Consider the following 136,709-nt stretch of genomic DNA (forward strand, 5'->3'; position numbering starts at 1 on the left):
ATTGTTTACCTTTTAGGGTAAACAGTATAGTAAGTACTTTCCATTCCAACGAATCCCAGACCTAGGTTAAACAGTGAACAGATATGTAGGAAACATTACCGAGTATCCCTGATTTCATTAAAATATGGCTAGAGGAGAACCTGAGACGTCACCTGCTACTCAGCATCACTGTTACTCAACCTGCAGCCTGAACGACGTGAGAGACATGCAGATCTGAGCTATGTGCAATATTCATCGGAGTCCAAGAAGTATACTTTAAGGCGAGTGATATATTGGTTCCCAGACTTCATTAAAATACGTTAAACTAAACTCCAAACTGGTGATTTTGTAAAATGGTCACACTGTTCGTTTTATTTATTTAACTGTCCACCCCAATCAACATATAACTGGATGGAAGCCAATTAATCAACCTTAAAAAAAACAGGGCCTACTGATTAAGAAAATCAATGGCTCAATCAGAGCCAGCAATGTGCCCTTGTGGCCAAAAAGGCCAGTGGCATCCTGGGGGGCATCAAGAAGAGTGTGGCCAGCAGGTGGAGGGAGGTCATCCTCCCCCTTGGTGAGGCTGCATCTGGAGCACTGTGTCCAGTTCTGGGCTCCCCGGTTGAAGAAGGCCAGGGAACTGCTGGAGAGGGGACAGCAAAGGGCTACCGAGATGATGGGGGGACTCGAACACCTCTCTGATGGAGAAAGGCTGAGGGGTTTGGGTCTCTTGAGTCTGGAAAAAAGACGGCTGAGGGGGGATCTTATCAACGCTTATAAATACTGAAAGGGTGGGTGTCAGGAGGATGGGGCCAGGCTCTTCTCAGTGGTGCCCGGGGACAGGACAAGGGGTAACGGGCACAAACTTGACCATGGGAAGTTCCATCTCAACACGAGGAGGAACTTCTTTACCCTGAGGGTGGCAGAGCCCTGGCAGAGGCTGCCCAGAGAGGTGGGGGAGTCTCCGTCTCTGGAGACATCCCAACCCCGCCTGGACGCGTTCCTGTGCCACCTGCTCTGGGTGACCCTGCTCTGGCAGGGGGTTGGGCTGGGTGATCTCCAGAGGGCCCTTCTAACCCTACGATTCTGTGATTCTGTGAAAATACTGTGAAACTTACCTAGTCTCTGCCCCAAGTGTGGATCAACCACCCTTAAACTTTGTGCTAGAAATAAGTCTAACCTCTTCTAAGTACTTCTCTGAGCTTCAGCTAACGAATCCTAGTTTCTTAAGGATTTGTCTTTTGTGGCCACGGTGTCTGACCCAAGAGGGTTCTTACACAGAACGCACTTGATAAATGCACTTTTTGTCAGCAAGTTCTTGACAACGCTTCTGTCTTTTTCACCAGCTTTGCTGACGCACCATGGTACTTTTACTTCCCTGACTTACAGGAGTCTCATCTCTGAGAGTGTGAAAAGCTTTACTAATGTCAAAATACATGTCACATCTCCCGCTCCCTCCCATCCGCGCAATACCAGCACAGGAGAAAGATGGGCTGATGGAACATGATTTGCCCTGGTAAAAAAAATCTATGCAGGCTCTTATCTTCTGGGTGCTTACAAACAGTGCCAGTATTTTTCTGGAAACTGAAAATTAGGCTGTGTGTGGCAATTCTCTTTCATCCCACCACATAGTTCGTAGATGGGAAAACAAGTGATGCACCTCCTTTCCGAAACCTTAACTCTCTCCACAAGATAATGGCAGGTTTTCACAACTTGCACTAGATTTCCTTGATTTAATAAGATTAAATCAAGGTGCAGTAAGAGAGCTCCTGTCCAACTGTTCAAGCATCACCAACAATTAAAACAAATACTGGTTCTGCCCACTTTGCGTCATCATCAGAAAGGATACAGGGGAAAGCGGCGTTACTAAAGCCACGAAGAGCGATGAATGGCTGCTCTCAGTAATGCCATCTAACGTTTTTGGCAAAAAACCCAAGGCAATAATTGCCTGAAGCTACACCAGCAGTTGAATACTAGTGAAGTAGAATGGTTAAAAGAAAACAAACCCAGAAACAAACTTCTGATGGCTTTTCAGAGCAAGGCAGACACACAAACAGCTATCCTGACTATCTGTACACAGAGCTTAAAAACCTTCACAAAAGCCCAGACAGACAATAGCTGGCCAGCCGCTCACCAGAGCTCTTCTGGGAGTAGGAAACATGATCTCTTTTCAACTCGTCCTGAGAAAAAGCTCAGCCAGCTCCACGGGCAGCCCATGTACAATCATGCTTTTGTTTAGGCAAGACTGCACGAGTAGAACAAGTATAAACTCTTTCTGCTCTCATTCAGCGCGTCCCTCTGCAATTCCAGTTATGAAGCAGAAGCGTTTCCATTTGCTGCAGCTTTCTGTCTTATTAAAAGGGCGCTACAAAAAAATAATAATCTAACATTCAGCCAGTCAGCTCTAGCTACAGGCCCCCATCCTGCCAACGCTGTGACGTGCTCGGCTTCAAATATCTGTAATTTCAGTAACGTCACCGTCGGACCGCGCGGGAGGCTCTGTGCCGCAGAGATGTTAACATTCACAGCAGGCTCCTCCGCCAGCCTGAGCGCTATGGAGACGCGGCCTTGCGCCAACCGTTTCACAAGAGCCCTTTAGGTCCGACCGGTTTGGAAAAAAAAAGAAATAGCACCCCCTTCCACTGGGCAAATATCAAGCCTGACCTCTAGTCCAGGAGGTACCAAAAGGACTACTGAGTGTAGTGAGGGGCTAAGCTCCCCTGTCTGTACAATACTGGAAAAAAATAGCAGAGAATAAAGCAGAGTGACGGAAGTTTCGCCGTTACGACCAAGCTACCGATTTACCTGAACGTATCCCATCACAGTAGAGCAAAGTCTGGAGAGCAGCACACATCAGGCAAGTAACAGCCGGTCTTCAGGCGGGTCTCCCGACTAAAAGCATGGGGAGACACCGCTTCATATAAATAAAACCTTTTATTTTAATGCCATTATTCAGGGAGGCGGAATTGCTTTAAGTTATGTATTCAATCTGCACGAGGAGACTCCTTAGAAGAGCAGTTTGCAGTCTTTTCTAGGAAGACTACAGGACAACTAAACTTCAGTTTTAACTGGGTCTTCATTACAGTGGAACGAGAACTGATAACTACCAAAGACCCTTCCAGGCATTGTTCCCCACTTTCCAACCACTGGAAAGCGACTTCAGTTCCGAACTCTACGAATTCTGCTCCAAGAAATGCTGAGGAATGGCTAGTCAAAGGAAGAAGGCAGGCTTGGCCATGAAATTAAGAGGGAAAAATCACAACAGTGTTCACGACAGGGGAAAACCAACTTCAGGCCAGGCTCGGGCAAAGGGAAGTGGGGAAAGATTGGCATTACTTATTTACCTGCCGTGTTACGGGAGTTTACATAGTTATCTGTAACTAAAATAACAAGAACTAATCTCTCTCCAATGCCAGCCACAGCACGAGTCTGAAGCTCAGAACGACAGGAGGCAGGTTCATAGCACATTACAAACACACCGGTGGGAATTCACATCTTGGGTAGCCCATAAAGACGGAAGAGACTTGGACCGTACGGTGTCACCCCGCAGGACGTCCGGTTATTCCTTCCGTTTCTTATTCATGCAAAACTTTATTCCTGACTGAGCTTAATTCCTGGTGTGCGTGTCCGAAGGTAAGAAACACATCTTGCTTCAGAACCCACAAAATCCTGTAACCCCCAAAATGTTTCTCGCCTTCTGTCTCCGACTGAGATCGCTGGTTATGAGGGGTAAAAGTTACCAGCACAATTCTCTGGGAACAAGAAATACGGGAGGACGCCGGGGGAAATAACAAGGACTGCAAGCTGCGCCTGTCATCCTTTTTTTCCTTTTGCAGCTTAAGAGTAGTCCCAAAAGTCTGGAAAAATGACAGCCTGAAGTGACAGAACGGCTCGTCACTGATTTACAAGAAAGAACAGCTGAAACGACGTGCTTGGCCCACTGAGTAAGGCAAGCTGAGAACTTTAAGCTAATATAGTACAGAATTTTACTCAGTAAAATCCCATAATCGGTTGGCAACAGGAGGCAAAATATGAAAACAGACAAGAATCAGATCAAATATTGACTTTGTTCCAGATGAAATTCAAATGAAGGCGAGAGTGCGGTGTATTTCACACGGGAAGAAAAGAAGAAATCAGACCTGAAACACTAAGCACAATTTGTGGAGAAAAATCAAGAGAAAAAAAATATTTCCTATTTATACCATAGCACTCAGGACCTCTAGAACAATTAGCAAAACGGGATGTAATGGAGATACTGTAAATTCATTTTGGAGGAGGAAAGCAGAATATTGGGAAATGCTGCCCCTGACAGAGAGGAGTGATATTGGCTAAGCAAGCTGAAATATTCTATGCAATTATTCAGATTTTCCATAATAAACACTGCAAGATCAGAGAAAACACAGGTGGGGCAATACATATGAGGTGCCAGTAAAATGTGAAAATTAAAAGGATTTTATTGACTGATATGTTCTTCCTGAAAACTCATTGAAATGTACGAACTGGACATTCAGTAACTGATTTGTACATTCTGTATGTTACACTGAATCTTGTAGCCACTTCGAAGAGAGAATATTATTTTCACTTACAGGATGTTCACATCATTGCAGACACCAAAAGTGTTGATATATTCTAGTCTAAAAGTGAAACCAAAATAGAACTGGACATAATGGGACACCGCTTTATGCCAATCCTATTGACTCAACATGCGCCAGTTTCACACACCAATTCATAAGTACCTACTGTACACTTAGTGAAACACCCGACCAAGCATATGTCTGAAGTCATGATTGCTTATGAAATTAAACCCCTTTTCCTAGACTTCCAAGTTATTTGTGGAGAGAAATGCTATTGAACTGAACTTGATTCTCTGCAGGATGCTCAGGCAGTCACGTCTTGTCAGAATCGCTTTGGAAACTGTAGGTTGTACTCCGCAAAATTGATTTCAGGTGTAGATACCTACACAAACGCGCCACTAGTTTCAACAGGCTTCGGAGTCCTTGCAGAAGAGAATGCCCCATTCTCTGTCCGTAAGCTATCACCTGACAAACAGTGTTACCCTCAATTAATGACCGCCTATTTGTAAATTTAGAGCTGCTTCATGATTTCAGGCCTGCTAGAACAGCTAGGTGTTATTTCAGAGCAGCCCGAGGGCTTCAGAGCTTCGGATTTCAGAACTCCCACGTTTGTTTTTAAAATCTGCAGTCATTATAACGTTACACAAAGGCCACAGCGACCGTAACGCTCCACTGTGTTGCTGAACGCTGGGCATTGTCTATGTAGCAGAAGACGTAAATACTGTATGCCATACTTAACCTGAGGAGCTGTCTCACAGAGGAACTCAGATATGTCTTTGTACTTGTTTTCAATTAACCAATCTTTTAATTACAGTCCTGTATTTCTTTTTTTTTCCTGGTACAATCCTAAGAGCAAAGGGTCATTAGATTCTGAAGAAAAGAGGTCTCTTTTATAAGCTCAATACAGTACTTTTATATTTCAGACTATGATATACAATGTATACCATAAATTAATTTAAGACAAATACTTGTCACTTTATCTATGTAGGCACAAGTAAATCAGTGACTTTACTGAAGAGGAGAAATCTTCAATGGTATCATGATTCTGGACTCCATTTCCTGAATAAGGGGCACTGAAAAAAATTAAGACAGGGTTTAATTTCACCAAGAGAGATCATTAGCCGTTCTGCACACCCCGTTTGAACAGATATTCTTGTCTTTAAGTTACTCTCCTAGACAGCGCATGCCAAGTCATCAGTAACCACCAACATTCCTCTAACGGAAGCACAGTAGTTTTGAGAGCAAGTGATTTTTTTAATGTAATCTGTCTGCTCCTTTGAAGACAAATATTCCTATTCCGTTTCACCATAATGAAAGCTATCTTACATTTTTCTGGTATACTTCCTTCGAAACGTACCCTACGGAACCCAAATCTGACGTGCTTAGCATACTTTTGGGAGTTTTGTTAGGAAAGCCATCTTTGATCTCAAAGATCTCCTGGCTTCTACTTCCAAAGTCTCAATTCCCTTTTCAAAGGAATGCATTTATCAAGGCTCCCATATTTCATGAAATATGAATCATATATATATATGATATATATATGATACTTATGATATAAATCATATATATAAAGAGAAGTTTCACTACCGGGTTCCCAATTTTTTTTGCACACCAACTTAAGAATTTACACAAGTCTGTTGTTATACAGGAGAGGTGCTTGTATAAAAACTTACTATTGATGTAGCAATTTTTTAGCAATTAGGCAACTTTTTCAAATGGGTACGATCAATTGCAAAATTCACTTTACAGCTCAGCGAAATGTCCCTCCTTTCCCTTACTGTAGAAAAACTGGCACACAGACACACACACACCCCAGAGATGCAAAACTTCTTATCATTGTGCAACGCACTGAAGAACAAAAATGACGGCACGGACAAAAGTCTACCTCCAGCATTCCAGTGAAGTTAATAGGTTACCTGTGTAATAGACTAGTTCATCCCAGCCAGGTTTATTCCACGCAGCGTTCCTTATATCTTCTCTGGTTTGGAGATCTTTGTAAGCTGGTGAGGGAAAAGAACACCCGCAAAGCTTAGAAGCAACTCCTTTTCCTCCTACATGGGAATAGCTCCCTTAAAAGTATTCTAGCGTGTAATTAGGAGGCTGCAAACACTGGGATGGAAAAAAGTTCTCCGTAAAAAGGAAACGCTCCCAAACCAATGCAAACAGAAGGAACCGGGGAAGCGAGAGAATGTCTTAGACACAGGTAAGACAGATAATGCAACAGAGTACAGTTCTACGCGAGTGGTGTCAGATTTCTAATGCTGCAATATAATATTCTGAGTTGTTGAGATATGAAGATCATATATAGAAATCTGAAATATACAGAAATCTATACATAGAAAATAATTCTAAAATAAATATTAGACAACGAGTTTCTTCCAGCTGAAACAATCCTAATATGTGAAAAGCAGCTACGCGTTTGTGGAGACTAACACACAGAGAAAGCCAAACACCGCGACGTAGTAAGGTAAATAAATGCTTGACTTGTCTTTTTGTAGGTGTGCTATAGGTGATGCTTGAAACTAAACTGTAAAAACCTGGCTTCAGCGTGAAGGGGGATGGAGAAGAGAGATGGCAGGACGTGGCTTGTCTTGCTTATGTTATTGAAAGCAAACAAGTAGTCCCTAATAAGAAGGGCCAAGAGGAACTGTTGATGGAAACAGAACGAAACACGAAACGTTCGCTTCTGCTCGCTTGTTTGAGAAATAAAGGTACCTACACAAAAATTAAGAAAATCAACACTGTTGCTGTAAAACAAAAAAAAAAGCCTCTTAAGACATTCCTTTGCCTTTTGTAAAAACCTTGTCTCCTGGGCAAAGTCAACAGTCTGTTACAGGCTGATTCAGGGAGAAAAAAGCAGAGAATACAAACAAGTTTACCCCAGAGGTGATGAACCATATAAAGCTGTCCAATTTGTGAGAAAAATCCTCCAACTGCTTCGTTATTATCCTGTCGGAAACGAATTGCACGAGCCCTACAGAAGAGCAAAGCAGCCATTAAAACCCGCAGATCTGGGTAGGAAATAAGGGATAACTGAAAGGAGGGCAGAGTTCAAAGGACGCCCAAATGTTAAACAGCACTTGCAGTACATTTCAGTAATTAAAAATGGAACAAAAATATCCACAATACACTAATTTTAAGCACTAATTAATTAAAATATACCTATATATCTTGTTAAAATGAGCTAAAATTGGAGGCTTACAGCTTCACCAGGCCGTGCATTCATCATTCTTTATCTTCAACATTAGATCCACTCTAACAGTAATTGCTGGAACAGTGTTAAAGTGGTAGGACATTTTTATAGCAGGCTCTTCTAAAATGAAATCCTTGAGTTTCAGCGGTATCATCTTTGCCACACTCACTTACCATAGATTTTGTGGTAGTGCAACACAGCTTTTTTTATCCACGGGGACTTTTGCGATGCCGTTGTCCTATGCAACACTCCATGATTTTTTTGTGTAAATAACATCAATATCTCTCAACTATAAATCTGGTGCATCTTCTAAAGCAGACTGTCTACCACTATAGATATGCCTATTTTATAAAAATTCTAAATTCAATTTACTTTATTCAAATTACTGCAACTAAATAAATTATATTGATGATATCCAACAATCCAAGCCCTCACCTCTGTCACAATAACTGAAAATACTCCAAATTATTTAACTATCAACCGTTAATTGCTGCTTGGACTTCAGTGGTTTTAAGTAAGACGAAATCAGAAGGATGTACTCAAGAGAAGACTGTCTCAAATGCTTTTAATCTATATATTAAAATACAAGCGTGCCGCTAAATAGGTTTTCAAGAAGCAACTTGATTTTTAAAGATTAAAAGAGCCAAGACTTAGGCTGTTTAAACTAAAAGTCCGTCAGCTTTAAGTGGTGGCGTGAAAGTTGTGAAAGATCAACATAGTCTCAAGGAGTTCACCACCACCCTTCACTGAGCAGCGCTTTCTGCTGAAAATATACGTTTTCTACTATTTTACATCAAACTAAGAGGGTTACGTGAAGGAAAGCCAAACCACAAAGCCCACAATGTTGTTTGCCCACAGAATTCCTCTTTCTTTCCTCAAAGGATAAATTAAGGGTCAAAGAATGATCTTACAAGTTGCGTACGTACAGAAGCAGGCCACGAACTGGGTGACTGAAATGCTTTGGTACCATTCTGCCACCTCCACTTCATGATTTTTAAACACGCACCTCTCAAAGAGAAGAATGCAAGTGCTAAAGCAACACTTACCAGTAATTTCCCCACTCAATCATTGTTCCGGGCTACAAAAACAAAACAGACTGTTAAAACTGTAGTTTAAAGAAAGTTAGAATATTTGGACAGTTTTCACAACGTTTACATAGGGAAAACACGATGTATTAACAAAATCACTTCCTTCAACTGATAAACATATTATAATCGCCCATAATTACTCTGTTTACTAACTGTATTGCTTCTTAAATCATTTGCCTGAAGTTTCCAGGGTTTTCAGCCCTGCAGATATTAGTATCTTGTCGGAGCCTGCCTTCATTTCGGACCCCCCACTTTGAGAGCAACGATGACTCAGGCATCAGCTTCGATAAGAACCAGATTTTTAAGATGAGGTCTGTTTTCCATCTACATTGTATAAACACGCTTTCGACATTTTAAGACAGCGTAGAGCTTAAAAAAGGAAAAGAAAAAATTCAGCTTACTCTAAGTTGATAGGATCTCAGTTCATAAATATTAGGCCCCTCCCTGGGAACAGGTTCATTCCAGAAACTAAACTCCAACAATAACTGGTTCTTGCGCGAGAGAAGCATGTTACCTCTTTCTTTGCGAAACTCTGTGAATTCCTAAAAAAACAACGTGATCAAATTGTGTATTACGTTTCAACAACCAAAAGCAGCATACAATACGGTGGCTTAGATATATTGTTTTAATGCTGGCCTGGGGCTCTGGGACATTGAAAGCCTTTAAATTGTAAAGGCATCTGAAATCACCCTGGCACATTTGAAATTTTCAAATGGCACGTTTACAAGGCGCTAAGTGTATTCGGGTATTAAAATTCAGTAAACTAAAGGATTCGGGTATTAAAATTCAGTATTTCTGAGTAAACCCTTTTCCAAAGAGGTTTCTAAGTTTGTAACGGAAGTGATGAGATACCAAAGTAGAGGCAGGTATCCAAACGTGCAGGTTTTTGCTCAGACTATTCTTTGTTCTCTTCTGAGTAAAACACCCAATTCTAACAAAATCCATTCATTTTACCTTATTTTGACGGAGTTTACTCATGACCTCATTGAGAGCTGGATAACCTCCCTCATATCTCCACAAATGAACTGAAACAGAAAAAAGGAAGCTTTTTCAGGGATGTCACAGACCAGCGCTAAATCTTACGGAATATCACAGTATAAAATGCTCTTCATACTACAGAATTATACAAAAATAGAAATCAGGTAACAGGTTTAAAAATAGATTTTCATAAAGAAAGCGTTGAACGTTTGAACATTCTACGAATAATGGAATGATCTGCTTTTTGAAAAGGGTTCTCGGAGAACTTTGCACTCTACTCTGAAGATAACAGAGAATCTCTGAAAGGACTGTTTGTTGCCATGCTAGTAAGATGTGATGACTTTATATGGCTGTAGTTGAAATTGAGATTCAATTTGAGAAGACGACTTAATTCCAAAAATGTGTTTTATACCAATTTAAGAGCAACAGAGGGGTAGACTTTTTAGTTCAGTAAATTAAGCACAAAGAGCAACACGCTTTCTGTAGGGCATGAAAATGATGCAAATGCTATTTTTGAGGTAAACATTACATTAAAAAAAGCGGAAGATATCTGAACATGCTAGAATTGTTACATTTGCTAGGATTTTAACCGTAAAAACAATTTCAGAACAGGTATCTACATTTGAGTTTTTTCAAAGCAGTCTCTTTCATAAATCATAATAAAGTCCTTTAATAAATCATAACAAGATTTATTTACAAGCACTTAATGTAGCAAGGCAACAATATTTCACCTCAAAGAATGACAAAAGCCATTTTCTCTCCTCTATACCAGTCCTATGCCTTTTCCAGGAGAGCGAACTGGAGACCAAGGTAGGGCACTTCTCTAGGATAGCCGATTCATCCAGTTCGCCTGCTTCTGCTGTCTTAGCCCCAGGGCAAATTTGATATATCCACCTAATACCAGCACAGCCTGGGCACAAGGACTGAGCAAGTCAAAGCCCCGTAATCTGCTTTATTACACTGCTAGAACTGTTGCAGCAACATTTTCAAGGCAGGCTACGGATGCAATTACAGACGGCGTCTGTGTTAATACGTTACAAAAGCAACGAATGGGACTTGGCTACGGTATTCTCATTTCAATTGTCTTCATTCCCCCATTTCCCTTCAACTTTTAGAACTATTTCTCAGACACTGTTTATCTACTGTTATTTCTTTGCATTTGTTCAGTGTCAATATTGCAATGTGCTGTGAATGCAGGAAAAACTGATGTGTACAGGAGTATATATTTCAATAACGAAGCCGTGACATTGATACCAGCAGAGCTCTAACAATGGAGCTACATAACAAACTACGTAACAAATACCAGTACACCACTCTCTACTTGTGGCTTCCCATTTCTCCAATTTCCCAGAGCCCAGGAAATTGTTCAGGTTTTCTCTCTACACTAGACTTTTTGTAGTTACCTCTGTAGCAACTCTTCCGTAATTTCTAGTTCCAGTATATTTTCAATCGGCACAGTTGGGCAGTATCCTTATATTAACATGCACAGAGACGGTTTTACTTTCCTCCAGTAAAGGCCTAGCTTATTGTTGAGTTTACAATGCAATCATTTTTTCAGATGGCGTGAATGATTTGCATTTCATTATCATACAGCAATTACAGTATGAAAGTCTGAGTAAAGCTTTTATTCCGGCCAATGCAAGATAAACTCTGTCTTTGTAAGCCTTTGCCCCAGATATTCAGGAACATGATCTGTGCCCGCAAAATAGTACAGGATCACATTTGACATGCATTTCCCCAAACTGTTAATCTACCACCTGGAAAACGTGAAAGTGTATTAACAATAGGACGAATTTTAGGAATTAATGCTTTACTGTCAAACTCAACAAGACAAAAAGCAAGCACTGTAAATGTTAATATGACTATTGATAACAGATGCACACACACCCTCGCTGTATACATTGCTAAAGGTTTACTGTCAACAGAGATGATTTAAAGAGAAGAAACCTGCCAAGCACACGTTTCACTTGTACGGTTTTACGTTCTGTTGTACTTCTATCTCCTACCAGCCTGATCTTGCTCTCCGTACCACGTGTTCCAAGTCCCCACCAGTGCACATGGGTAGTGTTTTTCTTCATGAATCTTTGGCAGCACCTCTTGACTTGAAAACAAGGAATACAGACACTGTGTTGCATTTCCTTCAGGGAGGCTACAGTTGATATGTATAACAAATCACCACGCGTTTATCATTATGGTATGAAAATTCACAAGCTCTACTTTTCAGAAGGGAAAGCTGAAATACAAAAATCTGCTACACAGGGGAAAGACAGCTACAACACTATGAAAAATTAAGGTAAGCGTTACCATTTCTTAGACCGTATGACAAACAAACAGCACGGCAGAATTCTTTCAATGCAATAAATTAGGTCTATCACCTACGAGGCTACCCAACACATTAGGAAAATAAATATCAGGATGTTTCACTTACAGAAAACGCAGCCTAACTACCTGGGTGATTCGCTTTAGGAAAAGTTTTTCTTTACCAAGGGAGGTAAAACACACAAAAATAGGAAAGGACAGTCTTCTGTACCAGTTACAGTGCTACTAATTCGGTTGAGATGAATGAATAAAACCAAGTATTTTGATAGATCAAACGATGACTGGACTTCACAGCATGAAGCCAAATTGCTTTCTACCATTTCAGAACGCAGTCTTAGTTTGAGGCAACTTACCCATTAAAGCGTACAGTGAAACCGCCTTAAAAACACCCCCAACACAAAACTTCTGTTTGACTATTTCCAGTATTTCTAACATTTTTTCAAACTTTAAAAGCGGCCTACATTAGCATTAGGATGTTAAGTTTTACCAGTTGCGGACTCGGTTAAGACAGGTTTCACTGCACCGTCCTTTGATGAGTAAGTCAATTATTCTGGTTGAACTTTGCCTTTTAGTATTTTTCCCTGAATAACTACCCCTCTTACCCAGTTTGGCCCCTGGGCAATGAGTCTCTGCACAGTATCAAATAATAGGAAGTAGGCTGGTCTTGGGCTGAGAGTCATGAGATAGGAGTTTTCCTCTTGATTCTGCCACTGACTTTCTAGACAACCCTGAGCAAATCTCATTACCAATGCGCACCTCAAGACTTCTCACTACATAGCGTAAATAATACGACAGACTGACTCTCCAAGGGTGTTTTCAAGGATGTTTCACTATCAGTTCATTTTTGCAAAGTATAATGAGATCCTAGAATGGTAGCTTTAAACAGGAATGCTAAATTATTACAATAACCCTGAAATATATCTTGTTGCAAATTATAAAAAAACAAAACAAAAGAAACACCCACAGAAAATCTTATGAACACCATCTTTTTCCTTTTTAAAAATAACTGTTCCTAATTCTTCAGAAGGGGTCCTTAACCACAGTGATTCGTGAAGTACTCTCACAATTGCCTTCATTACATTATTTCTTTATTAATACGTGATGACTAATCCTTATCCTGATTTGATACAGAATAAGGGATTAACCTGTTCATCTTCAATTTAGGGAGAGGAAGGAGGGAAGCTCAGGGAGACTTAGGTTTTTTTATTACTCCATTCTTAAGTTTTCTCCTTTCCCAGAATACTTAAATTTGCTTTGGTTTGGAAAGAATAAATCTAGCTACACATACTTCATCTGATTGCTGTGAGCAGTTTCTTTCTTTGCTGTTGTCTCTTTTCTTGAAAATAAAAGCCTCTGCTATCACTCAACATTTAGGTAGCTCATGAGGTATCATGGAGAAGCGGTTCCCTGTTCTGTATAATTGGACATGTTTATACTAAGCTTTTAAACAGAAAGCTGGCTGATTGCTAATTGTGCTTCTCTGTGTATTTTTTTTTTTTTAAACAAAAAAGCTAAAAATACCTTATGATTGAATGTTATTCTAGTGGATTTCTATGTTTGTATAGCAAGGAAAACAGTTCTGGATTATCCAGCCCCATTTTAAAGCTGAACACATGAAGGCACAGAGATGTTAGATGACCTCCTCGTGGCTGTACAGCCAACCAGTAACAGCGTCAAGGACATAAACTGGGAGTTCTGAGCTCCTTCCCCACCCTCCAGCCCAGCGGGTGTTCTCACCAACACACCATACTGAAAAAATTGGTTGCAACAGGGTATCGTTATGCTAAAAGTGTTTTATTTAACTGACAAGGTGATCACTGTCAAGAGAAAGCACTGCTGTTTCCAAATGTGTGAGGCTCGCTGCATTTCCAAATTTAAACATCCAGTTCCTGAGAAGGCAGCTGTTCTGGCTCCAGAGCAGTGATTATGTAGGCAGAACAGGACTAACATTTCTGCAATTTCGTCCTTAAAGTAGTAAGTTCAAAATGTTACCAATTCATACATTTTATGAAGTTGTAACTTTTTGGAAAGCCCGTAACAGTACTTCTCCCTTTGGGGGATATCACCCCAATGCGAAGATCCTATCCAAGGATTTGCATAGCTCTTTAAGAGTAGATCTCAGGAACGTTACTTTTGTAGAAGGATATAGGTGAGCTAAAAGAAAGTCAACCCCCGGGTTTTTAAAGTCTCCTCAAATTTATACTTCAATTTAATACTGGCATGTAGTTTTACTTACCGGTGATCTCTCCCTTTCCTTCCTGTATGCAGACAATAACCACCCTGACCACATTCCTACACGGCAGCCGGAGTGGGACACGCTAGCATACCAGCATCTACCCGCATGCACCAGCAAGCGTAAGACAACTAAGGGAAGGGGGGGAGCTGTTCCAACAAATGTCAACAATATTTTCACAAAAGGCATCATCCTAAACTGCAGCTTAGGAAAATGACACCTCCAAGAGGGAAGGCAGGGGGTGAAGCGAGTAAAGTATCTTTTGCCATCTCCCTCCAAGAATAATATAAACTATTTAACACCATACGCTGCAAGTAAAAGCAGAATTTTTCCACCTCCCCTCTGAATAATCATATTTGCCAATTTTCAGAACAGCTTGTGATCAAATCAACACATCTAAAATGTGAAAACATAATACGCACACTTACCAAAGCTTGTTGTAGGCGTCTAGACATTCTGGTTTTACATTGTGAACTGAAACAACAATATTACGTGAGAAATGCAGGAACAGAATAAAGAAATAGTGATGTTAAATATAAAAATATCACTCACTCTGTAGTTTATACAGACTGCTGGTCTCTCTTTTGGCTAGAAGGTTGGAGTGAGCATCTTTCCTTGGATCGACTTTGCGAACAAATAGCGATTTTAACCAACTGTCTTCGCGAGGTCTGCTAGCTGAAGACGCCAGCCCCCTACACATCAACAAGTACATTATCCTGTCATTGAGCATGTCTTGAAAATGCCCCCAACGCGGGGAGGATAGGCACAATCACGTTTAATGCAAACAGTATCATAACACACAGTTATATATACGTCTGTTACCAAAACTTTTCATTGAGCCACTTCCTAGCAAGGTAAAGGCAGCTCTTTCCCCACTGAGATTTACGCTCTCAGAGCTGAGAGTTAACCGTACGCTATCCACTTTTATTCTTTGTGCACACGGAAGGGAATAGGTGGATGGCTGCTTTTGCTGCCTATTTATCTTCTTTTTAATCAAGCGTCTTTGCTCAAGAAGGCTGGGTCTGCCCTGACGTACACAGACAAGAGTGAAAAAGAGCAAAAAGACAGCGTGCATAAGGAAAAAGTTGTACAGGGTAAATAGGAAAGTAACTGCCATATGTTGCTTAACTATAGCTCTGAAAAAGGAAAAGTTCAATAGTGCATCGTTCAAGAGAAAAAATATAATGGAAGTCTAATTTGGGAAAAATTATGAGTGGCAGGAAACAAATATTTAAATTCCAAATTCTGGCAACCGTACCACGTAGGGGTGCAGATCCACATTTTTTGTACAACATTCACCATTTCCCTTTCTTTGAAACAGAAGGATTTCGCTGTCTTTTTTTATCTAATCATTACGCGGTTTCTGCAAGCACACTTCCAAAATAATACCGCTTCCCTTTACACCACAGAATGCACAAAGCATTACAACTGATATGATAACTGTGCTTTTTAAAAATGATGTGTTAAGGAATTACTGTTCTCTTTTCCAGCTGACAGAAGACACTCTCTATCACCAAAAATTGTGCAGAACAAGAAAGTTGATGCATTTAACTGATTCTCTACAATGTATAGCAAGGGACCCCAAGCTCAAATGTTTTTTCTTCTTTCTCGTAAGAAGCACTTCCTTCAATTTGCCTCTGTTTGTTATGGGGTTTCTGCTAAAAAACTACAGTATTTCTCTGATAGACTAAAAATATGTCACTGCAGCTGGAAACTGAAACCTTTTCCTGCCTCAGAAGTCAACTTCTCACCCTTAACTACTGACTAGGAGATCCAGAAGACAGCTATCAATCTTCAGCTATAAAGCTGTCTTCCAGGTATCAATAGTTTGTGACAATCATCCAAGGAAAAAAAAAATAGGGAAAGAAAATCTCAGCTTCCTTTGGGAAAAATATCTTCATAAACATGCCTGTCTGTATCACACCAAAGTAGTTCACTCTAGCAGTGTTTTTCAACAATTAACCTTTGAGTCCCAATGTCTGAAAATAACACAATGAACTGGTTCACCCCGTGGAAGCAGGATGGAGGAAAGGAAAAGTATTTCATAGCAGAGAAACAATAACAACCAGAAGAACAACTGCAGCTGAGATGACCTTCAATATTAAGAAGCAATTGGTAAATACCTTATTGGTGTATTTATTGCAAACGGTGCCTTCTTTGGCCCTAGGCAAACACACAAACACGCTACTGTGCTGAAAGCCGAGCAGCTAGTCCTGAGTAGAAGTATTTAAAAGGGCATTCCATGATAAGGCTCTTGCCAGAATGGAGTGAAGGCAGCTGCCTGGAGCTGACCTACCTCTGATCTCAGCTGGAGGAGGCGAGGCACAGGTGACACACCTACATCAGCATTGTCACAGGTGCCCCAGGAACACAAGCTGTCCCAGATGACAGGGGGTAAATCCCACCTAATAAATCCAAGTTGTTTTAAAAAGCTCCCTTAAAGTAAGCACTAATGCTCACTAGGCAGGAAGCAGGGCTTTAGGAGACAGAACTCAATTCTAGTCCTGCAGTGCTCATTTTTGCAACTCAGATCTGTAAACCATCACCAGTTCCTCGCCTTTATTAAACAGAGTTAGCAAACTAATATTTAGGCGGCTCTTCTATGAGGATTATTGTTTGCAGCAAACTTTGAAGAGGCAAGAGACAAATAATCATGATCCTTTTTTTGTGAACCAGCTTTATCAGCAGCAAGAATAAGCTGGAGTTATGGGGCTAATACTGAAAAGCAAATTCCTTTGCTATTAGGAGAGTCTCGTGACTTGAATGTTAAACTGCACCTAAAACTGGAGGTATATTTAATTTTCAATACAACGAAACGAGTGATAGTTCACATTTATGTAAAATCTTTTACCCAGCAACGGTAAAGTTCCTCATGAACAACGACTAACAAATCACGACTATCCATCTAAACATCCACTTATAATGAAGAATGGTAACATTCTGAAGTTTATTAAAGCAGATATTCAGTACACCCAGCCTGAAATGCCAGGGCCTTCTTTTTAATCCACATCCTTACAGAAGTCCTACGCTACTGGTGTCATTCTAGACGCCCACAAATCAGGAAGCCCTGAACTGATTACTAGTTCACTCGTGTGGGCATTATGTACCCAAAATTAGCTTTGGAAGAGTAGGGACAAAATTCACGTCTTTGGACTGCCACTTGTGAGCATCAACCACAAATTGGTTCAAAACCAATCCACCATGCAAAAGATCTACTTTTAACTAACTTCTTAATATTATAATTCTCAATATTGTAACACCTGTTCCAAGTAAAAGAGATATTGGATCGAAATCGTTCCAAACCCCAAACACCACGAAGGAAAATGTGAATTTACACACAGAGCGAACGTATACGGAATTACCATCACGCTTCACAATTTTTTTATTTTCTGGGAACAATACTTATTAAAGAGAGATTTCATGCAAGCTTTTAAGGCACTGCATGACTTTGCTAGCAAGTTGGTATCCTACAAATGTTGCCTATGGGCTTAGCTTTCTTGATACAAAGATTGGGCTGTGAACACAAAAGGATAACACCGAATAGCTCGCTCAGATTAAAAGTGATGGTGAAAAAACTTCTATTCCACTTAGCTTCTGCTTTAGCACAAAATATAAACTGGGTGGGAGACATCAGGTCAAATATTTAGATTTTGTAGTCTGGCTGGAAGAGAAAGAATAACAACTTGCCCATAACTGACAGGTTTTGATCTGTGGTCTAAACAAAGTTTATTTGAAACTAAAAAAATTAAATCCCCAAAAGATGCACATAAAATCTCACAACGTATACTCTCCACAACTCTCCCCTTTCCTTTTTTAAACCGCTGCTTGCAGTGATGCCTTTAAGTCTTGCGCGGGGGCTGCTGCCCATTCTGAGGCTTGAAACAGCAGCTTTCCCTGCTTCAAAGAAAGGGTAGAAAAAATGCGTGTAGACCCATCCCAGTTTGGCCACTTCTGTGTCTCCAAAACCCAGGGAGCACGCGCGTCTGCTTCCTACGGCCCAGACACACGCGTCCACATCTGTGCCCAGAGAGCTGTGTTTGTGTGCGCACCCTCGCCACCCCGGAGGTGTGTGCGTGTGTTGGACCCTTCACGCATGAGGCATGTGGGTGTGTGAATGTCTGCACCCCAAAACTTGATGGATGTGTCTGTGCGTGTGCCCTGACACCGGGGGGCTGTACACACGTGCACACACATCCCAGCTCCTAAGGGAAGCAGGAATACCCATGCCCTGACACCCAAGGGGTGCACACGCCTGCTGGGGTCCATGTGTGCATCGTGAAGGCAGGCAGACGCTGGTGTGCGCGGCCACGCACCCCGACAGCGGGGGACACATGGGTGCTGGGTAGAGGCGCAACCCGGCATGGTGCGTGTGGAGCGGTTGTGTGTCCTGACACCAAGGCGTGTTGTTGTGCGTGTACAGCCATGCACCCCAACACCCCTGCTGCCTGTCGGAGTCGGGATGCGGAGCAGCTGCACACCCTGGTCCTGGAGGGACACCTGGGAGCAGGGCATCCATATATCCCAACAGCAGGAATACACGTGTGCAGGGTGGCTGCGCAGCCCGACACTCGGCCAGACGTGGCCGTGGGCTGCCCGTACACCCTGTTGCCGGCAGGGGAAAGGGGACGGGGGCGGCAGGCACCCCGTCCCCGGCGGGGCCGGGCTGCGGCGCGGCGGCCCAGCGGTGCGGCCATCATCCCCACCCCGGGGCGGACTCGGGGGAGGGAGGGGAAGGGGCTGGCCTTGAGGCCCATGACCTTGAAGGACACCCCGAGCGGGTCGCACTGCCCGCCCCACGGGAGGGCCGCGGGCCCGGCCCGTCAGCTGCCCTGGCGAGCGCGGCGCCATTTCCAGTCAGGAAAGGGGAAGGGAGGGTCGAGGGGGCGGGAGCCTACGCGGCTGGGCGAGGGGAGGCGCGGGGGGGGCGTCGGCTCCGTCTCCAGCTTCCCTCGGCGGCCCTCTCCCGCCCGCCTCAACCCCCCTCAGGGCTCACCTGAGGGCCAGGCCGCCGCCGGGCGGGAGGCGCGGCAGGGCGCTGGCTCCCGCCAGGCTCCGCCGCAGCAGCACTCGCGCCGCCATCTTGCTCCGGCCGCCGCCTCCCTCCAGTGCCGGGGGAAGGCGGGGGGCGCTGCAGCGCCGCCGCCGGACGCGAGGGGCGCACGGGGGGGGGGGTGGGGCGGGGGCGCAGCCACAACAGCGCATGCGCAGAGAGCCCCGGCCCTCCACCCGCTCAGGTTTCGGGGTGAAACAGCCCCGTTTTGGGGTCTCGCCTGAAAAACCCGCTTAAGAGCCAGCCCAAGCGTTTACTGAATCACGCGCAAAAACTTTGTTCCTCGTTCATTTTTCACCCACACGGAGCTGAAATGTTTTCTTCACGCCGTTCCAGCCACAGGAGCATTTGATGTGGCTCAATTGGCCGTGCCTGCTACCATCAAATCCTTAAATAACTTTAAATTAAGAATAAACTCATAATTAGGCTAATGGTTAAAGGACAGTTCTAAAAGCAACTAGCCAATCCACACAGAAAAGAAGTTAATGAGCAAACCTGGTCTTTCTACATAGCACATAAAAAGTTTAAATCATTTCGCTATGGGGTTTCTATTGCCGTTTTATGATTTTTCTATCAGCGCTCAGAGGCTAGCACACACAACAGGCTTTAGCATCTTTAAAGTACAATGCTGGTGGCACCTCTTTAAAAACCAGTTTAACCTGCAGCTGCCATCATTCTTTAAAGAACAAGCTACACTTCAGAGGACATACCTTTAATCACATTTTGATCTGACAGCACATCGAGTTCTCAAGCAGCACTCCCAGAGCCTACCTGTGCCCTGAAAAACTCACAACCACCTGTGATCATTCAGTCTTGGGGGGGGGAGGACATTTTCACAGCTACTCAAGAAAAATCACAGGAGATACCAGGAAAGATGATTTACTTCCCCAATTTGATGTAGATGCAACTCATTAACCAAACAGGAACCTTTTTCTATTTCTTATAACCATTATATGCACAGTTATTAGAACACTCACATCCCAAGTACCAAGGGTGAAGTTCCTTTACTGGATACAACTTAGGTGTGTTTCCTACAGCCCAGGGCCACCTTCCAGCCTGGGTCTGATTTCTCTCAATCTCTGCTGGGGATAAAGTTTCACATTTTACATTCGCTCCAGCAGCAGTCAGAGCCTTAATCAGCCAGCTGGAGTTACTAAGTCATTTGCATAAACCCAAACAACTTCAACAAACATATCAACAAGAATAACCCACCACCACACATTTAAGACACCTCCTCAAAGTTGGAGATCCCATTCACATTATTGATATACAGAGACATTTGAATCAAGGGATCTTCATGTCTCAGCTTATCGATCTGACACAGGACCATACCTGAGGACTAGCATTCAAAGAGCTGTGGTTTTTTTTGTTTGAAGCACCAAAGGAAGTTTAAGTTTCTCATTCTTCCTAGCCCAAATAGTTTGCTGAGTTCAACTGGACTTTGTCAGCAGTTTGCAGGCAGCTGAAACTGATTTTGTGCAGCTGAAGGAAGTTAAAGGGCAGATTATTTACACCACTCTGACAATGGAAGAGAACACAACTGATAGCTCACTAGTGTAAGCTGGCTCAGTTTCTTAAAGTAAGATACTTTAGGTCACAGAAACTTTGTTCTGATACACCTTGTTTAGCTTCTGGTCTTAAAGACTTATGACATAGGTAGACACCTCAAAAAGGATTTCTCATAGCTTTAACATACCACTCTCCCCAGCCCTAGCCCCCCATACAGGGACATGGAATACTGTCCCCACAAATGCTGGGTTTTGAGGCAGATTCCCCTTTAGATCTGAGTAAAGTCAGCAACACAAGGCTGCTCTACCAGCTGCTCACTCTTCCTTTGCTTTGTGTCCTGGAAGACAGGACATAAAATCCCCAGAGCTGCAGCAGGATAAAGTGATCTTTAATCATTAACTGCTATGGCCTTCTAGTTTCATATTAAAGTATGCAGCAAACTGGTACCTGTATCTCTTAAAACATGTTGTTTTCATTAGCTTTTCTGATGACACTAAATCTAACCATCTACTTTTTTGGCTTTGTATTCTTACCAGCTTCTATTTTCTGCTGGCAGTTCAAAGAGATCCATCTCTCCCAGAACTAAATACTTCCTTTGGACAGTTTACAAAGGCAAGCATGCTAAGCTACCCAAAGTTTTTATTCTCACCTCACTGCCATTACAAAGACAAGTGGCTGTGTTTTTGTTAGGAATTCTGGAAGCTAGAAGATACTGCAATGTGGTGTGAGCAACTGTAAGAGGAAATAAGGACACATGCAGGTAGCTGGTTTTAAAATTCTACACTTCCTTTCAAAAGGTTTAATAGCATTATCTTAAGTAATCCTACAAGCCACAACAGTCTGTCTGAAATACAGAACAATCAAAAAACATAATGACCCTCCTACCAAACTTAAACATTATACAGTTATATTCTTGTCTTTCTCGATATACAAGAGTCACTCCAAGAGAGCAGGTGGCTTTTGAAACTGTGAAAGCTTGGGCCAAAACTACATGCAACAAAAGGAAGTGTTAACACTAAACTCACATTTTCTCCATATTTTCGTTTAAAGATTTGAGGTGCCTATTGATCTGTAATATCTGTTCTTATAAACAACTATGTTTACTATTTATTTTGACTGCAGATTTCACTGAAACATTTAACATATAACAGCAGGGCTCCAAACATCCCTGACAGAGACAAGCTGAAAAGCCCTCTGTTTAAATATTTTCCACACTATTTGTCTGTTGAACAAACTTTAAGTTCCTGAAGTTTTTCACTTAGATATGTAGTATCTGCCTCTGTCAGATTTTCTGAATCTGACAGATTTTCAAGGAATCTGGTTCCCGCACAGGGCTTTCCTGTTATTGGATCTATGACATTTCCAACCTTGAATACAATTTCAGCCAGTTCGTGTTTCACATGTTTGCTCCTTCTCTCAGGCAAAGCTTTCAGAAGAACAATATCTCCAACAACACACTGCTGCAATGGATCGTGGGCAAAATAGGTTTTTCGTTTGTTAAAGAACTGTTGAAGGAAAAAAGGAAACGTTGGAATTAGATTTCAAAATTCAGCAATTGGCAAATACATAGTTAATATAAAACAACACTAAATTTCACTAGAGAAGTAAAGTCTTAAATATTTTTTTAAATGAGATTCATTTTGAATCATGAAAAGAAATGCAACTGTGCACTCTACTGTTGTTCCAAAGAAAGCACAGCACCACACTCCCCTGACAATCTCTCTGCTCAGGATGCTGTCATCAACCGAGCCTGTAGAAAAGGAGATGGGGCAGAAAAAGCCAAGTACAAAAAGCTGTTCATGGTGAACATGTGGATACGGGTAAAAATACCAAGCTCTCTGCTTAACCTAGATTCCCTTTCCTAGCATCACCACTTGCCACTGGCTTCTCTCCTCTCTAGTTCTGCCATGTAAGCCTTTCCTCTCCTTAGGATGCTTCACATCAACACTGCCTCAGCAAGACAGCTGACTTGGCTCTTCCAAGCTGAATGACCTTCCTGTGCAGTCCACACTTCAAGAACTCATATGAATTCTTATTCATCTAATACATCTAAAGTTCATCAGCCTTGACTGAAATCAGTATTTTGAAGTTTGTCATTTGAGGGCTTTCTTGTTCAATTCATTTTCTTTCATATAAAAATTCAATATTTATTGTTATTGGAACAGCAGAATTCAGAGTCTTAAGAAATTAACAGGTTCTTCTACTGGGTGAAGCAGTGGACTGGGATTACGACCCATTATCTAATCCTGACTATATCCTTAAGCTTCTGGTCACCAAAGGCACATTTCCCTATCTAAAAACTGCCAAAACATTATTTTTAACCTCCCCATTTGAAATCATTAACAAGAAGTGATAAATACGAAGCTCATATAGCACATCACAGTACAGATTCAAATACTAAGTATGCTTACAATTATGCATGCAGAAAAATTGCTACAAAATTTATTGTAAAAGTAAATAATGTCAAGTTTCTAAAACAAAGCATATTCCATATCAATATGAAAAGTTAAATATAAGTGTGAAACAAAAAATTTACTTTCTCAACTGAGATCAAATGAAATGTATTAATAAAGCACTTCAAAGAAATACATTTAACAGATAATTTGTAAGGAAGTCTCCTTGCCACAGACTGCTTTTCATCCTTTGCAGTCAACCCCACAGACAAACCTTATGCAAGTTCCTTAAGGAGTTTGCACTATAAAGAGCTATCAAAAACTAAGAGTCAAATCAATAAAGCATGCTTCCTCACAGTACAAAAGTTACCATGCAAGACAAGACGATAACAAGCTTTACCTTTAGTAAATAAGGATCTAGCACAAGCCTTGTCACTCTCACTTTGGCAGTCTTCTGCATTTTGGTTCCTATGACTTTCCCTACTATCCACTTTGCATGGACAGCTCCACGTGGTACAGACATTGTTTAGTTGTGGTCATCCAGCGCCTGGCAACAAGCAAGCAGACATGTTATTTTAACAAAAAAAATACAACCAGTTTCTGATCAATACCAAAGTTATGATTTCCATTTCAGACTAACAGTTCAATTGGGTCCTTTTGTTGGAAAAACATGGTAGATACAAGCAGTTTAAAACTCAATATATTGCACTACCTCAGCCTTGTTTTACAGTGTAAGAAAGGATGGGGACATGTCCCCATTCCCAGGGAAAGTTACTTCAGGATGGCAGTAAAAACAGACATAATTGCACGAGGATGAGACCTTAACCCACAAAGTCCACAAAATTCCTTTGAATCATATGAATTGTCACATACACAATATGGAAATGTGTTGCTGTGGAAGTTATTAACATTTTTACCTCCTGCTCCAGCACCTTTTTTTGCTGGAGACCTGTTTTTCAGGTCTGCATATGACCACATTTAACCCAAACAGCAAGTAGCCTATAACTTTTGTTCAGAAAGGCATTTGCTTCTCTAAATCTCATTAGCTGAGCTGATGAAACCTAAGAAAGGCAGTAAGTTTCTCAAAGCATAAATGACATATCAAAGAGTTGTCTGACCCACAGTAAGTGTAATCACTTTTGAGTTAGTTCTTTCCTGTAGGTAATTATACTCCATTACCCTATTTGTTTTGTTTAATTAGGGAGAGCTTTCTACACCAGTCTTGCAAGTCATGGACAAAATAGATAGCTAAATATTAGAAGACTTAAACCAATATTAAAACTGATGAAGACTAATGACGTTCTTCTCTACCACCCAGCTACATGCTGTTAAGGACAACTGACACCTCTTGAATTCTCCATCTATCCATTTTGTAAGACTAAATGACACTCTCTTTGATGTTGCAACACATCAAAATAAAAGTTTAGGGATACAGAGACACATCCATAGGATTAACTGCTTCAAGCAGCAATACTTAAGGTTGATTTTACCATCCTTGATTCAGTTGTGTGACACACAGGGCTGGGGAATGGAGTCAGTGTGAGGGACCCTCCTGTAAAACAAGGCTAACCACCACCAACCAACCACACAGTGACCAGGCCGGGGAGAGGCAAGCGTGTACAAAATAAGCAACACCCATAAAGCACAAGGCAGCTACCAGCAAGACAGGAGGCGTACAGCTGGGCATCTCTCGCAGCGAAGAAAACGATAAAATAGGAAGTTCAAACGCACCGTGAGCCTTCCGCCCGCCCACCCCCAGCTCTCCACAGCCCTCCACGCCAGGCCCAGCCTCAGCGACCTCCCTGCCAGCAGGGCTGAGGGGGAAGGCCCTGCCTCGCAGGCATCAGGCCTCAGCTTAGCACCTCAGCCACCTCCCAGAGAGTACCTCCAGCCCAGGGAGCGCCCCATACCCGCGCCCCACCAGCCAGGCCCCACCACAGCCACCCCCCAGGCCCTCTCACCGCCCAGGCTCCCGCTGCCGCGCCTCAGGGGCCTTAAAGACACCGAGCCGGAAGGGGCGGGGCCGGAGCCGGAAGAGCAGCGCGGCGGGGGCGGGGCCAGCGGCGGGGAGGGGCGGGGCCTCCTGAGAGGATTTAAAGACGCAGGCGGCGCTCCCTACTCCTTTAGAAGAGGGTGGGGGGCGAGGGTGTTAGTGCTGGGGGCTGTGTGTTGAGGGTGCCTGAGCACATAGTAAGAGAGTAAAGCTGATAGAATTGAGGTTTTTTTTCCTCTCTTTGGCTGAAGGGGCTAGGGGGCCCTGCCTAGGCCTGCAGCCAGGGGAGATGGGGGAGTCGTGTGGGCCTGGGCCGTGTTCTCTTAAGGAATTGCTGTCTGTGGGGAGACTTGCCCTATCTCTGGCCCTTATGGGCTCACACAGCTGAATCCGGCCTGATTTTTGCTATAAAGAACAGCCCTGGGTGCTATTTTCAGCAGCAATGTGTTGTGGTGTAGGGCTGGACATAATCTGCAGCAGGCCTCGGTGTGGAGGCGCTGGAAGGAGGTGAGGAGGCAGGGGTGTGAGCGCTGAGGGGCCATCTTACACGCTGGAATTCAGGGGATGAAACAGTCAGCACAGCCTCTGTGCGGCTGTATGGCGCTGAGGTCTGTTTGCATATGAAGTAGGTTTGTGCCCTTCCACCTGCTGTTAAGTTAGGTAGATGGGCCAAATCTTGAAAGTTTTCTGTGTAAATGTGGAATAATTGTAACACGTATGAAGTGAGAGCTGGTCTGTTGTCCTTGCTTGTCCATACCCTGGTAGAAGTTGTAATTCTGTAAGTCTGTATCTAAAAAGGAGGGTTAAAAAAAAACACCCACAAACTGAGTAATGGCAAAAAAAGTCTTGTCTTTGACATTGCCTTTGAGGTGGTATGCTTCTGGCAGCTCATGGAGCTTGTGTGCGTTAATGTGACTTCAGGCTGAGGCTATCCCTTTTTTATTTAAATGTCTTCATTTATCTCTTTCCACTTCCAAGTATTTTGGCTGCTGCCCACTTTTCAGGCTTGTTCCCTTTAGGTGTTATTGTCCCATCATCTCTCAGCACAGGAAGAGGGCAGGTAGGGAATTGTATTTACTTAATAGGACAACACTGCGTAGCTTCCCTTTTTAAGGTGGCTGGGTATGGTGAGAACAAGCTGTTCTCTGTATGGCTGGAGACACTGTTGAAATAGTTACATCAAATACTATCAAAGGAGTTATCTGGAAGTTCATTATCAGTTCTTACACATATCCTGGTCAAGATTCACGGGCTTCTCTTATTTTAGTGCCTTATTGCTTGAATTACAGTGGTGAGAAGTTGGGAGGAGTCTTGCTGGCACAGGCAGGAAATGGTTAAGAGTCTCTCATATCACCTGGGAAAGCAATTCTTTGATTTTTCAGAGGGCGCTAACATGCCGCAGTTCATAGGAAACAAAGGAAAGGGGATCAAGTATAAAAGTTGTTCTTGGATTTTATTTTCAGTGGCAGAATTTGTGAGGGCTGGATATTGATGTCTGCTGAAAAATACAGAATTTGGGATTAAAAAGAATTTTTTTCTTCTTATCTTTGTTCAGAAAATGATCTGTGAGGTAAGTCTTGATTCTAACTGGTGACTTTAGATAACTTCTTTTTAGATTGAGAGGTAAGAAAAATCTTTATATTGCTGCCCTTTTTTAAAACAGTGAATTCTTTGCTTAAATTGTTACTTGGGCAGGGCAGGGAGCACAGGCAGAAGTGTGAGTCAACAACTGTAAAAAGCCAACAACGCTTTCCTGTATTGTCTGCATTCAAATTGCTTGCATTAATTTCTTAGCTTAAGTGTAGAAATTCAGGAACTGGGAGAAACATAATGAGTCAGGGGAATTTGCGATTAAGAATTGCAGTAAATATTTCAGCAATGATGTGAGACTTTCAAATTGTAGTAGTGTCTATGTTAATGTACTTTTGCAGTTGATGCTTCAAGTATCTTCTATTGGTGGCTCTTAAAGTACTTCCCAAGCCTTGTTTCTAAAGAAACGCACTGCACTCCCAAGGGTTTTATATTGCCAGCTTGCGTAAGGCTTTTGCTAGCAGATAGTGCAGTTGATGATCCTTAAGGGTGGACTGCTTTTGGGGTATGAGAGGGGTCTCACAATTGCTGTTAATTCCTAGCCTGTCTGCAGCTGAGGCTAAGGAGGTCTCACCTTAGAAAGTGCTGCTGGCTTTTTTGTGTGTATGAAAACAGATGCTTTTTCACTTGAGTGTGGCTGACCAAAGTGTGATGGGATGGTAATAGCTCATGTCCAGTTGTCACAGAGCAAGTGCTATGGGAAGGGAAATCTTTATACCCTGCAAACCACCCATTCACCTTGGAAATGCCAAACTGAAAGTTAATTGTACTGTCACTCTTGGGAAGGTTAACGGCAGCTTGTTCATTGAGGTGTTTCTCTGTCTAATGTACTGAATTTTGGCGGATTATTGAGCTTTTGTGGGGGGAATGCTGATTTAATTTTCTTTCTATTTGTACTTTTCAGTTAATACTGTAAGTGGTATCTGATGTGTGGCTTATTTCCCATTTCAATAAAATGTGCAACGCAGTGGTGTAACACTGCCCATCCAGTGCTGTGATATAGATAAGCATCAGTCCTTGCAAGAGTCGCCTTGCCAGTTCTTCTTGCTAGTCCCTGCTGTTCCCAGTTTTGCTCAGGCACTAGTTTCTCATTGTCAAGAAGGGAGAAGACTATAATCCAGCCAGAGCTGGTGGATGTCAGTTCTTTCATCTTGGACATGAACATGCCTAAAAGGCAGAGTCAGGACCGTTTAGTTCCTGCAAACTATATTCCTCATCACTGCATTTCTGTTCCCCTCATCAAGCAAAGTTTTTATCATCTTTCTGTTGGTTTTTATAAGGTGCAGGAGAAGCTGTGAACATTCACAGCTTCTGAACTATCTGTTCCCAGATTCTGGCTGGACAGGAATCTTTTATCACCCCACCCTATTTTGGATTAATGTGTTACTTGGTGAGGTTATGACATACTCTGATCTATCGCTTTTTGCTGCTTCTGGGTATTGAGCTTGGACTCCTCTGGCAACTGCAGAAATAAATCACTGGAACTCAATGACAGAAACTCTATCTTGAAACACATTGCACATGATTCACAGTTAAATGTTGTTACTAGCAGGGATCTAGAGAGTGGATTGCTTTTGCATTTAAACAAAAGATTGCAAACACAGATTGTCTCATTCAGCAAGATTTCTCTTATTTGAAAAAGTTATTTTTCTACAAACTTGACTGTTAAGTGCTTTTGCTTATGTTGTCAGTATCTGACATGCCATTTATCTGACATGCAGTGTGAAAATCTTTTCCGTTTCTTTACCAGTGCTATTGATTAAAATGCAGTTTACATTGCTTGGGAAAATTTGATATTCAAAAATGTCTTTTCACTGTGAGTCAGAATGTACTTTTCCATGGAATAAAAATTCTGGAAAGGAAAAAAAATGCTATTGGAAATGTTGAACAAATTACATTGTCATTTCAACCAGGTTATACAAGAAAAAAGAAAGAACTTCAAAGTAAAAATGAAGGGCTCTGGTGTTTTTGTCATATTTTGAGAAAATTATTACATTCTTCTGCAGTTGTTCAATTTTATCTGTTCAGTGTTTTCCATATGAAACTTTGAGAATGTTCTGTACTGGCCCTAACTCCAAGTTCCTGTTTAATTCAATTGGCCGTTTCAAATTACCTATTAAAAATGAATTATGAAGCTTTTTTCTCCTTTGTCTCAGCCATTGGTGTTTCTTCTAGAACTAATAGAAGAAGGGGTAGTTTCCAGTATTGTGTAGTAGTTTGTAGTCCTCACGCTTTAAGTGCTGTGTCCAATGGTATGATTATTTACAGTAGATCCTGCGTTTTGAAGAAAACTAGACAGGAAAGACCTCTGGAATATAACAGGCTGAAATATAATTTTGCTGTTAGCTGTGTTGCAACTTGCAGGTTAGAGATCAAAAAAAAATACTGGAATAATTACTGCTGTTTTGGATGCCTTCACATGATGCTCTCCTTTTCAATGCTACTGTGGTCACATTACACTGTACTATTATGGTCATTTTCTGGTTTTTAAATATTCCTTTCCCCTTAATTGAAAACACTTTTCTATGCTAAACAGAAAGGACCTGAGCTCTGCTCAGTGCGCACTGAGGTGTTGCCTAAATTATAGAGGAAAGCACTCTGTGTCAAGAGCTGTTTTTCACTCCTCTAAAAAGATACTCCCTGAGGACAGGCGGGTACCCAGGGGGTGACTGGATTTGGGCTCTGGCTATGCCTGTCCCCGAAGCACCCTGGCTGGCACTGATTCTTGGCAGGGTGAACTGGCCTCTCCTAGGACTAGTGGCAGGCACCAGCAGAAGGACCAGCTTGGGAAAATGCCATTCTTGAGGCGGGAGTAGATACTGTCACACTGTTTTGGATAGAAGTTCAGAAAGATAGAAATTCCATCCTACGCTTTTCCAGCATTATGATATTGTTAGTGAATTTTTCTGTGTGCAATGTGTCTGCAATTTAATTAAGCCCATTATTCCTTGTCTGAACCACTGTGGTCATGAAGAACAGACATTATAGTGTCTTACCACACTTGTCCCTTCTCTGTACTAACCAGTACTTTCATTTTACCACAGATTATTTTCTAGCCCTTGGATCTCTCCTTTGGATTCTCTCCAGTTAGCCCATTATCTTTCCTGAAGTGTGTTGCCCCAAAACGAACAAGACTTTAGCAGAAGCTTCATCAGAGCCAACTGGAGGGAGAGGACTCCTCAACTGGTCTCGATGGTGTCAGAAAGATGAATTTCCTCCTGAGCTTTTCTTCCCCACTCTGAGTTGTCTCAAGTACTTGTTCGCAACTTTGCTGCTGATGTCCATATGATTTGGTAACTAACTCATTTGTTCTCTGCCTCAGCTTCCCTACAATTTGAAAAGAAAAACTTCCATATACATTTTACTTCCTATTTAGCTACTTGAAATTTTTGGATGAGGGGCACAAAGGAAATGGAAAATAATCAGTATGTTTGCAAGCTCATTTACTGCTCAGCAGAAGCAAAGAAGGGAACAAGAATTTTATAAAATCCTGGACGGTACAGGCAAATGGAACTTTTCAGTATAAACTAGAACTTTATTTTGGAATTCCTTAAGGAGAGATTGGAAGTCTGCCACACTGTAATAGTCTTATATTGTAGGAAACCAAGAATGCCTCAGTCTCTTTTTGACCTATATAGTTCACAGATACTAACTAGGTTGTGCAAGTCTGAGCTGTTAATTTTATAAAGTAAAAACAAGAAGAAAACTTTACAGGCTGATTTCCCGTGCTTAGGAATAAACATGAGAACTGCTTAGTGCAGATTCACACCATCATTTAACCCCAACTTTCAACATTTGGTTTGAATAGTATCCACAGAACCCTCATGGCGGTGGAAATAGCATGTCTCATCAATTTTCGTGATGGCATGCAGTCAATCACATTTAGAATAGGAGATTTGTGAAGGAATTTTCTCTAGGTTTCTATAAAATTAAATTCATTTCACCTCAAGAACTCCACTGGAAAAAATTGTGTTCTGAATAGCTTTCATCATTGTGAGTTAGCGTGCCCAAAAGAACGGGGTAAATCCAGCTTAATTTCACTGCATATATTCTTGGCATTTGTATCATTTCAGGGAGTTAAGATGTAATTTTGTAAAGAAACTCAGTAAGTTAGTTGCTTAAAGGAGCCATAACTGTTGGAAAAGATTGAGTTGGATTTGGTATCACAACGTTTTGCTGCGTGATGTAGCTTTCCACTGTGTTTTACAAGTGGAGCCTCCGCTGGTGCATTTGGTGTTGGTACAAACTGCAGAGGCCTTTACTGTGAAAGGAAATTTTGCTCGGATGTGTAAAAGGGATGAGGAATGTCATATTTCTGTTGGCATTATTCAAAAGCCAGGTATTACCTTTATGAAACTGTAAACATTCATCCATTGCAGCGTTTTGTTGCAAGAGAGGGCTGGATTCCATGGATGCGGCTGATTGTGTGGAGCATGAGGACTGGCTTGGAGGTTCCCTAGACATCCTCAGCTGTAGTGAGAGGCAGGACCCTGGATCCTGCAATGTCAGGTCTGAATGGAGCTTTCTAGTACTCCAGGAACCCAGCATTTGCCAAAGTCTGAGAGGAAAGACAGGAATGAGATTTTGGAGCAACCGATTTTTTTTTTTAAGGAGTAAACTAAATGTTTTGTTTCAACATCCTTTCTTATGGGCTTGGACACAAAAATGCATATTTAAAGATGACTTTATTCTGCAAGTTTGGACTGCTCCTACTTTGGAATCTAACCAAGAACACGTTACTGAATTTCCAGCCCTAAATGTAATGCATGTTTGATTTCAGGTGTGGCTATCCTCATAAACTAAAAAATATGTCCATCCGAGGCCTGAAGAAGAAACAACCGAAGACTTTTAAAGTCAAAATTATAACAGTGGATGCTGAAATGGAGTTCAGCTGTGAGGTAAGAGTCCTGAGCAGAATGCTAGAAAGATGGAGATTGATCTTTGTATTAACAAGACATAAATTTGAAAAGTTCAGATTATCAGTTCATGGATGGTCTTAAAACTGATCTATTATTTTTATAAACAGTGGATTACTTAGGCTCAGTTGCATTCTTCTGTTAAACAACTCTGACTATTCGGAATTAAAGCTGTTTCCATGAAATTCATTTGACTGTGACACAGATAAATTAGCAGCAGGCCTGCTTTCTTCATAAGCATTCCAGCACATGATACAGGGCCTGTTTGTAAGTATACCTACTTCTCCACAAAGTTCTTTTTTTTTGTAAGTACCACGGCTCTAGGACACTGCTGGCTTGGATAAAGAAGCCTGGTCAGAGCTGTTCTAAGGTGTTGCTTATAAAATAATTTGTAAAATGGTACTTTTGTGCTCAGTTGGTCTGGGACATTCTCTTCAAATGTGATTTGATTTGCCATTTGTAAACTGTAGTTTATTTCTTTAGTTATAATGGCTGGTTTACATCTCTGGACAGAAGAGAAAAATGATCAAATGAAAAAGCTAGTTTTTCTCCTATTAGTTAGGTCTATTTAGTAAATTGGCTAGAGAAATCATGACTGTGGAAAAATATGGGAGAAAACAAATATAGCAAGTGATCAATTGCTAAATTAATTGGGTTGCACTGTTGAGGAGACAGAACTGTGTCTGATTAATTCCTAATCATCCAGCAAAAGCAAAGACAGACATAGAGTTATTTTGAGAAGAGAAATTAGAAAACTTAGGTCCAATGGGACTGGCAAGTCTAAAGAGAGACTTGACTATCTTGTGGGGCATTTAGTATTTCATTTAATAGGTCTCAGACACAGAATTGATTAGTCACAAGCAGTCACAATGATCTAGAATACTTGCAGAGTTGTGAAAATAAAGGATTTGAAAATTTAATGGAATCACGGAATTTTTCATAGTTGGAAGGGACCTCTAGAGATCATCTAGTCCAACTCCCCTGCTAAAGCGGGATTGCCCAGAGCACATTACTCAGGGCTGCATCCAGGCAGGTCCTGAAATTCTCCGGAGAAGGGGACTCCACAACCTCCCTGGGCAGCCTGTTCCAGTGCTCTGTCACCCTCACCATAAAGAAGTTTTTTCACATATTTGATCGGAACTTCCTATGTTCCAGCTTGTGCCTGTTACCCCTCGTTACTTGATTCAGATATTAGTCTTCGTTATCAAATTCAGGTTGATGTATTCCTTTGCTATCTCTCCCTTCTCCCCAGATATTGCTCCTTTTGCTGGGATGATTTCCTGCTTTCCATCCAAATATTGCCAAAAAGTTTTGTTGTTTGCCACTAAGTTTTTAGTGGCTGACCTATGCAATTAGACAAAATAATCTTTTTAACATGTAGCCAAACAGAAGAAACAGAGGCAGTTGTGCTGCCTCTTCAGTGAAAAAATGAGATCATATGTGTATGAATTTTGGGACCTTTAATCAAAGTTTCTGTTCTCTACGGAGCAAGGCTAGGAAATTACTCTAGAAGACAGGCTCCTGTTCGTTTAAATCAGAGTAGCATAAAGGCTTGGCTTGGTGCCACTGAAATAACTGAGGTTTATGGAAGATGGATTTGCTTTGATTGTTTGGCGTTTCTGCACTGTGCCCTGACACTCCTTTGATTTCCCCTGGCCGCCTCTCAGTCTCTTCAATTTGTGTAAACTATTGAATAAGATTTTTACAAGTATTAATAAAGCCTTGCTGTGTCCTAGGAAATCAATAGTACAATCCTCATTCCCTGTGCTCATGAAGTGCATGGTGCTGTGGTTAAATGACCACAGCTGCTCTGTGAGTGCTTCTCTGGAGGAGAGGAAGAGGGAGGGAGTGCATTGTGACTGTTGCACCTTTGCTGTAGACAGCAGTAGGCATATTTCATTGGAAAGCTAAAGCTGAAATAAGACTTCATAGGAGAAAGGCAAATGGTAGCCTGGTTTGCTTGACTGAAATGTAGCAAATTCATTCAAGACATACCTGTTTTCCTTAATTTTCTTTTTCTTATAGATGAAGTGGAAGGGAAAGGACTTGTTTGATCTGGTGTGCCGAGCACTCGGTTTAAGGGAGACTTGGTTTTTTGGCTTGCAGTACACGATAAAAGGAATGTGCACCTGGTTAAAGATGGACAAAAAGGTATAGGAAACAAAAAATAACAGCATAGTAATTTTCTACTTAAAGATTTACTTTTTTTAGCGCAGGAGCTAAAGGAATGTGTTACATGACAACTCATAGTTTTAGATGGTATCATTGTTTTAAGACCAAAGTTTGTTTTATTTGGTCTGATTGCTTCTATTGCATTTGGCCTTAAGTATCCCACGCTGATCGCCACTGTATGCACTGATTGCTATTAGATTAAAGCTCAGCACTGCCCGTCCTTCTAAAATATGGAAAGTCTGCTTTAAGTAGATTATGTCTGCTTTCTGATTAGCCTCTGGAATACTATTTTGAGACACTTATGTGCTATTTTTGCTCCTGATTTTATCTTTAAACAGGTTTTAGATCAAGAAATCCCTAAAGAAGATCCCATTAGCTTTCATTTTTTGGCTAAATTCTACCCAGAGAAAGTAGAAGAGGAACTATTACAGGAAATTACCCAGCATTTATTCTTCCTTCAGGTCAGGAACAGTTTTTAGCTGTGAATTCCCTCTGTATTTACCCCAGTCCTTTTGTTTTGTCTTTGATCTTGTTGGCAGTTGTTAGTCTCAGAATGATTCTGCTTCAGCTGTATCAGTGTCTGTAAAGATCTCATTTTTATGAAATACAAACATCTCTCCTGACTGTGGTTTTGTGTACTGGTAAGCTGAATGTTGTTTGCCTTCTGCAGGGTTTTGTTCTCTTGATGGCTTCTCTTACTGTTTGTGCAAGGAATGTGAGGTAAATTGCTGAAACCTGTAGCTTCATGTAAAATGACTTTTACGCCTAGCAGTTGGGGTGATAATTCCACATCTTGATACTCCAGACTTGTTTTGCTCCTATAGCATGTGTTGGGGCGGAAAAAAAAAAATCCATGCAAGGCTGGCACTACTTGAAGAACTGTGAGGTGTTTGCCCTAACTAGTCAGTACTGAGAAGTATAAAGTGAAGCCATTGTTTTTATTGGCTTCAGAAGTTATCTTGAGGACTGTGTCATCTGGTCTGCTCTGGCTGCAGCTAAGTTGGATGAAGAGAGTCTCAACAGCTCCTTGTCATCGTTGTCTTAGACCTGCTGGTATAACCTCTTGTGTAACCATTCCCTAACCTAGTTCTTTCAAAATGAGCAGAATTAGAAGAGACCTGTTATTAGATGTACGCACTGTGTGGGGAGTGACTACACAAGCAATTACGGTGGCAGTTGTGAAGGTGGAGAAATGCAAAGGAATGGTGATAAGCAGTTGGGGACAATAAGCTTTTTCACCCATATCAGCTGCAGAAAGAACAAGACCTATGACCACAGCCTATCCCTGAAACTAAAACTTGCAAGTTCCTAAAAATAGACTAGGCGGTTTCTGGGAGATCTGGTTGTGTACAACTGTAGAAGGCATAATCACTAGAAAACAAGAACTCCCTAACCTGGCCTCCTTAAATGTTCATTTGGGATTGTAGGGGGAAAAAAAGATCATAAATTTGATAGCCTTTCTGAAATAAAGGTTTGTTCATCTAGCAAGTTTCAAAAGGAGTGCAGCAGCACACACAGCTGTGACTCAGAAGATTCGCCCCAATGTGTGATCCTTTTAAAGACAGTCTGGAGGCATCATGTTGTCCGATAGCCCTTGGATGCGAAGTGCTGTTCCCTTGCTATGGTGTTGGTATTTTTCTGAAACGCCTGGACTTGCATACACTGTCTTCTGCCAGTCACATTAGCTGGTTGAGTTGTCTTCTACTCATGCTAGCAGAATAAATCCCCAGCCCTGACAAATCTTCATTACAGATAGCAGAACCTGTTTCAGCTCTGCCACAGGGGCAGCTGGTGAGGGGCTGCAGGACAGCAGTACTGTGCTCAAGAGCAAAGTTGTTAGCTGTGTGAATACATCTTGGTCTTTACACCATGGTGGTTCTTACAAATTTACAAATTTCCATTAGATGGAAACCAGTAAAAGTAATAAAGTTAACCCCACATATGCATTGATGCTGGTAGCTTTGCAGAGGCAGCTTTCTTATTTGCCATTTGGTTTTCTTTTGTTCCAGAAATTGTTAGGGTTTCCTTAGCTCCATTAAAAAGTAAATGAAGGAGCAAATTCTTGGCGTACAGTGCTTCGTTATCAAAATGAAGATGCATGGGCCAGGAAAAGCCATGCTGTGGCTCCATAGCTGCAGCAACAGGCTGTAACTGTAGCAACAGGTATACAAGCATTTTGGTTTGGGTTATCACTTGTTGGTCAGCTGTTTTGTTCCAATGTCTGTGACATCCAGCTTCTCTGCTGAGTTCCTGTGGAGTCCTCTGCAAATTACAGCCTTCTGGTGTATTGCTTTATTCTGGTAGCTTTCAGCAGTATGTGTCTGTGCAAGTAGGTTGGGTGCATGGAATACATTCAGTCTGCATCTGTAAATAAACACAGTAAATACACTTGTTCCCTGAGGAGGATGTGTTAATGAAGTAAAGAGAAAATGCTGCTGTTCAAGGGTTAATATACTAACTAGAACTTCATCCAGAACCCTTAACCACTTGGCAGTTTGTTTCTTAAGCTAATTTTGGAAAGGAATGAGAGGGGAGAACTCTTTTCCTAGTCTTCTAATCCTGATTTTTAACTTTTTTTCTTTTCTTCTTGAACCTGCCTTGACTAGCAGATATGCAATTAGCAAATTCTCCTCATTCCGAAGTAGAAAAACAAGTCTTAAACAAATTTGAACTTGCAAAGTTTCCTCACTATAAGAACTTAAGATCACACCTGGATGCTAATAGGAAAAACATGTACAGACATCTGGATGCCTACAGATTTCAGCTCTACTGACTTACTTAGACCTTTACAAATTAATGTGGCATAACAGCTTTTTGCAAAATGTGTGAATAAATGTAAATGACTAAAGCCAAATGTCTGTTTAAAGATTAGGTAATGTGCTCCTTCATAAAGAAGTATAACAAAACGTCCTTGTAAGAACTGATCAGAAAAAAAACCCAGACACTTATGGTGAATTTATCTTAAGTTGTTCTAAATTCTGAAATGTATGATTTACACCATGGAGTATGAAAGCTGGAGCTTTCCAATTTGGAAGAAAAGTCTTTTCATTCTTTCCATTTTAACAGCTTAGAAAGAATTTTCACTGTACTGTAATTCAGGTTCATATATTGTGCTCACCAGAGACTAAATTTAAAAGAAAAACTTTCTTTATGGTTCATTTCAGTTCACAGTACCTAGAGTGCCAAAGTATATTTGTAAAGATAGCTCAGTGCTATCTCAAGTAATTTTTCTCTTTGGAAATGTTTAAGACTGCATTATGCAAAATTTTCTTGTCTTGTGCTTGTTAGTATGTTAAATACATTACACCTGAGAGGAGGATTTGGGAAGAGTAATTTCCCCTTCCTTCTTCAGGTTTTCAAGTAAAAATTACCCAACTGGTTTAAAATCAAGCAACATCTTACAAACTATTACACCTCTGATCTTGATAGCACCATAGATTATTAAAACGGAAAGTACCTTAAAAGACACTCTACCATTTATACTGAGCTTTTATTTTTAACCCCCTATGTTTTTGTTGTACTTAGACCACTGTAATTGAATAAAGTGCTCTATTAGTCAGCTTCCCTTTGTGGGGTCTCCTTTATTCTCTCATTCTGGAAAGCTTGAGAACATACTGTTATGGTTTTCAGTATGTCTCTGTCCTTGGCCATATTAGCTGGATAGTCCTGAGCAGTCTGGTCTAGTTGAACCCTGCTTTGACTAGATGGCCTCCAGAGATCCCTTCCAACCGAAAATGTGATGTTTTACATGTTGTAAAGCTAACTTTTCCAAAGCAGGAAGAAAAAGAAGAATTGTTAAAAGGAATGACATGCAGACAATTAACCTCATGTTTTATAACCCATTCTTTTTCAGCACTCCTTATATGAACGTGTGGGGATAGTCAACTGGCATTTCTATGAACTTAGAATTAAGATACTATAACTTTCAAAAGTTGGGATTTTTTTCGTTAATTGTGATGCTAAGTAAAGGCTTCCTGTGTTTCTGAATGCCTTTTTATTGTTGCTGCTGTTAACTCATAATGGTGGTGTTTGGTGCCAAGTTATAGTCTGGGCATGTCTAGTTTCTTTTCAAGCCTGACGTAAGTCCTGACTTTGAGCTTCTTTAACTTGCCCCCTTTTTCTCTTGATTTAGGTTAAGAAACAAATACTGGATGAGGAAATCTATTGTTCTCCAGAAGCAACAGTTTTACTGGCTTCTTATGCTGTTCAGGCCAAGGTTTGTGCACAGAAGTCCTCTTTTTTTTATTATTGATTTTTCTTCTCTTTTTAACCAATACATTACACGTGGTGTTATGTAAAATACAGCAGTGTTAAAATCTGCTATTAAAGAAGTAGGTCATCCTGTGAGGTATAGATGCAGCTAGAAAAATAAGCATGAGATGCCACTACAAGGATTTTGGTATTATATACTATGCTTTCACAACTTAGGGGATTTCTTTGGACCTAACATCTTAACGTAATCTTTCTCCCAGCTAGAATTTGTTCCTGTTTTAAAAAATGTCCAGGGATACAGCAGGTGCTGATACGAGAGCTCACAATGGAAGGACATGATGTTTTTTAGTATCTCTCAGAACACCGTTCACTCTGTGCTACCAAGACCCACACATCTACAATAGCAGGAGGTGAACACAAACTCTTAGCAGGGCTGGATCTCTGCAGCAGCCCAGCCTATATGCAGAAGGCTGTAGGAGTAGGGGCGCTTATACTCCTGAATGTAGCCTGTAGTTCAGAGAACGGTACGAAGCCATGGGATATGCCTTCATATCTGCAGTTACTGAGAGCTGCTAGGGCTGAAGTCTAGAGTTACAGGCCACCTTAGTGGCTGTACTGGAGCCATGTGCATAGCACAAAGGCTGGAATTAACTTCCATGGACAACAGATGAGGGGAGCCTGTTTATTATGTGTTACCCTGTATACAGGAGAACCAAAACAAAATCTGTCTCGAGCAATTGCATCAAACTGAAGTTTCGTTTCTTTTCTTGGGACAGTATGGTGACTACGACCCAAATTTTCATGAGCCAGGCTTTCTAGCCCATGATGAACTTTTACCCAAAAGGGTAAGTCTTTATTCTGTATAAAACCATATCTTTGAATCTACTCTTTGCAGCACAGATATTGCTGAGGGATTAACCAGAGCATTAGAAGCTGTTCGCGTTTGCCCTGAACTTGGCAAAATGACCGAGCTGTGAACTGCGTTGCTGCATTCATGGTACTTGGGAGAGGCAGCACATGTATTTGTATCTTCAAAGGAAACCAAACTCCTTCCTTTCCCTGTAGGTCCTCAGGCAGTATCAGCTGACAGCAGAGATGTGGGAAGAAAAGATTACTGCTTGGTATGCTGAGCACAGGGGTATCGCCAGGTATGGAAATCATTTCATTCTTTGGAAATCCCATACATTTCATTAACTGGTTATTTGCTGTCTTCAGTGAAGTTTGGCTTTTGTAGAGTGAGCAAAGAAATACTGGCTTACAAGCTGTGATGTTAACAGGTTAATTTATAACTAAGGATAAAAAGACCCACTCATCTGGGGTAAAAAGTGTCTTGTGTAGGGCTCCAAGTGCTTGTAAACCGGACTTGCTTTGAAGTGAACAATGAAGCTGAGAGCTCTTGCAGAGTTTCGTGAGCTAACATATCAAAAATAAGAGTCCGTGTATACCAGCAGAGAGAAGTTTCTGCAGAAAGTCTGAGCTGTGTTGAATTTGGGGTTTGCCCTGAGAGATTAGTCTTTTCATTTAAGGCTGTTAGCTACCTGGAGTTGCTGCTGTGTCTGCCCCATGTGGCAGCTGCCTTTCTGGAGCCATATCATGCCAGTCTCTCTCTAGAATAAAAGGGAGTCTGATATGTTTTATACCTTGTGAAAATCATGGCTCAAAAGGGTATCACCATACTTAGCAAGGAATCAAAAAAGTGAAGACATGGCATTGTAGTCCCAGGACTGAGTTTTGATGCTAGTCTATGTGGACATTCAGCTACTTCAAACACATTCCGCATGTCTGGAAATTCAGTTAAACAAGAAGTAGGAGCTGTTGGCACCCAGAGGGAGCCGTTCCTAATATTTCAGTTCAATTTTTCTTTGGCTGTTCTAGATGCCTCTTAGCGCTATTTTTACTGCATGTTTTCCTCAAGACTTACTGGTGCCACACCTTGAAGGGAGAAGAATGGTGGGTGGAGAGCTTCTCACCCTTCTTTGGCCTCTACCCAAAGCTCTGTTTAGAATTTTTTAGGAATCTTTTCTCCATGAATCCTACTTCCTGAAGGAAATATCCTCATGTAATGGAAAACAATGGTAGGGTATGTCTCCAAGATGTAATAATGATGGAGTGGCAAAACTAACGCAAGGATAAGACTGGACTCGAATTTTAATAAAGATTGCACTGTACATGATTCAAAATAGGTACAGTTTTACTGTCTTCATTCTGCAGAAATACTGTTTTTATTATCCTTTTTCTATTGTTGATAGTAAGGTGGCAAAATTAAAGAAAGTACAAAGAACCAGATTGCCTGTTCTTTTCTAAGTGGGAAACATAGTCAGCTAGGACAGAAAGGTTGGTAAGGGATCTCCAAGTATAATCATGGCCTTATTCCCTAGGGATGAAGCTGAGATGAACTACCTGAAAATTGCCCAAGACTTGGAAATGTATGGTGTCAATTATTTTCCTATTGCTGTAAGTGCTTTATTTTAGCAATTTTCAATTGCTGTAGATGATGGCACTGTCCTTTTAAAATCCTCCGGGGAGTCTAGAACTAGGACTTCTGTGTTTCTCTGCTGATGGTGGGATGCATACTGATTGTCCTGACTTGGTTGACTAGCCTACTGAATGAGTAGGTGAGTAAACCAGTTAAGATTAATGTTTTATAATCTGACGAAGGTCTTGAGTAGCTCCAGGTATGCAATAGGAAAGAGGGGAGAATATCTAAAAGTTGGAGTGGCTATAGTCAACCTAGAGCTCTGGGTTTATTAGCTAGCAGTGACAACATTCATAAATTTAATGGAAGTATCAATTTCTGAAAAATACAGATAAATATCAATGCATTAGAATAAGTGTGGTTCTCGTCTGTGTTTTTTTTAATGTCACCATAAATGGCTATTACTGCTATCTGTTGTTTTTTAGCAAAATAAAAACCATACGGATCTCCTACTTGGAGTTGATGCCAAAGGTATTCATATCTACAGCATTAACAACAGGTTCTCTCCAAATAAGTCGTTTGAGTGGAGTGCTATCAGAAACATTTCCTATAGTGAGAAAGAGGTATGATGGCTTTGGTATATTATTCTTTTTATATGGGCATGGGTGTGGACTGGGATTCTTGGAACAGGCTGAAAGCTATCTCTGTTTAAATAATTTGGGGGAGAAGGGGAAAATCCTAGGGAGCTTTGTTACAAAACTAAAAATAACAGACCTGCCTCTCAGATGTGCTGTGTAACCTCGGTTCCCCTAGGAGCCAGAGGCTGCTCTGAGCTCTCCAGACTTGTGGAGCCCACTGTTCTGGTTCCTTCCCTGCTGCTTGTCCTTTGCAGAACAAGCATGTTGATCTCCGAAAAGGATATTATGAGTGCCAGTGTGACTAGCTGCTTCAGTTATCTTAGCAGGAATTAGATGATCTGTAAAGACTTAATGCCATTTTCATATGCAGAAGCTGTCCTTGTAGATGAGGCACGCTGGCGAGAGGAGACATGCAGGGAGATGTACATGTTTTTCTGCCTGAATTCTGCCAGTCCGTCAGTGCATGATTTCAGTCCAGCACAGCCCTACCATTGCAACTTCACTGGGATTTCAGAGCCCATCTTTTACTTGTACAAAGTACAGTGGGGAGTGGGTGAAATTTAGTCTCATTATAAATCATGTGGCTACATGGGAGGCTATAATCAGAAAAACAAAACCAGAAAAACTGCATTGATACTGGAATACCTGGAATTTGTCAGCCAAAGGACAGCACAGCCTGTTGCATTTTCTGTGGGCCTTTTGAAAAACATTGAGGATGAGATTTGCTGTCCAGACTCTAAATCAGGCAGGGCAGTCCACAGGAGTTCTGCCTCCAAAAAGTTTTTGGTCCTTGCATGACACTAAATTTCCCCCCCGGTCTGTGAATAAACTGCTTTAACTCCCTATCGTTGGGAAATTGAGCAGCCCTATATTAAAGCTCCACTATATTCAGTGACACATTCACAGCCCTGCTCCTCACAAGTCAGTACCTTCAACCAGTTGTTACCGACGGGGTGAAACAAGCTGTAGGACATTATGATCTTGGTGACTCAGATGGCCTGAAATTATACAGTGCGTTGCAAATGAATTATGGGAACAGAGTGCTAGCTAACCCATGAGTCATAGAAAACAGGATCTTAAAGAATGGAGCCATATTTTTGTTGTGCAGCCAAACTGAGCACAACACATGAAGCAAAACAGTGTGTACTGACCTGGCAGCATGAAAGCCCTTCATGTCCTCTGGAAACAGCTTTGGAGACGGGACTGAAAACGTGAGAAAGCAGGAGCTCCAGGACTCTTATCTGATGGTCAGAAGAACAAGTCCTTCAGGCCCTTGATACATTTTGTTTACACCTGCGGTGACTGGTATCCAGAGGGGTGTTTGACATCTCTCTGACTTCTGGGGATTAGTAATGTATTCTGGTTTCCTGATAACCAGTGCTTGTTCCAGTGCTCTTAGTATAGTTTGCAATGCCCAGATGGTGTTACTATGAAAACCACCATCCAAACTGGCACCGGGTTGGGTCTGTGGGAGACTTTATCTTCTAACAGCCTGCTACAGGAGCAGAGCAGATGAGCAACCTGTGTAACAGCAGCCCTGGTTCTGATGCTTTTGAGCAAAACATTCTTGCATCACTCTTGCCACATTTGTGGCATAAATCACTGCTTCCCTGGAGAGAAGTGAAGATGGGCTAAAGTTTGCATTAGTATTAATAGATTCAGCTTTGGTTTTCCTCCTTCTCACTGTTTCCTTTCTTTTTTTCTTTTGCCTGTATAGTTAACTATTAAACCTCTTGACAAAAAAGCAGAAGTCTTCAAGTTCTTTTCCTCTCAACTCAAAGTGAACAAACTGGTAAGTGTCCTGTTTTCCTTCTTTAAAACTGAGCCTAATAATACTGACTGATACCCGAGTGAGGAATTTTGTTTGTAAAACCTATGGGGAGGCCAGGGAGCATTGAGTGTCAGCATGTGCTTTCCTGAGGATTTGTTCTGTCTGGGAAGTCAGGGTGCATATGTTTGTCCTCTCTGGGAAGGGGAATGATGGGTGGAAAGTGAGATGTGAAAGAAGGTCCAAATCACAAAGGGAAATCCAGGTGCTGGAAGGGGAGGATGTAGCATATGGAAAGGTGCAGAGCCACTGCAGCATCTGGCTGCGTGGCTGCTGTGGGTTCTTAATCAGTTACTGCCTCTCCTTTTCTGGGAGAAGTAACAAGGCAGGGACCTAATCAACTGGCTAATTGTATCATCACTGATCGCTTCCTAACACAACCCTAGGGGCCGGGTCACTTCTCAGTGAGCTTGTGGAGGGGCCACCACAGGTGACCATTCCCACAGCTACGTCTTGTGTACTCTTGGCCAAGATCTATTGCCTGTTCTTGTTCAGGAAAGTGGAACCAGAGTGGGATGAAGGACAGAAGGAACCCCTCATCCTGTTAGGAACTTTTCTCAACTACTATGTACCTGGGTATGCGTCTGCCCTAGGCACTGATTTTCTTGGAAGGGAAGAAACTGCCAGCACTTGTGCTGGAGTCAGAATTGGCAGCTTCTGCCCTGAGGCCAGTGCGGGGCTGTTATCCCTCTGTCTGGGGCACAAATACATCAAAACAGCATTTGCTTTGCTTTTCCTATACAGATTTTGCAGTTGTGCATTGGAAACCATGATCTATTTATGAGGAGAAGAAAAGTGGACTCAATAGAGATCCAGCAAATGAAAGCACAAGCCAGGGAAGAAAAAGCTAGAAAAAAGGTAAATTCTTTCTGCTCCTCTGTTGTTGAAAACACTGATTGTTATTCCAGCTGGTGCCCCTGCTGTCCATGCATTGCATCAATATGTGTGTGGGAGGTGAGAAAGTGCACCAGGATTGAATGTGGGAACAGCTCTAGTATGTATGGAGCATCTGAAGATGTAAGTGATGTTTGTGAAACTGAATAGGTGATCGCAAAGATTTGGGGTACATGACAGATGGATTCAAGTGCTCTTCCAGCAGTCTGAAACAACACGTATTACCTGTTAGAGGAGTTCAGTGCTGCAAAGTGCAAGCAGCTTCAGCATTGCATCTCTGGTGAATATCAGTCCAGCAGCTAGACAGCAAGCTTAGATTCATTTGCTGTGCTGCCTCAGGCCCAGATGAGATTCTGCTGCAAACCCACAGACGTGGTATTGTGCATTCTGTTTCCAGATGGAGAATCAAAGGCTGGCCAGGGAGAAGCAGCTCCGAGAAGAAGCTGAGCGAGCCAAAGAAGAGCTGGAAAGGCGTCTTTTCCAGCTGGAAGACGAAGCCAGGCAGGCCAACGAGGCCCTGGTGAGTAGCACATTAGTTTGAATATTCTAGTGCCTGATGGGATTTCTTGTTTTGGAAGCATTTTTTTTTCTTATAGCTCATGTGAGACACCAAGAATTATAGCTCAGACAGCCTGAAGAGTTTCTGACCACTGGTGGAGAGGGCATGCTGGAATACCTGGGAAAACTCCGATCTGCCATAATCTCCATTTGCTGTGAGCCATTCACTCCCTGTATTTGGTTCACAGTGCTTTCCTCAGGCAAAGAGGGAAGAAAGGAAGTAACCTTGGAGCTGAAATTGGGAGAAAGGGGCATGATACGCTGGGAGCTGAAGGGGCCAACTTCAGTTTTTGGTTGATGTTTTTGTCCAACTCTAAGCAAATGTGTCTCCTTGCTTCGTAGAAGTGAGAGGTAGGAAGGAAGTTAGGCAATTCTGGGGGAGAGGAGGAACATCAGGCCCTACAGTTATGTTTACTATACTTTTTAGTTTAAGGAATAATATTTTTATCACTTAACCTTTTGTGAAAAGGTGTCCTCTTTCTGACTGTCTGCAGGGGTGATTTTGTAGATGCTAGACAGGGTAACTAAGAAAAATTGTTTCTTCGTAGCTCCGATCCCAGGAAGCAGCAGAGTTGCTGGCTGAGAAAGCTCAGATTGCAGAAGAGGAGGCAAAACTGCTGGCCCAGAATGCTGCAGAAGCTGAGCAAGAGCGACAGAGGCTGGAGATCACAGCTCTGAAAACCAAGGAAGAAAAACGCCTGATGGAGCAAAAGATGCGTGAGGCAGAGCTGATAGCAGTGAAGCTGGTGAAGGAGTCTGACCGGAGGTTAGATTTGCTTGAGTGGGGTTATGGGTCTCTACTGGGATGCCTGGGTGGAGAGAGTGCTGCTTTTTTCAGAGCTAAGCCTGGAAGGGAGGGATTGTTCCTGAAGCAACACTTCAGAGTGACTAAGCCTTCTTGCATCTTGTTTGTTCCACCTGGTACCAGTGGTTGTGATGCAGGTCAAGATGTTTACAGGGGATCAGATGCAAGGCTTTAGAGTTGTTTAGTATTAAAGATACAGAATGCAGAAGCATTTTCTATTTCACGTTATCAAAGGAGCACTGGCTACCTAGCTATCTAAATTTACCAATCTATACGCTGTGAGTTACAAGAATGTTTTCATTCATTAGTAGCAAGTGATGGTCTCGTATCCCTTTCAGATCTTCGAGAAGTGTAAACCAGGTAAACTCCCTTGGAATATAAACCACTGTATAAGCATCTGCGTGTTCCCTAACACTGTGCTGCCTGAAGATGCAGAGCAGACCAGTGTTGACAGAGGATGTTCAACCTTGCTATTAAGGGCCTTCTGCTTGTTTTAGGATACTGCCAAAATGCTTGCCAAAACAAAGAGCAGATATGTTGCACCTCTCCCCACCTCAGGGAGGATCTCTGACAGCCTGGAGAATCTGTATCAGCAGGTCAGAACTGAGCCCATGGAAATTAGGAGTAGGAAAAACATGTTAATTCAGCCAGTTAGTGAAGGATTGTCTTTGAAAGCATGTGTTCATGTTGTGACCAGTTCTCCATGTGGCTATCCTTCCACCAAGTATCTTTGGGTAAAGGAATCGCTCCCAGTAATGGATCTTGTTCTCCGGAAGCTAGTGAGGTGTGTAGCTCTGAAATCCATGTGTTGCTGTATACTGGAAATCATCAGCCGTTCACGTCAGGATATTTGTCTTACAGAGCCAAGGAAGCAGAGCACCTGAAACAAGATCTGCATGAAGCCAGAGAGGCTGAACGGAAAGCAAAGCAGAAACTCTTAGACATAACCAGGCTTAACTGTCCTGTAAGTTTCTGCTCTACTGGGCACCACTTCATCTTCAGAGATAGTCAGACGTTTATTGCATTTTTATAGCCTGCATCAAGCTGAGTAGTGGCATATCTGCATGCACCTGGGGGACAAACACTATAGGACCAACTGGTGCTTAAATGCTGCAGCTAGGATGGAGGTTGTATTTGTTCGGGGCAGTGAGTCAGGATGATAAGAAAGGGGAGACAAAAGTAAAAAAACGGGACTGGTGTTGGGACTTAGGGAACAGAGATTGTCTTGCCTGCGTTTATGCCTAATGCTGACTCTGTGCCATCTCAGTCAGGCGGTGCTTTGTTGAGGTGGCTGTACTGAGCCAGCTCTGTTATCCTGGCATGTGAATTGCCCATGAGTGTCTTTAGGCAAAGCAGATGAAGCTGTCTCCAGCAAGAAGGCAGAGCTAAGGCTGTCTGCCCCAACTCCTTCTTCTGCTCCAGTCTTGCTGAGAATGGATTTCCATTCTCTGCTGAAATAGATGGGAACATTGCAGCCAGGATACTTCTCTGCCCTTGGATTGGGGCAGAGGGTGGGTTGTGGACTTCAGCAGTTCATCTGGGGCCACTTGGGTAGAGGGGAAGGCCTGCAGGAGCATCTGTGTGTCTCAGAATCCGTGGGTAGCTTACGAAATCATAGAATCATAGAATGGTTTAGGTTGGAAGGGACCTCAAAGATCATGTAGCTCAGCATGGCATTCTTGCAGAAGCTGGAGAGATAAACCCAAAATCAAACAGTCAGATCTTACTGATAGTGTGTGTGTTGCCTCTTTCAGCACATGGCCAAGTACCCACAATACGCACCAACCGACACCAGAGATGCCAACTTTGACAAAGGATCCATAAAGCTGGATTTGAAAGACATTGACCTCAAGAGACTATCCTTTGAGATAGAGAGAGAGAGGTATCAGTATGCTTATGGTGTAAATAAACAAGAGTGTTTATCATGGAAAGTACAGAAAAGAAAAAAAAAATGTCTGGGAATCACAGTTCATCCTTTTAACAACTCAGGATGGCCTCCTACTTGTACATACGGCTGGAGGTGTGGATTGTGTCCGTGTAAGACTAGTTATTTACACAGAGGAAGAGTGTTGCAGTGGCATCAAGCCGTGACAAGTCCAGTGCCCTTGTGTCTTGGAGAGCACTTTGTCAGGGGCAGAGTGCTTTGCCTGAGTAACATCATGTTAAGAGGACAGAAGTTTCCCTCCAGTGTTGAAGTGTGGTATTGCTCTGGTATAATAAATACATCGAGAGGCTTTTTCTCTCTTGCTCGGGAAGGAAATGCTTGGTAAAAAGTTAATGTGTGAATGCTGAAGGGTGGAAGTGACCCTCCTTTTCACTGGGTCAGGAGAGACAGGCTGGCATGTGCCAGACTTCACTTTAGCTATCAATAAACTAAAATGAAACAAAGAACTTCCTCTCTCCTCCTTCCACACACACTTGATATGCGTCATGCCAATAAGCTTTTTGCCTCCAATGTGTGGACTACAGGCTGGACTACTTAGAAAAGAGCAGAAAATTCGAAGATCGACTGAAAGAACTGAAGTCTGAAATTCATGCTTTGAAACTAGAAGAAAAACAGTCTGGGCTTTACTCTCATTGGAATGAAGTACTGGGATCCTTGGATCGCTCCTTAGGAAATGTATGTACCCTAAATACCTGCCACTTGTTTCAGCAAAAACTGTAAAAGAATTGTGTGGGTGTGCCAAAGGTAATTGCTATATTCCAGTTCAAGGCACATGGTTTAGTACCCTTGATAGTAAAATATTTAAAGCGTGAACACAGACAAGGAAAATTCATGTCAAAACAAAATCTAAGAAGTTTTTTCCTGGGTGCAATACCGGTACTGTAAGCAAAAAATAATCATTTTATTTTACAGATTATGAAATCACAGTGAGGGTTTAAGGTCTTGGAGCAAATTAAATTCTTGTAACTTAGTAACACATTTAAATGTGGTTCCTCAGAGTTTGCATCACATTCTGATTCACATGCTTTATGGTTGCTAAAAGTCATAAAAGTCTTGATGTATTTTTTTAAGGCAGTGAGACACTAAACCCAGATTTTTGTCATAGATTTCTTATTATTTATATAAACACTCCAGCCTCTTCCTGAATCAGTGCAAGAATAGGGCTGGTTTTGTCTTTCCAGGTTGTTCCATGTGTAGCAGAAGTGGCTCCAAGTCAATGTTTTTAGAGAGAGAAGGGAGGCTTGGAAAAATTATGAGGGTAGATGGCCTTTATTTTCTGACTATGCATCTGATGTTCTTTTTTGGCTTAATGAGTGTTGATATATAGAGAGAGCATTAAATTTCCATGTGTTCTTTTCTTTTAAAGACCCCGTCATGGATGAAAACCTTTGAAACGGGAGATTCATTAGATATAAATCTTCAAAGACCTTTTCCTGCTTACTCGTTAAATACTATGGGCAGCTGGCCTTGTACCAACAAAACTCAACACACACCGACAGTGGAAAAGTCATCTTCTCAAGCAAATTCCATGGCTGCCAACAGTGTGGGCACACGAACCAGAAAACAGATTATAAAGGTAATCAGATTTGTAAGTAAATTCCCAAATATTGACTAAAAAGTTCAGAGTTCAGAGAGGTAAAGAATGTCTGGCTTTAGGGACCTGTTTTGTCCAGCTGTGTCACAGCCTCTCAAATGATGAGGCAATGCCTGGCTGTTGCATGAGTTTGGAGACCCTGCGTTGGTGCACCGTTCGGCACTGTTTATAACTTGAGGCCACTTGTTTTTTCTCACTTGTGAGCTGAGCTGGAATGCAAAGCTGTGAGCCTTGGTAAATGAAACAGAGGTGCCCGTCTGCAGGAGGATGGTCTGTGTTAAATTTTACTTGTATCATCTGGGTTTGGAAATAAGAATGTGCTCCCAGGTATAGAGAGCTTAAAACATAACTGTGCCTGTCTTCTGGTTTGAAGGGGCAGGCAGTAACGTACTAATAAATGCCTGGATTTCCAACAGTTCAGTTTTCCAGTGTGTTCCCTGTCAGAGTTCTGAAGAGCTAATGAGCTGGGTCTTATGAAAAAACAACCTACTTCTAAATTTCACTAAAATAGAGAATCTAGCATGCATTCAGGAAGAACTGTAAGGGCACGTGGTCTTGAACAGTGTGAAGGAAATAAGCTTTCTCTAGGCAATACTAAGGGGCAAGGTATTAGGAATAAAGAAAGCTTGATGTATTTGCTGCAGTTTGTATAAACAAAACTGAGGGGTGTTAGAATTGGTTAGAGGCTCTAGTATAGAACATTCAAGACCTGAATCTTCAGGGTTGTATGCTTAGAACTAGAAGGAACACAACTGAGTGTAGCAACAGATGAGAAAGCAGCTCTTTCTAATGCAAGTAACAGAAGCAACTTTTAAGACTAACCTAATCCAAATAGCAGGGGTGAGGTAAATATGTTTGTCTTAAGAAATAAAAACTGTTGCAGATCATCTTGCAAAAGGCTGCAGAGTCAGAGGTAAAGGAAGGACAGGACCAAAGGCAGTTACTCTCCTTTAAGAGGAGTTCAGGGCAAAACTAATTTTTCTTATTTGATTTGCTTTTAGGTTCAGCAGCATGACTCGGATGTGATCTACATTTGAAGCCTCTTGTTCCCTTACCAGACTGGTAGAACCTGGTGGCCTTTTTTTTGGCTGCTGCAAAATGCACCTACACGAGGACGCGTGTGCAGTTGTGTCTGCTGACAGACACGGGGATGAGAGACACGGTACTGTAGTTAGAGCGGTGCCATTCAGCTTCCAAGCACTTCCAAGCTGGGAGCGCTAAAACTGCCAGTGTAAAATGGGAAATGCCTTTGGGTACGATGGTAAGCATACAAACCCAGAGGAATGTTGTTTACTACTTATGCACTTTTGAGGAAACACTTCATACTTTGCTAAACCTTCCTCCCCCAGGTGTGTTTTTACATACTGACTTATCAGGATGGTACTCTGCTTTTGTAGAAAGGATGCTAGGCAGCAAGCGTCCAGGAGATGTTTGGGATGAGAAAAAAAAAACATGAGCTTGGTGCTTACCTACACAAGAGACTAATTATTGTTTTTGTTCGGTCCATGGGATATGACTCCCACAGAGCTGCTCAACATCTTTAGTGTTTGCCTGCCAAATGTTTTCCTTTTTCTCCCTAAACATTTCTTGGTTCGCTTGATTGATTTGCATTTCTCTGTGAGAAATCTCAGCTTTTAATTCCAGGTGTAGAAGTGGACATCTTCAAATACCTCTCACTCCTGGGGGAATCCTTTGTTTGGAATGCAAAGCTTCTGTTCTCTTCACAGTTTCTCACTAGAGCAGGCACTTTCTGTTGCTTTTGCCGCTCCAGCAAACTTTGCATACATCAACTTGTTTCCTAGTTCTGTGTAACACAGGTTCCAAATTAGACAAAGACAAAAGACGCTGTTGGTGTCTGCTAAAGTTGGACTTGTTTCTCGTGGAGAGGTGCATGCAGTGCATCGTCTGCCTCATCAGTAAAACCTACTTGTATTTTCTGGTTTTGTGTGTGTTTAAGTGTCTGTTTCACCATAAATCTTCAGTCTGAGGACTTCTGGGAAAGCAGACAATATGCAGCTGTAGCTGAAGTAGTAGCACAGTTGAGCATGTGATATGATGTAAAAAATAAATATTAATGTTAAATATCTTTTTCTAAAAGCTAAGATTAAAAAAAAATACATTCAATAAAAAGCTTCAATTTCCACTTGCTAGTAACAGCTGTGAACTGAATGTTGTGTCAATATTACAACAACATTAACAAGGCAAGTTCTAAGACCAAATACACAAATCTCCTCTCTACGCATCTGCAACAGGCTGAGGGCGCAGTGGGGAGCAGCGCCGGTAGCCAGCTCTGGTCTCAGACTTTTACGAGTCACGACAGTTACATGGCAAGATGCACATAACAGTGATCTGCAGTGGCATCCTGGTGTCGTCGTTTTCCCAGCCTCGAGAGCAGTTGCTGCCTCTGGTGTGCGGAGGGAAGGGAGAGTGTTAATTCTCTTCACAGCTCTGTCTGATAGTTGTTTGCGAACTGTTGGCTATTATGTGCACAGTTTCTGATCTGTCTGGGAAAAGCCTTGTGTGTGAATGGAGAAGCTGTTGGAGGTGTCAGACTGAAGAGGCAGATGCTGTCGAGGTCCCAGGGTTGGGTGGGTGGCACTGGCCAGGACTTGGATGGTGGTGAGATAGGAAATAGTTCTAGAGAAACTCTGGACATGGCATTCTTGGATTTGGGGGTGGGGAGGAGTGCTGGGATTTCCCTCATTTTTCTTTTCCTGTTTCCTCTTTTTTGTGTATGTTGTGCCACAGGTAACTAACCTTGTACTTTCATTCTGCCCATGTGCTGAGGTTTCCTCTTGCTGTCATATCTGAGCTGCATCATGATATAAGGCGTATCAGAGGAGAACTGTTCCACATGATTGATTTATTTCTTTGGACTAGTTCCTGTATATGACAGTGAAGAAACGGACAGGGTCACACTGCTGCCAGTTTAAAAAGGAAGTTTATCCGCACAAGCTGTTCTCAGTCTGCTGGCTTGCAGGTATTCTTGCTGTGCATTGTTCGCGTGGAGCACCATTTTCCTGCATACTTGTATGGGTGTGTGAAAGATGAGATGGGACAAGAGGAGCTGGGATCTGCTGGAGAAATGCTTGCTCAAGCAGGGATGAAGTCGGATGTACCAGGCTGTTGCTGGGAGGGCACTGTAAAGAGAAGTGCCACTTGGGTATTAGTTTGCTTAAAACCTAAATAAATATTTGTAGCAATTAAACTTTGCATGTTAGTGCAGCTGAGGCTCATGCTCACTTGCAGTATTGACCGCTTTTTAAAACAGGCAGCTACAGATACATTGAGGAGGATGTGAGATTGTCTTTCCGTTGAAGAAAGTATGAGACGGTTTCCCCAAAGCAGGGAAGAGAACGCAGATGTCATGTTCTAATCAGTAATTGCAAGATTTGTCACCGTAAAGAGCAAGGTATTTGTCTGGTGATGCTGTTGGCATCTTTGAACGTTCGAGGCCCGACAGAGCTATGGTGAAGCCCTGTGGACCTGCGGGCAGCAGGCAGCAGATGGTGCTGCAATACCGCTCTGCCGCACAGCTTAGACGTGCTCTCAGAAAGACCTGGCTCAGAAATCCTGCATTGCTCCTTGGGAATCGCTGCCAATTTCTGTGTTCCCACACTAGCCTGTACTTGCTTGTATTCTCTTCCTGGAGTTTAACTTGACATAATTTTTGATGGGGATTCAAAATGTGCATGCACTATACTCTGAGAAGTGATTATTGCCCAAACAGCTTAGTCCCATGGGTATGAGCTAGCTCCCCATATTACCAAAAAAAATCCTGTAATGGTTCTGACACATCATTGTCATCATCAGACTGTGAAAATGGCCTTATTGAGTGGATTTTGTCCATAACTGCCAGAAGCATCTGGGACCCCACAGGTCCGGTGCTATGTGATATTTTTATAAATGCTATTTGAAACAAGCATAGGCTTGTTAAATTTGCAGAGCGTGGAAGGATTGTGGTGTGAGTCTAAAGAGGGTGAGAGAGGCCTGAGAACAGTCTACAAGGGTCACTGCGAGGAGCAAAGAACAAATTCATCCTTTGTTCTCATGCTGGAGGAGTCATAACATTCTGGTCTCGAACTACAGCAAAAAATAGAAGAAAAAGTATTCCATCAGTGAGGAAGTGCCAGTGGATCACCTGGAGAGCAAGGAAGTGTGTTCCTAGAGTGACACAGTGAGTGTTGATATTCTGTATGGAAGTTGATGACTCTCCCCAGCCCTATCTTCTGTGTTTCTCTGAAAAACCACTTGCTCTAACCCTAAGGGGCTCTCCCTGCCCTCATAAAAACCGTAGGTGGGAAACTGTATTCTTGCTCAGCAGGGTGCTCCTGGCTGAGCCGTGGGAGGGAGCAAATGCCGGTTAGTCCTTAGGGATGGCATGTCCTCTCCAGGGACCTGTCTCTTAAAGACCGGCCAGTTCATATCCACCTGGCCCTGGAAGGTGGCCACCACAGTGTGTGTGGCTGACCCCTGAGTCATCTGCTCTTGGCCTTTTCCACCCTGCGCTGCTGCTATGTCCAGTCGCCAGCAGCACGATGAGTTCACATCCTGCCTTCATGGACTGCTGGTGCAGAATTGTGCACAAGCTGGCCTCTTCTTCCTCTTCCTTGCAAACAGGCTGTCATCCCTGCATCTCACCGTGTTCCTGCCTCACTTCTCTCTAGCCTCATGCACTCTGTGCCAGCAAGGTCTAGCGTTGTCTCTTGTGCCCAAGTTATTTGTTCTCTGTTGATGGAGGCAACTGCCAACTTTGTGTGTCCTTCCCAGAGCATCCCTGGCTCTTGCGCTCAAACCTCAGGAGTGTGTGTGGGGGGGCACTAGGCTACCACCCTTCATTTGTCATTGCCACATGTGCTCCCAGCCTGCTGCTCTTGGTGATGAGTATGGTGGGGACACAGTTCCAGCACGTGTCATGAGTCCTTGGTGGCAAAAATCACAGGTCAAACCGTTTTCACGCAGCTCTACGGGCAAAAGACAGGCCCAGACATGCAACTCAGCTGTTATTATTTCTTTTTAAAAATTTTTTTAAAATTTGTTATTATGTGGTGTTATTTCTGGTTCTCTGCGCTCTTTGGAACCCTGTCCATCTTCCTGCAAGGCATTTTCAGGAGTAGGAGGGGTCAGCTTTTCGGAAGGGCTCTGGGCATACAGGGGAGCCCACCCCTAGGGCTGCATTGGGGTGTTTCGATGGGGACAGAAAGTAGTTTTCCCACCAAAGAGCACTTTGAATCTGGAGGGATACTTCTGCTGGGAGGAGAAGGCTGTTTGTGCTGAATTACAGGCAGCAGTGGAGCCTGCAGGAAGGAGCCGCCTCTCAAAAGGACAGTAAAGGGCTAATGGTTGCCATTACTCCGGGCTTGGTCCTAAAAGCAAAGCCAACATGTGACAGCTTGTTACCTGCCGGGCTATAAACCTCTGCTCTCACTGGGGAAGTCGCAGGAGGAAAAATCAGTCCTTTTCAGCTAAAACGTGGAAGAGATTGTCCAAAGGGACAGCTTTGTGGCTGGGCCATGGGGGTGGGAGGACGCTGTGGGTGCTGGGGTTCACCGGCTGGGGGGGCAGGGATGGAAGTGAGAGACCTGGAGGGACCATTAAATAATCCTGCCTACAGTGTGATTCAGTCCTGTGTCCTGTGGTTGAAAAGAGGAAGGGGAAAAGGATACAAGCTGAGCCCAGAAATAGTCTTGTGCCAGTAAATTTGAAAGGGAGATTCCAGAGAAAGAGGAAGTCAACAGAAAAAGTGTGAAAACTTAAAATACTGTTATAAAAATCCATTGACTTGGCGAGAGCGGCAGCCCAGGAAGCTCTAAGGGACTGACAGGGCCAAGTATGCGGAGGAAACCGAAAAGAGAGAAATAGAAACCCCTGATGATCCCAAAGGAGGTTTGATGTGCTTAGGTGCTGCGGTGAAGGTGACCGTGTTCTGGGGCTGTGGCAGCAAGGACAGCGAGCTGGGATGGGTAAATACAGGGAATGCAAAGAGGTTGCAAGCTGCAAAATTAAATTAACTCCTGGGGAGCGAGAGGCAGTGAGTAGTCGGCTTAGGAGATGGGGGTGTCTGCACTAGAGAGACTCCTGCCTCAGCCCTGCTCCTTTGGGGTAGGGAAGGAGGACCTGTTAGAGATGGGAACGTCCAAAAAGGATGCTCTGAAGGAAATTTGTAAAAAGTGCTATTATTCAGTGATTCTAGACTGTAGTGGTTGAGCTGAGTAGGCCAGAGGGGTTTCGGAGCGAAGCAGTTAATCACACACCAAAACCCCCACAACCGCTGAAACCACCGCCGGTCCCCGAGGGGAACAAGTGAATGTAGTGTTTGTCCTGGGGATAAGAGAGCAGGCAGCTGACGGTGTTTGTACAGCCCTGTACAACATTTGATTCCAAACCAACATTGTGGTTAGTGACGCTTTTTAATATAGGACTCTAAAACGCCTCCATGAATAGGCCCTTGTAAAGACAAGCCAGTTCAAATTCCGAAGGAAGGCCACACCTCTAGTCTGGCTGGCTTCTCCAGCACCCTGGTTGCCCAGTAGGACTGATATCCATCCAAGTGATGGTTGTGTTTTATCTGCCCTGCTTGGGTCAGAAACTGGCACGAGAAACTTACTAGTGCCATGTGGAAATCCTAATTTCCCATCTCTTTGTATTCCCAGCTGGTTTCTAGCCATATGTCCTCACACCACCAGTGTCCACTACACCTTTTTTCTGCCCCTGGTGTTGCCCCTGATGCATTCACACGCGTCAGTCCCTCATTTTCTGAACCCTTCAGCCCAAACTCTTTACATTTGACTCTTCTTGTGTCATATATGACACCAGGGCCTGGTCACAGCCGTGTGATTTGTAGCATGGGTCTTTCCCTGCCCTAGACGTTCCCAGCTGATGGAATGGCTGCTACTGTTATCCCTTGTCCGCAAGAGCATGATTGTACAGTCTGTGCTGCAGAATCAAATCCCTTCTCCATTACTCCAGTCCTCAAGGTCATTATAATCTTTCCGTGTGATATCCTGGCCTCTTCTAGATTGATGATAGCATCTCATTTTGCTTCATCAGCACATTTCCTTTGCATTCTCCTGCTTTTCGTGCCAAGATCATTAATGCAAATGTTAAGCAGAATAATTTTTGAGGCAGAAACTCATGGAACTGCATTGGTGAACTCCCTTCAGTGTGACACATCCCCTTTCGGCTGAAGCAATTACCATGCCCCTTTCAGACGGCTTTTTACCCACTTTACATTTCATATGCCAGTCACATCTTCTCCGGCTTACTTAATAATTTACTATGTGGCACCCTTTCAGATGTCTCACTGAAGCCCAGACGAGCGAGATCTACTGCATTTCCTTCATCGCAGATATCTGTGAACTTATGAAAGGAAGCCATTAGGGTAGTGTTGGTGCGCGTCAGGACCCATACAGCCTGATGCACTGCGAATATGTTGTATCTTGTGCGACGCCTGAGGATCTGGAGAGGGGAGTTCAGTGGGAGGCACATGTCTGCAAAACACAAGATTATTTACGTTAATCAGGGTTGGAGGAGACTGGGGTTTAACAGAGTTAGTTGATGGAGCAACATCGGTGCTAGCTGATGACATTCACTCGGGAGTCATTTGAAATACTAATTTCTGGTTTTAAGGTCAAATGAGCTACAGTTACTTGGGGAAGAAAAAAGCCTGTGGTAATTTTTTTGAGTTTATGGACAGATTTTAAAGATATTTGGGTCCTGAGTATTTGGCCTATGTGACTTGGAAGTCTCTGTTCCATTCTTCTTCAATGACATTCAGGTCCCCTAAATGCCATTTTCTTTAGAAAATGAGACTTAACGTCTCCTTATTTTCTAGAGTTGATCTTTGGTGCTGCAAGTCCAAGGATTAAGCAGAATATGGGAGTGCCTGAAGGATGGGACAGAAACTAATTCTCCAAATGCCATAATGTCGTTGTAGAAACCAGCATGCTGATCTCTGAATGCCACATTCAGCTCTGATCGTTTTGACTCTGAGATGGATAGAGCCGACACAGAAGACTTTAAGCCAGACGATGAAAGCATTTAGCGACTTGGAGATGAAAGACTGAAAAGAGTGGGGTAAATAGATGAAGGGAGCTTAAAAATAAACATTCAATATTGATTATTTACCCTTTCATGCAGAAGAAGAAAGGGACATCTATGTGGTTAAAACCATTTAAAGAGAGAAACAGTGTACTAGAGAGAAATATTTTGACACAAGGCATAATTAATGTGTGAAACTCTCTGCCAGAAGGTCTCATCAAGAGCAAAAAGTGGAGAAGAAAGACAGAAGCAATTGCTATGAGATAACCCCAGCTGTGTAAGTTTAGGGGTTTTTTTTATTATTATTATTTTTAGCCTGTTTTCATGGAAATGGGGCTTATGCAATCCGCTGTCTGGGTGCAGGAGGTAATGATAATTGGTGTCTGCCAACTCAAAACGGAAATCACTTCTTGCCGACAGAAAACTTCTTTTTAAAGTCCCAATGATGTATTCATGTGAGCAGGCGCAGATCTCCGCGGAGGCAGCAGCTGAGAGCCAAATGGCACAGAGGAGCTGTAGGTCCGTCCGCCTGGGAGACCGGATCCCATGTGCCCTTGCAAACCCCAAACCAGCCCTGCTGAGAATTGGCCCCTGGGTTTTCCTCCACCTGAGCACAGGGCTGGCGATGGGGCCTGAGGGGAAGGCAAGAAACCGCAGGATGGTGGCCTGGGGTGGGTGAGCAGAGGGGGAGGCTGTGGGTGCTGTTTTGGGGAGCTAGGGCAGGGCGAAGCTGAGTTCGCGGTGTGGCAAGAAGGTGCCAGTGGGCTGGTGAGGGAGCTTCTAACCCAGGTGTTTCACTCTGCCTTGTCCTCCTGTGACATGCAGAGGGATGTGTTTACGTTGAGGTGAAGCAGGGTACTTCCTTCTCATATAAATGCTCGCTCCGCTCACGCGGCATTTCTCACAGAATCACAGAATCGTAGGGTTGGAAGGGCCCTCTGGAGATCACCCAGTGCGACCCCCTGCCAGAGCAGGGTCACCCAGAGCAGGTGGCACAGGAACGCGTCCAGGCGGGGTTGGAATGTCTCCGGAGACGGAGACTCCCCCACCTCTCTGGGCAGCCTGTGCCAGGGCTCTGCCACCCTCAGGGTAAAGAAGTTCCTCCTCACATTGAGATGGAACTTCCCATGGTCAAGTTTGTGCCCGTTACCCCTTTTCCTGTCCCCGGGCACCACTGAAAAGAGCCTGGCCCCATCCTCCTGACACCCCCCCTTTCAGTGTTTATAAGCGTGGTTTTATACCTCTTATAAAACTCTTATAAACTCTTCCCTGGTTTTGTTTAAAGGAATGTATCTGCTTGTCTCAGGGAGGAAGGGTTGCTTGAGACTGGGGACTTGGAGTCAGTATGGGAGAGTCCGGGAGAGGGTGAGAGAAGCTGAGGCTGCAGCTGTCTCTGGGTGAAATATATCCCCTGGAGTGGTCTCTAAGCTCTCAGACGTAGGGCTGAGGGTGACCAGCTCAGAGCGTCCCTCTGGTTTGGTAGAGCTCTGCTGGGTGGCTGGAGGATGCCAGGCACGTGTGCTTGCAGGGTCAAATAACCCTCTTTTTGTTGGACTTCACTAATCCCCTTGTGTTTTTCTGTAATGTGTGCACAGACTTTGCATGCTGCAACCTCCTGCCTGGGGAGAGATTATTTTTGCTCTGACGGCTCTCTTTCCTGTCAGTCTTTAGTGTAGAATTCACTCGAGCTGGGGGGGCGAAGAGGTCTCTCTTTGATCCAGGACCATAGAAAAATCCCCGTCCTGGGTTGTGGGTCTTTGCGCAGGGCATAGCACAGGATCCTTTGAAGGGGAAGGGGCATTCAGGAATTTGAATTAAAAAGACAGCAGTGGAGACTGGTTTGGGAATTCCACTTTGAATGCTGAGTTACTCTCATAAAACAATACACGCAAGGGTCAGTGACAGCTCACTGCAGGGTGAGACTGACAGCGGATCTGTTTTCCTTGTGACCTCTAGCCATGGGACCCCTTTGCATAATTTTTATCAATGATGAGTGTCACTTCCAGGGAGATGTTTCATAACGCCGTGTGGTTTTCTCTATATTTGCATGGGATTGTGGTGTTGGCAGTTTCTTTGATTTCTTTCTGCCTGTGGTTTCCTTCTGTCTTATGCTGGCACGTGGTGAAGGCAGAAGGGCAGCTGGGATCCCTTTAGCGCTGTGAAGCACCCCGCGTGTCTGGCAGCCTCTCCTAGAAGAGGTGCAGGGAGCATCCCTCAGCCCTGACTCAGGATCATAAATACAGTCTGCTGCTGGCAGGGGTTTGTCCTCAAGGGTAAGCTCACTGCAGAGCTGGGCAGCCTTTCCGAAAGTCGGCTGCTATGAGGCCGTTGTGTCTCAGCTTTCCTTAGCAGGCCTGGGGACCAGAAGCGATGTTGAACTCTTACAGTGACCGAGATCATCCCTCATCTTCTCCTCTAGTCTAAATGAATCCCGTGACATTGGCTGTCCGTCCTGTCCGGACATGGGATTTTCTTGCTGCTCTTTTCTCGCTCTTCTCCTATCACTTATTTCTTGAAATGCGAGGGCCTAAGAGGCAAGTTCCTTGCTAGCAGCGGTCACCCCGGTGCTGAGGAAACCTGGGGGGCTGCTCTGACTGCACATCGTCCCTGCAGTTTCTGGCAGCTTTTCACATGTCGCCATGCCTCCACCTGTCGCCCTGTGCCTTGCCAGCTGCCTGCCCTCAGTCAGTAACCATGGACCCTCTGCTCTTTTGACTGTGCTCACAGCCCCTGGGGGTAATGTGTTTTCTAGACTTCAATTCCTCCGTTTTCTTAAGGAGGCACATTCGAGGCAGTGCTAAAGGCAACTGATAATGCAAGACTAGTGTCATGTTTGCTCATCACGGGCTTGCTGGTACCTCTCCCACTCCATGTGAGGTTGTCCTAATCACTAGTGATTCAGAGATGGCCGCAGCCTGGCTCAGGAGGACGTTAGGGGAATCTTTGGGGCCTTTTTGCTCGACCATACCTGCCTTATCTACCTCTTCCTTACTTCTTTGTTCTCTTTTTTCTCTTATTTGTTCTCCCTTTTCTCACCTGTGTGCACTAAATTTTGATTCTGTTCAGTACTTGATCATAACCTCTTGTTTTGTTTTTGCAAAGAAAAGCCCTTCCTAACTAATGGGCTTTTACTTTCTGTTATTTTTCCAATTTGTATTTGTAAAGCTGGGTTCTTCCTTCCCATCCCTACCCTTGAATTTGTCTTGTATTTCTCTGGTGGATTAGAAAGTCATCTGCTTCCATGGCAGGAGAAATAAAACCATAGTCATTTCTTCACTCTCCCTTTACATCAGTTCCTTATATTTAATTCCTTAAACACAAACTGTCTACTTTTGCTGAGCTGCAATTTTGTGCAATTCATTGAAATATCCTCAGTTCCAGTCAGAATGGAAAGTATTTCATCAGCATCCAGTAAGAAGTCCCATCCGGCTCTCATCCGAATGGAGAACCGAAAGCTTGACCAACTACTTGTGCAGCAAAGAGGAAATATTTTCACCATTTCCATCAGAAATAATCTTTGCAATTGTGAGATTTTCTGTGGTTCCGGTTCCTACCGGATGACAAGCTTTCCTCTAGTAACTGCTAAGGCCGATGCCCACAGATCATCTCGCTTCTACTTCTCATTGCGATAATCTCAGTTTCTAACATTTGCTGGGTGTGGAATATTCCCTACCACCATCCTGGCATTTATTGCTTCCCGTTGCCACTCTCTTGCCTTTCCCACCTCATTTCTCTCTGCTTGGGCAGGCAAAGGGGCTCCCACCACGCCAGCGTTGCCCACTGCCATTGCTCATCCCGTGACTCGGTTCTCCTGCCCAAGCCCAGCTCAACCCTGGCTCGGGGCTGCTCTCCCCAGAAGGATCCCACCCTGGGGTTTGGGGAGCTCAATGTCTTGTTCCTACCGACCCAGAGAGCAATTGCTGGTTGCCTTCATTATAACAGCCTGTTGCATGCTGATGTCCTCCCTCACACTTCTTGTTAAACAAAGCAAAGCTGGCTCTGGTGAGGGCAGGAGGGACACCAGAATGGGGTGGTTGGAGGGCAGAGGTCTGGGGCAGGTCTTTGTGGGAGACATGGGGGTTCACAGGCTGGAGGTTCATAAAAACACAAAAGGCTTCTGCTGGCTGACCCCTGAACTTGGGATTGCTCTGCAAATGGAGGACAGTTTGAGGTTAAGAGAAACCTCCTTGTGACTGCGATGGTATAAACAGAAAAACTCATCCAGATCTTCAGTCCTCTGAGGAATTGAGCCTTTTCCTCTGCTTTTGCGTACCCAGTGACATTTGACAGGCAGAAGCATTTACAGCAGGTACTACCTCTCCTCCAAGGCCTTCTCAAATGCCCCAGATGGAGATCCTGATCACCATTAATTACAAAGGATTTAGTCATTTGTAGGCCCAGGCACAGAGTGGCTTAAACAGAGACATGGGCAGTTGGAGAAGGGAGCTGGAGGGGTGGTTTCCGTGCATACCACCACCCTGAGGCCCGGCCAACGCTGCCTGGCTCCTCCTGAGCATCTCCAGTGAGATGATTTACACCCACTCTCACCTCCGTCCCATCTTTTCTAAAAGAAACAATCACAACCTTCTCTCCCGATCCTAGACCTCCTCTCAAACAGGTGCTGGCTTGGAGAGATGTATCCTTCAAACAGGCTCCCGTTTGTCAGGAGAAGGTCTTCTGGGCAAATGGCCATTGCAGCCACCCTGAGGTTTATCCCTGGGCGTGAATGGGGAGCGTTGCCCCTGCCGTGCGGTGGGGGTGGGAGGACGGGCACAGCCATCGCTCAGCATCTCGGTGAGTTAGACTATTCCCATGAATCAGGGCGGCAGGAATTAGTCAGGCTAAGGGTCAGGAGGCAGGCGGTGAGAGGGTTGTGTGAGAGCTGGGAGCTGGGCAGCAAACCTTTTGTGGCACCATCAGGCAGCATCAGGGCAAGGCGGGAAAAAGAAAAAATAAGGAGAAAGTAATGAGTTTGGCAGCTCTTTCTTTCTGGGTGCGCACCGGCCGGGGCTTTTGGGAATCACCCTCTGGGATTGTAAATGCTGCCCCTTTTCGGTCATGCTACGATCTCTTCATGGCTTCATCTGCAAGGCTGCAAGGAGCTGATTTCAGTGGGCACCAGCAGCATCCTCTCCTCCCTCCAGCTCCTACTCTTAATACCCTGTCTCCTGACATAGATTTATTTGCTTTTTTGGGGCTAAGCCAGTAGAGAGAGAGCTTAAATTGAACGAAATTATCCTGCTTGGGAAGAAGCGGGCAAGCAGTAATTGCAACAACTTGGCTGTCAGGAGGCTGCAAACTGCAGCCAAAATGAAAATCCTTGGAGAGGTGTTAAACCCCTGTTCGCCCTGGGGACAGGGACGGTGGGAAGCTCAGATTTGGCCTGAGCCCCCTCCTCCAGCCCCGGAGCAGGGCAACAGAGTCCAGGCCATCCAGTCCTCCATGTCTCTGCAACCTTTCCCTCAGGAGAATGCTGGTTCTGTCCGTATGACTAGCAAAATGGACAAATGCGAGACCCGCAGTGGTTCCTACATGATCCTTCCTTCCTTACATGTCCAACCAGGAATCAGTGCTATCGGGGCAGGAGAATGTATGTGCAATGCATCATTACGGACCTGACTCTGTGTCCCTGCTGTGAGCGGTGCAGCAGGGTGAGCAGCGGTATTTGTGGCAAAACCGGGGCTAAGCCGGGATTTGACCCCTGGCAGTGGTTTTTGGCCAGCAATAGCGGCAGTGCCTGGGGGTGTCCATGCCACGGCCCCTGAGCCGGGCAGGGCTGTCCGTCCCCGGAGCAGCTCCACAGCCCCCGGCACAGGGCTGCTGCTGGGGCCCTTGCAAAGGGAATGGCTGCCTGGAGCTCGCTGGTGTCGCTCCACGGCCACCTGCTTGGGATTGCCCTCAGGGCTGCGGCCACGGGGCTTCGTGCCCCGGCCTGGCTGATGGCCGGTGGGCTCCTTCCAGCAGCGGCAGGGTGGGTGTCGTGGGGGTTTGTGCTGCGCCGGGTCCCCGACGGGCACCCAAATGGAATCCGAAAGTCGCAGCCGCGTGGCTGCGCTTCCCCTTCTGCGGTTTCCCTGCCTTCTCCAGCTCAGCAAATCTGGGCGATCCTGACATAATTTCCTCCGTATGATGCTCTCATTTTCTTTCCTTGAAACCCTGTGCCCGCCCAGCGGCCGGGGATAAAAGGAGGGCCCGGCCAGAGGGGCCGAGCATCGTGCAGAGGAGAGCCCTGCAGCCCCCCCAGCTCCAGCCCCGCTCGCGGATCCCTGAGCCCCCGCAGCGCCATGAAGGTCCCCGCAGCCGCCCTGGTCGCTCTCCTCCTCGTGGCCACCTACTCCCCATCCCAGGCCCATCTCGGTGAGTCCGGCGTCGCCGCGTCCCCCCGGGGCTGCGTGTGCCACCGCGGCACGGGAGCTGCCACCGTGGTGGCCGGAGAGCCCCATCCCCGTCAGCGGGGACCTGGGGCTGTGGGGAGGGCTGGGGCAGGAGACCAGCGCCAATGCCGGGGCTCGGGCTTGGGGTCTCGGGGCCCTCCTGGGGGGCCGCCGCCAGGCAATATGACACAAGGCGGGGGACGGGAGATGGCAGACCCCTGGGGAACGCCAAGCGCTGGTGGGGCCAGAGCCTGTGCTGCCGCCTGGGGTCTCACCGGGGCTGTCTGTCTGTCCCTCTGCCCTCACAGACGGCGTCCCCACCACCTGCTGCTTCAGCTACCAGCAACGCCCCGTCCCGCGGAGCCTCATCGCCTCCACCTACGTCACCAGCAGCAGCTGTGCCCAGCCGGGGGTGATGTGAGTAGCCACCGCTGCCGGGGGCTCGGGGGGGACGGCCGGGGCAGGGCCCCGAGGGTGGGCGGTAGGGGGACGGGGACGGGGACACGGCCAGGGGCACTCGGGGCGCTGCCGGCGGGACCCGGCGCAGGGATCCCGCTGCCCCGGCCCAGCGGCCAACACGGGTGTTCTGCCAACAGCCTGGTCACCAAGAGGAAGAAGAAGGAGCTGTGCGCGGACCCCCAGGCGCCCTGGGTGCAGGCGCATCTGAAGCACTTCCAGACCCTGCAGAACTGACCCTTCCCCGCTGCCACCCGCCATGTCCCCGGTGCCACCCCCAGCGGCCTGGGCTTCCGGCCGCAGGCACGCCAGAGACTACTTGAACTGCAGCCTTCTGCAACGAGAGAACTTATTCTATTTAACTTATTTCAGTGAAAGTAACTATTTTTTGTTAAGAAAAGGGAAAATACAAAAATAAACTTACATTTGGGAGGATCTGCAGATTTGTTGTATGTAAGCTAGCGGGGCACTTGGGGGGCGGGGTGTCCTTCCATGATCCTGGCCACTTCTTCCTCGGCCAAAGTGGCCGGGGTGCTGCGCGAGGGTCCTGCACCGGAGGGGCCGGAGTCTGGGCCGGCTGCGGCCGGGGACACTGCGAGGGGCAGGGAGGTGATGAGCACAGCCAGCCCAAGCCACACTGCCCCCATCCCCGGACCACAGCCCCGCGCCTGCCCCCCGTCTCCGAGGGCGGCGGTGGCCACTTGGCCCTGGGGACCCTGTGCCCCCGGCTGCACCCCTCACCGGCGCCCGTGTCGCTGCAGTCGCTGCAGTGCCAGGACTCGGCATCTTCTTCCGCAGCAGAGCAGCGCTGGTGTGTCCCGCGGGAGCCGCAGGAGCTGCAGAGCAGGAGTCTCCAGGGCCTGGGGGAGCAAAGGCAGCAACTGCCACCAAAGGCCCCCAGCCGTGGGGCGCCAGCCCTGGCGCCGTGCACAGCCCACCCCCACGCACCGGCAGCCGGGGCTGAGCTCCCCGCACGCACCCCGCGCCCGTCGCCCGCTGGCTCTCCCGGGGAACCCCCGTCCCTGCCCGAAGGAGGAGACGAAGGCACCCTCCGCTCGCTGGGGCTGTGGGACCGGGGTCACCGGCACTCACCCGGCACTTCTCTGCACCGGCCGGTGCTGCCAGCAGAAGGACCTGCGGGACGGAGGGGACACTTCAGCCCCAGCCCCTCTCCGCCCCGGCCCCCGCCTTGGCCCCGGCCCCGTGGGGCGGCTGCACTCACCTGAACTCCCCGAAGAACTGCGAGACGCAGCCCCGCTCGCTCCCGCAGGGGAAGTGGAAGATTCGGCGGCAGCGCCGGCCCCGGCAGGTGACCGAGGCACCCGGCAGCCGGCAGATGCAGCACCTCTGGGGGTGGAATGGAGGTGGACGGCGTCAGCGCCGCGTGCCCCCAGGGAGCCCAGGTCGCCCTCAACCGCCACAGCCCCGCCATGTTTCGGTGGGACGCCCGGCCGGTGACACCAGGCCACTGCTCGATCCACCGACCCTCTCCAAATCCCCAGTTTCCATAGAAATGGGCCTTTTTGGACGAAGGAGGATCTGGGGGTTGCTTGCCTTTCCAAATGTACGTGTCACACATACATCCCCCAGCTCAGTGCCATGTCACAAAGACCCCGGGCTGTATAAGTAACCCTGCCCTAGCACCCCCAGCTTGATGGCACGTTTGACATAGTCACCGGAGAATCGGGGTTATCTTTGACCACACCAACGTCCCCGCATCTGCCATTCCCTTCGCTGCAGCCACGTGCGGTGATGGAGGCGAGGACACGACCCCACAGGAGACCCCAGTCACCCCCTGCCCAGGGTCCCACGGGGCTGCAAGATGAGGAGACAGGACCCTCTGGTACACCTCCCCTGCCCAAAAGGAAGAGTCACGTCCCCAAGGAGGAAGGTGGGTGCAGAGCATCCCCCTGGGCACCTGCCAGAGGGATTTTGGCTGGTGCCCGGCCGTGCAAGCAGAGGCCTCTGTGCCCTGGGAAGTGTCTCCGGCCTCTCCCTCATTCCGCCCCTGGCGTTACCCCCATGGGCGCCCCAGCAGCACGGTGCTGGGGGTGACGGTGCCGCTGTCCCCCAGCAGTGTGCGGGCTGTGCCAGCGGGCGGATGTTGATCCCGTGTTAGCTGGGGAGCTGTGCCGTAAGGATGGGCTCTGCATCCATGAAAACTGCCTGGTGAGTCCCTTGGTTTCAACACCGGGCCCCGACACCCCCGTGCCCCCGGCAGCTCCTGGCATGTGCCCTCTTTTCCCCTCTTGCAGTACCACGCGAGCGGGCTCAGCCAGAGAGGGAATGATGCAGAGGGCTTCTACGGCTTCCTTTTCCCTGACATCTGGCAGGAGCTGAAGCGGGTGGCACAGAAGGTGAGGTCAGGGAGGAGCACGTGGCCCCACCGAGGTCCCCCTGCCTGTGTCCCGCTCTGCACAGGCCAGCAGCTCCCCGGGGACACTCTGGCAGCGGGCTGCAAGCAACCCCCCAGACCCTCCTTTGTCCAAAAAGGCCCATTTCTATGGAAACTGGGGATTTGGAGAGGGTCGGTGGATCGAGCAGTGGCCTGGTGTCACCGGCCAGGCGTCCCACCGAAACATGGCGGGGCTGTGGCGGTTGAGGGCGACCTGGGCTCCCTGGGGGCACGCGGCGCTGACGCCGTCCACCTCCATTCCACCCCCAGAGGTGCTGCATCTGCCGGCTGCCGGGTGCCTCGGTCACCTGCCGGGGCCGGCGCTGCCGCCGAATCTTCCACTTCCCCTGCGGGAGCGAGCGGGGCTGCGTCTCGCAGTTCTTCGGGGAGTTCAGGTGAGTGCAGCCGCCCCACGGGGCCGGGGCCAAGGCGAGGGCCGGGACAGAGAGGGGCTGGGGCTGAAGTGTCCCCTCCGTCCCGCAGGTCCTTCTGCTGGCAGCACCGGCCGGTGCAGCGGGTGCGGGCGGCGCAGCAGGAGCAGACGCCCTGCCTCATCTGCCTGGAGGCGGTGGCGGGGTGGCCCTGCTACGACACCCTGGTGTGTCCCGTCTGTGCCGGAGCCTGGTTCCACCGCCGCTGCATCCAGGTAGGTGGCACGGCCCCCGGGCCCCGGCGTGAGCACCCCTGCCTTCCCCCGGTCGCCCGGCTCCCGGGCGGGCAGACGGGACCCCCCGTGGCGGATACTGATGGCGGCTCTGCCCCAGGGCCAGGCACTGTCCTCGGCCCTGCACCACTTCTGCTGCCCGCTCTGCCGGGACGTGGCCGCCTTCCAGGACGAGATGTTTCGCCTGGGCATAAAGATCCCTGACAGGTCGGCGCCGTCCCCTCTGCCTCCCTCCCGCTCCATCACGCTCCGGCCGATGCCCTCTGCCTCCCCGGGTGCCGGCGGGGTGTCCCCGACCCCTCCGGGGCTGAGAGCTCCCCTGCTCCCGCAGGGATGCTGCCTGGGAGTTGGATGGGTCCTTCACGGACCTTTACGAGCAGCACGGCTCCTGTGACGCCGGCCAGTGCCTGTGCCCGGCGGGGCGGCAGCAGGTGGAGGAGAACGGGTGAGTGCCGGTGACCCTGGTCCCACAGCCCCAGCGAGCGGAGGGTGCCTTCGTCTCCTCCTTCGGGCAGGGACGGGGGTTCCCCGGGAGAGCCAGCGGGCGACGGGCGCGGGGTGCGTGCGGGGAGCTCAGCCCCGGCTGCCGGTGCGTGGGGGTGGGCTGTGCACGGCGCCAGGGCTGGCGCCCCACGGCTGGGGGCCTTTGGTGGCAGTTGCTGCCTTTGCTCCCCCAGGCCCTGGAGACTCCTGCTCTGCAGCTCCTGCGGCTCCCGCGGGACACACCAGCGCTGCTCTGCTGCGGAAGATGCCGAGTCCTGGCACTGCAGCGACTGCAGCGACACGGGCGCCGGTGAGGGGTGCAGCCGGGGGCACAGGGTCCCCAGGGCCAAGTGGCCACCGCCGCCCTCGGAGACGGGGGGCAGGCGCGGGGCTGTGGTCCGGGGATGGGGACAGTGTGGCTTGGGCTGGCTGTGCTCATCACCTCCCTGCCCCTCGCAGTGTCCCCGGCCGCAGCCGGCCCAGACTCCGGCCCCTCCGGCGCAGGACCCTCACGCAGCGCCCCGGCCACTTTGGCCGAGGAAGAAGTGGCCAGGATCATGGAAGGACACCCCGCCCCCCAAGTGCCCCGCTAGCTTACATACAACAAATCTGCAGATCCTCCCAAATGTAAGTTTATTTTTGTATTTTCCCTTTTCTTAACAAAAAATAGTTACTTTCACTGAAATAAGTTAAATAGAATAAGTTCTCTCGTTGCAGAAGGCTGCAGTTCAAGTAGTCTCTGGCGTGCCTGCGGCTGGAAGCCCAGGCCGCTGGGGTGGCACCGGGGACATGGCGGGTGGCAGCGGGGAAGGGTCAGTTCTGCAGGGTCTGGAAGTGCTTCAGATGCGCCTGCACCCAGGGCGCCTGGGGGTCCGCGCACAGCTCCTTCTTCTTCCTCTTGGTGACCAGGCTGTTGGCAGAACACCCGTGTTGGCCGCTGGGCCGGGGCAGCGGGATCCCTGCGCCGGGTCCCGCCGGCAGCGCCCCGAGTGCCCCTGGCCGTGTCCCCGTCCCCGTCCCCCTACCGCCCACCCTCGGGGCCCTGCCCCAGCCGTCCCCCCCGAGCCCCCGGCAGCGGTGGCTACTCACATCACCCCCGGCTGGGCACAGCTGCTGCTGGTGACGTAGGCGGAGGCGATGAGGCTCCGCGGGACGGGGCGTTGCTGGTAGCTGAAGCAGCAGGTGGTGGGGACGCCGTCTGTGAGGGCAGAGGGACAGACAGACAGCCCCGGTGAGACCCCAGGCGGCAGCACAGGCTCTGGCCCCACCAGCGCTTGGCGTTCCCCAGGGGTGTGCCATCTCCCGTCCCCCGCCTTGTGTCATATTGCCTGGCGGCGGCCCCCCAGGAGGGCCCCGAGACCCCAAGCCCGAGCCCCAGCATTGGCGCTGGTCTCCTGCCCCAGCCCTCCCCACAGCCCCAGGTCCCCGCTGACGGGGATGGGGCTCTCCGGCCACCACGGTGGCAGCTCCCGTGCCGCAGTGGCACACGCAGCCCCGGGGGGACGCGGCGACGCCGGACTCACCGAGATGGGCCTGGGATGGGGAGCAGGTGGCCACGAGGAGGAGAGCGACCAGGGCGGCTGCGGGGACCTTCATGGCGCTGCGGGGGCTCAGGGATCCGCGAGCGGGGCTGGAGCTGGGGGGGCTGCAGGGCTCTCCTCTGCACGATGCTCGGCCCCTCTGGCCGGGCCCTCCTTTTATCCCCGGCCGCTGGGCGGGCACAGGGTTTCAAGGAAAGAAAATGAGAGCATCATACGGAGGAAATTATGTCAGGATCGCCCAGATTTGCTGAGCTGGAGAAGGCAGGGAAACCGCAGAAGGGGAAGCGCAGCCACGCGGCTGCGACTTTCGGATTCCATTTGGGTGCCCGTCGGGGACCCGGCGCAGCACAAACCCCCACGACAGCCACCCTGCCGCTGCTGGAAGGAGCCCACCGGCCATCAGCCAGGCCGGGGCACGAAGCCCCGTGGCCGCAGCCCTGAGGGCAATCCCAAGCAGGTGGCCGTGGAGCGACACCAGCGAGCTCCAGGCAGCCATTCCCTTTGCAAGGGCCCCAGCAGCAGCCCTGTGCCGGGGGCTGTGGAGCTGCTCCGGGGACGGACAGCCCTGCCCGGCTCAGGGGCCGTGGCATGGACACCCCCAGGCACTGCCGCTATTGCTGGCCAAAAACCACTGCCAGGGGTCAAATCCCGGCTTAGCCCCGGTTTTGCCACAAATACCGCTGCTCACCCTGCTGCACCGCTCACAGCAGGGACACAGAGTTACAGCCGGAGCCCTGGCGGGAATCAGGCGGATGAAGGATACTCCAGCCTCCCTTCCCCAAATCATCTGTGTTTTCAATTTCTTCTTGCGTTTAAGGTAATTGAGACAAGTGACAGGCCAGTACGTTCCAAATTCCTCCTTCGCCATCCCCATTGCTGCTGTAGTGGGTTGATGGGCTCTAGGGGCTGTGGGAGGATTTTCCCCATGAGACGAGGTGATTCTCGGGGAACTGGAGCCCCCCGGCACAAGTAGGGTCGCCCCCATGGGTGCCCATCTCTGGGGTCTGGCTGGGGCTGAAGGACAGTGCTAAACTTCCAGGCACCTTTCCTTCTGCAGTCCCCCCTGGATAATGCCTTCTTCCATCTGGGAAGACACCAAACCAACCCCCCAAGCCCCCCAAACCCAACCTTTCTCCCATTGCCAGCCTGCGCCTGCCTTTATCCCTCCCTCGATCCACAGCCCACTGAGGGGGGGGCAGCCTTAAACCCCGTGCTGGGGCAAGGGCTGCTTCGTCTTGGCGGGGAGGTGGGGGCACAAACCTTGGCCCTGTGGGTTTCCCTGCCCTCCCAGGGCTCCCGGACTATTCCCAGGTCCCCACGGCGATGCCAAGCCCTGCTGTGAGCACCGTTTTCTCCCACCGTATTTACATCGTCTCACTGCAGCTGCAGGTCAGCACAAAATAGTTTATTAAAGCCATCGAGGGACATCCAATAGTGTGGAGGGGGCGATGGCACGGGAGGGGACAGACCCAGCTCCATAACAGAACGAGATGAGAACACACGGATAATTACGGGATGCAAATAAATAGAGTTGATGTGGAAGGCAGCTTCACGTGGAGGCGCTGGTTGTCTTTTTCTGCCGCTGATACCGTTGGAACCAGCGCTCCTCCGGGTCCACGCAGAACTTCTTCCCATTCAGCAGCTCCACGCTGTGGGGCAGAGAGGGGCTGCGTTAGCCGGGGGGGATGCAGGATCCAGCCGTGCCCTGGATTTTCCCCCCCTCTCCAGCCTGGGAATGCCTGCAGCATCCTTCCCCTGGCGTCCCCCCAAAATGCTGACTTTTAGCAATCTCCGAAACCTTGGTTTCCTTCCCGTTTCTCTGGGTGGGTGGCAGCTGAAATGGGGGATTTTGGGGCAGTTTGGGATAAAGCTTCAGGTTGCGGGAGGTGTGTGCGTGTGCGTGTGTTTGTGCAAAGAGCCAGAGCAGGGCACCCCCACCCACGCATCCTTTGGGGTGGCTTGTTTTGGGTTAGCCCCAAAGGCAGAACACTGGCAGGGAAGTGAGGGTGAGGAGCGGGGTGCCGGGGAGGAAGGCTGGGCGGGGGTACTCACCGCACGGCTCTGTGGGAGCAGTGGGAAGGCGTCTTCTGGTAGCTCTTGATGTTGGAGGCAAGGATTTTCTTCCGCATGAACATGTCCTTGTAGCAGCACGTGCTGTAGGAGCTGCGCACTGAGAGGGGGTGAGAGGCGTTGGTGCCGGCACGAGGGGTGTGGGTGCTGCCCCGGGGGGTGTGGGAGCTCCCCTGGGGTCTCTCCCTCTCCCTTCCCCTACAAGGGCTCTCCTCTCGCATCCCCAGCAGGGCTGCTTTGCCCCAGGGTGGGAGCCCCCCCCATTTCCCTGCCTGTGGGGGTTTATTCCTGAGCTCCCCAGCTAGGAGGGGGGGCTGGGGCTGAAGCTATCCCCAAACCTATTTTTGCTCCTTTTGAACAAGATCAGGACGGCCCCACGCTCAGGCAGCTGGCGATGCCCCTCACCCTGCCCCCAAACCCATGGCAGAAGCAGGAGTTGGAGCTCTCATCCCCCTCCCTGACCCCCCCTTTGGGTCGCCCACCAGTGGAGGAGATGGAGATGGAGCTGGGGCAGCTGCGGAGAAAGGCTCCGTGTCGGTACTCACAGGAGACACCCTGGCTTCCAGTCCAGAGAGCAGCCAGCAGCAGGGTGAGCAGCGCCAAGGAGAAGACCTTCATGTCCAACCCGGGGCTTGGTCAGCGCAGCGGCCGGCAGCTCTCGCTGACTCGGAGCCACCCAAGAGCTACCTGCTTCTCCTGCCGGCACCTCGTCATGATATACCCTCCCAGCCAGGCTTTCCGTGACATTTCTGGACTCTCCCTGGGGAAAGAACCGCCCAGAGATGCTGATAAAGGGCAACCAGTGAATGGAAATTCCTTCTCCTGGCCCCTCTGGCCCTTGTGGTACCCGAGGGCTGCTGGAAAGTGTGGTGAGCAGCCAGCGGCTCTGCGTCGCTGGTGATGCACCGGGGCCGGCAGTCTATTTTGGGTTTGGCTGTTGCCACCGGCAAACCACACAGGATGATGCTTGGCCTTGCTGAAGTCCTCAGCGAGTTTATTTTCAAAACCCGCTATTGTCAGCCTGGCTGCAATGCCTCTCTTGCAATTTTGCGCCGGGGCGAGTGGCTCAGCAGTGGCCGGGCTCGCCCCAGCCCACCCTCACCCTGAGACCCGTCGCTGGCTGCCCATCGGGTGGCTGTGCCCGTCACAGCGTCTGTCACTGTGGCAGTGCCCATCACATCTCCTTACGGTGTCCCAGGAGCGTGGGCTGTCAGTGGAGCCCTACCAGGCATCCCCGAGGGGCGGCTCTGATCGAATTTGGGCCTGGGGTCTCCACTCACCGGGATGGCTGACGAGGAGCATGGGAAGCCCCCTCCTCATGGGCTGTACCTGCCTCTTGCCCCGCTCTCTGGTGGCTTTCCCAAGGCCGGCAAGGACGTGGTTTGGCCCCATGCACCCTCCCGGACTCCCCCACGGAGACGTAGAATCGTAGCATTGCCTAGACCCCAGCACTTGGAGTTGTGCTCGAACACCCAGGCAGGAAAGCCAGCAGCAGGATCTGCCCTCTCCCAAGACACTTGCACAGCCAGATGTTTGCATGTGTGAGATTACGTTTAATTCCATTCAGTGAGTTTTACAGAAAATAACCATGGAGCTGCTCCCCCTTAACCCCTCTGCCGCTGCCAGTCCGGCGGGCGCAGCCTCACCCAGACACGCTGCTGCTGCTGCCCGCAGAGCGGGGCTGAGTGCCTGGGGGCTGGCAGTGGGTCTGGACCCCAGCGCCCCACGGGGTCGGTACACCCCATGCCGGTGGGATGCTGGGGGGTGGCAGAGGCCCTTTGCCCCCAGGGAGGCGGTGAAGGTCGTCGCAGCGTGATGGGGAGGACGGCCCTGACGAGCTGCTATATCCAAACGTGGTGTCCCCGCTGCTGCCTCTGCAAAGGGGTCACCTTCGTGGTGTCCTGTCCCCCGTGGAAGGGACTCCCCGTGCTGCCCCTGGCCACCCTCCTAGCTGGGGATGGAGAAGGAGCTGACTTGGAAGCTCTGCTGGTACCTCTTCACCCAGGCCCTGCTCGCCTGGGCGCAGATCTCCTTCCCGCTCCTCACCCTGAAGCTGGGGCAGAGAAAAGACGGGGTTAGCGGGGTGGTGGTAGGGGGACCCCGGCGCTGAGTTTCCGAGGGGTTCAGAGGCACAGAGGATCAGGATTGGACCCATCGAAGCAAGACGCGGGGTCTGGCAGGGTCTAGAGGTGCTTTACCCCCCAGGGCTGGGTTTAGGGTACTCACATCACAGCCTGGTGAGGGCACTCGGGGCTGGTGGGGTAGCAGGCGACGACATTGTCTCTCTTGATCCTTCTCGTCTGGAAGTTGAAGCAGCACTTGTCCGGCACGGCCGGAGCTCCTGGGGACACAGCGCAAGCTCAGCTCAGCCTGGAGACACCCACCTCCCACCTCAGCCCTCCCGCCACGGGCACGGCGGCTCTTTGCGGGGGATCCCCCCTGCACGCCATGCACGAAGCCAACCCGTCCCCACAGCCCTGGGGGCTGTCCCCGTCCCCCAGCGCTCACTCTGAGCCAGGCTCTGGCAGCACAGCGCGGCGAGGAGGAGGAGGAGGGCGCAGACCACCCCGGCCGCCTTCGCCATGCCGGGCTGCGGGAGAGCTCTTCGGTAGCGCCGGGGCAGAGCTGCCGTCTGCCGGGGTCACGGCCACCAGGCTGCTTTTATGGGGGAGCAGCGGGGCTGGCTTCCCCCGGGGGCCAGCGGTTGCGTGGTGAGGGGGAGGACCTGGTCCCCTGCCATGTCCCAGAGCACAGAGGGTGAGCAACACTCGTCCCTTCCCAGCACATCCCCGGAAAGGGAAAAAACCTGCTCCTGGGCCGTGCTTCTGCCCCCCTCTGCGATGGGCTTGAGATTGTTCCTGACCTCCTGCCTCCAGTGGCTGAGCTGCTGCCAAAGTTTGGCTCTGCGCCCCCGGTCCCCGGGCAGGCTGCGTGCCCCATGGCAGGGACCCCCGGGGCGGGCAAGAGGGTCTGGGCATCTCCCCTGGGTGGGACCGGGGCCAGGCTCAGCACCCTGAGGTCAGTGTCCCCCCCTGCGCCGCACAGTTGTGCATCCTATCGCTTTGCATCCCTCCCCAGGGGGACAAACGGCCAAATAACCCCCCCCCCTCCTCCAAACAGCCATAGAGAAACAGCTTCTCTTTGGTGGCGCAAGGCACGTACACAGCTCTGGGATAGTTTTGGGGGTGTTTGCGGCTCTTTGGGGCCTGGAAAAGGCTGGGCATGTGGCTCCGCTTCCCCCGCAACCGGCACCGAAGCAGCAGCTCATGTTCTTGGCTGTGCTGAGCTGGGAAAGGCAGAGGACATTCTGGGCCTTCCTCAGTGGATTTTGCCTGGCTGCAGCTGTCCAAAAAGCCCCCTCTCCCCCCTCGGCCTCAGCAAATCCCGGGGCGCATCCCAGCTGCCGGCAGCTGGCGGACGGTGGGAAGCAGCAGGGAGATGCAGACGTGCATCCCCCCCCCGCCAGCCCAGCTGTGCGGGCAGCCACGTCCCCGCCGCGCAGGGGACACCGATGGCATCCTGCCGGAGTTCCGGCGCAGCCCCACCATGGCATGGAGACCCGGCTGGGGAGAACATGGGGTGCTGGTCCAGGCAGGGACCTGCCCTGATGGGAACGGGGACCACCTCCATGATGGGACCACACATGTCCCGCCGTTCCCTCTTCTCCAAAGCCATTTCCCAGAAATCAGCCTCAATTTTTTTGGAGTGCACGTGGAATAAATAATAGGAGGGTGCAGCAAGCAGGGCTGGGTGATGCCCCAGGGTGGGTGGGTGCGGACACGGCAGGAGGTTGTGTTTCTGTGCCCGGCTGGTGGAGCAGAGCACCTTCCCGTCATCACCCCAACTCCCGTTTAATCCCTCCTGGGTAAGACCCTGTGGAGCGCAGGAAAGTGGATGCCTCCGGTCCTGATGCGGCACAGCTGCCTGGCTCGCCATTCCCACCCTGGATCCATCCTTTCCCTTTATCCGCCTTCTTACTCCCGCGCACTGAGGAGGTCCTGGCCCAGCTGAGGTAAAAGTGGCCTCCTAAGGGTAGAAAATATTCCCTGCATTAAGAAAATGAAACAGAAGCACAAGGAAAACAAAAGAGTGTTTATTGGACTGGGAAAGGCCCTTTTTAAAGACTTCCATGCAAAATGCTGGGATACATCAGGCTGGGGAATTCCAGGAATGATGTTCCCGGCACCTGCAGCATCCCTCGATCCAGAGCCCAGGCGCTGGTATCTGCCCCATGGGGCGAGCGGACCCTGGGGATGGGGGATTTTGGAGCGTGGGGGATTTTCCACCCTGGTTGGGCCCCTGGAGCTGGCAGCCCCGGAGCACTCCAGGTCTCGCCTTTGTCTCAGGAGGACAATCCCCCTTTTCCCTCCTCACATCATCCAGGGTAGGGCTTTACTGGTTTTGGCACAGACCTGGCACCGGCGCGGGGCATGTCCATGGGGGCTCACAGAGGGGCCAGAGGCAAAACCAAGCTCTTCGTGAATTTAGGAAAAACTGGTTTTCACCCCCCTCCAGTTCATCAAACACCGTGTTTGGCGCAGAGAGGGGCATGGGACACGGGCAGACCCACTGCTGTGATGAGCTTTGGGGTGGCCCCACGGGTTCCCCGGTCCCGCATGTGGTCTGGGATGAAAAATACCCTTTTCCTTCCTTTATTAAACTGCTTCATGCCGGCTCCTCGCTGGCATTCACAGCCCTGGCTCTGGGCTTGGCCCCGGAGCGTGGTGAGGAGCAGAGCCGCTGGGGACAGGCCACCAGCCTCCATCTCTGCCTGTCCCCTCTCCCAGGGTGGCAGCATGGTGTCCTGGGGCTCTGCCAGCCCTGCCTTTTATCACCCTTATTCGCTGGGAAATCCCATGGCTGGGGAAATCCCTCCAGGAAATGCGGGGGATACAGGTGGGGGGACCCCAGGAAATGCTGCCTCATCCCTCCATCCATCCCTCGCACCGTGCCTGGTGCAGTGGGAGGACTGGGGGGGAGAAGGGCTGAGCCCCGCAGGGTCGGGGGGGGACATTGGCACCTGCAAAATGTGTGGGACAGATCCTACTCCTGCTGCCGAGAAGGGCAGGAGAAGGTGGCAAATCTGGGGGCTGGCAGAGGCGTTTGGGACCCCGCTGGGGGCTGAGCTCTCATTGCCCCCTCCAAAAAAAATTGCAGGGCCTCCAAATCTCCCGCTGCTGGGGGAAACAAGGATGCCCCCATCCCACCGGCCCCACGGCCGCCTCACGCGGGTGTTGCTCCCCACGGCCTCTCTGCATCCCTGAGCAGAAAGCACAAGCAGTTCCTGGGGAAACCACCGCCTCCGCCGGGAGCGTGTCAGTGTTTAATTATCCTCCGTGCTCAGAACCTCGTCTCGCTGGGCGCCGCATTGCTGGGGCTGCCAGCGAGAGCTGCCGGGCACAGCGGGACGCCCGCTCGATGGCACAGCTCCCCCCGCCCCCCCGGAAATGCTGCTCCCCCCTGGGTGAGAGCTGCTTTTCCAGCTGGGTTTGCAGATGCTTTATTGATGCTGCGGCGCTTCTCCTCGTTTCAGCTGATCGATAACCCCGGGGGAGGAAGATCTAAGTGCAGCGCCCATGGGATGGAATGGCTGCCGCAGCTGAGGCAGCCAAAGTCATGAACACGATCAAAAGCAGCTTTGCCAGGTCAGGTCTGTTTTCTATACAGGATTTGTTTGATGTATTCTTCTCCCGTTTAAATCTTTGTCTTGGTCAGATCATCTTTTCCATTACCTTGATGGGGCTGATGCTGAGATAACCACTAAATGCACGGCCCGCGCCTGCTGTTTCCTTTTTTAAGGTCCTTGCCTGGCCCCGGCCACTTGGGACTTCCCCAGCTGCTTGCGGAGATGGGTTATATTGAGATGGGTCCACCCTCGCCTGTCCCCAGGAAGAGGTGGCTCATCGTCCCCCCGCACTTCTGCCACCCACGTCCCTGCGGAGCCTGGCCGGCTGCTGCCCAGATGCCATCACCTTCCCCAAAAAGCAGTGGAGGTTTTTTTTTATTTGTGTCCAAGGCCGGAAAACCCAGCGGGGATCTGCACCTAACCCCAAAGCCGCTCCCCAGGGAGGGGGGAAGTGGGAGGAAGAGGCATCACCCGGTACCCGGCTGCCCCGAGGCTGTGGGGATGGGCCCGTTTCCCGCTGTCGGAAGACGCAAATGTCTAGAAATAAGACAGAACAGATGCCGCCATCCTTGTCCAGGGGAGATTTCACCGGTAAATTCACAGCCAAGCCCTGATTTCGGACACGTTAATCACGCAGGAGCAATGACGAACACGCCGCAGATGTTGCTGGAAGAAGCTGCAGCCGCACGGCCAGGCTCGGACCACCCCATCTTCCCCTCACCCCCCTAAAGCAGGAACCCAGGGAAAGGAATGGCATCGCGTAGCTTTGACGTAGATCTCCAGGGCTTTGGAGCCCTCTCTCGATTTTGGAGCCCTCGCTCTGCTGCTGGCTGATGGCTGCGCCGGGGCAGCTCCCCCTTTCCCGGGCCAGTGCTGGGCAGTGGGATGAGGGTCGCCCTGTGTCCCGTTGGTCCCATAACGGGGAAAGCAGCCCCAAAGGAAAAGGTTTTCAAGCCAAAGCGGTGGCAGGGGGGGGCTCAGGGTGCCAGTGGCAGAGCAAAAAGCTTTCCTCCGGGATGAGGATTTCTCCCTGCATCACCCCGGAGAAGGGGCTCTGTGGTACCCGTGTTCAGACGGCTCGTTCCCTGGTGGTTTGTCCTCTCTCAGCTGTTCTGGGCTGAACTCCCCCCGTCCTGGCGTCCCCCGCCGTGTGGTGCCTGACTCATTTCCCATGTCCTTTGGCCCCCAGCATCCTGGCTGCCTCCGCTCGGGGACCGGCCCTTGCAGAAAAGCTGATTTCACACCAGACTCCTCTGCTTGAGATTACGATCAGGGCTGGGCTGCTCGAGTTGAGTGATCTCTTCCCCCGCTCCCCCAAAAAAACCCAGAGTTTAAAACTAAAATAAACCCAAAGCACCGTCTGCCTCCTTATCTGCACCCTGATTTCTGCAGATTGCACATGCCTCACGGTTTCCCAGCAGCCCAAAAGGCAAGCAGCAGCATTTAACGGTGGGAAAAAAAAAAGAAGACGCCCCAAAAGAGCAAGGAAGATGTTCACAAAGTCCTCTGCACCCAGAAGCCAGGGTAAAAAATAATTAAAAAAATTACACTAGGTACTTGGCTGGGGTCTCCGGATTTTCTCCAGGCACAAGAACCAAGGCTGGGCAGCGCCGGTGGGATGCTCGGAGATGGTGATGGGCAACAGGGTCAGCATCACCAGGACATGGAGGGCTCTGTTGCACCACCCCGAATCCCCCCGCAACCCGGACCCGGGTCCCTGTCATATTTTTCCCCAGTCTGTAGCTATCAGCAGCTGCAATCTGCTGCTTTTGTGGCGATAGTGATTGTTAGTTTTCACACGTATTTTCTGAAAGTACCTGCCCAGGGAGGAAAAGTCACCCAGCGGAAGATGAATTCATTTCCCTCAGGACAACTCGGGGGTACTTTCCTTGTGTATCCTCCCCCTGGCACTGCTCAGAGCCGGGGGAGCGGGGACCTGCGTGGCCGTACCGCAGCCCCGCCACGGCCACCCTTCCCCTTGGCGTGAGGCGCTTTTGGAAATATCCCTAAAATGCTTTTGCAAATATTTCCTGGGTCGGCCGTGGGAAAGACGACCTTCCTCACCGCTGTCCCGCTGAGCTTGCTGCGGAGAAAATTAATAGTGGATGGCTGAGGTGCCATTGGATGTGGCACGGGCGACGGGGATGGGCGCTGGCTGTGTGGGGCTGGGGTGAGGGCCGGCTCCTGCTGGCCTTTGCCATTTTTGGGACCCTGGGTCTCGCTTGGGGCTCACGGCAGTGGCCGGACCACCAGCCCGGGCCAGGCGCTGGTCCATGGGAGCCCTTTGGTCTCACCCGACGGCTGCCCTGGCTCTGCCGGGCTTGTTGGAGGTGGGGGCAGAGCAGGGTTTGGGGTGCCGGCCTGGGGCACAGCAGCAATGGAGGGGTTTCCGCGTCTCTCCGAGCCTCGGCTGGTGTTTTTCCTCCGTTTGGCACAAGATGTCAGTGCTGCCCAAGGAACGGCCGCCGGTACCGTCCCACCGCACCGCCTGGCCGGCTCCTGGTGCTCCTTCTCCATCACCTTGGGGTCCCCAGCCCGGGGCGCTGCCTGGGTGCTCCCGGGCCCCGGACGTGGTCCCCCCCGCCGGCACGGACCCACCGGGGCTTCTCCCGACTGATGGAGATGCACCGAGAGCGGCAGGTCTCAGCCAGCTCCGTGGCCTCAGGTCCTTCTTCTTTGGAGACGCCACAAGGCACTCGGGCAACCCTGGCCCCACTGGAATCACCTGGGATGATTCCAGGAGCCTGGAAAAGGAAGGTGGAGGGGGATCAGCCCCATCCCCACATCCCATGGCACTGCCATCGCTGCCGCTGGCCTTCCCCCCCCCTCCCTGTGCTGTGCAGGGGATGGAGAGCTGCTCTCTCCAGGCCGGCATCCCTCGAGGCGGGGATAAGATGCTCCATGCTGGGAGAAAAAAATAGGAAAGGGGATACAGAGGGAAAAGAAGCTGGGAATGAAAGAACCAAAACCTTCTACCAGCCACACATGGAAAAGGGAGGAGGGGGAACCCTCAAAAGAGTGTTGACAAATCTGGAGGCTTCTGGGACCTCGGGTGACCAGAAAAATAACACATCAAAGACCTCATGTATGCCTGAAGACAGATAAAAACTCGGAACCAAAATGTTCTATGAATATTTAACTACCATCAATATTTAATTAGCAGATAGAGAGAGATTAAGAGCAAAGGGATCCATCCTCCGCATTTTCTCCGGCCTGGCTCTGTGGGCACGTGGGGGCTCGTAGCAGTGGCGAGGGGCACGGTTCTGCCTGCGGCTGGGCTTGGTGTCAAGATCGGGGTACAAAGACCCCGAAGGAAAGGAAGGAGCCCCCCGAAAGGACAGGCTCTGCTTTCCTAGCCCCACACTGCGCGGCTGGGTGGGAGAGGGGAAGGATAGCTCCTGCATGACCCAGGTGCTGCATCTCCAAAACAGCCATCCAACAAAAAATCTGCCAAAAAGTATTTTTGGAGATTCAAGATGCTCCCAAAAGAGCATCTTTGCCCACCAGCACCATGGGCCCCCACCACATTCCAGTGAATTGGCCGCAGAGGGTGGCAAACAGGGCTGGGAGTTCCTGCAGGGAGCGGGCCAGGATGCGAGCTTTCCCAAGGGATGCTCAGAGCCAGGCTGGGGGGGCTTTCAGGGAGCGCGGTGCTGCTGGGGGCTGCTCAGCCTGGGGTGCTCTGGGGGGCCAGGGCGCAGAGTGTGGCCCCGGGGAGGGACGCTAGTGGTGACTTCTGCCCCTGCCCTGGGTCCGTCCACCTTTCGGTCCACGCTCGCCCTCCTCCGGGCTTGAAATCCCCCTCCTGCCCTGGTGCTTGTGAAACCCTCTGCCTCTTGGCTGCAGCCAGTGGGGCAGAAAGGTGCCTGCCTGCCCCCCAGGCTGCCCCCCAAGCTGTCCCCCAAGATGCCCCCCAAGCTGCCCACGCTTTTTTGGCTGCGTGCTAATGCGTCCCCCTCCGTGTCTAAGCCATATGTGCCTGAGTGTCTAATCCACCATTAATCCCTAATGACTAATCCTTTTAGGTGACGGCAATGGCTGGGTGGTGGCAGGAGGGGAGGGGATGGGCACCCCGTATGCCGCTGTGGTCCCCTCCTAGACCATGTCTCCGCGTCCCCTGTGTTGGGGGACATCTCAGCGGGCCCCAGCCTCCAGCCCAACCACACAGCTCCTACCCTTCGGGGGAGGCTCGTCCTGGGCCACCGAGTCCCTGGCACAGCGGTGGGTGCTGGGAGACGGCCGAGGATGGGGAGGGCTCGCCTTGGCCACCCCTGGGGCCGGGGAGAGAGATGGGGGGGGGGTCCCACCACAGCTCAGCCCATGCTTTGAGGTTAGTTCCCTCTTTGGGAGCTGCCTTAGCTGGAGGGGGACTGGAGAGGGCAGTAAAAGCCAAGCCGTGATGGATTTTCCTTTCCTGCTGGGCCAGGCACAGGCAGGACCTGGGGGATGCGGGACAGGCACGTTTGCAGCCCCCAAAACTCCTCAAAAGCTCTTCCCAGCCCCTTCCTAGCCCAACTGTTGCTCGTGCAAGTGAAGCACTTTGTGGGTGCAACCGTGAGGGTGTCCGGACCCGGGCATTTGGTCTGGACCAGGTCTCGGAGGTGAGGATGTGGGACTGGGGTTGGGATGGTGCCAGGAGCCCCTACACTGCCCCGTCCCCTCTCTCCATCCCAGTGCTGGTCCCTACAGCCCATGCCAGCTGGCCGGTGAGCCGTGGTGCCTGTCCTTTTGCAGCAGGGGACATCCTGGTGGCTTTAATCTCCCAGACGGGGTTTTGTGGCCGACCTGGTCCTCGGGCATCTCCTGAGCGATGGATGCTGTGGAACAGGGCAGGTATGTCACCCCTGTTGGCAGCTGCTGGCAGGGCGCAGCCAGCAAACTGCTTCGCTGTACCTTTTCCCACCATCCAGGTTTATTTTCCCCTCTTATTTTCAATGTATTTGAAGGAGAAGCCCTTGATGCCTTTTCTCCCGTCCGCAGCAACCGGGGCAGAGCCGGAGCCCGGGTGAGCAGCGGGAGCCAGCCGGGCTGGCAGCAGGCATGGGTGGTCCCCACTCTCCATCCTCCCCATCCAGGCAGATCCCGAGCGGTACCCGGAGAACAAAACCAGCCTCCCAAAGCCCAGCCCGGTGTCTTTAACCACCAACAAAGCTGAGCCCAGCCGGCGCAGGACCCGACACTCCGGTGCGCTCCGCAGCAGTGCTGTCACCCCCGCGGCAGTTCCTGGCCCCGGGAGGATGGGGATTATGCTGGATCACTCGTGTATAAAATTGCTCCTTGTCCGGCGAGGAGCCCGTCGGCAGGGGAAGCTGCGATGGGCTGCGCTCGCCGCCCGGGCACGGAGACCTGCCGGGCCCTGCGCCGCGCGGCGATGCGGCGGCGGCGGCTGCAGTTTCCATATCTGGGCCATTCACCACTCGAGACTTTTAGCGCCCGGAGCAACGGCATGTACTGCTGATGAGTTCTTTCTGCTCCAGTAATTACAGTGAGGAATTTGTCAGAACGAGCTTTCTAAAACCTTCTTGTCTTGTTCTGATTTTACCTGGAGTGTAAAAAGTCATTAGTATGGTAAAACGGAGGCTGTGCTAAGCCAGCAAGCCATCCAGATAACACAGTTTACATCCAGTACACACTCAATATGCACAAAAAAAAAAAAAAGGAAAAAAAAAGGAAAAAAAAATTAAAATAAAATGCTGGCTTTCTATTTTACCCAGATGGAGTTTTCCGTGATTGAAATTAGCAGGATGGGAAGGCAAGCAGAGAAGGTGGCAGGCCTGTGGGCTGGGCACGGCGAGATGTGCCGGCTGCCGATGCCTCCTCTTCCCCCCGGCAGCGGTGCCTCTGGCTCCCACGGCACGGAGCACCCGGCTGCTGGTCCCCTCTGGGGTGGACCAGCCCTGCTATTTGGGGCAATCTTGGTTTCACCCACAACCCTTCTTTCAGGAGCTTTCTCTCCCGCCTGCAAACGCAAGCCCAGGTTCATCGTAGACGTGTGTCGTGGTTTGGAGAGGCTCCTGCCGGCCCCACGCCACAGCCTGTCATGGGCCTCTGCTGTCCCCGTACAAAAAACTGGTGTAAAACTCACCTGATTGAGGCCCGGGATCCCTCGGGGCTGCTGCGAGCATCGTGCTGTGAGGCGTCAAGGAAAACCCCTCCTAATCCCATCAGGGCCTGAAAATAGCATCATTTGTGGTTTCGGAGCCTCACGGCTCCTTTGGGCTCTGGTTTCAGGGATATTAGCAGATTTCAGGGAGCATCTGGGGAACTCAGGCTTGAAATGAGCCAGGAAAAAAAATCGGGGAAAAAAAAAATCGTATCAATAGGGAAAAAAAAAAAGAAGGTGAGGTCAGGAGAAGTTGTGAAGCGGGTGTTGGCACCCTCCCTGCTATTTTCATCAGGGAATCGCAGCCCCGCAGTGGGGAATCGCGGCGGCGTGAGCGGAGCTCTGCCCACACAGGGTCGCCGACCCCGCTGCGGGGAGGTGGATGGGTGTCATAAGGCCTGGGTCTTTCTTTTTTAACTTCCTGGCCAAAATATAATTGAAATTTAGCCAAATGTATAATGTGGTGAAGAGGATTTCACTTACAGACCCTTCCTCGATCTCCCTCCGGGGGACGATGCCTGGCTGGGTACCGCAGCATCCACCCCTGATGCTGCTTCATCACTCTTCTCCCTGAAACCCAGCGGGAGCTCCCACCCCCCGCAGCCTTTGGGGCTTTTTGTTAATGGGAAGGTTTAAAAAAAAAAAAAGAGAGGCTTCTGTCTTGGGCTCTAATCAAAGCATTTTGGTTTGGATTTAATTAAATGATAGCTTTTGGGGGGCTGAAAGGAAACCCTTTGGCGGGGGCTGCTTGGATTTCAGGGTATTTCCAGCACCCCCGAAGGCCACTTCAAAGAGAAGAAGTGATTGCAAGGCAGAGCATCTCTGCTGATGCAAAACCCAAACCTTCAGATTTCCTCCCTTCGTATTTACTTTGATCAGCAACTTGGCAAGGTTCAGTCGAGTTTGGAAATGTTTTTTGGTGTCACCAGATTTGTCTTTCGGGCCCAGACATCCTGGGGAAGGGGAGAACTTTCAACCCAGTGTTATCTCCCCGGAGACACGGCGACTCCCAGGTGCCAGGCAGGTATTTTAGTGCTCAGATGGATATCTGGGGAATGATATTTATAAGCCGGGCAGCAGATTAGCCCCTGTGCACAGCAAAGCTCGGCTTCTGCCTTTCCCCTTCTTTTGCCTCCCATGAGCTATTTTGGGGTGGAAAGTCCTATTTTTCCCTTTGCTGCACCCTGACTCCGCACGCCTGAAGGGTCCTGGCGTGCAATATGTAGCATCTCTGATTAATATTAATTATTCCCTTTTATTAACAACGTGAGACCCCGTTATCTGTGCGCCCCGGAAAGACCGGCGGCTTTGTGCTCTGCTCCCAGGGTAAATGGCAGGTGAATAAGATTAGGAGCTGTGAGTGTGCGCTGCCTAAGAGCCTTAACTGGCAATTCCCAGAAACGGTAGGGAAATAATTCAATATTATTTATGTGATGCCGCTGTGTCGGAGCCGGGCTGGGATCACGGCTCCCTGCAGCACAAGGAGTCGCCCAGGACACACCAAAGGGGGTTCTTTATTCCATCCCCCTGCATCCACCTCCAAACAAGGTGCGTTAACGGGACGGATTTGGGGGAGCAGTGGTGATGGGAAGGGTCCAGGTGTTTCTCCCTCCTCCCCTTCCACCGCTCCTGATCTGGGTGTCCCCAAGTGGCACCTACAAATCTGTCCCTCCTGTCGCCCTGTGGTGGTGGCGGGGCCATGGAGATGATCTGGGGTGTTTGGCGTGCCAGTAAAGCTGCCTTTGGTTCCAGAGCTGGAGAAGAACAGCACTCATGCGGCTACTATTTCTATTTTGCTGAATAAAACGGCGGTTTTGGGTTGGCAGAGGGAAACGAGACACTGGTTCAAGGTCAAGCTCCAGCGGCTTTGGCCAAAAAACCAGAAAAATAACCCCATGCGGGTGATTCAAAGCATCCAACTTCATGCTCCCAGGGGGGGATTTTCTTTCCTCTCTTTGCCCAAACCCAGACCAGAAGCCAGCCGCCGTCACGGAGAAGCCTGTGGCTGGGGACCCTGCCGCCCCACGCTCGCTGCTCTCCACAGCTCCGCCTCTGCCCTTGCCTGATTTTTCTTCCCTTTTTTCTAGCGCCGTCCCCAGTTTCCAGCATTTTGGCTATCGCCCCGCTCTGCGGTGCTGCCCTTGACCCGCCTTTTCCATCACAAGGATGAGGAGGGTCTGAGGATGCCACGGGACGGAGCATCCCTGGGGAAGGCTGGAGGGCTGAGTCGAGACGCTGATTTAATGCGAGCGCTGCAGTTTACTCACTGGGAGAGGTATAAATATCACCTGTCAAGCACGTAACCTGGGATTCGGTCGAGGGGGAAGGCAGTTCTTTTATTTGTCAGGGTATATTCCCCGCTGCTCGTAGCGGCTGGCAAGGGCAGGGTCCAAAAGCTGCCCCGGTGGGATGCGCCCATCCCATCCCTGTGCCACCCAAACGTGTGCCCGCTTCTCGGGGACACGTGTCTTCACCAGCACGTCCCTCTCCGCTGACCCGCGGGGGCTCCGAGATGTGCCCTCGGTTCTAGGAAAGCATCGAGTGGTTTTACCGGGCTGGGCCAGGATTTCTTCACCTCCCCATCCATCCCTTCGGCATCCCCCAGTGAAGCACCGGCGATGGGAGAAGGGAGTTAAAGTGGCTGGAAAATGCTTTTAACAAGCCTCAAAGCCACTTTGCGTCTTCACATTGTTTCCAGTAATAAAGTCGGGTTATTACAAAAATCTATTACCATCAAAAGCTGATAAACCTCCAATCCACCCGCCCTGAGGTTTAATATTCCTCCTGGAGAGCTTTCCCTTTCCTGCGGCAGCGGGCCCTTATCTGCCATCACCCACCTGGGGGGGGGCTGCACCGCGGTCCCATTGGGTTTGTTGTTTGCGGGAGTTTCTAACCTACAGGATTTTGGATTCGGCATGCCGGAGCTGTTGGATCCTGCTGGGATGCAATGGACCCACGCAGGGGGGGCAGGTGGGAAGACCCGAGTGACGCCGTGGGGCTCGAAGGTGTGAGTTCTGACACCCTGCCCTTAAAAAACCCCCCCACATTAAATATAGAGGTTTTATTAACAGGAAAATTATCTGCCAGCAGATGAAGTGCAGAGCCCCGGTGCCTGCACCAGGGTTCAAGGGCCGTAAAGAGCAGCAGCTTTTGGGGGGACCACATTGCCCCCCTGAGATGGGCCGGCAGCAGAGAAAAGGGAAATGGGAGGGGTTTTTTTTCCCCAGTTCCTGGCAGTTTTAGGTAGGGGAGAAGAGGAATTTGCTTTGGGATGGTTTCTCCCTCCTCCCCTAGTTATGGACAGATGGAAAGGTGGAGGAATAAGGAAATAAGGAATAAGGAATAAGGAATAAGGAATCAATCAGGAATCAGGAATCAGGAATAAGGACTAGGACAGGGTTTACTCCTGGCCCCAGGCTCCGATCCCAGCCCCATGACGGGGACCACCCTCCTGCCCCAGACCCTGAGCGCATCCTCCCTGTAGCCAGGTTTTGGGGCTGCTGGCGCAGGGGATGCTGCCGGAGCCGCCGCTCGCTTCCAGCTTGGGTAAGTGGGAGTCCGGGATGGAGACTTAAGTGACAAAGTGCCTGCTTTTTAGTGGGATTAAAAATAGACGGCGGGCTCCTGGGATGGCACTAAAGCTCTGGCAGATCTGGCTTGTGGCCGGGCTGATAACGCCGGCGCCGGCGTGTTTTCTGGAGAGCTGTGGGGAGGCAGACGGGGCAGCAGCGAGCCCCGCGGTCCCGGGGGATGCAGAGCTTCCTTGGGCCCAGCACCAGCATCCATCAGGGGCTGCCGTTAATTGCTATTAGAGACGCAGAGCCTCGGGGACCTGCTCGCCCAGCTTGGCCCATAGGGAGGATGGGGGCTGGTGGGGTCCTTTCAGCTCTCACCTGGGCTCCGCTTTTGGGGTGGAAAGGGTTTTTTTCTGGGTTTACCGAGAACTGGCACATCTGCGTGGACCCAGTGCTCAAATCATGGCTCTGCGATGGGGAGAGGCTCGTGTTGGGGTCCCTCTGCTCATTTTGCGGTCACTCAGCTCATTTTGGGGTCTTTCTGCTTGTTTTCATGTCCCTCTTGCTTGTTTTGGGGTCCCAGTGCTCATTTTGGGGTCCCTCTGCTCAGCTGCAGCCCTTGCTGCTGCCCAGGGGTCTCAGAGGCATGTAACTAAGTAGTAGTGCAAGGGGATGGTGATTAATTAAGATCACTAACGGATGGAGCAGGGCTGGGCAAGTGCTCGCAGCTCCCACTGGCCTGGCTTTTCCCATGGGAATCCCCCCGCTGGGAGCATCCCTGCCTCCCCCGGCCCTGGCAGGGCCATTCGGGGCCAGCGCTGGCACTGAGACCTCCGCGGAGCCCGCGCGGTCTCGCTGGCTTCTGGAGGGGGAACATGAATCTTTCAAGGCTGCAAATGTCTTTTTTTTTTTTTTTTCTCTCTCTCCCCCCCCACCCCGTCCATTCTGGGTGAAGAAAATGGATTTTTTTTGCAACTCTCCTCAATGTCACTGGTATGAAGAGACGGGAGCGGACGCTGTTTGTGCCCCGCAGACCCCCTCCCTGCGCAGCCAAGCAGAAACTCGCTGCCTTCCCTTGCCTGCCCTTTGCATCTTCTTATTTTCCTCGCTGCCTGGTTCTTCGGGGAGAGCTTTGTGTGTGCCAGGACAACGCCTGACGATACGGGGAGGGACTTGTGCAGCTGGGGCGCTATGGCATCCCGTGGGCCAGCCCAGGGTCCCCCTGCACTACAGCCGGCGGGCACCCTTCAGAGGATGAGCACAGCTCTCCCCAGGGCTGAGATCTGCGCTAAAAGGGTGCTGTGATGGTAAAATTAAATCCATGAGGCGAAGGAAGGTGACAAAGGACACCCTGCAAGTTGGTGGCCGGGGCTCAGCCCTTTTGCCCACCTCTTGCAGAGCCCTCAAAGGCCGTTTGACTTTGCAAAGCTTGATTCCAGGATGGGGAAATACACCCTGTGCCCCGGCAGCCCCCCCGGGCGAAGGGGGGATCCTCGCCTTTGGCTCCGGGAGGGGAGGTGAGGTTGAGGAAGGATGCGATTGTCCATCAGACCCCTCGAGGAGATCAAAAAAGGGCTGCAGACGTCAGAAAAACCAAGCCCACGTCCAGCCCCGTTAGCAGGGTTGCTGTAGAGGATGCATCAGACACGTCATCAGAGACGTCCGGGGCTTTAATTGAGATGTGGCCACCTGTAGCCAAATACTGAATCATCTTTGGCCAGATACCGTCAAGGTCAGGAGCGTTTTGTTCAAAAAACCGCTGAGCTCTGATAGAAATTGTTGCCAGCAGCCTTAAATGCTGGTTTTTTACCACAAAATTGTGATCCTTTCCCTGCCTGCCCACCCGCCAGACAGCACAGCAGCAATCCCACTGGAAAATCCTCCCTCTCTCCTGACCATTCCCCACCCTTCCCTTCCACGCCTGGACTTTCCAGGGGCTTTATTTTATTTTAAATGGCTGCTGCATATTGAGCAGAAAAATGACGTTGAAGGAGGCTCTTTTGACCCCGGTGCTATAATTATTCCAGACTCCAGCAACGCCTGTGGTTCAAACGCTATTTTCCCTGACGCTTCCCAGCCCTGGCTGGCAGCTCCTTTCCATCGGATACGGGATTATCCTGCAGTCCCGGAGGCTCAGCGCAGGTGATAGGGGATGCAGGCAAAGCGTGCATGGGTTTCCCGGCTGGTTTTTGCATCCCGTGAATGCCCGGGTGCGAAACGAGGGTTTTTCTGCTGCTTTCAGGCGTGTTTTGGGTGAGGCTCAATTTCTGCTGCCCGGAGCCGGCACCGGCTGCGACGCTGGTCCTTCTGGCACGGGCAGCAGGTTGCTGTTGGACCCAGAGGGCAGAGCAAGGAGCCGAACCCAGCCCCGGCTCTTACCTCTGCCTTCCCCCTGCGCCCCCCAGCCCCTCCGAAATCACAGCAGCCCACTCCCACTCAGGTCTGCCTCCTCCATCCCCCCGCCCGCCCCCAGCTCTGGGGCGGCTGAAGGCGTTAATCCACTTTGTGCAAAACCAGATGGGAAAATGTTTGCTGCTAAATGAGGCTCCTGAAAAATTCATGGTCCTAAATGGTCTTCCAGGGGGTTCTTCCCCGCCCTGCCCCGCCCCATCCCGCCAGGAATGGGAAATCCCAGCTGGGAGCTGCTAATGGCAGGAAGGAGAGGGCTTCGCTGGGCTCCAGCTCCAGATGGGACCCCACGCCCCCGGGACACCCCGGCCATTAGCGGGGTGGCCATTAGGCAGCACTGGGGCTGACCCAGATGAATTAACAGCTGCTCCATCGTTATCCTGGCCGGACACGCCAGACGGGCAGGCGCTGGAGATGGGGCTCTGAGCTCCGGGATAAAAGCTGGTCTCTGGTTTCGCCTCCCGAGGCTGATGGGCACCGGGGGTTTCCTCTTGCTCCGGTGGGAGGCACCCCATCTGCTCGTAGCGGAGCCCCAGCAGCCGCTCGGGAGCCTCCGGGGGGGAATTAAGGCTGTGTTTGATGACTCCTTGCTCACAATTAGGTGCTCCAGCACTGGGTTGCCAGCCCTGGAGGGAAAGGCCCTGGGGAGGTGGCTGCTGGTGTTGAACCATGTCCCATGGGAGGAGGCACGGAGCGGGCATGGGGGAAACCCCCCTCCTGCTGCTGGGGCTTGGTTTTTGGAGATGATTGGGTGCTTTGTGGGGTGCAATGGGGTGCCCAGCTTGGGGCCACTCTCCAATGGGTGTCCTGTAGGAGATACTTGGAGTGGTGGGACTCTGGAGCTGCCACCACCCTGTACCCAGGAGTGAACTCAGCCCGAAGCATTGCGGTGCCTCCAAAAACCAGGCAGCTGTGGGAGGCTCAGCTGGTCTCAGCCCTTCTCCCAGTACCTCCCTCTGCCGCCGTCTCCGTCCCCAGTGAGCGCTGTTGTGACAGGTCCAGTGAAGGGGAAAGGGAGGCCCTGCTCACTGCCGGGGCCTCTCGCTGCTCGGCTGGCAACCATCCTCAGCCCTAGCTGGCCACACGGTGCCAGCGAGGGTGGGTGGCAGAGGGGTCTCGCTGTGGGGGACGCAGAGCTGCCAGTACAGATGTCCTCACCTGGAAAGGTCGTGGTGGCCATGGGGAGAGAAGTCAGCCAAGATGAGGAGCACCGAGGGGAGGAGGCAGGGACAGGGGGTGTGGGATGGGTGGAGGGAGGCAGGGATGGATGGATAGATGGATGGATGGATGGATGGATGGAAAGAAGGAAGGGTGGAGGAATGGAGGGAGGAAGGGATGGAGGGATGGGTGGAGGGAGGCAGGGATGGATGAATAGATGGATAGATGGATGGATGGATGGATGGATGGAGGGAGGGAGGGAGGAAGGGATGGAGAGATGGATGGAGGGAGGGTTGGAGGGATAGAGGGATGGGTGAGGGATAGAGGGATGGAGAGATAGGGGTGGGTGGGCACGGAGAGGGTATAGAGAGATGTACGGGTGGATGGATGGACAGATAGAGGGTATAAAGGGTGGGAGGGAGGGAGGGATGGATGGGCAGACAAAGAGAGGGTGAGGTACATAGGGATTGACGCATGGATGGATGGGTAGGTAAATGGAGGGACAGAGAGAGGGATGGCTGCTGGCTGGACACGTAGCAGCTGACCGTCCCAGTGACCAGATCCAGAGCTAGAGGGACCTTTGCTCTCATCTGAACTGGCCATTTTTATGTTCTGCTGGTAAGTACCCCAGCCTCGGAGAGCTGGTGGGATCTCATCCCGCTCAGCCACTGTCAGGCCGTCAGCCTTGGGCCAGCCGCAAGCCCCGGGCCAGTCGCAAGCCCCGGCGCTCACCGAGCCGGGGCTCGGAGGACAGCCCCCCGCCAGGCAGGCAGGTCCCGCTGCCCTCAGGAGGTAGCCCACAAGCAGGCGCAGGCAGGTCCCCAGACCTCTCTGAAGGGCCAGTTTTTCTTTCTGTTCCCGCAGTAGCACCTCCATGGGCCATGCATAGCTCTGTTCCCAGGGCTGGACTGGTGGAGAAGCTGCTCTCACAGTATTTCTCCCACCCCACGTCTTGTCATGGCTCCCCTTGTGTCCAAGAGGGACCTTTTGAGGCTGAGACGTGTGCGTGTTTTTGTCAGTTTTCTGCCGCCTTCTCCCCAGCTTACAGTGAAAACCCATTACCGGGATAATTGCACAGTGCCAGTCTTTGCCGCATCCCACCGGGACCCATTTCTCAGGGGTCGGTGTGTCCATCAGCCGTCCTTGGGCTGGGAGGGATTGCTGGGGGTGAATGGACCTGGTGAGGAGCGAGTCGGGGGGATGCAGTGGGCACAGGGCTGAGCATCCCGGGAGCAGGGGATCCGGCCAAACAGCCTTTTCTGGGCAATTCCCAGCTGAGTCTACCCTGAGGATGGCCAGCCCCCCCAGGAGGGAGCTGTGGGGTGGCAGGATGCTGAGGACCCACACAGTACACGCCAATGAGCACATCTTACCCGATTTGGGGCCACCCAGGGTATTCCCTACCCCTCACCCTGCAAATCAGCCCAACTCCAACCCAGCCTCTTCGTTGTCCACAAATTGCCCAGGATGGGCTCGAGCCCAGAGCATCCCAGCTGGGGAAATGGAGGTGGGGGGAGAAAGTGGCTCAGATCCTGCCCCACCGGAGGGGGGGTTGTCCAGGAGCTATTTGGCGTGATGGATGGGACACCATGGCCACGCTGGGGCTGTGGGAAGGCTGTGCCCCGCCATGAGCTCATCCCCGCAGCACCGTTAAGGGCTGCGCGGTCCCGAATACTCCTCACACCCTCCCCCCCACCGCTGCGACCCTTTATCTGATTAGGGACCAGGGGAGGCCTAAAAGCCTCCGGAAAATCAAACTGCCTGAGCTGAGCCAAGCGAGGGGGCGACTGGGAAACCAAAGCAAATGGGCTTTTCTCCTCCTCTTAAGTGCTTTTCCCTGTCTGTCTTTCCATCTTGGCCAGAGAAGCAGGGAAGGGGGAGGGAGAGGGGGATGGAAAGGCGAGTCGGGGTGGTCAGGTGTCCCCCGGTGAGAGCGTGGGGCTGGTGATGGGGACCCGTCCTGGGGACACGGCCACCATGCGCTCTCCTGAACCCCTGCGAGGTCTCAAACAGCGCAGTACGGGGAGCGAGGCTGGAAAAGAAGGGATTCTGCATTTTTCAATGTTTTATATATATATGTACAGGTGTTTATGTGTGTGTGTATATATACATAGGTCTGGGTGGAGGGTGGCAGTAACTCCTCCAAGAGCGGGGTCCCTTTGCTGGCAGGGGCTTGCAGACACCCACCCTGCCTTCTCCCTGCCTCCTTGCTGCCTCCTCCCTGCCTCCTCCCTGCCTCCTCCCTGCCCTCCAGCCCACTCAAGGTCTAGAAATAAATGGTTGCAGCTCCGGAGCTGTTTGGAGATGATGAACGTCCCTCTTTGCCCCCATGAGACCCCGACCGTCCCTTCGGGCTCGTAGGAGAAACCAGCTGCAACCTCATCAGCCTTGCGGGAGGGAGCAGGGCTGGGGGCAAGGCTCACCCTGCCTTCTCCTGCCTGCCCCTGCCTGCTCCTGCCTTCTCCTGCCTGCCCCTGCCTGCTGCCCGCCCTGCTCCGGGCGGGTGTATATCCATAGGGGCCATAGGGTCTGTGTCCCAGGCGTTGAATCCACTGGTGCTGTGAGTTTTCCCATCATCCCTCCTGCACGCCCGGCCACCGCAGGGGTTTTGGTGATCCTGAGGTCAGGATCCATCCATCGCCGAAATCCCGAGGTTGGGATACAAAACATACTTTTGGTTAAGGCGGAACCTGTTGCCTTTGATTTCCCGCGGTCTGCCGGCGTCTCAGTCGCCCCTCTTCCATCGGAGGCCTTGGTATTTGATTTAGGTGCTGCAAATCCCCCCAACCCCCTCCAAAAAATTGACAAAAATGACACAAGGCCGGTCCCTGCATCCACCAGCACCCAGCCCCATGTGCTCCCGGCCTCAGCGCTGCCATCAGCCCGCCGCTGATTTCCGAGGAGCTGCTTTTGAACTCATCCAAGAAGCTAAATCCTCCCCCGAATTTCCACGTTTTTTATTTTTTTTTTTTTTTTTTTTAATTTTTCTGGGGGGAAAAAAAAAATACTAAAGCAAACAGCAAGGCAAGAAAAGAAACGCTATTGCTAGCCTCCCTGGCTGCCAAGATAACCGCCCCCTCCTAACGAGCTGCTGTAATTAGGTGCCTTGAATCCCCGGCGCTGGAGAAACATGGTGTTCATCAATTTTCTGCGAGGATGCCGGGGTGCTCCGGTTTCATACGGGGGGTTTTGGCACGCGGTGGATTTTCTCGGGATGCTCCGTTTTAATACGGGGGGTTTTGGCACGTGGTGGCTTTTCTCAGGATGCTCCGTTTTAAGGCAAGGAGTTTTGGCCCGCGGTGGATTTTCTGACGTGCGTGTGGAGCACAGCCCGGCATCCGCAGGGTGCCGCAGGGATTTACACCGTCGGTCCTGCCCTGCGAGGGAAACCGGAGCTTTGGCATTGGCCTCTTATTTTCTTCAGAAATCCATTAAAAAAAAAAGTGGAAATGGAGAAATTTCCCCGTAGGGTAAAAATTTTTGGAAGGAAAAGGGAAAAACATCACTGCTGGCCCATTGAGATGCTCCCCTCTGAACTGCGGAGTCCGCAGGGTTTCCCACTCGCGGGGCTATTCCATTCCCCCCGCTCCCCCGTGCTGAGACCCAACAACTTTGATAATGTTGACTTGTTATATCAGATAAAATATTAAAGGCCTATGATATAGCCCGGAATTAATATTTTAATAGAACGTAAAAGTCGAGGCAAAAGACGAATCCAAACAGTAAAAATTGAAATGAAATGTTTTTATCTCGCAAGAAGGAAAGGGCTCGGCGCTACTGCTTTGATTCGCCCTTCCGTTACTTTTATACGCTACTAAAATATTCATTTTAATATTATAAATATTGCATCCAATGTCTAATGCGCCGTTACACTGTTTGGGGCACCCCAAAGCCAAAACAATTTGCTGGCCGTGGGTACCACGGGGCGGCGGTGGGGGGGTCAGGACCTGCAGCATCCCGGCGGTGAAATATCTCAGCCCATTTCTTGCTTCTCCCACCCATTTTCCTCTGTCAGCATCACCCCGGGAGGAAGGAGACCCATGGGGTGGCCCCGGGGACCAACGATGGGGACCAGTGATGGGGACGGTCCCCAAGGGGGCAGAGACGGGGGGGGCGGGAAGAGCGGGACAGAACCACAGACCTGCATAACGAGCCATGAACCCTGCAAGGAAACCAGCTGGACAATTAATTACAATAAAAGGCTTCCCCCCCCCCCCCCCCCGCCTTAGAAATAATAACATAAAATTAATTTATGGCAATTACGGGATTTCTATATTTATGCCACTATCAGAACTATATAAGGAAAGGCGGATGATATAAATGTATTTCGGGCACTGCGTTGAAGGGGAGGGAACTGATATATATTTTTAATCACGTTCCGGCGTCAGCCGTTCAGCTCCCGCGCAGAATTAGCTGTCGGGCCGGGGCGCGAGCGCTCCAGCCGCTAACAAGGCAGCCGCTGTCGGAGAGAGCCGCTTGCAGATGAGGAACTTCCCCGCCTGCATTCTTCTTTATTGGCAAATAATGGGAAAAGGGGGGGCTTGGGTTGAGGTTTTGCTGTCCCGAGGCATTCCCAGGGCTTTTTTTTGGTTTTTTTGTTTTGTTTTTTTTTTAATTCTTTCTAGTTTATTGGTGATTTATCATCTTTGGAGGATCCTTGGGGTCATAGCGTGAAAAATTACAGCCCAGGGTGTCCCACCAGGTGCAACCCCCAGCTCTGGCTCTTGTTTTTTTGTTTAAAGCCCCCCCCCAAAAAAAAAAGTGGGGTCCGGCGCTGCACTTGCCCACACTGCTGTGTCCAGGGGAAATTTGCACCCCATGGGCCCCCCCCCCCACTGGTTCATCCCTTTCGTAGCCCCATCCTTGCATCGCCAGCTCCACCGCGACACCTCTGCAGCAGCTCCCACAGGGATTTAGGGCTGGATCCGGCGATTAGCACCTACCGGGCACTGTTATCCCAGCGATTAGTGCTTCCCTGGGATTACAGGCAGGTGAAATGCAGGTCAGGGATTAGCGGGGCCAGCGGATGCTTTCTGCCCGACCCGGCACAGGAGCTCTTGCTTGGGCTTTGCTTCCACAGCCGGGATTTATCCCCATGGATGTCGGTGACTCCAAAGTGCCTCCTGTAGGGTTTGCACCCCAAAGTCCTTGCCCTTCCCCTCGAGGGGCTGTTGCGGTCGGGGTGGATGCGATGCCATCGGGAGTGAAGCCGATGCCACCAGGGTGAGCAGGATGCATGGCGGGAGGTCACCGACGCTGGCCGGTGTCCCCAAGCTGCCTGGGGGTGATGTGGGAAGCCAAACCCAGCCCTCCCTGGACACCCCTCCATGTCTTTTTGGGGTAACTCCTTGGGATATCCACCGTTGGGCTTTCCAGCGCATCGTATGTCCGAAATAGCAGGAGATGCTCAAGTGAGTCCCCACAAAACCAGACAGGAACCTGCACTGGAGTCACATTTTTGACCTTCCCTGTCTTGGCTCCTGCTAAAATAACAGGATTTATCTCCGGCATCTCCCCAGTACAAGTGGCAACCTCGGCTTTGGTCCTCGCTCAGGAAAGAGAGATCACAGCCCACCCCGGCCCCTCCGCCCGCCAAAGCCAGAGCCATAGATAAAATCCGACTAGGGTAAAAATACTTATTTCTGTAACAGTTGAAAGATACCCCAGTGGCGGTGCCAAGAACCTGCCAGAGGCGCAGCGGGAAGGTGGGAGGGATGGCACCCAAACACCCCACTTTAAAAACCCTCATCCATCAGCAGGAAAAGGCTCCCGTGACGGGGCAGGATGCAGCGTGGTCCTGCGTCATCATCCCCAATTTCCTAACTCTGGGGCCCATTTTGGAGCGGGGAAACCGTGGGTCTGCCCCATCGCCCTCCAGGCAGGCTGGGGAGGGATGAATCACTGCCCGGCCACTGCTTTGCTCTGTCTTCTGCTTCGCCATCCCTGGGGATTCAGGCCCGTGCGTGAGTCAGCCCTCCCCTCCCCAAAGCAATCGGGAGATTGGCTTATAAATCACGGGATTTTTATGAAAACAAGTGGCAGTCGCCTGGGCGGTGGCGTGGGGCCGCTCGCCGCAGCAGACAGGTCTTTTTTGGTCACCAAAAATGATGCTCTGCCCTTCCCTCAGCGCCCCAGGCAGTGGGTTTCGGGGCAGATCCCATCTCCCTCCTCTTCTTCACCCTGGTCCCTCTGCCATCCCCCAGCGTCGTTTGCAAAGACCTCCCAGCAGCACCCAAAGGTGCCGGGGGGTGCACAGGGGCTCAGCCCGGGGGCTGTCCTCCCCCCTCGGCCCTGCCGGGCTGCCGCTTCTTGGGGGCATCTTCAGCTTCTGTCACTGCTCAAGGTCAATCCCATTAATTGCCGTGAATTATTTTGGCATTAATGGAGATGTCTTATGCACTTCCACTGTAAATGAGGCTGCCAGGAGGAACGCGCCGGCCAATATTTCCTGGTGAAGGGAGATGGGGAAATATATGGCAGCAGGGAGGGAGGGCGAAGGCACCTGGGGTGGTCACGGGGCTGGCGGAGGCAGGAAAACCCACCCTCGGGCTGGGGCGGCTGCACCGCGTGTGGTGCGTGCATGCGGGGAGGGGACACGTGGACCACGTAGGGAATGGCTGCAACGGGGACTCGGTCCCCAAAAGCCAGCGTCCCCGCTGGGCACCATGCGGTGGAGGGGAACGTGGCATTCCCAGGGTGCGACTGCAGCGATGCTCCCCCAAAACGCGTCTCTCCTGTGGCTCCGTACTGTCCGGGATGAGGGGAATCCCTCCCCAGCCACGCTGTGAGCATCTCCGGACCCTGTGGGAGAGGGTCCCTGGGTGTGTGGTGTGGGGGGGACCAAGCAGCCCACGAGGGACTGGGGCAAGGTGGTGGTTGATCCCCCGTCCCTGTGGGGGCACAGGGGGTCCCCAGCCACCTGCGGCCATGTGTGGGGCTGCAGCCGGGCCCTGCCTGCATGCACAGGGCTACAGGGAGGGGGGTGACCCCAGATCCCCCCTGGGGGCCACTGGCAGAGGGGGCCAGAGAGGAATGGGACACCCCAGCCACAGTGGGGATGGGGAAGGGGCCCAAAACCCCCCAGGGTGGAGAGAAGCGACCAAACCGAGCTGACCCTCTCCATCCCGGGGGTGATGAGGTATGTGCCCCCCCCCGTGCTCTGCACCTCTCTACTCCCCCCACCCTGGGGGTTCCCCAAACCCCATTTTTTATTATTACCCCCTTTCATTGCGGCGGCGGCGGTGCATGGCACGCAGAGGGGGTGAAGGCCCGCCGTGCAGCCCCCCTACCCGCCCCGCCGCACCCCGGGGTGCCGGGATGGGGGGGGTGGGCTGGGAACCTGCTGTGGGGGGGGGTGTCAGGAAGCCGCGGGGGGGGCTGCATCGCATCGCATCGCATCGCATCGCCTGGCATCGAATCGCATCGCGCTGCACCGGCGGGGAGCGGGGCTCCGCTCGGCTTGCACCTCCTCGCCCGGAGAGGAGGGGGGAGGAAGGAGGAGGAGGAGAAGGAGGAGGAAGGCGCCTCCCCCTGCCGCCCTCCCCGCGCTGGCACCCACCGGAGCCCGATGCGGCTCCGGCCGGGCGAGCGGCCACGGGATCGCCCAGCGGCGGGGCCCCCCCAGCGGTGGGGGGGGCCCGGAAGGGGACAAGAGGCAGCACCCCCCAAACTTGCCTCTTTCCCCAAGGCTCCTGCACCCCCTCTTTAATTTTATTTGCCAGCAGGAGGGGGTGCGCCCCCCCTCTTTAATCCGGAAGAAGGGGGGGTGGCAGAGGAGGTGGGGACCCCCCCCTTCCTTTGCATGCTCATGGCCGGCTCCCCCCGCTTCCAGCCCCGGCAGGGGGGCAGCGAGTGAGCCCCGGCCCCCCCCGGGCTGCGGAGCGGCCGCTCCCCCCCCCCACCCCCGAAACTTTGCCTTCGGATGCGGGGACTCCGCCGCCGAGCTGCTCCTGCCGCTGATTAATTGCATCTGCCTGGGATTAATTATTCACCCGCCTGCTTTGGGTTGTGGTTTTTTGTTACCGCTGATTTTTTTTTTTTCTCCCGGGGGGAGCGCCTTAATTCAGCTGCTTGGTTTTTTTTTTTTCTTTCTTTTTTTAAAATTTATTTTTTGGAAGAACCGCGCTTGGAAATCTTATTTTTATTCTCGTTGCATGGGGGGGCTGGCGACCTGCTAGCCCTGCAGCATCATCCTTCATCAGCACATCTTTTTTTTTTTTTTTTTTTTTTTTCCGGGAGGGGGGTTACACGTGCTCTTCTCCCCCCCGCCTCGGCTCCTGAGGAGGAAGAGGAGGAGGAGGAGGAGGAGGGGGACCCGCCCCCGCCGTCTGGGCGCTCCCCCGGTCGTCCTGCAGGCACTGGGGGGGGGTGTGTTGCGGCAGGTTCGGGGTGGGGAGGGGTGGGGGGCCGGTGATGGGGTGCTCTGCTCGCTGAGCTGGGGGGGGGCAAAACCGAGCCCCCCCTAACCTGAGCCGGTTCACCCCCCCCCCCTCCCCCCCCCCCCCAAATTCCGCCGTTGGCTGCTGCTCCCGGCTCGCACGTGGTTGGATTTAGGGGATTTCTGCGGGTTTTTTTTGGTGCTTGGTTGGATTCCTTTTATTTTATTTTTTTAAATTTTGGGTTTTTTTGCCACGGGGGTGGCTCGGGGCCTGCCTGCCCCCCCCCCCCAGGTTTTCTGGCTGCCCCCCCACCTTGCAATGGCCTCTCCGGAGAAGATGCACCCCGGGCCGGCCGCCCTGCTCTGCTGCCTCTGCTCCCTGCTGCTCCCCGGTAAGTGCTGCCGGCACCGGGGGCGGGGGGGGCGGAAAATATACATCTTATGTGGGTATCTGCATCATGGAGGGGGTTTGCACCCATCTTACCCCTCCAGCCCCATCTGCCCCACTGTGCCCAGCTGCGAACTGCTCCCCACCCCGGCAGCCGCCGCCTCCCCTGGTCCTCTGTGCCCCCCCCCCCAGCGAAATGGGTGAAGATTAGAGTTTATTCCTGGCTTAATAAAATGACAGCTTGTGCTGGCGAGCGCTTGCAGCGGGCTGTGTCCCCGGGCAGGGAGCGGGGTGGCAGCGGGGGGAGATGGGGCGAGGGGGCTTCGGTGTCCCCCACAGCCCCCCCCGCCCCTTGTCTCCTTAATGCAGAGCTGCTTTAGCAGGAGGATCAGGGGCTTTATCCGCTATTATCCACTCGCTTATTCCCCAGACCCGTACCCAGCCGCTTTCCCAGCCTGCGCCGAGTTACAGGGCGAGCGCTGCCGAGGTGGCATCATTTTGGGGCGCGGGGATGGGGGTGCAGTCCCTGCCATCCCTCTGTTTCTTTCTATTCCCCCCCTCCGGCTTTTGGGACAGGGGTTTTGGGGCTGGTGCTGCCCCTCCTGCCTGCGGCCTGGGCAAGGGGGGTGGTCCCTGCCGCCTGCACTTGCCCTGAGTTGCATCCAAATCGCTGCCGTGCCACGGCCGAGCTGCGGTGACATCCCGGCCTGCCCCGGTGACACCCCGGGGGACGCCGGCACCTGCTGCTGGGGGTGTTTTTGGCGAGCAAGGCCGAAGTGGGGTCACGCACCCTGAGGGACACGGGGCCGGTTTCTGTGGATGGTTTTTGTCGGGTGATTTTTGTGTAAAACCAAGCCCCACAGATGCACCAGCCAAAGCATCTCTCCCCGGCTGCCGGCTTGGACAAGCGGAACGCGGGGGGCTCCTTGCAGTTTGGGGGGAGCCACCCAGACCCCTCCTGCCAGCCCAGCTCCGGCCGTGGGCTCAGCATGTCTTGGGGGCTGTTCTGTCCCGTCCCGCTCAAACCAGACCCCCCAGGGGCCAGAGGGGTCTCTGGACCATGCCCAGCTCCATTTTGCACCGGCAGCCCACGGCCGAGGCACTCCGGGGGCTCAGGAAGGGCTTTCTCAAGCATCGGCGCCCCCCGAGGCTCTTCGAGCAGTGGTGAAAGGAGGAGGCGGGGGGGGGACACTGGGAACGTTGTGTGGAGCTGGCAGGGGGTTTCCCCCCTTAAAAAAACTCTGACCCCCAACACAGGAGCAGAGATGCTCCAGGCTGGCGAGCACCGCAACTTTACGTAGCATCCTTTGGGGTGGTGGATGCTACCCCCCCTGTACCCCGAGACTGGGTGTTTCCTGGGGTGCTGCCGGGGCAGGGTTTGCTGGCAGAGCTGTCTCTTTGGGACCCCCAGGTGAGGGGGTTCTCAGGCGGGGGGGGACAGTGTCTGGCAGCTGTCAGGGAAGCGCGATCTCCTTCTGCTCCTCAGTTTCCCTGGATGAGATTCAGCCGTCTGGGTCGGCGCTTCCCCACGGCGGGTGCGCTGCTGGAGGCGGCTGTCGGCTTTGCTGGCAGGTGACGGGAAATATCCCTGTGGAAGCGATTCCATCGGGAATTGCCTCCGGTGCAGGGGCTGGATGCAGCCCACTGCTCCCCATCCCCTCCCGGGGGTTTCTCAGCCCCCCCTGTTGCTGCTGGGACACCAACAGCCCGGTGGGTCAGGCCTCGGGTTTATCCCAGGGTGGGATCTGATCCCTGGGCTGGGGGATGCCATGGTGGGGGGGTCCCCGTGGCGGCGATGCCAGTGTGCGGTGGGCGAGGGTGGCCTGTGCCGGGTGTGGGGCCAGGATTTGCCGTGCTGCCGCAGGAGGACGCCTGCGCCGGCGGGGAGAGAAGCATCTGCCAGGAGTTTTTAGGCTCGTTTCACGACACACAGCTGCCCTCGCCGCTGCTTCGGCCTCTCCTGGACAAATAAAGGTCTCGGAGGGAGCCGGAAAAAGAAGCTGAGAGCTCCTAATATCTCCCAGCCTTTCTTACAAATCGTTCGGGCTGGCGGCAGGGGTCAGCCAGGGGCGAAGCAGCGCCCTGCTCTCCCGCGCGGTGTTTTTTATTCCCTTTTCCCTTCTTTTTTTATTTAAGAGCAACCCTCAGCGCCAGCCTTGCTCCTGCTGCGCTTCCCTGCCGGCACCGGGAGCCCCGGGAGCCGCTTGGCTGCCAGCCCTGGATCAGCTGCTTCCAGAAATGGTTGGGGTTGTTTATTGTTTTGTTTTTGTTTTTTTTTTTTTGGCACCTCCGGGCTGGGATGGCCCCGGGGTGGTCCCAGGGCTTGCGGGAGGGACGGATGGACCCCGGGGACGCAGCGCAGTGAGGGGTATGGATGGTGTGTGCTCTGTGTGCTCGGCGCCGTTGTGCTGCGAAGCTGCAAGGGACCTGTTGGGATGCGGCACAGGGAGGGGGGATGGATTTACCCACTGGTTTGCGAAAGAACTTGTGCTGTCCATGGGGTTGAGCTTGGACTCCTGCGTCTTCCCTCTGCTGCCTGCTGAGCCTTGTACCCGCAGCGTGCCTCAGTTTCCCCTCTCCCAGAGGCAGCACTGGCCCAGAGGCAGTGGTCCGGGGCTGCTGGAGTTATTCAGCATCTGTCCCAGCATGTAGGGCAGGCTTGGCATCCCGCGTTGGATCCTACAGCCCCGGCACCTCCATCCCGCTGCCGGTGGGGATGGGGCCATGCTGCTCTCCCTGTATCTCCCACCCGTTATTCCCACCGTGGGCAAGTCCCAGGTGTGGGGCTGGGGCTGAAGGATGATGCTGTGGGCCCATGGCTCCATCCCTGGTGGTGGTGGGGCGGGGGGGGCTCCAGCCAGCGCACCCCAACCCCGGCCAGGGAGGGTTACACACTACCCCCGTTTCGGCTCAGAGCGTCTCCCGGCTGGAGGATTTTCAGACCAGCAGATGGAGATGTGCAATAACTCGCTCCCGAACCGGGAATGTACACCCGGCGTTTGCTCATTTAACGCCCGAACCGGGAACGTACACCCAGTTTTGCTCGTTTATCGGCCCCCATTCCCCACCAAGCCGGTGGGGTCGGAGCAGCCGAGCATCCTGGAGCCAGGAGCGGAGAAGAAGTGGTAGGATCTTTCCTCCCCCTGGCAGACAGGATCCGGCCTCTGAGCTGGGTTCACCCTGGTACAAGTTTTACCTTCGGTGTCGCAGAAAAGGGGGTCACGCAAGGGCACCCCGGAGCCGAAAGCCGCTCGGCCGAGCGGCTTTCGGCTCCGGGGTGCCCTTGCGTGACCCCAGGTCCCACTCCATCTCCCCCCAATCCCGATACTTTACATCCCAGCAGGATGCTTGCGCTGGGACGTCGGGGTGCGAAGTTGGGCATCCCAAGCGGGAAATTGCCTTTTCTTCTCCCCTTTTTGTCCCCTCGGTGGTGTTGGGGAAAGAGGGATGAGGGATGCTATCGGCAGCCTGACGGAAATCCTCGGGAGCAGATCATTTTTTGGCCGGCGGCGTTGCAGGGTTTGGCCTTGGGGCTTTCGAGCCGTGTTAGGTGCCTCCGTACCCTCATCCCGAGACATTTTCGTGTGTCGGTGTGTGTCCCGTGTTGCTCCTGGGCTCCCCGCATCACGGGGCGGGGGGGAAACTGAGGCAGGGTATCGGGTGGCAGCAACCCCCTGACTGAGGTTTGCTCAGTGATTTTTTTTTTTTTTTTGGTTTTTCTTTTTTTTTTTAGAAACCTGGCTATTTTGTTTGTTGGGTTTTTTTTAAGTGCCACTATTTAATTCACCCCGCCATGACCGGCTGCTGAGGTCCCTCCTCGCCCAGCCTCTCTGCATCCTAAAAAGAGGAGGAAAGGGGAAAAACAACCCAGCTGGGTCCCTGCAGAGCATCCCTGGTGTTGCACCAGCGCATCCCTGATGTTGCACCGGCGCATCCCAGCTCCATCCCCTCCCGTAGCCAAGCTCTACCCAGGGAGGTGGGCAGCAGGACGTGGGCTCATCCTGGGAGATGATGGGTGAGGGAAGAGGTGCTTACATGGCATAACCTGATTATTTTTTTATTTTTTTTTTTTTTTTTTGGCTCCTGCAGCCGTCTGGCTGATACAGCCTGCCACGGGCGTGTGGAGGAATCGGCAAGCTGCCGGTGTGTTCCCCTCCTGCTTGGCGCCCGTCGCTGCCGCCGTACGAGCATCCCATCCATCTGGAAAAGGTCACTCCCGCTAATCTAATCAGAGCCTTTTATTATTAAATACACGGCTCTGCTAACGAGCGGCCCCCCGGGGAGCGATGGAGGCAGCTGCTCCTGGGGTGGGATGCGCGGTGACGAGCCAGGGACCCCAGCGGTGCCTTTGGGGACAGAGTCCCTTCCGGGGAGTTTGTCCACGTGGGATGCCAGGAAGAGAAATGGTTCAGTGGTGCGAAGTAAGGTGGGTCCTGGTGCTCCTCGCCGAGGGGAGTGGAGGTTGGGGCTCACTGTTTCCCTGAAAATTGGGAGACACAAGGGGTTTGATGGTGGCCTGGCGTTCCCCACCCTGGGGCAGTCACCAGCCGGGATGGGGGATTTCTAGACTGTCACCTCTCCACCCGAATGTCCCAGGTTTGGGATGCAGAGGCTTCTCCTTGGCCTGTGGCTCTCCTGGGGAGACCAGTCCCTTCTTTTATTTTTATTTTTAAGCTGTTGTATTTTTTAGCTGTCGCTCGACCTGTTGCCGCTCCCCGCTGGGCGCGCGTCCCTCGCCGCCGGCTGGGTGCGGAGCCCCTCGCTCGTGGTCTTGCCTCCCAGGGGGATACCCTCATCAAGGCAATTTACAATCATCCGATGGAGCTGCCGTCTCCTGCCGGCGAGCATTTTCCCATCACTTGGGCGTATTTGCTGTCCTTGATTTGTCACTAGCTCTGCTAACAGCCCGAGTGGGTGCTGCCGGGGTGGCTTTGCCCCCGCTTGCGGGTGCCGTCACCTCCTGGCCCCCACAAGAGTTAGCGGGGCAGGTTTTGCCATGGTTAAATGGGCTCGGCCGGGCCCGTTCTTCTTCTGCAGGACTGGCGAAAGTTGAGAATTAATTAATTTTTATTTTTTTTTTAAGGAAAAGGTATGTTTTCCCTCTTGAAGATAAATAAGATTGAAGATGCAATACCTGCCGCTGCCAGCTCGGTGCGGCTGCGGGATGCGCTCGTCGCCGGGTACCAGCTAAATTAACAAAGGAAGGAGATAGATTCAAGCCCTGTGTGTTTGATGCTGTGGCCACTTTGCTGGGTGTCAAAGTCCTGAGCTGGTGACGTCCCCAGCTCGGCGCCTGTCCCTGTCCCTGCTTTTGGGGCTGCTGGGGTGGACTGGGTTTATCCGCGGCTCCTTGGGTGCCTGTGAAATTGAGTCCCTCTCCGGCTCTGAACGCAGCCTGACGCACGTCACCAGGGGGGAAAATTAATCGGTGTCTAATCAGTCTGAAACGTGTCACTTGGCACATCCTGGGCTGGCGGTGGCGTTGGTGGGGGGGGGGGGCGCACACAGCCCGGGGGATGTATTTGGTGTTCAGATTTGGAGAGTGCTGGGAGGATGTTCCTGCTCCCGGCCATGGTGGGAGGGGACAGAGACGGGACGAACCCCCCCAGAACATGTGGCTTTGGGGGGGGCTGTGTCATTGCATCACCTCCACCCCAAGACTGTGATGCTGGGGGCTTTTTCCTTGGGAGCTGCTGTCCCTGTCCCCGCTTCCCCAGGCCACCCTTCAGGGCTCTCCCCTGCTGCCTTGTCCTCCCACCTCTGGCTCCCCGGGGCGGGGGCGTTATTTGGGGAAACCATCTGTGCCCGCCTGCTGCTGGGGGGCTGCTCCCAGCTCCTGGCATGGGGGGAACCCAGCATGAAGGGGGGGACCCAGCCCGGGACCCACCAGAGCACGCGCTGGGGGCTCAGGGGCTGCCGGCTTTATCCCGGGGCTGCTCCCCCCCACCCCCTGCTGTGTTTTGGAGCCCCCAAACATCCCCGCGGACATTTGTGGTCAGGCACTTCCTCATCCTTTCCCCCGCCCCCATCTTTTAATTCATTTCTTCGTTTTTCTTCCTCCTCCGTAAAGGCCCTCTCCTCCTGTCCCCTGGCCTGTCCCTTGCCATGATTTGTGGAAATTGCTCTAAAGTAGCTGCTGCGTAAAAGCCTTGCCGGCTCCAGGAATTTATGGCAGGCTGCGCCTCTGCACGGCACATCCCATTTAGGCCATATTTATTTATTCCTCTAGGTTGCTTGCTTATTTTTTCCCCCCCTTCTCCCTTTTTAATAGTTTTCCGGGGGAAACGCAGAGCTCAGCACCGCAGCCTGGTGTGGTGCTGGGGTGGTTCCCTTCTGCTTAGTGCTGCCGGCCCCGAAATACAGGCTGTGTGCTGGCCTGGGGCTGAGTCCCACCAGCATTTCTTATTTTCTTCCTTCTGCCAATGAAGCCGGGATGGACCTTTTGGAGGGGGAAAAGTCTCAAGGAGCTAAAAGAAAGGCGAATATAGCAGTGCCCACCAGGTATAAGCACAACCCTGTATTAGACACTAGAGAATCCACTTGGAGACAGCGCTGCTGCTTGCAGGAAGGCTTGATTCACTTTTCCTGGCCAGCACCCACTCAGTTCCTACCCTGGGCCGGTTTTGGGAAGCCTGGACCAGTTTAACCTCCCGGGCTGAGTGTTGTAGTCCTCGGTACCATGGGGCTTCCCAGCCCCGTCACCCCGTCACTGCCGCGGCCATGGGCAGAGCTGGGGGCCCACAGCGTCCCCATGTCCCCACGTCCCTCCCTTCCCCACAGCCAGAGCTGGGACGTCTCACCGCCACGCGCCAGGGGAAGGTAGTTTTACATTTGTAACAATTATTCACTTAATTGAGTTCCAATTAGCTGGGACTGGAGATGGAGGCTCTCGGCGCGTCGGAGGGAAGGGAGAGCTTGTTGTCTTTTATGTCGCCGAAAACAATTTTCAAGGCTCTGGCTGCTGGGAGACATTTCAGAGGTTTCCACGAGGGGCCTGCTCGCGTTTTCTAATTTTGGCTTCAGTTTTATTACTGGGTGTTTTTTTTTTTTTCCCCCTGGCTGTGTTGAAGCACGGAGCATGGGGGGCTCGTGTTGGGGCTGACTGGGTTTTGGGTGGAGGTGAAGGCGTGGAGGCCTTTGTTTCTCCTTGTTGTCATCTTTCAGGGTGTTTGGAGGTGCTGGCCCCACTTGGGTGGGAGTGTGACATGGTGGGGTCCGGTGCTATGGGCTGGGGAGGGAACGGGATGGGTGCGATGCCTGTTCCCAGGATGGGTGAGGAGATGGGGTGGGAGCCTGGCTCTTCCCTGGGAGCCGGGCCTGCCTCTTGCTGGAGCATCCAGCTGTTGGGACATCCAGATGTGGGACATCCCTGGCATTTGGGGCCATTGCTGCCCGTGTTTCCCCTTTGTGCTTGGCCCTGATGGCTGCGGAGGCAAAACCTGGGCCACCAGATTTTGGGGCTCTGGAGCCTCAGCTAAGGATCTGGGGGCGCTCAGGGGAGCGGGGTGGCTTTATGCTGGCTTGGAACGAAACGGCAGTTGGGACATCCGTACTGGTGGCCTGGTGAGGAACAGCCAGGGTGGGCTTTCCCTCGGGGGCTGCGGGGTTTTGCCGTGGTCCCCTGGCTCTCGGCGTTTTGGGCGGACCCGTCACCCCGTTGTCTCATCCAGGTGCTGACCCATGTGGGGAAACTGAGGCAGCGGCATGTCCTGCCCTCATCTCCCTGATTTCAGGGGTAGGATTGTCACCTTGTCACCCTGCTCTGTGGGTCTGGATCCAGGGAGAATGGGAGCACCAGTGGTCCCGGCATCACTGGCGGTGCTGGCAGCCCTGTGGCCCGGAGAAGCAGCATCTCTTGCTTGCGCTTGCAGAGAACCAGAGAGGGGAGCTGTGCCCGGGGCTGCTGCGGTTTGCAGGGTCCCAGGGCCCGTGTTTGGGGTCTTGGACCACTGATGAAATCCCGTGGGCCTTTTCGTCCTGCGGCCAGGCTGGTGGCTGAATCCCAGCAACCGGTGACCACCAAAACCCCTTCAAAGGGGTCCTGAGCCGGGCTTGAAGCTGATGTGAAGCCCTCTGCTAGGGACGATAGCACAGCTCCCTGCCACCTCCCCGCAGCCCTTCCCGTGTATTTAGCGAGGGTTTTATCATCGTGTCAGCTCAAGTCATTGCTTTATGGACACTTTTATGGAAACCATTGGTTTGCTCTGATGCGGGACCACCACAGAAGCCCAGCTGGTGTGGGCTATGGCCAGGGCACGTGGGGGTGGCCCGGCAGGAGACAGGGCAGCTGGGGCTGGTGTCTCACATCACCCCTATTTTGACGTGTCCCTCGGAGCTGTGTTTGGTCCGTTGATGCACCAGGCCCCCAGTGCTGCCCGGTAGCATCACGAGAGGTTTTAACCCTCCTGGCATGACCTCAAACCTCCCCTCTCTCTTCTCCAGGGCTTTTCCTATAGCTCTTCCCCTGCTAAGTGGGGATATATGTGCCGGGAGCCCCCCGCCGCATCCCAGGGGATAAGCTGGGATAAAGGTTCCCCGCCGGAGTGTGGCTAAAGTGATCCCTATGGCAGACAGCTGGGGCTGGGGCTAAGCTGGAGCTCAGCGCTGGCTATCGATGCTGGATAAGGGGAAGAGGAGGAGGAGGCTCTTCGGCCTTGGGACGGTGTGTGGGAGCAGGGATGGGGCTGGTGGGGCTGTTGCAGGGGCAGGATGGAGGGGCTGAGCCGCACTCCCCCCGTGCCCTGTTTGCTGGGGATTTGGGGCAAGAAGGGAAGTTGAAGGAGCCAACATCCCCCACCAGCCATAGCTACGTCCCGTCTGTCCCTCGGCCTCTCTTCCCATGTGTCCGTCAGTCTGTCTGTCCCCAGCGTCCCCAAGCAGGGGGGATGGAGCAGGAGGGTGGCTGGTGGTGACCGAAACCCTGTGGTGGGACCTTCACCCGTGTGGGGATGGGCAGGGGCTTTTGGGTGCTGCTTTTTGCATCCACAAGACCCCCTGGCCTGGGGGGGGCGTGTCCTAATTTTAAGGCAGGGCTGGAGGGTGCCGCCGCTGTCCCCGCGTGCCCTCAGCCCATCTGGCCACACGTCTGCGGCCGGCACAGGGCACATCTGGCCGGGCAGATGTGGGGGCTCGGCGAGGGGGTCACCGGCAGTTGCGTGTTTCCATGTCCCTCTCATCCCCAATCTCCCCACCGTGGGTCACAGCTCAGCCCGGCTCCACGTGGGGTGGGAGGGAGGGGACACACGGGAGTCCCGTCCCATCCCGCTGTGGGGCTGGGGTGGCTCCTCAGCCCAGGGGGGTCCAGGCAGCCCCCCGGCCAGTGGGAGCCTGGCCAGGCATGGAGATCTGCTTCTTTTGCTCGCGGTGCTGAGCTGCGAGGGTGGAAGGACCATATGGTCCCCTCTGCGCCAGCCTAATAAACCCGGGAATGCAGGTCAGGCGCTGCAAATCCCGTTAACCGCAGCGGGCTGTGGAGCAGAGCCAGCGACCAGGGCTTAACCCTTCTGTCCCCCCAAACCCAGCCAGAGGTGGGGGTACGAGAGCCACCTTCCCTCCCAGGGGCTGCTAGAAACCAGGGGAGGGGCTGGGGACGGTGGTGTGGGGACTGGAGTCTCCTGAGCTGTTTTGCTTGTCTGGCCATCCTTCCATCCGTCCTTTCTCCTTCCATCCATCTTCCTCCCATCTCTTGAGCTGTTGTGCCATCCTTCCATCCATAGAATCACAGAATGGTTCGGGTTGGAAGGGACCTTAAAGATCATCTCGTTCCACCCCCCTGCCCTGGGCAGGGACACCTCCCACCAGCCCAGGTTGCTCCAAGCCCCGTCCAACCTGGCCTTGAACCCCTCCAGGGATGGGGCAGCCACAGCTTCTCTGGGCAACCTGGGCCAGTGTCTCACCACCCTCACAGCAAAGAATTTCTTCCTGATATCCAATCTAAATTTACCCTCCTTCAGTCTGAAACTGTTACCCCTTGTCCTATCGCTACACTCCCCGATCAAGAGTCCCTCCCCATCCTTCCTGCAGGTCCCCTTCAGGGACTGGAAGGCCGCTATAAGGTCTCGCCGGAGCCTTCTCTTCTCCAGCCTGAACCCCCCCAACTCTCTCAGCATGTCAATCCCTCCTTCCCTGCCTCCTTCCTTCCCTCCATCCCTCCATCCTTCACCTCTTTTCCCTAGAGCTATTCTCTTGCTGTCCAGCCATTTCTGATCAGCCTATCTCCTTCCATCCATGCATCTTCCCTTCTCTCTGCTGGTTCATCCATCCTCATCCAGCCTTTCTTTGCTCTCTAGCCAGCAGCCACGCATCCATACAGCCATGCATCTCCTGCCTCCCTTCTCCTTCCCTCCCCACCCTCCGTCCCTCCACGGCGCAGAGCCTTGGGCTGGGCTGTGATCCACCGTCCTGGCACCCACCCCGGGCTGGATGCGGCTGGGTTAGACCCTCTCCCGGCAGGATTAGTTTATGGCCAAGGAACGGAGGCGCCGGTCCTGTTCCCCTCCCGGCGACAGATTATAGCATCATTTAAATGCATTTTGTCTGGGGAAGGAAATAGCTTCTCCGGGTGCCGACAATCTGCCTGCGCTGAACTAATCGTGACCGTCGCATTAATCTCCATCCCAGCTCATGCCCGCTCCCTTCCCCCGTCCGGCACGGCAAGGGTGCAGGTCTGTTGCTCGGTGCTGGGGCCACCCCGGGTGTCCCCACTGCAGCAGGGCTTGGTGACACCGAGCTGCTGATACCCGTGGTGGCTTATCTGAGTTGACCAGGGTCCACAGCGCACATCTGCTCTGCCTGGCTGCATCGAGGAGAGGGGTTTTCCTTGCCACCCCCGGTGCACACCCCTTATTTGCCATCAGAGAATCCCCATGGCAAGGAGGAAGGAGCTGGTTGCCGGGGGTCTCTGCCACGAGCTGGGGCCGGGTGGCAAATTGCAGACAAAAAACTGTCTGCTTTTGCCCTCCCAGGGCAGCGGGTGGCTGTGGGTGCCCCTCGCTGGCGGGCGGCCGGGTGCTCGCTGGGGTGGCGCAGAGGTTCTCCCGTCCCCCACCCAAGGGACAGTCAGTGACGCCAAGCGTTTTGCACCATCCCAAGGGTGGGTTTCAGTCGGGGCCAGACTGGGCATTGGGTCGGGTGTATTTCGGGTGGGTTTTCTTTGTGAAATGACCTGGTCTTTCCCCGAACCCCAGAGATTTTTAAGGGAGAAAAAAGGATGCTATTTCAACGAGTCAGTTAAACACAGCCTCTTCCCCTGGCTGCCCCTGCCGGCACCTCACCCAAGTGCTCGGGCTTGTGTCGCTCCAGCTGGTGGATCCTTTTCTGCAAATAATCTCATGCCTTGGAAAAAATCCCCTTTCCTAATTGCTGGGGACGGCAGGAGCAGCTGTGGCTGCGTCAACTGGGTTGCAGGGAGGACACCAACCTTTGTGTTTCGTGGCGGAAAGCAACCTCCGTGAGCCGGAGGAGCAGAAAGCCCCTGGCTGGTGGTTATTTCTGAGCAGAGCGGTACCCGTGGGTGCTTTCTGGGGGTCAGCACCTCTCCTGCAGCTCCTGGCTCTCCAGGAGGTGGGAAAACACAGCGGGACAGGCTCGGCGGCCGGCGGTGAGCGGTGTTAGCGTGGCAGGGGCTGGAGCTGTGCCCGCGGCGGTGCCGGCACGGTGGCCTTGCCGGTGATGCCGGCAGCCTGTCCCCAGTGTCTTCCCAGCCCTGAGGAATTTGCTGCCTGGCTCTCGGACAAGTTCCATCCCAGGCAGCGTAGCTGCGGATGCTTCCCGTCCCCGTATCGAGTGCTAATCCTTTTATGAGCCCTCTAAGCTGCTTAACTCCCCTCTGCCCCGCAGCAGGGAGTTCCCCGGGTGGGCTGCGGGGTCCCGCATCCCCTTCAGCCCCGGGGAGCCCAGCCATGGCCATGCTCCCGGCTGGGAAAAGCCCCAGGTCCTGGCATGCTCCGAAGCCCCCGCCGGGGAGGGGGCCGAGCCGTTCCCGGGAGCCGAGCCGTCACATCCGCACCTTTCGCTGCCGCCTGACACGGGTAATTTGGGCTCTCCTGCTCGGGAGCCGCTTGGGAGCGGTTGCAATCAGCGCCGGGAACGGGGGGATGTGGAGGAAGGGGGGGGACACCCAGGCCTCCCAGGAATCGTTGGCAGCCGCTGGCGGATGCAAAGACCTTGAGATGTCTTCCAGGCTCCCGCAGCTCCGGCGCAGCGCCTGCCGTCAGCCCGGCTCCGCACCCACCGCCTTTCGCAGCATTTGCTTTAGCAGAAAGATTTTCATGGGGTTTCTCTCCGCTTGCCGGCCGCGGCAGCCAGGTAGCCGGCTTCCCCTCCGAGGGGCTGGGGCGGCTCCGGTCCCCGGGAGCGTGTGGCTGGCAGGGGCTGCCTGCTCTGCCTGTATGGGGTTTATTCTTTTTTAAGGCAAATTGGTCAAAATGAAGGACAAAAGGGATTTCCTCAGGCCCGTCAGACCTGGGCGCTGCTGGGGTTTGCCCGAGGTGGCACTGACATCATCTTCATCACTTTTCCACCGGGTCGCGTCCATGCCTGGACAAATTGGGGCTGGACCTGCTTTGGCACACAGGGCCAGCGGTGGCACCCCTGGGGGGGTGGCGGGTGACAGACCAGCCGTGACACCACCCTTACAGGCAGCCTGCAGGGATGGAGCGGGTTTGGGGCAAAGGAGCCGATTTAGCCACCTTCCCCATGGGATCTGGGAGCTAAAAGTAGGAGGAAAGCCTTGGACTTAGATACTTGGCCAGGACCTGCCAGCCAAAAGTTAACCTGGACCTGCCTAAATTTTGGTAACGAGCCTCTGGAGAAACCGAGCATCCTTTTCTCTGTGCATTTGGAAGCAGGGGTGCAGCCAGTTGTGCCCTATTTCTTTCGACGAGTGGGTCCGCGCTGTTTCGGGCAGTGCCTTGGCATGGGGGCCAGGGTGGGCAACCAGGGCTTTGGGGTGCCCAGGGACAATACCAAGGTTGGATGCTGTCGTGGTTTAACCCCAGCCCCCAACTAGAACCATGCAGCTATTCACTCGCCCCCAGCCCCAGTAGGGTAGGGAGAAGAGGGAGAAAAAAGGAAAAAAAACCAAACCCTCATGGGTTGGGATGAAGGCAGTTTAACAGAACAATAACGGAAGAGAAAATAATAATAATGGTAAAAGAATATACAAAATAATACAATTGCTCACCACCTGATGATGCCCAGCTCATCCTGAGCAGCAATTGTGGATTCCTGCCCCCTGGCCATCTCCCATTTATATACTGAGCGTGACGTCTTATGGTACGGAATATTCCTTTGGCCGGCTTGTCCTGTCTATGGGAAGCCGAAAAAGTCCTTGACTTAATATAAGCATTGCTTAGCAACAACTAAAACAATATGGGTTATCAACATTATTCTCATGCTGAATCCAAAACGCAGCAGCTACTAGGAAGAAAATTAACTCTATCCCAGCTGAAACCAGGACAGATGTGGCTTCAACACACCTTGGCCCAGCCTTGGGCAGCCCCTGAGCGTCCCTCCTGGCCGGACACCCCATCCCATGCCAAGGGTGGGTTTGGTGAGGCTCCTCCTTGCTGTGGGGCTGGATTGCTCCCGCCTGGGTCCACTCTCCCTGCTCTGGGGCTCGGGAGATGCTCAAGGGGAGGATGCCCTGCACTAACCCACACTCTCCATCCCTTCGCAGCCCACGCCAAGGGGCCAGCCCCCAGCCCCGAGCCCGCCGAGCCCCCCAGTGCCATCACGCTGCCCGTCAGCTACCGCCTGTCCAACACCCGCTTGGCCTTCTTCCTCAAGGAGGTGGGAGCCAGCCCGGTGGGCAACGGCAGTGCTCCACTGCAACGCGCCGAGCCCTTCGTCGTCTTCCAGACCAAGGAGCTGCCCGTCCTCAACGTCACCCTGGGGCCCTTCAGCACGGGCTTGGTGCTGCCCAAGGAGCAGCTGCAGCCCTCCAGCACCCTGGAGGTCCCCGACCGCCTCACCGTCAACTGGAAGGTGCGCGCCTTCATCATCCAGCCCCGGCTGGTGGCCAACCAGCCCGTGGTCCAAGTGCTCTTCTATGTAGCCGGCCGGGATTGGGATGACTTCGACGTCACTGACCGGCTGCCCTGCGTGCGGCTCCACGCTTTCCGCGACGCCCGTGAGATCAAGAGCTCGTGTCGCCTGCGGGGCAACCTGGCCACGTGCCTGGTGCAGGCGGAGCTGCCCCACGCCTGGTTCGGCCCCCCGGCCGTGCCGCTGGGCAGGCGGAAGAGCCCCGAGAGCCTGGAGGTGCCGGGTGAGAACCAGCAAGCCGAGCTGTACTACACCCTGCATGCCCCCGACGGGGCCGGCCAGTGCCTTGGGGAGACGGTCCCCCGCCGCGGGGCCGGGGGGGCCAGGACCGAGGGTCCCACGCAGCACCCGCTGCTGCGCATCGGCAGCGTCAGCCTCCTGCAGCCTTCCCCCGGGCAGCCCATGCAGGAGCACCGGCTGGACGGCAACGTCTTCATCCGCCTGCCCGACAAGCCCCTCAAGCCAGGCGAGGTGCTGAGCATCCTCCTCTACCTGATGTCCAACTCCACGGTGGAGCACTTCACCCTCAGGTAAGGTCCCTTGGCTGCCCCCGCAACGGGAGCGGCCGCCTTTCCAGGGGATGGTTGTTTCGGCTGCGAAGGCAGCCATGGGCTGGAAGGGAGGAGAAGATGGGGAGGGCGTGTTGCTTTTATGGGACCTGCCGGGGGCTGGACCGGGTCTGGCAGGGCTTTGGGAAGGTGAAGGGAAGCTGGAGGGGCAGCTGGCACATGGTTTTGCAACGTTCCGTGACTTTGCAGTGGGGGCTTCTTGGAGGGAAGGGAAAAGCTGTCCATGAAGGGTTTCCACCTCTGCATCACCACTCTGGTCCCCTGCCTTTGCCCTCCCAGCTGCTCCAGGATTAGGGTCCCACCAGCAGATGTGGGTTTGTTCACGGCCGCTTTGGGGGACAAAGTGCGGTATGGCCATGGGGCTGCTGCTCCCTGTCCCCCCCTGCACCCACCTCCTACTGCTGAGCACCCCAGTATGGGGAGATGTGTGGGGAGACCCCCCCTTGCTGCATCCCTAAGGATGGGGGGATGAGCCCCGGCCACATCTTTTCAAAGGGCATTTGCAAGTGTCCCTGTGGCCACCGGGCCAGCAGCAAGCCCCTGGCACGGGGGACATGGCACTCCAGGCTCTCCTGTCCTTCACCCCAGGGATGCCCAGCCCCACGGGGGTCTTACTGTCCTGGGGGGCAGCACTGGGGCTGGGGACCAAACCCCTGCTGTTGGGGTGATGGGGGTGACAAAACCCTATGAAAAAGAGGGGCTGGGGTGGGCTCAGCCCCATGCAAGCGACAGATGATGTTTCCAACAGCCAGGAGGAACTGGAGGCAAAAAATCCCCCCGCACCTAAGGCAGGGTGCCCGGGGGGGTCCAGGGTTGCGGGGGGGTGAGGCTCCAGCCCTGACCGTTGGTCTCCGCAGGGTGAAGGCCAAGAAAGGCGTCAACCTGCTCAGCACCAAGTCGAGGAGCGGGCAGTGGCTGGTGAGCTCGGAGCTGCTGACGGGCGGCAAGCACTCCACCGCCACCGTCGACGTGGCCAGGGCGGACGGTGCCGGCCCCAGGTAAGAGACCCCCCCTCTGCCCCGCACCCCCCTTCCCCCCTAGCACCAGCGGGGTTGGGGAAATTGCTGGGTTTGTCCCGGAGCAGTTCTTTCTCCCTTTGCCCCCACCCTGGGTGTCTGGTTGGCTGCGGTGCCCCGTGGGTGCTGGCAGGGGAAACTGAGGCACAGAAGTGCATGTCTCAGTCTGTGAGACTTCGAGGCACTGAAGGGGGATGAGCAATTTTTGGGTCGAACCCTCAGCCCAGCTGAGGTCGGGGTAGGTCCTGCACCGACATGGGAAAGGACTTAATTTTGTGCGTGGCTTTTAGCCTCGGCTGGCACCGTGCAGCTGGCTGGAGGGCAGGTGAAGGTGGGTTTCGTGGCCCAAGGTGGGCAGGTTTGTGGTCAGGCAGGTGGCTGCCCGAGGGCTGTGTGAGATGGTGTGTTCAGGTGGGATCTGCTCCGGGTCAACGCTGGTGGCCAAGCTGGGGCTCAAGCAACGCGGTCATAAGCCACAGGTACCGTTTAGCGGCTGCATCCCCGGCTCTGAGCTGGGATCGCCTGGCCGTGTCGGATGCTGGTGAACACGTGTGGTGGATTTGGGGGCTGAATTGTGAAGCCATGGAGGAGCCCCCAGTTTGGGGTGGGGTGGAAGTATTTTAATTTTTTCAGAAGTTTTAGTACTTCTTAAAGGTGGCGGCTCTTTTTTCACTATCCTGGTGTTTCCTCCGGGAAGGAAGGGGAGCAGTCCCCGGGCAAGGTCCCGTCTGGACCCTGAGGTGATGGATGAGTGTCGGATGGGGAGCACGAACCAAGGCAGCACCTGAGATGGGCAGAGCCAGTTCTCCCCTGCTCGACACGAGGACGCTGCCCGTTCCTGGGGCTCCGGGAAAGGCTCGGGTCAGTTGAGGAGAGTCCAGGGGATAGAAATGAGAACGATCCGAAGGAGCGAGGACCCACCAAGCCAAGCTGAAAACCCAGGGGCTGCCCGGCCTGGAGGAGGGGAGACGTGGGACTGGCCTGTGAGCGCAGGGAGGCTGCAAGGGCGAGGGGCAGCTCTGCTCCTGGCATCCACGTGGGCAGGACATGGCGGGCAAGGGCAGGGCATGGACACGGCGTCAAAACCACCAGCAGGAAAGACTCTGAAGTGCTGGAAAGCATTTGTTCCCAGGCTGTGGTATCTCCGTCACTGTGTCTTTGGGAAAAGGGAGCCAAGTGTCTCCAGGAGTTGATGGGCTCGAGCCATTCCTGCCCTCTGTCATGGAAATCTCCCCATATCTCAGCCCTCCCACCCCAAAAAGGAGTGGAGCTGGGGATGAGCTCTTGCAGAATGGAGATCCTCAGCTCTGCTTCAAACGTGAGCTCAGAAGCTATCTGCAGAAAACCCCTCTGAAGGGCTTACCCAGAGGGTGGATTTTCCTTTACCCCACACCATTCCATCCAGATACAAAACCAGAGTGTCCCGGGGGCCACGAGCTCCCCCCCCCCAACCATTCTCTGCAGGGCCACCCCAGCGCCCCCGCACGTGGCTGCCAGACCTGTCGGCAGCGAGATCCTCCCCTCTCCCCCTTCCTCCTCTCCCTCCCCGTCTGCCGCCGCCGCTTCAAATCAGCCTGGAAAGGTTAGAGACGGAGGATGAATTTAAAGTGATTACAATCACCTTTTAGACAAACAACTACATCAAATATTAACGGAATGGAAAGTATGAATGACTTAAAGCCGTGTTGCCCTCCAGGCTGTGCAGCCGGAGGAGTTTGCTTCGCCGGGGCTCTGGGGGCTCTTGGCAACGCCGGCTGTGCAGGGAGGGGGCGAGGGCCCTGAGCTTTGGGGTGATAATGGCTAATTTTGGGCGGTTTTCGCCCCAGCAGCTGCATCCTAAGTTATTCCGCCAATCTGGGCAGCCCGGCTCTTGTCTCTGCCGTGGCTGAGAGCAGACGATGCTCGGGGAGGGCAGATGGTGGCTGGCCCCTGGCAGGGCTCCTGGGACGCCCAGGGGCACCCCATGGCCAAGAGTCCCAGCGCCGAACTGCCTCTGGCATGAAGCCGCAGCTCTGGTTTGCCTTTGAACCTGGCTCTTCCCGGCTGTATTTAACACTTCTGCATTGGAAGTGGCAGCAAGCTGCCAGATCCGCTTCTTCTGGGTGGCCTTTGGCAATTCCCCTTTGGGGAACAAAGTCCCGGCAGGACCCCACCAGACCCCACTGCGAAACCCATCGTCCCTGCGGCAGGAGCAGGGCTTCCCATGGTCTGGAGCAGCCCTGGCTTCTTGCTCTCCCCTTTCTCTGCTCCCTTTCACTCATTAGATATTTATCAGAGAGAAACCCGACTGTACCCTGCATCCCCAGATCGATGGGACCTTCTCGACGGTGCGATGAGAGCGGGGCTGGTCCCGGCTTCTCCTTCCACAGGGATCTCACCTTTCCTCACCACTCTCCGTCCTCCTGCTCTGGGGGGGCTTTTGCCGGCTGTGCGGTTCCCGGGGGCTCTGGGGTGTCCCCTGGGGATGCTTTGCTTTGCGGGACCGTTGGAGGGAGAAGTGTCGCCTAAGGCAGGGGGGTTGCACCCGAGTCCCCCTGAGGGATTTGCAAGTTGGACACAGCGATAGGAGGGCAGGATCGCATCTGAGGAGGTTTGCTCATAGGGATGGGGTGTAAGTGATTTACGCTGCTGCCGTCAGACTGTGACCAAGCCGTGACACAGAGGACAAGGGACACGGGCTGCTGAGTCCCCCCGTTCCCTGAGCTGGCACTGTGTGCTGGGTTTGGCAGTGCACAGCCTCTCCATCCTGTCCTGCCTCGGGGATGGCCCAGAGTTCTCTCCCTGTCCGTTAGCTTTGGGTCCTGCCATTAAATGTTTGGGGTTTTGGTGAGCAGATGGTCTTGGGGCCGTTATCCTCTGCCAGTCCTGCCGACCTCCCCCATCCCCTGCCCGTCTGCCCCACGTGTCCCCATGCAGGCTGGGGGACAGCTTTGCCCCGAGTCCTAGCTCAGTGTTGTCCCATCTGCTGTCTGTGGTTCTCCCGTGCCTCAGTTTCCCCATGTGATCCCCTTGGAAGGGGCTGTAAAATCAAGAGCGTGGGCTGGGCTCTTGTACAGGGACTTATTTGCCGTCCCCGAGCGCGCTGCCCTGCTGGGTATGGAACACTTGGGATTTGGCCTGCGGGACACGAGTATGCAGGCGGGAGCAGCCTGGGGCAGTAAATCCAGCCACACTGTCGGGAAGACGGAGCCGGAGAGATGAGGGCAGCGCCTGCAGCCACCTGCCATCCCCTGGGGCCGTGGCCACAACACTCACCCTGTGACAATATATCACCCGCAGCCTTGGGAGAGCCCCCGCTTGAGCCACCGAGGTTTTTCTCCCGCTGGGGAGAGACAGTGAAATACATTTCTCCCTCCCACTGGGGAGATTCCCATGGGATGCTGTAGGTTCCCATTGGAGCAGCCCCCGGTGGAGGTGTGGGGGGGTCAGGACTGCTGTTTTTGGGAAAAAGCATCGTGGTGGCACCCACAGCACGGTCCCCCCAGCAGGCACGGCGACCCTGAGAAGGGACCAGCTGGGGATGCTCTGCGTCACTAGAGGGGAGCGTCTGATGCTGATCCCGGGGTGCCTGCGGGACCCAGGGCACCCAGCTCACCGCATCCCCCTCCTGTCCCCCTGCCCAGGGATGGGGACTCCTCCTCCGAGATCATGCAGCTGGATTTCGAGATGGAGAACTTCACCAGCCAGTCGGTGACGCGCCGTATCATGTGGCACATCGACTACCGGGGCCGCAACCCCCCGCCCGACCTGGAGAAGGTGGTGACGGAGCTGACGGTCATCCAGAGGGATATCCGGGCCATCGTGCCCCTGGCCATGGTGAGCGGATTCCTGCCCTTCGCTTAGCTTATCTGCTTTGATGTTGGGGACGGGTTGGGTCCCTCTGAGGGATCTCCCACCGGCCCATCCACCCCGTAGCACCCATACAGCCCACCCACCCACCCGTGTGTGGGTCCTTCTCTGCACCAGGGCTGGAGCCGGAGAGGGGCCAGCCGGAATCAGGGACAGGCTGCCCTCCAACACGATGTTCCTCTTTGCACCCTGTCCCCAGGACACAGAAATCATCAACACGGCCATCCTGACGGGGCGGACGGTGGCCATTCCTGTGAAGGTCATCGCCATTGAGCTGAGCGGCGTCATCGTGGACGTCTCTGCTATGGTCGAGTGCAAGTCCAACAACGAAGACATCATCAAGGTGGGTGCAGGGAGGGGGCTCTCCTGGCCCTAGTGAGGGGCTGAGTTTCCCCCAGGGGTGCTGGCCCCAATAACGGCGTGGGCTGGAGCTGGATGGGCTGGGGCTGGTGGCTGAGCCCATGTGCCGCACAAGCCCACCCCATCCCATTCATCATCCCCGCAGTGGCTTCAGTCCACGTGTGCCTCTCCCTGGGATCTGTTGGGAGAAGGACAAGACACTTTGTCACTGTCCCCGGAGAGGCCATGGGATGTTCCGGCGCTGCGCAGGCTGGCACCAGGCAGCAGCAATAACTATGGGTTATCATGGCACTTAGCGCTGATAAGGTGAAACATTGTCACCTCGCAGTGTAAGCTGCACATTTCCATCAGCGGCTTCGCTCCTGCCTCCTGGTGACATCTATCTCCCGTTGGGATGGGATGCTGGGCTGAGCTCGGGCTGGCCCCGGCGAGGCGTGGGGGGACGAGCCAGGGACTTGGGGACGATGGAGGGAAAAGGGGAGGTTGGGGGAGAGGAGCAAGATGGGCTGCACGGGAGAGATGCTGATAAGGCGAATGCAAAAGGCTCGCTGTTGCAGCAGCGGCGATTGCCCACGCATCCGCCCCAGCTGCCGAGGCAGCAGTTGATCCTCAAATCCAGCCATGATTTCTCCATCACCAGACCCATTCATCCATATACATTTTTCTATCACTGTGTGTATCCCTCTATCCGCCTCTCCGTATTATTTTATCACCATTTCCATCCATCCATCCACCCCTAGACATCGTTCTGCCAGTGGTGTCTCTCCCTAGACACCTCCCACCTCCTCTCCCTGCACGCACCCAGCCCACCCTCTCCGTGTTCCCGCTGCATCGGGCAGAGGCGGGGAGCTATGGTGGGGGTCTGGGGTCTCCCATGTCCCCAGGCTGGGGGACAGAGCCTTTTCTCCCCTTCTTCGCCACCAGACACCGGTTGCCCTCCCAGCCGAGCCAGGGGCGACGGGCAGAGCCCCAGCCCTGTTGGGACTTGCTGTCCCTGGTGGTCCGCGGCGGGGGGGTGACAGCCAGCGTCACAAACTGTTTACCCAAGTTCTTGACTAAAACTCTGATCCGTGCGATTTACAGCACCGGGTCTAATTTATGGAGACCGGTCCTCTGCAGCGTGATAAAACACTAGAGCAATAATACACTTCAGGATGGACTCCAAGACACTTAAACTGTTTAATGTGCTGCCTTTCTGCTCATAAATCTATTTACACGCTGTCCCCAGACCTGGGGGGAGCAGACACATGCACACAAGCTGGGATGAATAATGCATGGAGCAGCCCTCCGGCCCCGGCTCGCCTCCCGCTCGCCTCCCGCTCGCCGCTCGGAGCCCCGTGCAATTTCTTGCTGAGTTATTTTGTGTTTGTGCCGGAGCTTCGTTTCCGAGGGAGCTCTCAGTTACCCGCTGAGATTGGGGAGTGTGATTACGGTGTCAGGGCTATAAACCTGTTACATAAATCAAAGCTTACATAGTGGGATGCGCTATCTGTTACTGTAAATAATTTAACGTGAAGGAGGGCTGGGGAGCTGCTTCTCCCCACGCCGCCTGTGGCTCGGTGGTGGTTGCTCTTGTGTGTAACGTGGAGGGGAAACATCCTGGACCTGGTGGATGCGGCTGTGAAGGTGCCAGGGCCACCCACCAAGGATGGTGAGAGAGCAGAGGTGGGAATCGTCACCCTCATCCCCGTCTGTGGTGACACAGGGCGACCGCCCGTGCTCAGCCCCGAGAGGAGGACCTCATCACTCAAGGCAGCATACAAATAATCACCCTGCCCTGCCTGCGTTGTGGCTTTGGAGACTGTGTACACGTTGAAGGACACGCAAGGAGTCAAAAGGCCACCTCTGCTGCCAGCCACGGTCAATGGGAGATGCTCAACCTGCCCTGCTATGTGAACCTTTCTTAGGAGCCCACCATCCAAACCTGCTTGAGGACCTGCTATGTGAACCGTTCTTAGGAGCTCACTATCCAAACCTGTGTGAGGAGCTGCTATGTGAACCTTTCTTAAGAGCCCACCATCCAAACCTGCTTGAGGACCTGCTATGTGAACCGTTCTTAGGAGCTCACCATCCAAACCTGCTTGAGGAGCCACCAGGAGCAAGTCAGCTCAGTGGGGCTGAACCTCGGGGACATTGGTCACCCGCAGCCACCACCAGGACCTCTGGCTGGCCAACATGGGATCCCACCAGTTGTGGTGGCTCTTCCCACTCCCAAGGGCCTTGGAGGAGATGTGTCCCCTTGATCCCAAGCTTGATGCTGTGCCAAGGCAGGGAGCTCCTGGCGGCAGACGTGGAGCCGGTGGTGCCTTGGCTCGGAGCCCGGGCAGACCTCAGCCTCTTGCTTCCCGAAGCCTTGCTGCGAATCCGGGAAGTTTCTCTGAACAAGCGTGCACTTCATTTAAAAGCTAATCTGCAGTCACTCCATCATCGGGACAGGCCTGATGTGCTGGGAGTTTTTGTTGTTGTAGTTTCAACACCCCCCCAATTGCTAAGCAAGTGGTCCCCAGAAGAAGGTGCCGGGGGGATTTATTAGCTAAGGTAATGCAAGCAGCAGCCCATCATATTTATTGTGATAAATGGCACAATATCCAGAGCACTTCATTGCTGGAGGATTTGCCCAGGAGCTCATCTTTATTCAGACGCCGCCCGGCCAGAGATGAGATTGTCTTTTCAGACGTGCTGAGCTGGTATCTCTGATGGGAAGACAAGGAACAAACCCTCCTGCATTGCATTTCCCTCCTGTGCCTGGGCAGCGGGGACTTCCCGAGGAGCCCAGGTCTCGTGCTCTGCCTCCCCCACCAGCCCCGGGGACCACGGTCACCTCGTGGTGGGCTCCCACAGCTGAAACATGGAAGCTGAAACTTCTTGTAGAAGTCAGGACCTGCTCATGGGCTCGGAAATACAAAGTTCCTGCAGCTGAATGACCACAAGTGCCCAAAGATAAGATGGGGAGAGAGGCAGTGATGCTAACACCTCCGCTGTCAGCTACCGTGCAGCGTGGACTCAACTCCTTATCAGCCATCAGAGAATCCACGTGGGAGAGCAGCATGTTGGAAATAAGGGCAAGTGTAGGGTGCTGCACCTGGGGAGGAATGACCCTCCGCACCAGGACAGGCTGGGGGTGACCTGCTGGAGAGCAGCTCTGTGGAGAGAGACCTGGGAGTCCTGGGGGACAACGGGATGCCCATGAGCCAGCAATGGGACCATGTGGCCAAGAAGGCCAGTGGCATCCTGGGGGCCATCAAGAAGAGTGTGGCCAGCAGGTGGAGGGAGGTCATCCTCCCCCTCTGCCCTGCCCTGGGGTGGCTGCATCTGGAGCGCTGTGTCCAGTTCTGGGCTCCCTGGTTGAAGAAGGCCAGGGAACTGCTGGAGAGGGGACAGCAAAGGGCTACCGAGATGATGGGGGGACTCGAACACCTCTCTGATGAAGAAAGACTGAGGGATTTGGGTCTCTTGAGTCTGGAAAAAAGACAGCTGAGGGGGGATCTTATCAATGCTTATAAATACTGAAAGGGTGGGTGTCAGGAGGATGGGGCCAGGCTCTTCTCAGTGGTGCCCGGGGACAGGACAAGGGGTAACGGGCACAAACTTGACCATGGGAAGTTCCATCTCAACATGAGGAGGAACTTCTTTACCCTGAGGGTGGCAGAGCCCTGGCACAGGCTGCCCAGAGAGGTGGGGGAGTCTCCGTCTCTGGAGACATCCCAACCCCGCCTGGACGCGTTCCTGTGCCACCTGCTCTGGGTGACCCTGCTGTGGCAGGGGGTTGTGCTGGGTGATCTCCAGAGGGCCCTTCCCACCCCCACCACTCTGTGATTCTGTAAAATGAGCCCTCCTGCGCTGCTGCGGTGCTTGGCGCATCAGAGACTGACTGTGCTGCTGGCTGAGCAAAGGGGTTTTATTTTTCCCCAGCAGCAAACAACTCAGTTGCAATTCCTGATGGTGTAGGGGGAGGAAAAGGGGGTCAGGGTTGGGCCATGGGGCCACTGCAGATGAGAGGTCGGAGCCTCCCCAGCCTGGTTGTCTCCTCTCACCCTTGCTGGGAATCATAGAATAGAGTCACACAATGTGTTGGGCTGGAAGGGACCCTTAAAAGCCATCTAGTCCAACCCCCCTGCAGTGAGCAGGGACATCTTTAACCAGATCAAAAGGAGAAGGTGCTGTTGACACTGACGGCCTAAGCCGAAACGCGGGCAATGCTGCAGTGGCATCCTCTTAGCTCCTTAATTGGCTCGGATCGGTTGGTAATAAGTGGTCCCCGCAGGATGTATTTGTTTTATAGCAAATTTAACTGATGGCATTTGCATAAATGGGAATTAAAAGCGAAAGAAGACGAACGTGAGGATTCAGGTGGACTCTGGGAAGCTCTTCCTGGGGTTAGCAGAAGGGACAGGGATGAGGCACCGGTGGGTACCTGCACACGGCTGGTCCGTGCTCACTGCCTGTGCCCTCTGGGCATGGGTGGAGGAGATTTTGGGGCAAATGTCCAGAACGAGCAATTTGTAACCTCTGTGAAGCGCCCACGCGGGTGCCTCTTGCTTGAGCGCAGTAGCGGGGGACAATTTGGTGCGGGGGGACCAAAAAAGCTGAAGCACCAAATGAAGGTGCCTGCAAGGGCTTCAGAAGAGTTGGATCGGGGGGAAAATACCCGACATGGCCATGGTGTGTGTGGGTCCACACCTCTGAGCAGGGACCTTGGGGAGGAGAGAGCATCCCCGCTCCTGGGCCACCTTTAACCGGGTATGTGCCAGGTGATATTTTGCTCCTCCGGCACTTCCCATCCTCCAGGCAGCCTCCTGCCAGGATCTCTGGTGTGTCTGCGGGAGCATTGCAACCCCCTCATCCTCCTTTCTCCCCCAGGTCTCCAGCAGCTGCGACTACGTCTTCGTCAGCGGGAAGGAGTCGCGGGGCTCCATGAGTGCCCGGGTCACCTTCACCTACGAGCACCTCTCTGCCCCGCTGGAGATGACGGTGTGGGTGCCCAAACTACCGCTGCACATCGAGCTCTCGGACGCCCGGCTGAGCCAAGTGAAGGGCTGGAGAGTGCCCATCCTGCCGGACAGGAGGTGGGTGCTGCGGAGCCACCGCACTTGGGGTCCGGCCAACCTGGAGAAGGCAAGATGAAGGTGGTGCTAGTGGTCTATTTGGCTTGTTCAGCTACTTAAAGAGGGGCTTTTAAAGATGGTGGAGCCGGAGTCATCTCAGGGGGTCCCTAGGGAAAAGGTGAGAGATCATGGACACAGGTTGCAGGTTTGTATGGAAGGAGGAACCACAGGTTGGTCAGACGATGGAACTGATGGGGAACACCCATCCTCGGCAATGGTCAAAACTCCCCTAGATGAGGCCAGGAGCAGCCAAGCTCCAAAGTTAGCCCTGTTTTGAGGTCTAGAGGCCTCCAGGTGCCATCCCAACCCGAGATATCTTGTCCTCTCAGCTGGTTAGGGGGCAGAGACAACAGCGACCCTCTTGCCAGAAGCTGCTAAAGCCCTCAGAGATTTCATGGGCAACGGGCGTCTTTTTGGCCAGGAGCCAGCAGGTTTCTCCCGTGCTTGGGGAGAAACCAGCATTTCTCCCTGCCCAGCCACCCCTCTCCTTTCCTGGAGGGGCTGAAGAGCTGCAGCAGGAGGGAGCTCGGCAGCGCTACCTACCCACTGCCCCATCCTGCAGGTCAGTGCGGGACAGCGAGCACGAGGAGGATGAAGAGGAGAGGAAGCAGAGCCGGGGCTGTGCCCTGCAGTACCAGCACGCCACGCTGCAGGTCTTCACCCAGTTCCACACCACGGCGGCAGAGGGCACGGGGCAGGTGGTCACCATGCTGGGACCCGACTGGCTGGTGGAGGTCACCGACCTGGTCAGCGACTTCATGCGCGTGGACGACCCGCGGGTGGCCCACATGGTGGACAGCTTCACGCTGGCCGGGAGGGAGCCGGGCACCACGCTCTTCAAGGTACCCCCCCGGCCGCCTTTGCCCCCCCTCGGCCAGTTAGGCTGGGGGTGGCAGGCGGTGATGGGCACCCTCGTCCCCTGCAGGTCGTGTCCCCGCTCATGGAGGCGGTGCTAGGCGAGACACTGGTGACGGTGGCGGAGGAGAAGGTCAGTATCACAGACCTGAAGGCCCAGGTGGTCTCCAGCCTCTCACTGTCCCTCCACCCCAGCCCTGGCAATAGCCACACCATCATTGCCCGGACGTCCGTGCAGCAGACCCTCAGCTTCTTCAAGCAGGTGAGGCCAGGGGTGTGCACTGGGGCTTGGAGGGCCTGGTGTGGGTCTTGGGGTGGGGTGAGGGCTCCATCCGCAACATCCCCCTTGCATATCCTGTCCACAGTCATCCCAGGCCCCCACAGCACCCGTTGTCCTTCAAACACCTTGGAGACCCCCAAAGTACCCCAGAAACCTTCATGCAGATCTATGAACCAGCCTGGGGACAGGACACAAACACAGGGACAAATGGGTCTGGATGAAATGCTATAGTTCCCAGCCCAGCTCTGGTAGCCGCATCTGGCATGTCTGGGGCTGGGATTTGGGGTGAGCCTGGGCAAGCATGGGGAAAATTGAGGGAAGAATCGTCGAAAGGGAAAAAACAGGTGATGGTTGGAAGGAACAAGATGGATGACGGAGGGGTAAAGGATGAATTGGATGGAGGGAAGGATGCAAAAGAGGAGGGATGGAGGGATGGGTGCAGGTGGGACTGGCATCGTGCTGGGCAACCGGTGCTTGTGTTGGTCCCGCAGGAAGCGCTCCTGAGCCTGTGGATTTCCTACAGCGACGGCACCACGGCCCCCCTCTCCCTCTATGACCCCAAGGACTACAACCTGGTGGTGAGCAGCTTGGACGAGAAGGTGGTCTCGGTGACCCAGGACCGGGCGTTCCCCTTGGTGGTGGCGGAGAGCGAGGGTGCGGGGGAGCTGCTGCGGGCTGAGCTGGTCATCTGCGAGAGCTGCCAGAAGACCAAGCGCAAGAGTGTGCTCTTCACAGCCTTGGCCAGCGTGCGGGTCCACTTTGGGTCCGAGGAGGACCCAACCTATGACTATGACCATGTGTCCAGCAAGCCAGGGTTGGCGGAGACGGGGGCGAGCACCACCCTGCGGGCAGAGGTGGAGAGGAAAGCGGAGCCGAGCGAGGACAGTAGGATGTCCAGCGCGTCTCACCCCACCGAGGACTTCCCCACTATCCCCACTGGCTTCGTCCAGGTGACCAGGGGGCTGACGGACCTGGAGATAGGCATGTACGCCCTCCTGGGTGTCTTCTGTCTGGCCATCTTGGTCTTCCTCATCAACTGCATTGTCTTTGTGCTGAAATATCGGCACAAACGCATCCCACCTGAAGGCCAGACCAACATGGACCATTCCCACCACTGGGTCTTCTTGGGCAACGGGCAGCCCTTGCGGGCTCACAATGACCTCTCCCCACAGCCTGAGAGCCCTGGGAACCCCCTGGAAAATGTCCAGACCTGCTGCCACGCGGACCACCACAGCAGCGGGAGCTCGCAGACCAGCGTGCAGAGCCAGGTCCACGGTCGCGGGGACGGTTCCTCGGGGGGTTCCACGCGGGACCAGAGCGAGGACCCGCTCAACTCGCCCACCTCCAAACGGAAGCGGGTGAAGTTCACCACTTTCGCCACGCTGCCCTCCGACGAGCTGGCGTACAACTCCATCCCCATCGCTGATGAGGAGGACTTGGAGTGGGTCTGCCAGGACATGGGGCTGCAAGACCCCGAAGAGCTTCACAACTACATCCGCAGAATCAAAGAGATCGCTTAACGCAGGGGCAGAGGGGACGGGGCGGGAGGGAGGGGGCTGCCACGCCGTGCCACGCCATGCCACGCCATGCCACACCACGCCGGCTGCTTCCCCGGGGCTGGAGACCCAAATTTGGCTCTCTTGCGCGTTCCCTCTTCTGCACATCTCACGTCCTCCTCACCCCCTTGGAAGGCACCCCCGGGGGCCTTTTTCTTTTCTTGCCCTTGACGGTCTGGTTTTCCCAGGGGAGGCATCGGCACACGTGTGGCCCCCCAGCGCGCTGGCCCGTGGCAAGGGGGCAGCAAAGGGGGTGAGTTGGGGGGCAGGATATGGATGGGGTCAAAACCTTGGCGTGCCTGTCCAACGGCGAACGGGACGGGACGATGCTGCAGGTCCTGCTGTGCAGGGGGTGGAAGAAGAGAGATGTCCTGGCCCCCCCTGGGTGCCCAGTTGGGGGAGATGGCAAGTGGGGGCTTCCTGAAGGCAACCCCCCTGCCTTTGCTGCACTGGGTTGCACAATTTTGGAGGTGAGTGCTGGTTCAGGGGTTTGCTGCCCCATGGCTGTTGGGGTGTTTGGGGGGTGGCCCCCACTCAGACCCCTCTGCCCCACGCTGCGGGTGATGCTGGGTGAGGCGGGAGGGGAGGGCGGCTGCCGAGGGGGCTGGAGAGCCATGGCCACCTGGGAACCGCTGTCCCCGTCACCTGCTGTGTCGCTGCCCCAAGTGCCAGGCTCGCCCCCCCCCTCCCTTTGGGACGGTGACAGTAATGTTTGCCACAGGATCATCCCTTGGGGACCCTTGGCAGCTGCTTCTGCCCCCTCCTGCTGCCTGGGAAGGGCTGTGGCCCCCCCGGCAGGGGTGTTTTGGGGGGGCCAGCAAGCTCGCTGCCTGTGAGCTTGCCAGCCCTTCCCTCTCTCTGTTCCCAGCTGTGGGGCCGGCGCTGGGACCTGTGGGGCCAGCCCCTGCTTTCTGCCCCCTCCCCGCCAAAGTGCTAGGACGTGGCTCTGGGACTGGCAGGTGGTGCGGGGGCTTCCCACCAACCCGGGGGGCCAAGCGTGGATGGGGACACCCACAACCGGACCTGGTCCAGGTCTCCCACTGCCAGCCCAGTTCCCCCAGTGCCAGCCCGGCAGGGATGCCCGGAGCCAGGCTCAGCCTCCCTGGTGCCTTCTGACTGCCATAACACAACGCCTCCCCGCTCACCCCGCGCTGGCGGCAGCTCCCAGCCCCTCTGGCTCACCCCAGAGCACCCCCCCAACCCAGGGCCGCCCCATCTCCCGGCCCAGCAGAGCATCCTCGGCCAGGGTAACCTCGCGGGGACACTGGGGTGCGGGGGCTGGGGGGGTCCCGGGCTGTGCACTGGTACCTGTGGGCACGGGGATGCCTCTGGCATCACGGGATGGAGGGGGGAGGCGGAGGCTGGCAGCGGATTATTTCTGGATTGGAAGTTACCCACCACTGTGTCTCTTTTTTTTTTTTTTTTCTTTTTTTTTTTTTTTTTTTCCTTTTTCTTAAATAAAAGACCAGAAAAGAAAAAAACAATGAAACAAAACGCCGAAACCAAAAGGCATTGCAGCACTGTGATGGGCCGTATCTCTGCCGCGGGTGCTCCCAGTGGTTTGGGGGTCAGGTCTGGGGGGTGCGGGGTCTGCTGTTGGGGGCGGGGGGGGGGGGACACACACTGCTGGGGTGCCAGGGGTATGGCTTGGCTTTCATCCTCACCTAAGCTCTGAGCACTCTGGGGTCAAAGCTGTGGATTTGGGACTTCTCTCTTCAAAATCCTCCCCCTCCTCCACAGCCTGATCAAAGACTGGTGGTCAGGGACGAGGTGATGCCGCAGCGCCATCCTCGGTGTCCCCCGTGCCTCAGTTTCCCTGGCAGGCAAGCAGCAGCCCGTGGTGGCGTGCAGTGTTTCGAAAGCCTCTTTAAAGAATTTATCAATTTGGGGCTGTGAAAATTTCTCCCCCGAGTGGCCTTAAAACTTACCTGATAGCTCTATGCTGATTTTATATATACATATACATATGGGGGAATTGAGATGTGCTCAAAGGCCAGGCAGCTGATGCAGTTAGGCTTTTGCTGTGCCCCGTTATCTAAAGGACCCAGGTCTGGCTGAACGAGCCACTGAGCTGATAGCGACTCTGAGCAGTAAAATTAATACAGCCGATTTCCCTGCTTGGAACTGCCAAGCCTCCTTGTTAAATTAACATACATGAATATTTGTTAAAAAAAAAAAAAAAAAAAAAAAAAAAGAAAAGGCGAGGGGGAAGGTAAGAAAAGTGTATAATGAAATTTTGTAATTGTAATAGCACACGGCAGCGCCCGATTCCCGGTCCGCGAGCGCGTCTCAGGGGCTGCGAAAGGTGGAAGGCGGCTGGCGGGGGGGACGACACAGACCTGCACAGGTCAGGGATCGGGCAGCTTGGCCCCGCTCAATGTGGGGTGTCCCCGCGGCTGAGCCTCCCCCCAGGTTTTGACCCCCTTCTTCCGGCTGCTTTCCACCAGCCCCCAACCCCCGCCCCCCAGGCAGCGCTGGCTGCTCGCCCACCGCCTCCTCCCGCTGCTCGGCAGCTATAGCCGGGCCCAAGGTCTGACACCAAGCGTCCGTGACGGTTTTTCCAGCCCATCGCTTCCCATTTCAGCTGACGGAGCTGGTTTGGGTCTCCCAGAGCCTTTGGGAAGGCAGTGCCCATGGACCGGGGGAGCCCGAGCTGTTTGCAGGGGCTGACGACGCTCTCGTGCCCACGTCTCCCCACCTTGGGTCCTACGGGTGGCTCTCCCCACCCAGGCACCCGCATCCCGGCACTTCGCCCACGGCTGCATCCCTGGGGATGGTGCAGTGGTGGGCGAGGGGCAGCGTGAGGGGGCGAGACCTGCTGAGGGTGGCTGGGCCTTTGAATGAAGGGAGCAAAAACTTCTGTATAGCTGTATAGCCAGCTATTTATTGATATATAAATACGTATATATTTGTAGTTCATGCATATGTATATATTTATTCTTTATACATATGCATATATGTGTGTGCATATATATATTTATTTTTTATTTATATATATATATATAAATATATATATATATATATATAAAAAGGATGGATGTGTGTAGTCGCTGTATGGGGACTGCAAAGGGCTTTGCTCAGGTGCAAGGGTGCACATACAGGCACCTGTAAATACACACACACTTGCCCCTGAGCATCACCCACCATCCCAGCCCTCCGGGCATTCGGAGCAGGAGGAAAGCAGCTCGCCAACCATTTATTTGGGCTCCTGATGCCTTCGAAGCCTGTCAGCAAATGGGTCAGGAGGCAGCCGGCAAAATACTGGGGACGAAGGCCAGGAAAATGGGAACTCCGTGAAGGCTCCGGTGGAGCCTGAGGGCGCCTGGTCCCTTCCCCAGCTGGTCCTCTTCACCCCTAGTATTGCGACTGGATCTCTTTCCCCATCAGGAATGACCAGTTAGGACAGGAAATTAAAAAAGAAAGACAAAAGACCCAAGAGAACAGTTGGGGCTGGCGCTGCGTAGGCTGCAGACCACCCTCACGCCAAGGGCTGGTGGCTACCTCCCGCCAGGACAGGCCACCGGCCACCCACGCCCCAGCACCCAGCTAATCCAAAACCAGCGCCTTCCTCCCTTATCGCTTCACATCCCATTCAATAGCTCCCCCCCACCCCCCATCAAACAGCCCGAATCTCACTGAAGGAAAAAGGGGGGGAAAAAAAAAAATAATTAAAAAGAAGCCTCTATTCCAGCTCTCCTCTCGCGCTGCCCTCTGTTTATTCTCCGCTGCCGCTTTTCCTGTTTAGCGTTGGACTATCTGCTCCCAGCAGGCAGGGACACATTTGCATTTTAATGCAGCGTTGTGAGGCTGCACGAACCACCTGTGAGGAGGAGGAGGAGGCGGCAGAGCTGGGGACAGGCACCCCTGCACCCTGATGGATGCTTGCCCCCCCCGGCCCCCACCTCCCCGATCCTGCCACCTTCCCAAGAACCTAATAATCCCCTTTTTAAAAATGATACGCTCTCAAAAAAAAAAAAAAAAAAAAAAAAAATTAAAAAATAAATATCAGACCTCATAAAGCATCCAATCCTTTCATACAACAGGGAGTGAGGGTGAAAAATAGGAATTTTCCTCCGCTGAAGTCAGTCTTAGCCGAGCCCCAGCCTCTCCCCACCCTGTTTCTCCTCCCCCAGCCTGCCCCCCCCATCATCTCCTCCATCCCTCCCCTCCGTCATCTCCTCCATCATTTTCTCGTGCCTTGGGTTTTCTCTCCACTGGCAACAGCTACCAGGGCCCTTTTATCCCAATTCCGCCCCAGTGCATCCTTGTTGTGCTCCCCTTGAGACGCCTCCAGCCACGTCCCCGCCACACGTGGGCCTGTCCCCGTGATGGGACATTTCGGACAGGGACAGGGACCACAGGACCCAAGGGGCTGAGGAGGACCCATTTGCTCTTCCACCCCGACTCCTGCTCGGCGATGCCATCTCCACCCTCCACAGTGCTGCCCCCCCCCATCACAGGGGATGAAGGGATATTCCCGACAGCGGGAGAGATTTATTTTCCGGGAATGCAAGCCATAACAAGAGCTTCTCCGCAGCCACCGAAGGAAGTTTAATCAAGGCAGGACCCGTGTGCTGCCCCCCCCCCCACTCCTCACTGTTGACATTAACTGGGCAGGATTTGCACAGCAGCCAGAGTAATTACTTTGGTAATTGCACCATTATTTCTGGGGGCTTTCGGTGACTATTTTTTTCTGCCTGGCTCAGCAAAGGTATCTCCCTGGGGAAAGTGGAGGGATCTCTTTTCCCCAGACCAGCCGGAGCTGAGGATGGGCTTCCCAAGTGGCTCCAGGGAGTGGGAATAGGAAAGTCCGTCAGGTCCCAAACTTTTGGGGGCTCTTCCTCTGCGCTGGGAAGCTCTTCCCCTCCTGCCAGCTGCGGATCCCTTCGTGCTGCCAAAACGTTTCCCAGGGCAAGGGAGAGGAGCTGGAGCTGGATCCAGCCCCCACGACCAGCAGCCCTCGGGAGGGGGAGCAGGCTGGAGGTCCCCAAAACACTCGGGGACACTGACTTTCCTCCTGATTTCCAGGAATTCCCCAGCACTTTGCAGGGACGGTGGGGCCGGAGCCTGTCTGGGAGGTTTTCAGGGCTTTCTGGGAATTTTGCTGCTCTCCAGGACTCCCCTCGGCTCTCCGCGAACTCCGGGGCCTTTCCCTGCCTTTCCAGGAATTTTCTTGTAGCTTCTCAGATCCAGAACTGGTTTCCAAACCCCTGACTTCACAGCTTGGATAACAGCTTCAGCGGATCAATAGCTGGGTCAGTAGAGCTTCAAAAGCCCCACAGCGCCCACAAGGAAGAGGGAAAGAGGGCTTGATTTTCCAGGAGTGCCTCAGTTTCCCCACCTGTCTGTGGCCCCAAGGCACCTCGAAGCCTCTCCGGAGCCGTCGGTGAGCAGCTGTGGGACGCTCTGCCTCGACTGACATCGTGCAATCGCCGCACGTCCAGGAATTCCCCATAAATAAAATCAAAGCTCCCTCGGGTGACGGGAGGATGGAGCTCATGGATGGAGCGGTGTGGGCAGGGATGGGGGGCTCCACCTTGGCTGGGTCCTACGGCGCTGGGCCCCGTATTCGGCACAGAAAGCAGTCACGGCAGCTCCCCCAAACCTGCTCTGGGCTTTCATTCGAGTGCCTGGGTAAAGACGTTATCAAGACGGCATTAGGAGAGGCAGATCCCTTTTAACCACCGTCGCACTTTAAATAAGCTTCGCCGCTTCCCGTAAGGTAAAACGCTCATTTTCATTCCACCAACTCAGCACTGGGGGGAATAAATTCCCGCAATTCACTCCCACCCCGCCGGTGGGATCGTGCCTGGCACTGGGCGGCACCGGTGGGGGGATCCCGGTGTCCTTGTAGGGGGGGGATCCCGGTGTCCTTGTGGGGGTGCCTGTCTCTGGATGACGCCGTGGGCACGACTGGCACAGCCGGGTGGCACCCCCATGGCCAGCGATGCCGTGTCCCCCTCCAGCCCGGCGAAGCCGGATGCCTTTGCGCTGGGGCAGGTGAGGAGCCCTTGGCCAGGCGATGGCGGGGGCTCGCTCCCCGCGGAGGGGCACGGCGAGCGCCCAGCTGGGGCTTGGCTAAATACGGCTGTTCCTGGCTGGCCCCTGCCCGCGCAGCAGAGCCGGGCTGGGCAGGCAGCAGACGCTGCTGGCCGTCCTGGCGGCCCGGCCAAAGAAAGGCCCCAATTTCGTTAGTCCGTGGATTTAAAGGTCACGAAAGAGCATCTTGCCTGACCTCCCGCGACACGGCTCAGCGAATGGCACCCAATTACCCGTCTGTTGGGGCTCCGCATTACGTCCGATTAACGGGTTTCTCTTGGCCATGGCTGAAAACTCGGCTGCGAGGGCCCGCACGTGGCTGAGCCCCTTCGTTTTCCCCGGGACAGGCTGCCTGCTGTGGGAGAAAGCACCTCCCAAATACTTGGCTTTTGAGGGGGAGCCGAGCACCTGGGGTCCCCCCTCTTCTGGGGCCAAAACACCCAGTGGGTTTTGGTGCCAGTCCAGAAAAAAACGAAGCCTTTTGGCCACGCAGGAAAAAAAAATCACGGATCCTCATTCCTTGCCACCCAGGTGTTTTATGGCTATTTTTGGTTGTCACTCTGCTTCTTCATTGGGAAGCCAAAGAAGGAACTGCTCTGCAGCACGGGGACCTCTGCGGTGGGAGAAACCAGCTCAGCCCTGAGGGAAAAATGGCTTAAGCTGGGATGCGATTGGGAACACCAGGCTGGGGATGGAAACAGCATCTTTGCCACAATCCTGCACAACGAGGACAGGATGCAGAGCTTTGGTCCCTCAAAGCTCCCCCGGATGACCCTGGGAAATGGCTTCATCCATCTGTGCCTCAGTTTACCTTGACACTAATAAGTCCTTGCCCTGCTGGGAAGCCCGTGAGTATGTAGGCTCAGGGCTGCAGTCTCAGATGCAGCCTCATTAATGAAATCATAGCTAAGTAATTAATCCCAGCCAGTTTTCACACCCTCTCTGTCCCCCTCCCTGGATTTACAGGGTCTAATTCGGTCCTTTGCAAGATGCCACTTAGGCTGGCTAAAACTATTGCCCGCCTCAGAGCGAAGAAAACCCTTCCTCCGCCCAACCTTCCCCCCAGCTCCAGCTCCAGCTTTGTCAGCGTTGTTTACCAGGGAGCCGATGTCCCGACGCCCCGGGATGCTGTTGCCCGCCCCAACCTTGCAGGGGGTTCAGGTCTTTTGGCTCCTTGTCCCCGCCGGGTGCCCAGCTGGGGCCACGCAAAGAGTAATCGGAGGCAGCACAGATCACACGAACGACGGCAAATCCAATTAGCCACGGGTTAAGCACTCCGCTGATGAAAACCAGGGCTACAAACTGCTGAGCCAGCAAAAGCTCGGCACCGATCGATGCCATGTAAATAATATTGCTTGTTCTTGGGAGCCCATTTCTTTCTGTTCCAACAGTGAAATACATTTCGCCTGGCAGGACCGCGCTGAGCAGATTAATAAACATCGCCCCGTTTTAGGTCTGGGGAGGGGGTGGTACGTAGAGGCGCCGCCTTTCCTGGCTCTCCCGCACACACAGTTACACAAAATGAGGAATAATTGCTGCTCCCGTCGTGCTGGTGGCCGCTCTCAAACGGTCCTGGGATTACTTAGGGAATGAGGAGGGTTCTCGGCGTCGTTATCTGTAGTGGAGGGGAAAAAAATGCTGTTTCTAGATCGGAATAACCCAACCACCACCAGCTTACGGAGCCAGAGTCCTCTCGGGAGTTCAACAGAGGGGACACAAGCCGGGAGACAAGCAGAAGCACCCAGCGAGAGCTGCCCCAGCTCACCTGCACCCATCATCACCTCCACAAGGTCCGTGAGCCGGTCTCAGTCCCACCGTGGATTCTCTAGTGGCTACTAAGGGTTGTGCCTCTTCCCCACATGTCCACCCATTCCCACCCCATGTTGCTGGCGCTAATTCCTCCCAGCCACTCTGGGCACTGGCCAGGAGGTTCAGAAACACCTAAAAGCAGAGGCAGCTCCACGGGGAATCGGTACATTCCCCTAAACTAATCTGCCCACCCCAGACGCCTACAGGGACCTGCTGAACACTCCGGCTTCTCAGGATCAGGCTCAGCGAACGCTGCCACGTAAATAAGCAGGGGGAGGGGGGGGAAAACCACCCCACAACAATAAAACCCCCCAGAATTCGAGTGCAGGCAGAGGTGATGGTGGGAGAGACGCCTGCCCCATCCTTGGTCCCAGCTGCTTGGAAAGGACTCCTCGGCACTTGGGATTGATGGCTGGATACTGCTCGCCTCGGTGACATTCGAACCCCAAAGGGCGAGCACTTCCAAACAGTGATGGACAAAACAGGTCTGGAGGTGTGAGGAGCCTAAAGCTGCCCGAGCGAACGCTCCCTGGAGGGGGAGAGGGGCCGGGGGCCAGCAGGGACCACCGTGGTGTCGCCCCGGCTGTCCCAGGCTGAGCGCGGGGGCTTGAGGCTGAGCCTGCCCTGGCCAAATCACCCGCTCCGGTGAGGCTTTTCAGGAGCGCTCCCAGCTCTGTGCTTTCAGCCTCGCAGCACACGTCTCGTAGCATTAGAGAAATAGGTAGGACCGGCCGGTGGCAGAGACGCTGCCGGGGGAAGCGGCGCCTGGGCTGTTTCGAGAGCGACCGGCGTGTTGCATCCCAGGAGTTTCCTCCGAGTCCCTCGGATTTGTCCCTTCTTCGCCTCATCACTCGTGGCTGGAAGGCCCAGACACTCCAGGAGAAAAAGGACAGAAAAAACACGTTCAAAAATAAAAATATTTCCTTTTGACGTGTTTTCTTGGCTTGCAATAAGCTGCTTCGATCTTTTGATCTGAAGTTTCTTTCCCCCTGACACGTCCTTTGATTGCATTTATTTATTTTTTGCCTTAAAAAGCTAGAAATCAACCCAAGCCTTTTGATTTTGACTGGAACAGAGCGGGAGCACAGATGATGTCTCTGGAAAGTGATTTTTTTTTTTTTTCTAAACTGCTCCAGAACTGGGAAGAAGAAAAACCCCAAATAAATCTGTTGTTGGCATAGCTGAGGAGGAGATATTGAGCGTGTGGAGGTCTCCGGGGAAGTTGGCCTTGGCTCAGCTCTACCAACAGCTAGAGATGCCAAAATGCTCCAACGAAAGCTGGAGGGGAGCTGGGGGTGGTGCAGGAGCCGGGCCCTGGCTCAGGGGGAGGATGGAGGAACATTCCCAAAGCCAAAATGAAGCCCTCCAGCATGGAGATGATCCCATCTGGAGGAGATTTCCAGAATTCAGTCTCTCAGCCTGGTTTGGAAGGATGGAGAAGCAGCAGGTCGGGCAGCATGGGGAAAGCCGCCTGCCCCAGCTCATCACGTAATAACATTGCCACTGTGTTCTTCCTCTTCCCCTCGGAAAAACTGGGCCTTTGGGGATCTTTATAACTTGCAAGGTTATTTTTTTGCCGAGATATCTCCTTTGGGTACTTTGCCCGGCTTTGGCTGGCCCCCAGCCCTTCTCGGCTGGCTGGGATGGCCCGGGACGCTGCGTGGGGCAACCACACAGACCGGGCGGCGATTTTCTGGGTGAGTACGAGCCCCTGTGAGAAGCATCGCAGGTCATCTCCATTTCAGCCAGTCTAAGCAGAAGTTACGGGCTTGGAAAGCTTTGGAGGCACGAGAGAGACAAGCCAGGGCTTTCCAGGAGCGGCACCAACGAGCTCTGTGCCGTTTCACCAAGAAACGTCATTGCTGGTCCCACCCCAGCCGACGGCGTCGCCTCGCCAAGACGAAGGGTCTGCACGCTGGGAACGCAACCAGGGCACAACCACCCTCCTGCACCACGCAGCAGCTCCCCAACCCTCTGGGAAGCCGTCGAATCATTAGTGTGTTTTTAAAGCCATCTTTACTGTGGCTCTCGGGTAGCTGTTTTATAACCTGTCTATTTTCTCGCCGCACTCAAAACGTTCCCAATATGTTCCAAATCACTGCGGCGCACACATTTGCCAGATCCTCCCTCTCTTGCCTGATTTTGTATTTAGGCTTTGCATTGCGGGGTACGATCGGGAGACAACTCTCCAGCCGTTAGCGTGGAAGCAAAGTCTCTCTCGGGCAGCTTCCCCGGGCTCTATAATTTGATTCCCAGCTAATGGCTGTGCTTGACAAGATACAGGTATCTTCAGTCCTGCCCTGCTCGTGCTTTTGGTACTGGGGCATGTCTAACTCTGAAGACCCGAGCTCCCTTTTGGGGGGTAATGAAGTTACTGGAAATCGATTGCTAAAAACTACAGCCCCCAGCCCCGCCGCGCTGGGATGCTGAATCCTCTTCTTCGATGGCCCTGCAAATTGCTATTTGCCTAATGCGGTCAGGGAACGGTTTGTTTCCCAGCTCACTGATGCAGAGACGGCAAATTTCCCCTGTAATCAGGTTGCGATTTCTTTTTCCTTCTCATTCCTCCCGCTCGGCCCCACCCCCCGCCCCAAAAAAAAAAAATCAGCGCTTCAAAAAAAGGCGTTTCTCCAAAACGCGTGGCAGAAGACGCAGGAGGCAAAGGCAGCCGGGAGGGGAGGTGGCTTCCTGGGCTACAAACCTTCCTCCCCAGCGGAGAGAGGAGAAACCTTTGAACCCAAGTTGA

The 136,709-nt window shown here is 52.4% G+C and overlaps 9 protein-coding genes across 17 annotated transcripts; 4 read left to right on the forward strand and 5 right to left on the reverse strand.

Annotated features, from left to right (window-relative positions):
* Positions 1-4,416: 4,416 nt before the first annotated feature.
* On the reverse strand, positions 4,417-19,517 carry NIPSNAP2 (nipsnap homolog 2). Its single transcript, XM_054209767.1, has 10 exons — positions 19,361-19,517; positions 14,920-15,059; positions 14,796-14,841; positions 11,822-11,916; positions 9,792-9,862; positions 9,239-9,379; positions 8,796-8,827; positions 7,436-7,530; positions 6,473-6,556; positions 4,417-5,629 (listed from the first exon to the last, which is right to left on the reverse strand). Exons 1-10 carry the CDS (start codon positions 19,444-19,446, stop codon positions 5,565-5,567), a joined length of 855 nt encoding a protein of 284 aa, XP_054065742.1. The 5' UTR covers positions 19,447-19,517; the 3' UTR covers positions 4,417-5,564.
* A 2,174-nt stretch (positions 19,518-21,691) lies between these two features.
* On the reverse strand, positions 21,692-25,344 carry MRPS17 (mitochondrial ribosomal protein S17). The gene is made up of 3 exons (XM_054209771.1): positions 25,281-25,344; positions 23,720-23,866; positions 21,692-22,431 (listed from the first exon to the last, which is right to left on the reverse strand). Exons 2-3 carry the CDS (start codon positions 23,840-23,842, stop codon positions 22,141-22,143), a joined length of 414 nt encoding a protein of 137 aa, XP_054065746.1. The 5' UTR covers positions 23,843-23,866; positions 25,281-25,344; the 3' UTR covers positions 21,692-22,140.
* Positions 25,345-25,493: 149 nt separating this feature from the next.
* Positions 25,494-51,097, forward strand: LOC128912988 (merlin-like). Of its 9 annotated transcripts, none has more exons than XM_054209835.1 (20): positions 25,494-25,920; positions 26,776-26,882; positions 29,947-30,195; positions 31,683-31,800; positions 33,844-33,969; positions 34,329-34,451; positions 38,123-38,206; positions 38,979-39,047; positions 39,268-39,350; positions 40,581-40,656; positions 41,104-41,241; positions 42,974-43,048; positions 43,829-43,942; positions 44,376-44,498; positions 45,085-45,302; positions 46,203-46,305; positions 47,096-47,223; positions 47,811-47,961; positions 48,653-48,862; positions 49,882-51,091. In XM_054209835.1, exons 3-20 carry the CDS (start codon positions 30,188-30,190, stop codon positions 49,915-49,917), a joined length of 1,983 nt encoding a protein of 660 aa, XP_054065810.1. In that variant the 5' UTR covers positions 25,494-25,920; positions 26,776-26,882; positions 29,947-30,187; the 3' UTR covers positions 49,918-51,091. The 9 variants fall into 9 exon arrangements, with proteins under 9 accessions (XP_054065810.1, XP_054065811.1, XP_054065809.1 ...); XM_054209836.1 differs by having other exon boundaries at positions 26,868-26,882; XM_054209834.1 differs by having other exon boundaries at positions 25,494-25,819.
* Positions 51,098-62,815: 11,718 nt separating this feature from the next.
* Positions 62,816-64,175, forward strand: LOC128912768 (C-C motif chemokine 3-like). The gene is made up of 3 exons (XM_054209251.1): positions 62,816-63,277; positions 63,603-63,711; positions 63,891-64,175. Exons 1-3 carry the CDS (start codon positions 63,205-63,207, stop codon positions 63,985-63,987), a joined length of 279 nt encoding a protein of 92 aa, XP_054065226.1. The 5' UTR covers positions 62,816-63,204; the 3' UTR covers positions 63,988-64,175.
* Positions 64,176-65,502: 1,327 nt separating this feature from the next.
* Positions 65,503-67,885, forward strand: LOC128912428 (PHD finger protein 7-like). The gene is made up of 9 exons (XM_054208272.1): positions 65,503-65,641; positions 65,828-65,919; positions 66,006-66,107; positions 66,416-66,540; positions 66,629-66,791; positions 66,910-67,016; positions 67,141-67,254; positions 67,487-67,602; positions 67,752-67,885. The coding sequence occupies exons 1-9, from the start codon at positions 65,503-65,505 to the stop codon at positions 67,883-67,885; spliced, it is 1,092 nt and encodes a 363-aa protein (XP_054064247.1).
* A 31-nt stretch (positions 67,886-67,916) lies between these two features.
* On the reverse strand, positions 67,917-69,156 carry LOC128912759 (C-C motif chemokine 3-like). The gene is made up of 3 exons (XM_054209234.1): positions 68,816-69,156; positions 68,382-68,490; positions 67,917-68,202 (listed from the first exon to the last, which is right to left on the reverse strand). The coding sequence occupies exons 1-3, from the start codon at positions 68,886-68,888 to the stop codon at positions 68,106-68,108; spliced, it is 279 nt and encodes a 92-aa protein (XP_054065209.1). The 5' UTR covers positions 68,889-69,156; the 3' UTR covers positions 67,917-68,105.
* A 1,071-nt stretch (positions 69,157-70,227) lies between these two features.
* Positions 70,228-72,296, reverse strand: LOC128912720 (C-C motif chemokine 13-like). The gene is made up of 3 exons (XM_054209130.1): positions 71,449-72,296; positions 70,886-71,003; positions 70,228-70,482 (listed from the first exon to the last, which is right to left on the reverse strand). The coding sequence occupies exons 1-3, from the start codon at positions 71,519-71,521 to the stop codon at positions 70,383-70,385; spliced, it is 291 nt and encodes a 96-aa protein (XP_054065105.1). The 5' UTR covers positions 71,522-72,296; the 3' UTR covers positions 70,228-70,382.
* Positions 72,297-72,435: 139 nt separating this feature from the next.
* On the reverse strand, positions 72,436-73,570 carry LOC128912719 (C-C motif chemokine 3-like). The gene is made up of 3 exons (XM_054209129.1): positions 73,412-73,570; positions 73,130-73,244; positions 72,436-72,956 (listed from the first exon to the last, which is right to left on the reverse strand). The coding sequence occupies exons 1-3, from the start codon at positions 73,485-73,487 to the stop codon at positions 72,851-72,853; spliced, it is 297 nt and encodes a 98-aa protein (XP_054065104.1). The 5' UTR covers positions 73,488-73,570; the 3' UTR covers positions 72,436-72,850.
* A 24,834-nt stretch (positions 73,571-98,404) lies between these two features.
* On the forward strand, positions 98,405-126,079 carry TMEM132E (transmembrane protein 132E). Its single transcript, XM_054209104.1, has 9 exons — positions 98,405-98,483; positions 112,158-113,055; positions 113,952-114,092; positions 117,734-117,926; positions 118,159-118,302; positions 123,180-123,385; positions 123,987-124,266; positions 124,350-124,541; positions 125,051-126,079. Exons 1-9 carry the CDS (start codon positions 98,411-98,413, stop codon positions 126,077-126,079), a joined length of 3,156 nt encoding a protein of 1,051 aa, XP_054065079.1. The 5' UTR covers positions 98,405-98,410.
* Positions 126,080-136,709: the final 10,630 nt, after the last annotated feature.

Source organism: Rissa tridactyla, chromosome 7 (genome assembly GCF_028500815.1).
Source record: "Rissa tridactyla isolate bRisTri1 chromosome 7, bRisTri1.patW.cur.20221130, whole genome shotgun sequence".
Lineage (NCBI taxonomy): Eukaryota > Metazoa > Chordata > Aves > Charadriiformes > Laridae > Rissa > Rissa tridactyla.

What these genes read in the sequence shown, in the direction of transcription:
- NIPSNAP2 (XM_054209767.1), bottom strand. Translation starts at nt 19,446, where the DNA reads ATGGCGGCGCGAGTGCTGCTGCGGCGGAGCCTGGCGGGAGCCAGCGCC. An exon ending in TGAGATCCTATCAACTTAGA is followed by an intron (nt 8,828 to 9,238) that starts GTAAGCTGAATT and finishes TTGTTTTTGTAG; the next exon opens with CCCGGAACAATGATTGAGTG. An exon ending in TATGGTTCATCACCTCTGGG is followed by an intron (nt 6,557 to 7,435) that starts GTAAACTTGTTT and finishes TTCCCTCACCAG; the next exon opens with CTTACAAAGATCTCCAAACC.
- MRPS17 (XM_054209771.1), bottom strand. Translation starts at nt 23,842, where the DNA reads ATGTCTGTACCACGTGGAGCTGTCCATGCAAAGTGGATAGTAGGGAAA. An exon ending in TAGATCCTTATTTACTAAAG is followed by an intron (nt 22,432 to 23,719) that starts GTAAAGCTTGTT and finishes TTCCTTCAACAG; the next exon opens with TTCTTTAACAAACGAAAAAC.
- LOC128912988 (XM_054209835.1), top strand. An exon ending in AAATGGAGTTCAGCTGTGAG is followed by an intron (nt 31,801 to 33,843) that starts GTAAGAGTCCTG and finishes TTTTTCTTATAG; the next exon opens with ATGAAGTGGAAGGGAAAGGA. An exon ending in TTTGAGATAGAGAGAGAGAG is followed by an intron (nt 47,224 to 47,810) that starts GTATCAGTATGC and finishes TGTGGACTACAG; the next exon opens with GCTGGACTACTTAGAAAAGA.
- LOC128912768 (XM_054209251.1), top strand. Translation starts at nt 63,205, where the DNA reads ATGAAGGTCCCCGCAGCCGCCCTGGTCGCTCTCCTCCTCGTGGCCACC. An exon ending in CCCATCCCAGGCCCATCTCG is followed by an intron (nt 63,278 to 63,602) that starts GTGAGTCCGGCG and finishes CTGCCCTCACAG; the next exon opens with ACGGCGTCCCCACCACCTGC. An exon ending in TGTGCCCAGCCGGGGGTGAT is followed by an intron (nt 63,712 to 63,890) that starts GTGAGTAGCCAC and finishes TTCTGCCAACAG; the next exon opens with CCTGGTCACCAAGAGGAAGA.
- LOC128912428 (XM_054208272.1), top strand. Translation starts at nt 65,503, where the DNA reads ATGGAGGCGAGGACACGACCCCACAGGAGACCCCAGTCACCCCCTGCC. An exon ending in GCATCCATGAAAACTGCCTG is followed by an intron (nt 65,920 to 66,005) that starts GTGAGTCCCTTG and finishes CCCCTCTTGCAG; the next exon opens with TACCACGCGAGCGGGCTCAG. An exon ending in TGAAGCGGGTGGCACAGAAG is followed by an intron (nt 66,108 to 66,415) that starts GTGAGGTCAGGG and finishes TTCCACCCCCAG; the next exon opens with AGGTGCTGCATCTGCCGGCT.
- LOC128912759 (XM_054209234.1), bottom strand. Translation starts at nt 68,888, where the DNA reads ATGAAGGTCCCCGCAGCCGCCCTGGTCGCTCTCCTCCTCGTGGCCACC. An exon ending in CCCATCCCAGGCCCATCTCG is followed by an intron (nt 68,491 to 68,815) that starts GTGAGTCCGGCG and finishes CTGCCCTCACAG; the next exon opens with ACGGCGTCCCCACCACCTGC. An exon ending in TGTGCCCAGCCGGGGGTGAT is followed by an intron (nt 68,203 to 68,381) that starts GTGAGTAGCCAC and finishes TTCTGCCAACAG; the next exon opens with CCTGGTCACCAAGAGGAAGA.
- LOC128912720 (XM_054209130.1), bottom strand. Translation starts at nt 71,521, where the DNA reads ATGAAGGTCTTCTCCTTGGCGCTGCTCACCCTGCTGCTGGCTGCTCTC. An exon ending in TGGAAGCCAGGGTGTCTCCT is followed by an intron (nt 71,004 to 71,448) that starts GTGAGTACCGAC and finishes ACCCCCTCTCAG; the next exon opens with TGCGCAGCTCCTACAGCACG. An exon ending in TGCTCCCACAGAGCCGTGCG is followed by an intron (nt 70,483 to 70,885) that starts GTGAGTACCCCC and finishes TCTGCCCCACAG; the next exon opens with CGTGGAGCTGCTGAATGGGA.
- LOC128912719 (XM_054209129.1), bottom strand. Translation starts at nt 73,487, where the DNA reads ATGGCGAAGGCGGCCGGGGTGGTCTGCGCCCTCCTCCTCCTCCTCGCC. An exon ending in CTGCCAGAGCCTGGCTCAGA is followed by an intron (nt 73,245 to 73,411) that starts GTGAGCGCTGGG and finishes CTGTGTCCCCAG; the next exon opens with GAGCTCCGGCCGTGCCGGAC. An exon ending in TGCCCTCACCAGGCTGTGAT is followed by an intron (nt 72,957 to 73,129) that starts GTGAGTACCCTA and finishes TCTCTGCCCCAG; the next exon opens with CTTCAGGGTGAGGAGCGGGA.
- TMEM132E (XM_054209104.1), top strand. Translation starts at nt 98,411, where the DNA reads ATGGCCTCTCCGGAGAAGATGCACCCCGGGCCGGCCGCCCTGCTCTGC. An exon ending in ACAACGAAGACATCATCAAG is followed by an intron (nt 118,303 to 123,179) that starts GTGGGTGCAGGG and finishes TTTCTCCCCCAG; the next exon opens with GTCTCCAGCAGCTGCGACTA. An exon ending in CCCATCCTGCCGGACAGGAG is followed by an intron (nt 123,386 to 123,986) that starts GTGGGTGCTGCG and finishes CCCATCCTGCAG; the next exon opens with GTCAGTGCGGGACAGCGAGC.